Source organism: Chroicocephalus ridibundus, chromosome 2 (genome assembly GCF_963924245.1).
Source record: "Chroicocephalus ridibundus chromosome 2, bChrRid1.1, whole genome shotgun sequence".
NCBI classification, from domain to species: domain Eukaryota; kingdom Metazoa; phylum Chordata; class Aves; order Charadriiformes; family Laridae; genus Chroicocephalus; species Chroicocephalus ridibundus.
The window spans coordinates 4,919,552-5,063,730 of NC_086285.1; the positions used below are offsets into that span (position 1 = coordinate 4,919,552).

The window sequence follows — 144,179 nt, forward strand, 5'->3', positions numbered from 1 at the left end:
TAAAATAAAACCTAATGAGAAGTTACCATGGATTTATGAGAAGAGAAGGAGAATTTTATTTTTATTTCATTTCCAAACTGTTGTGGAGCCAGTAAAGGATAGGAATGACCTGTGCCAGATACTGTGATGTACAGTTTAGACTGTGGTTACTGAATATTGGTTATTATATATCATCAGCAGAAAGACATGGAAAAGGAACAATCTTCTGGGCTTGCTGTACCCTGAGTTTCCAGAAGATTTCTTGTAACCATAATGAATTTAACCATTATTTACTGACTAACCCTTAATGCTTCAAAATTACAAAGAAGGGTTCCATATTTTCATTATCATATATCTCAAGTGAGATGCTTATATATATATGGGTAGGTAAAAGTTCAGGAAGAAAAAGACTTCTGAAAATCAGATCGCTTTTCTTGAGATGTTTGAGTTTGGAATAAAGCATCAAACTCAAGAAGTGCAATTTTCATGGTAGTTTTGTTGTTTTTTTTTTCTTACTGGGGATTTAACACTTGCATGGACTCTTCTCTGATATTTCTCATGCAGCAGAAACATGTTTTCCTTTATAATCTCCAACTGGATGTTTACAATTTAACTTGCAGGATTCCCTCAGATATTAGTGTGCTTTAAGAAAATTGTTCAGACAGCCCTGGCACAATTTGCTGTAGGTGGCAGAAATAAGTGAATTCTGCAAAATGTTTTGCTCACCTTGGTCGTTAGTAGAGGAAAACCTGGGACGTTGGGATTAATCACTCGGACTCCATTACCTGGCAACAAGCTCTTATTGCTTACATGAACCAATCATTACAGGAGAATGTGAAATCTGAATAATTTTTTTTGAAATAATATCTCTCTGGATATTATTGGAAGCATAAGGCAGCTATTCCATGACTTAGACATCTCAATCAGATGTTTAAATGAAATAGGATCAGTCTGGTCCATTGTTTCCACGCACGAAGGTAGAAAGCGAGGAAGTCCTGTCACTATAACAACAGTCCCTATAGCTCTCATTATCTCGACAGCTCTAAAATTGTGAAAAGCATTAAAAAATGTCATAAATTTTCCAGAAATGTCTTGAAAAAGGGAGGAGCTGGGATATATTGGGGATTCTGGTATTACTGTGAACCGTGTGGGACAGATTTCTGTTCTTCTTCTCAGTTCTTCTTAAGCCTAGGGAGAGTTGATTAAAGGCAGCAGATAGAGAGTAATGATTCTTTTTGCTTCTTGGCATGAGAAGGCTCCAGGATTATTCACTCCTCGGAGCTTCCCTAAAAGGAGAGGAGGAGAGTGTGCGGTGCACTCTATAAATTGCTTCCCAGGGAATGTTAAGTGAGCGGTTAGGCAGTAATGATTCTCTTGTGTCTCTTTGGGCAGGGAAAGGTCCCGTTTGCTCTGGCCCAGACTAATTTTTCAGCACGTTTGCCTGGGTAGCAGCACTGCTTTCTTCACATCCCTATTTTCTGTTGAATCAGTGATTTGGTTGTTTCATTTCCAAGTTTTCTTAATGTTTTCTTTTCTTTTTTCCCTACGAACCTTGGTAAACAGTCCTTCGTTTGTCAGGTCCTGACTGATTATTTTCACCAGGCAACTCTGCATCTTTCCTTCTTTGGTAAAAACTACATGAATGTAGCAATTTATTCCCTGTTGCAAAAGTTTTCACTCTAATTGACTGATAAAAGGATATCTTGGTGTTGCTTATTCTTTAGTCACAGAATCACAGAATCACGGAATCACGGAATCACGGAATATTCATGGTTGGAAAGGACCCTTAAGATCATTGAGTCCAACCAAACAACCTACAATCTCTGCCACTAGGGCATGCCCTGAAGTGCCACATCTAGACGTTTCTTAAACACCTCTAGGGATGGTGACTCAACCCCCTCCCTGGGCAGGCTGTTCCAGTGCCCGACCACTCTTTCTGTAAAGTAATTCTTCCTAATATCTAGCCTAAACCTCCCCTGCCGCAACTTCAGACCATTTCCTCTGGTCCTGCCATTATTCCCTCGGGAGAAGAGGCCAACACCCACCTCTCTCCAACCTCCTTTCAGGTAGTCCAATGGCCATAGTTTTTTTTACATCAAATGAACAGATTTTTTTCTGTCTAAATCAAGGCTATATTTATTTTCTCTAGGAATCTGTAAATGCTCACCCAGTTAATCCGTCTGCATGTGGCCATATGATCATCAGTGTAGGGAACCAAGCATCGCTGACCATGATCCTCAACTTAGCACTGACACTGTGCCATGGCTATAACAATGAATGCCACTGAACTTGGCTAGCCCAACAGACAAACACACAGATCTGTGACTTCGGTTGGCTTACACACATTTTGTTTATTTAATGCTTTGGGAGCTACCAAATTAAGAATTCATTCTCAATTATGGAGTTTTATTTGATTCCATATATTTCAAAGCTTGGGTTTGGGTTTGGGTTTTTTTTTAGTGAAATCTTATTCATTTTGAAATGGAATATTGACTTCAGCAGGAATAGAATTTTACTTTTAAAGCCTTTTAATCAGATAGCGAAGTTCTGAATGGAATTAATTTCCTTCATTCCTTGTCATAATTGTGCGGGGTTTTTCTCTCAAAGAAGCATATGGCTAGAGATGCAACAGCCTCATTAAGTGGGTCATTAGAAAAGTGTAGGTCTGTAAGGCTCTGCTATTAATTACTCTGCACATCTTATGCCAATATCGACAGGAGGTATTTGAGATATCATGATACTGACTGAGAAGTATTTAAAGGCAAGTCAGAAGTTCTCTGAATAATTCTTATAGAAAGGTTCCATTTCTAATTTAGCAATACCCACTCAAATTCACGTGAGAAATATTTTTTTTATTTTGCAATGAGATCCTCCATGTTAAAGTACAAAGGTGTCAGTTTCATTCTCAAAGTCCATGTAGTTAAGAAATAGGAAAAATAAAGGAATAGGAAGAATTAGGAAAAATAAAACTCCATCAGCAAAGGTTTTCATGAATATCCTTGATTATATAAGGACAGAAATAAACATAAGACAATTGGACAGTGGTACTCTATATGTCCTTGATTTGAAGTTATGTTCTTTCTTCTCTGAATTTCCCTTCACCTTACTGCACTGATGTGCATTGCTGCTGTCACTATATTTTTCTTCCATTTTCAAATTACAGAAGTGTAACCAGGAATTTTTGGTTATTCACTTTCAATTTTGTTTGGTTTTTTTTTATTATTTTTTATTTTTACAAATATCAGTATTTTCCTAAATATTCAACGTGGACTTGGCTCTCCTTTTGCATATTTATTGTGAGTTTCAGAGTGAGAACAATCAGAACATCACATTTTGTTCATCTCTTTATGTTAAATGGGATCCTGAATCTGTAGTATGGAACTGCTTAAAAATTTCTGAGATTTAATCTTTTCTCACCCTCAGCTTAGAGCTCCAGTGCCCCAAGGAAATGCAGTTTGCTCGGAGCTGTTCTGCTTTGTGACTTTTGTGTTCAACAAATCATTAAAAGGATTTGTCCTCCCTGAAATTTTTGGGTACACAGGGTTCGTTTAACAAAATGATTAATTTTGTATACTGTTACTCTATCCTAGCACAACTGCTTGCTTTTATCTACTTATTTCTTCATATTGGGACTCTGTTAATTTCAGATGCCCTTTTCTCTTGCTTCCTTCCCCGAGCTTAATAAACTGGGCCTTTTCATCAAATATTAAAAAGTTAACAATAAATTGTAGTGCCACTTACAACATGGGTGCATTCTGAATACATGCGCCATCTTAAGTAGGGATGCCACAGGTTACTTTTAGATAAAACAGCAGGTTTATACTTCAGCTCTGGAGGACGTTAGGGGCATTCACAGTTCCCGCTCCTAATTTACACAAAGGGCAACGGCAGCATGGCTTAGTTTATTTGTTATAGTAGCAATCATTTTGGCGCATGCTGGCACTGGCACTGAGAGCAGGATAATGTCACCAGAGGCCGTTTCCTACACACTGCACTGGAACTGCTCAAACATCTCAGCTGGAAAACAGCCTGCTGAGGCCTGAGATCGTAAAGGCCTTCTCGTGCGTAAATGACGCGGATCCTGATGCTGGAACAAGCAGTTAAACCCTCTGCAAGCTCAGAAAGAGGATGGAGAAAAAGCCCAGAAACTGATTTTTGCAATTTTATTTTTTTTTTTTTTTCCACCAGCCTAGGGTCTGCACACAGATGCCACCGGCTATGACCCATGCACAGAACGGGGGAGGATTAAAAAACCCCTCTGTACAGTTGCAAGCAGAGGATCCCTTGAAGCCTCCTCTGAAGTCATGATTCATCTTGTGTGCTGTGCTCCACTTTCAGAAGTGTATTTGTGTTTTGCTAAAGCAGCTGTGAAAGGTCAGGAGGAGGCATCTGTTCATCTGACCCTAAGAGATGTGTAAGGCGATTAGTTCAGACATAACATTTCAAGAATAAAATTTAAATTTACAGCTTCCACCTCAAGAGGAAAATGGCTTTTAGCAAAATGATGTCATTCAGGTACCAGTCTGTGTTAAGGGTGCTCCAGACCAGACCGCCACTTCACACACACACTCACAGCACAAGATGACCATATGTCTTTCATGAGAAGATGAAAAAGCAAATTTCCTTCACTCAGTTTGCTCCATTTTTCATATACAATGGAAAACAGATTAGCTCTGCAGTAAACAAAATGCAATTTTACTTAAACCTGAAGGAACATTTGTTTTTAAACATAGCAACGACTACAAGAAACATGATAGCCATGGTTTTGGCACAGAAACTGGTAAAATCTTGTGGATAACTATCACTTTCCCTACCTGCGTGGTTTGTTTCTCCATTTTTTCTCTCTTTTCACACTAAAAATTTTTGTATGATTTGCAGAGACTTAGCACAACAACTGTCCATGCGTGTAAGAGCCTGCCTAGGAAACTATGATCAAGATGTTCATTAGACATTTAGCTTGTTCATTCAAAAATGAAGTCCTTTATTTTCAAAATCCTTAGCAATAAACTGAAAAGCACAAACCACAGATGAGTAAACAGCAGGTAACCACAACTAAGCATAAAAAATTTCTGAACATGAAGAACAGAAGAGTAGATGTGCAATTACTGTAAGACCATGGCCAGTGGCTTCACTTTGGATTTTGATCACAGATTAAAGTTATCCATGATATAAATTGGATATGTTTAGATGTTGAATCTTTTCTGGTAAGGAGAATCTTTTTGTATTACACGCCATTAAAAAGCACAGCAAAACAGAAGCCGGTATTAGCCAGAGTTTCACTGGGGTGCCACGGAGTTAAGAATCAATAATAAAATTCTAGTTCAGGCACCTGACATTTAATTTTGGATTTGTGATTAATACTGGATGCAAGGCATAACATACTGGTATGGCATTTCATAACAGTTCACCTTTATTATAGAAAGGATGCTAGGAAATATTAAATCAGAAACCCATTGTTCCTTTGTACAGAAGTCAGATCTGTAGAGACATGGAGAAAAAAATCATCCAAATTGTTTAATAAGCAAGAAGTAAGAGAGACAACCTCATGGAAGGGAAAATTTGAAACCTTCTCAGAAGAAGAGTGGTCAGCATGTGACTTTCACATATGCCTACAGTGAAATGAAGGACCAAAGGAGATTTCCCCCAGTTGCTGAACTCAACACACTATGTCCTACAACCCCTTTCAGGAACTTTGGTTGATGGAGGAACAAGATCCCATCCCATAGATTCAGAGCACAGAAAGGCCTCAGAGGGTTGCAGGTGTCCAGTAGTGCTGTTAAAATCCCCAAAAAGTATTAACTTCAAAATTATTTCCTTTTTTTAATAGCTTAAAATCTGTACCCAAAAGTTTGGTCTCTCTCTTATTGGCTTATGTCACATTATGTGATTAAAAGCTAATCGCCATAAACACCAAGGTTCAGTGAGGATCAGATGGACAACAACTGGGGAGACCACAGGTCAGGACAATGGATGGTAGAGGCAGTTGGGCCCAAGAGCCCAGTGGATGCAAGGCTGCCATAGCTCCACGTCCCTTGGCTCAGCCAGCTGTGAGGTTTGGCATGGGTTCCCCACAGGCGTGTACGCACATTCACAATCTCTCCAGTAGCTGCTCCAGACCTACAGACCCTCCAGTAGCCAACTTGATGACCCTCTGGTGCCTCCAGTATTTGGCCCCAGGGCCATGTTCTCTCCCACACCCAGGTCCTGGATCTCTTGCCCTTCTCACCAGCTAGTCTGGTTTGAAGTTCACTAACAAATTAGGTAATCCCAAGTGCACAACCACCTGTGCAGAGGACTGTGGTTCCTTAGGGAAACACTCACATACCCTGATCTCTCCAGTTCCTGGCCCCACAGACACATGAGCCCTGCGAGCCACAGCCCCTTCTCTGGCTGCTGGCGTTCGGACCTCATACACACACGTGCACGCAGCATTGGGACCCCCTCACCCAGGAAAATGTTTGGAAATGGAGTTTAATAAGGAGACAGGACAGAATGAGCTGAGCAAGCACAGAGCATGGCCAGCCCTCATTTATACGTTTGACTGCTTTTATCCCCTTATCCCTCTGTTTTCCCACATTTGCTCCTCCTCAAGCCACATTGATTGGTCCTTCCCCCAAACATCCTATAATAAGCCTCACACACTCTCATAATTCCTTTAAAAACATCCCGCAATAAGTTTTACACAATCCTCCAATGCTCCTCTCTTGCATCCCTCTATGAGTCCTGTTCCTGTGAAGGCAGTGAACCCCACAGCTTTCAAGGCCACCTGGGAAGCATTCCTTTGGCCAAGCCAAGCCAAGCCAAGCCAGGCTGTCCCAGTGGGTCTCAGCCCTGACCATGGGCTGATCATCCTCCCTGGGTAGCCCCAGGACCAACAGAGTCAGAGTATTCATTCCATTGGCACTAATGTTATTAGGGTTCCTCCACCTATTGTGGTTCCTCAGCTCCTTGATGAGCCTTTGTGTTTATGGTGATTAGCTCTTAATTACATATGCTAATGGATTAGGGAAGCATCCTGCCTGCTGCCCGGTTTATTGCTCTTCTGGTCAGCCCTGGCATGGCACCTCGCATGATTTGCCCACCCACTGATCCAAAAATATCATGCTCTGCTGCTTCCCATTTCCCAGGCTGCATTAAGTTCCAAGGTCTGGGGAACCCTGTCTGGCCAACGTCTCATTGTGTGCTCTTCCTTTCAGCCACCCTATATCAATCACCAGCTTCTCCTCACCCACATCTGTGAAGGTTATGAGATCCTATAAAACTCTTCCTGACTGTAAGCTGTAAGCTTCTGTCTCATTTGTTATTGTGTGCCTTTCCCTTTGGCTCCTTCCCTCCAATTAAGACACTACTCTTTCCTCGGGGTTTCCTTTTCATTCGCTCTGAGTCAAAGATGTGTGATGCCTGCAACTCTGCCCCATTCACATTCCCACTCAAAACTTCTTTTCCCTGGAGGACTCACCAAATCAGCTGATGAAACATCTTCTCCACCCCATTGCGAGATATAAAGGCAAGAATTAAGAGATTGGTGAAAAGCAGCAGTAACTCTGCTTTATCAAGCAGATATTCTAGATTTTGCAGATTGGTTTTAAAGCAAAGTCAGTTTTGAAGCAGGGTCCATAGGAAACATTTTCCCTTTCACAAACCCGGTAACAAATATGTGGGTACATAATCTCTTCCTTCCAGACTCATGCCAGCAGCCACAGAATCTGCGCGACCCTTCTGCTTCCCCCAGGACCAACCACAACAGGGACAAGGCAAAGAAAGATCTCCACCTCCCAGAGATGTGTATCATTAAATTCAGCAGCACCCCAACATATATTCCCCAAAACTAATACTTTGAAGACCCCAATAAGAACAGATTGTTCAGTTTCTTTCTGTTTTACCAGCCGTTGTAGGGCATGCTTTCTCCGTACCCTTTGATGCTTTACTAGAGCAGGGACGATGCTCTGAAGGTGTGTCAATGGTACAACTCAAGTGAAGTCAAAGGATTTACGCAGTCTGAAGACCCGGCCCTACATTTCACCTTGGCCTTTCCAGCATGCTGATTTAATTTAACCCAAGGCCAGGAATTAAAATAAAAAACAACAATTCATGCCTGGTTACATTTGTGCTTGTGACCTACGCCTGTCCGAACAGGAGTTGGACAGGACAAAGCACAATGCACTTCCTTGCTTTTATTGCTTTCATTCACTTCATGTCATGCCAAAGAAGGTTGATTTAGGAAGTTCTAGTAATTAACTGCTGATGTTTTTGACTGCTGTTCCCAAGGGACTTACAATGACTTGTAATGGTTGTTCTGTAGGAAACTCTTTCTGGAACGATTGTAGATAACTTATATTCTGTGTTTGGCTTTACTTCTACTTGATTATTTTTTTAAGCAAGGAACATAATTTTTCCTTTAAGCAAAAGTCACCTGTTCCCTGCGTCCTGGAAACCCCATAAATCACCCTTCTCCTCTCAGGCCATACTGACATTTTGCTGCCAGAATCCACAAAACAAAGAGGCTTCCTAATTCAGTTACACATTAGAGATATGCGAAGTGGACAAAACAAGCAAGGAGGGAGTAAAAATCAATGCTCTTTTTCTACCATAAGTTATGGAGTGCCTTTCATTGCTCCTAACAGTTGAGAAAACTCACAAGGAGGAAGCACTGGAGCAATGTGTATTCGGAAAGCACAAGTTGTTAGAAGAAATTAAACCTGGGCTGGTGCAAAAGGAGGAGGCTCGAACAGCTCCTGCCCTGGTCTCATGGATGTTTAGTCTCTCACTCTTCAGGACGCTTCCCTGTATTTTTTACTCACTGTTCTGCTAAAAATTAGAGGCTGCCTTAGCACCATTGCATAAAACCTAAAAAATTCCACCCAAAATTAAAAGAAATGTATTAATTTTCATTCTAGTTCCTCTTTCTGTGCCCTCTGCTACTCATGCACGCATGTATCTCTCAAAGCATACGGCATGCAGCCGCGAGACACTTATTTTCTCTCTTGGGTGACTAAACAGTTGGGTATTCATAGCTATATTTCATACTGCAAACAAAAAAAAAAAGCCTGATTTTCAGATTTTTCACCTACTATATCCGTCTGCTACTGACACTGAAAACTCCTGAAAAATAATACCAGCGAAAGCAGAGCAGATTCTAGTGTGTGTATTCTATTTGCCAGGTTTGCAAACTGGAATCATAACTTTAATAAAACCCGATTGTTTCTTACAGGACTGACTTGACCAAGAGCGACTCAGGAAGGATATCGTGCGTGATAGGAATCCAGCCCTAAGAAGGATGTCAGTCATAATAAAACCGTGCTGTATTGAAGTGCTCGTAAAAGAGCAGCTTTCTTCACACGCCATTGCAAAGCATTACTCATTTGTCACACTATCTAGGGCTGATATTTACCAGCCGCAATTTGCTATTGTGATCCTTTTCCCTTTTACTTCTATTAACCAGACGCAAACAACATATGACAGCAGATTTGAAATCATATCAACAATATATTACAGCCACTTAAAAACAGGAATACGAAGATGTATCATAGGCAATAAGACATAAAGACAAAAACAGTGAACCTTCTTCTCAGCCAAAATTTAATAGCGTGGAAGACAGTTATCTTCCATATGAGATAAATAAAAATATGGAACACACTGAAAACAGTATTTAGCTGATTTGCACTTTGCATGTGTTTGGCCTTTAGTATGTTTTTCTCCAGAAGAGGTATTTAAAAGACGGGCAGACGTGGTGCTGAGGGACATGGTTTAGTGGTGGATTTGGCGGTGTTCGGTTAATGGTTGGACTCAATGAACTTAAAGGTCCCCTCCAACCTAGACGATTCTATGATTCTATGACTTAATAAAGCAAATTAAGTGTAGGCCTAAAACTGTATCACAAAGAATAAAAAAACCTGAATAAAACAAAAATCAGTGATTCCTGTCCTGTACCTCTAGAGTAAAATGACTTGTAGCCTCTTTCATGTTCAGTGCTGAAGGTGGATTTTTTCTTTTTACTTGGGTTACCAAAATGAATTTACTGTTGCACCTTCCACCCCCACTTACGATGACGCCTTTTTAATGTTTAGGTTTTAATCCCTACCAAAACTTCAGTAACGTGACCCATGTCACACGCACAGGTGACTGAGTGGTTACTCGGCAGCTGCGATCTTCAGCTGGGGATTTAACACCCCCTTGGAAATACCCGTGCGGAAACCCGGACGTCCCCAGGGGAACTGTGCCACCCAGATCCGCACAGGTGGAGACTGTGGGCCACTCCCTTCCCTTAGCCAGGAGCTAGATTTTTCCACGCTCCCTGCAGCAATGATCCAGAATTCAAGGTCTGGAGACCTTGGCTCGTATCCACACCACTTACCAACCCAAGTACATCTCAGCAAAAGGTATGTTTGCGGAATGTAACTTTTAACCTGATATTCTTTGTGCATTGTACAGAGAGGAGCTGAACGGTTTTATTCTTTCTTTTTTGGTTACACATTCTTTGCTGGTGCTTTGTCAATTAATAAATATTTGCTGAATTCCAGTGCACAGGGTATTTTTACAAATGCCCAGAATATTTCTTAGATTAATTTGGAAGTCCTTGCCAAATGATAAGACAACGATAAGAAAATAAGCAGAACCCACACACAAGGTACAGATATCTTGGGTGCTTTATCAGGATTTAGGATTGTGACATGGTCCTAGTGCTTTTACGCAAGAAATCCATGCTTACAAAAAATCTCACGTCTAGGACACCTTCCAGGCCTCGACTCTGATATGCCTCCTGTGCGCCCCAGTGAGCAACCAAATTTTATCAGCAGCACCTTCTTCAAACGCTGGCAAATTCCTGCTGCTCATTCCTGTGATTTTTTCACAAGTATACACTTCTCTAGCTCACAGGTGGAAGATGTGAAGTGGAAGACAGGGGTAAGAATGGTGCAGAAGCTAGGAGGACTCTCTAACCCATCTTCTCATTCACTTGTTTTGTCAAATACGTGGGTCTGTAAACACATCCTCCTTCTTTTCTGACTTTGTCATTCGCACACAACGGGATTTGTTTGAAGCAGTCATCCCAGCCTCCCCGCAGTCAGTATAATCAGTGGAGATCCAGCCAGCAGCAGGCGGGGAAGTGAAAAATGCTTAAGTAGGCACCGAAAAGAGGTCAGGTGGCTCAAGTCAAATTGTGCCTGTTACTCACCCCTGGCTGTAAAGATAGACCTGGGTCACTGGTTTACATGGAGATACCTACCCTGTAGACACCACTGACTAGATAGATGGATCCTGCCTGAGGTTCGCAGACGAGACTAAACTTCCTACAGCAGGAGGCCACCTGAGCAGAAAAACTATTGCCGAGACTAGTTGACAATGTTGGAAGTTTTTGGTTTGGGATGACCACTTTCAAACACACCAAAGACCTTTATTTTGAGATTGTGTATGCTCACTACTTTCCAGTGCCTTTATAGCTATTGGTTCATCAAGTTAATTGTGTTACAAACATCTCCCAGTAAGCAGTGCAGGGACTAGGTGCAAAAATGAAATGTGTGGCATCTGAACGAATTAGCCTTGCTGCATCTCAGCCAATTAGCCTCCAAAAAAGAATGAGTTCTTACAAGTTCAGCTTCAGAGCCTTATTAATGTCACATTGCTGCTTCCAGGTTTATTATCTCTGAGTGTCTGAATCTAGTCTCTGCGCAGGTCCACCTCATCTCAGACTGTCTACAGCCAACTAGTTATACTCTTATTTTTTCAAAAATGCTATCAGGTTTCTCAAATGTGCCTTTAAAAAGGAGGCACCCAGATCTGTGAGTTGCTATAAGACATTTTAACCTGTGCAGAGCAAGGACATGCGAGGTAAAGCATGCTGTGAACAACAAGTAATGTGTACGGTGCCATGGAAACCACACACTAGCTGACCCTCACCTAGGTGCCAAGAGCTAGAGGTCAAAGAAATAGTGCTCCAGTTCAAGGCTCTGACAAAAATCTCAATGTCTCCATTCTTCTGAATAGTAAGCGGTTGTACCTTTAGCAGAACTTCCATGAAGTGTCAACTGTTGCGGTTTAGCATAATTCCTTCAAGAAAAAAAGGAAAATAAAAAAAACCCACCGCAGAAGAAACCTGAAATCTCGGACTACTGATAAATATTTATCTTAGAAAAAGGTCACTTTGCATACTTGAGAGGGTTTTTCTTTTTAAAAATCGGTGCTTGCCTCCATGTTGATATAGTCAACAACTATTGTTAATGAGGGACGGCACAAAAAATAGGTTGCTTTCCACTCTAACAACAATCCCTCTCCACCCTGGTTGAAATGACAAATAAAAATATCTGATTGAAAATGCCCTTTTTCCTTCTCTAGTTTTATAAACAAAGCTCCTAAGGAGAAACCGCTTCCTCATTTCAGAGCAAATGTTGAATTTATTATCTTTAGCCAATGAAAACAAATAAATGAAGAGTGCTAGTATATACAAAGTGTTCTTAATGGGATGAGTTTTCCTTAGGTTACGCAGCAGACTGGGCCCTGGATCATACGGACATGCAGGAACAATCATTTTCTCTCCATGAAGAAACCTCCCCGTTTCCTGCATGATCTTATGGATGAACAGTGAAAGAAAACAATGTACATCAGTCATAAGGCTTTGGTGCTTGATTCCTAAGTTTTATGTATCTACAAACATGAACTGAAGAGATAAATTATTACAAGACAAACTTTGTTGTGGGTTTAACTTTTTGTCACCTACTCCACCATAACTGTCCATACACCAGGAGTGGTCAATGTGAAATAATTCAGGGCAGTTTCCTCCACAGTAAACTTACTCTGGGACAGGAAAATGAAACACAGTTTCCAAAATAATGTAAATCTATATTTTGTACAACATTACGGTTTTGTAATCACACCCCAAATCACATAGGCACTCTGAAGAACTGACTATTTTACTTCTTCAAAATACTGGTACCAACATTTTCAGAAACAAAGAGTGATTTGAGGTCCTTGTGGTGTAATGGAGCTCCGAACCACCATCCGACAATCGTGCCTTCTTCAAGTACTTCAACAATTGAATCTTTAGACCTCCTCCTAAACCACTTAGCACTTCTGAAAAGCTTGGCTTACGGCTGTGTCATTTTTCCAAGCTCTTCAGCTTTCCTCGGATTTTTAAAGTGACCATTTCCTGCCATTTCACATTAGCCCATTAGATATATTGGGAACAGAACCAGACAGACATCTGCCTCTGAAAAGCGAAGGCTTGAAAACAACGGTCTCAAGTTGACAATTTTGCTCTGCTTGGGAACAAAACACAGAGTGACAGCAGAGACACGTTCATGATAGTAAATCAGCATATCTCAAAGTCTTCCCAAATTTGACTAGTATAATAAGGGAAGATATGTAGGAAAACAAACACCAGGAGCTTCATTAAATTAAGTCTGAATTTAGAATCATAGAATTTTACCTGCAATGATGAATTTTTCCCAAGTGGTTGCTGCTATAATAATAAAACAGTTTTTTCCGCTGTAGAGTAGACCTGCAGATGGATAAGAAACCTACTTGGTGTGTGCACGTACCCATCCTGCCCACACTCCCAGTAAAACTCTGCAACGTGAGTGCTTCTCCCCTGATTTCCGTCAGGACGATGCGATTCACATCAGACTAAACAACGACAAGGAATGAGATCTTTGCAGTTTTCAATACGGCTTGGGTAGGCTTCAAGCAGGACATGGCGGACGCGTGTACATGGAGTCAGAGAGGACCTCACCCTTTAAACTAGCTTCAGACTGCTTGGCTGAAGCACCTGTAGCTGCCTCGGGGTAACACCACCGAGGTCAGTGTGGGCTACTTCATCCCACTGCCACCGCACCGCGGTTCTGCTCGCAGAAGAGGAGGCTTAACTTTTCGTTATTCTTCCCCTTACCTGATGAGGTCCATGAAACATTTATAATATAATCTCCCAGATTAATTTACACTAGTAAATGAATTATTAAAAAAAAAAAAAAAAAAAGAGGAGGAAATCTGAGCTGCTACTATTACCATAGGTTTAAATGTTTTATTTGCATGGGACATTCTGTACAAGACAAAGTTAAATATACATTTTGTACAAAGGTGACATATATGACACCTTACCAAAATAGTACTTCTGCTTAGATCTACATACACAACATGCCATCTCTGCTGTTAGCTAAGGGGTAGATTTTCAGCACAGGGTTTATTTTTTATATCATGTAAGAAAAGAGAATGATTTTAAGACACACATGCAGACCAAGTGCTAAATGCCACCGGTGTATTTTAATGCTCAATTATCAAATGTTTGCTGCTTTGTTCATTTCAGGAAGTCGCATTCATTGGGCAATGAAAAAGAAAAGAAGAAACAATGAAGAGGAAAACATAATTTAAAAAAATAGATGCATGCTGCTGGAAGAGGATATGATTCTGCACAGTCCTGTGCGAAGGTTTTTGCATTGCCGTATAACACTTTGCATTGCCTTGTCTGATTGACTCAAAAAGCCCCGTTACGTCTTAAGGGAAATCACTTCTAGTACTTTATACTGAACAAAAATAGGCAAGTCTTCTTGTTGATGCAGACAGTGGCCGAGGTAACGCTCTGGCATTTTTCTGCAGCAGAATTAGATCTAAATGGATGTTCTGGTTGTATGTCTCCTCCTTATGGAAGGATGCCCTACCAAACCTCAAGAGACATCTCTCTTGCCTAGTAAGGGCACTTCCACTGAACCCTGGTGAAGGAAAATACTGCTTTCAGGCTCCAGGAGCAAGGGTGGTGGAAGGACCTGAGCAATGCTGAGATTCTCAATGCTCCAGCTTGGTGGAATACCCTACACAGGTGGTGGTTTGGTGAACTGGTCCAAGTACTTTATTTCTGCCTTTGCAAGTGAGGGCACAGATGAATCTGCAGTCAGTTCACCTTAAATAGATAGCAGGTGGACAGTGGACTTTGCAGAACAAATACACGTGGGCACATCACAGATAATGGGTAAAAAAGTTCTGTCTCACTGAGGTTCTGTTGTCATAGAAATTAAGTTTCAACAAAAGTACTCTCCATAACCAGTGATGAAGGAGTCTCAAAGTTCTTTGCAGCCTGTTTTAGAAAGAGGGTCAGAGTTCAGTCTCTCCTCATCTTCATTTACCCTCCAAGATAAACCATAAAACACAATCTATTTCCAAGACCTATTCAATAATCTATACTCTTTCTTATATCCTGAAAAAATTCTAATATCTTCATGGGTGAAATCCATTTGGGACAATCCTCTTGGGCTCCCTTTATACTCATCTTCTCAACCCACAGTCTGGGGCACAGTTCTTCTCATCCTAAAGCAAATATACATCACACCCTGATATTACCCTCCTCAACAGAAAACAGCTCCTCTGAACACGTCTGCGCCGTAGATATCTGTATTTTAGTCAGACGAAATCTGGCCTGTCACAAGGCAGCTCCCTCCTTCCCCAGATGAACACTTATCTTTGCTGCTCTTTTATCAGGGGGTGGAAGGTTATCTCCAAACTGACATACTTTAAAGCAGTGCTTTAAAGTAAATGGTGTAGGTTTACTAGACTGAAAAATCCAGAAAGGAATTTTTTGTTAAACCTGGTTCCAAAAACCTTCCTCCATTTCTCATATCCACACTATTTTCTGTCCAAATGCCTTCTGCAAAAAGTCTTATTTTACATTATAGATGCCCTGTGAGGTAGGTGGGAAAATCAAACTGTATTTGCTTCACAAAACAAAGCGTGGACTACAGTTCGTAGAAATTTCAAGAGGAACAAAGGCTTTGGATCTGGGGGGACCTTTGGATGCTTGGGATCTCCCACTGCCAGAAGCACCAAAGCTCACACTGAGCTCCTCCTGGGAAACTGCAGTGTTTGAAGCGTGGATGACGAGTGTATCTTAAAAGGCAGTATACTGAGTCCACCTATAGCTGTACAGTACAAACATATTCCTTTTCACACAAAGACGAAAGAGTTTGCCAAAGGCCACGTAACATCCCTGTAGCAGAGCTCAAATCTGATGCCTCCAAGGCTGAATGGGAGATCTTAATCTCACAAAGTTTAAAGAAATTTGCCTATCTATCTGATCTTAACCAAACAAATTACATTACACTGAATTAAATAAAATTAAAATGACTGAAACTCTGAGATGCTTTAGTGCATATAGTTTGATGTGAATGGGAAGCAAAGAGGGAGACAGATGTTCATTCAAAGACTATCTAAACCTTCCTGGTACTCCATTGTGGCTTATATTCAGGTTGGTTTCCAAATCTAGCTCAAGTGCTAATTCCCCGAGATTTGTGTTTGCACAGTCAGATTGGTATCTCCACGCTAAACACAGCAGGACATTGAATTTTTGTTGGAAACTGACTTTGGAAATAGCAGCTAGTTTATCAGGACTCAGCGGAGTTTGCATACTGACTAGGAAGAAGGTGATAAATACCAGAAAGTAAAAGTTCTTTATTAAATAAAGTCTCATGAAATACTCACTCTCAAGAGAGAGGAATAATTCTTGAAATACCATTTATCTGCCTTTTTTCCAAGGCATTTTTTCCAACCTTCAGTTCAGTAACTTGTTCCAATTTTGGTAAATTGTTGTCAAAATATATCACTTAAAGAATTCATTTCAGAGCACAAACTGCTGCTTTGATACCTCGTGATACATCTCCACAATACATCATTCCAGTACATGGACTTTATTTAATCATGAAAAGCGGTATCTATCACAGATAGGCACCATTTAAATTTCAAACCTAACAGCTCTTCTGTTTTCTTGAAGAAGCCAACCACAGGTCTTATCTATTACTCTGGTGTACATAAACATAGTGTATAAGTAGTTACAATGGTATAAATGTAAAGATACTGAAACAGATTTCTCTCATCCAGAAAGAAAAATGAGCTACATCAGTGTGAGGCACCCAGTGTGAGGCACCAGTGGCACCCAGTATAAGGAACGTACTAGTACTATTTTTATTCTGGTAACACAAAACCATAAGGACTGCAAGGACTGCAAATGTTATGACACTACAAGAACTTTGTATAGGTCAGGCTTTATCTGAAAAGCCCATATGGTTACCAATCTGTTTAGCGCAAAACGAGACTTACTAATATCGGGTAAAGAAGTGAATATTTGTTTCTTGGATGATATTTTATACTTGCACTGGAGTTTTGTAGGGGAAGAACTAGGCAGTACAGAGAAGGCATGTACAGTGTCAGAAATCTGGGTTCAGCATCTTTCATCAGATGCTTTGAAACAATTGCAGGATACAGAGTGGGTCCAGAAAAAGACCTCAAGGGGACGTTGACGACTTCACTGCTTCATCTGTAACCTTGAGTTGGTGGTGGAAACTCAGTCTGCTCTCAGAAGCTGTATGTTAAAGGCAGTTACAAGGAATTTACGTAAGTGTTGTTTATATTATAAGCAAAATATCTGAAGCACAAGGTGATTGAGGTGAAACTCTTCCAGCCTGCAAACCATGTCATTCTTCCTCATCGTAAACTGCACAACTCTTGTCCTATTTCCTGTATTGGTGGGAATAAGAATGTGCTAATTCAGTCATTTCCTTTTTGTCTTTACAAATAAAGTGCAGGTCAGGTCAGTCACAAGATTGGTTCTGTGCCATTCCAGTCAATGACAGCTCCTTGCCACCTAGAAATGAAAGTGACCATTTTACATCCATCAGTTAACCAGGTCATTGGAAAGATAACCCAACACCCCTCAACCACCCAAAGAACCTTAGAGAGACTAGTATGGACTCATTTGGGGGACTCACATCTTCTCAAAGGGAAAGGAACGGAACTGAGGTACTTGCGCCCCCTGATTTTAGGTGCCCAATTTGGAGGTCAGTGTCCTTACCCTTCCTCCAGTCCCTTCGAGGCAACAGAGAGTCCTCAGAAGCAGCTGACTCAGAACAAGCACCTTTGTGTTGTAAAGACTGCAGGGAATCCCCAAAATAGGGAATTAACCCTATATAACCAGAATGCTCAGTCGCAGCTCTTACTAGGCAATTTGCACACTCCTAAACAGGCAGGCCTTTGAATAGGAACTCTGTGACTCTGAGACTGAATCATTTCATTTAGCATTTATCTTTGCTCCTGAGCTTTGTTCCTTCGAAATATTCAATGGCTCGCTTTAACGGCAATGTTTTGCTCCTCCTGTGCTGAGGTTCTGTTTTTTCTCTGCCCTCGTTCTTTCTTCAGCATAACACTAAAGATGTATACTGAGAACAATGTTCCCAAGTGAGTCCACACACATGTGCACAAAACCCTTCCACGTTTTTAATTCATGTTTTTAATTCCTGGCTGTGTACTGGCTGCTACTGCTCAGCTGCCCACTCCAGGAATGTGACCAACACTGAATGCAAAGAAGGTATCGATCCTGCATTTGCCACCAAATGTGTCTTCGAATCAAGGCAGATGACAAAGATCTGGACCAAGACCTGGAGAGGGTGCAGCAAAGGGCTACCAAGATGATGAGGGGACTGGAACACCTCTCTTATGAAGAAAGGCTGAGGGATTTGGGTCTTTTCAGTCTGGAAAAAAGACGACTGAGGGGGGACCTTATCAACACTTCTAAATACTTAAAGGGTGGGTGTCAGGAGGATGGGGCCAGGCTCTTTTCAGTGGTGCCCGGGGACAGGACAAGAGGTAAGGGGCACAAACTTGAGCATAGGAAGTTCCACCTAAACATGAGAAGGAACTTCTTTACTGTGAGGGTGGCAGAGCCCTGGAACAGACTGCCCAGAGAGGTGGTGGAGTCTCCATCTCTGGAGACATTCCAAACCCGCCTGGACACGTTCCTGTACCACCTGCTCTGGGTGACCCTGCTCTGGCAGGGGGTTGGACTAGATGATCTCCAGAGGTCCCTTCCAACCCTATGATTCTATGACTCTATGACGTGGTGAAATCAGGATGATGCTCTCCAGTGACCTCAGTGGGCCGAAGTGAGTCAACTTACTGTACAGTCAGAGTCATTCGCTGCCTGAATTGCATCCTTGTCGGTGGCATTCCTCACGTTTGCAAGTTCATGGCCCACATCTTCTGAGAACTAAGCTATTTCATTTCCAGTGTAAACTATTTATATCTGTTTTCAAAATCAGTCTCAGAATGCATGTGCACTGTAGTAAGACATTGGTGAGGGGGAGGAGACAGCAATTAGTTGCCCGACTGCCACATTCTTTCTGTCACCAAGGAAAGAATGTGTCAGCAAAGGTACGGCAGCTCAGTCCTTTTGCTGAGCAAGTCAATTAAGTGTAAAACAAAACCAAAATCTGAATTCATGCAGCATTCAGCACAAAGGAAGTGACTATCTGAGGGCTGTTGTGAAATTTTTCCTTCTTTTTTTATTTTGCTGAGAAAATAAAAATTAAAAAAATTGCAGAAAGACCGTCCTCATTCCAGAGCTTAGTAGGAATACACAAAAGTATATACACATTATGTACACATAGACTTAGTAGGAATACACAACAGCCTCACATCTTAAGCTAAAAGCAGAATATGTTCTAGATGGGGATATTTGACTGAGTCCGGCACTCACCTGTGGTGACAGCTGTCCCTGCCAGAGGTTCAGAATATCACCCCCAAAACAACCAAATGAAAGTGGGAGGGACAATCGCCACCTTCTGTCCCCGTTGGATTTTTCAAGTGATGCCATCAGATCATCCCTTAGCTTTGTGTAGTCTTGCCAAGGCACGACCGGGGTGATTAAAGCTTCGAGAGGGATCCACAGAGACCCCACAGAGGCCAAAAGACACTGAATGAAATCTGCTCTGAGCTACACTCAACTCTGAAAATACTACCATGTGCCGATAGCTTTTTTGCTGTTACAGCTTAAGATGTTGCTAAGTGCTATGCAGTGAGGAACTGGCCTTTTTCACAAAGGGCTTTCAATAAAGAGCTTAAACAAAAAATGATACTTTGAAGCAAGACTCGAGGTAACTTTGATAACAAGCCCTGTCTCCTGTGTTTATTTTCAAACCATGTTTGCTGAGCTGTTTGTAGACCGAAATAATCTTCGTCTGTTTGTTCCTATGGAGACGGATTCAAAACTTTTCTCACCTATTGAATGTGCACAAGAATAGGTGTCAAACAGTGAGGAACATCACTCACAGGTGCTGAACAAGTCTTGTCTTCATAGACAGAAACGAAACTGTCCGGACAATGCAGCATGACCATTTCCCCAAACTATCCTGCCACAATGTAATTCAGATGTGATCCAGATTCTAGCTGCTGATTCAATTATAATTTATCAGATTAGCAACATGAAAACTAAATTTGACCCATCTGGTTCAACTATAACCTCACCCAAGGGTCATGGCGTTAACGGGAACTCAAGAGGAACTGGTTCAGGCCCAGAACAACGCTCCGCCTGGAATAACATTCAGAGAGTATCTCCTGTACTAATCATTTGGTATTGTTTTAGAGCACACCAATAATTTGGGATGAAATGCCCATGCTCTCCTCTTAACTACTGAATTTACCCTGGATGTCTCACTTCAAAGCCAAACAGGGTAACCAATGTATCCCACAGCCTCACTACCACAGAGGAAAGCTGATGCTGGAGGGTTAACACAATATACTGCTGAATTCAGATTATAATATCAGATCAAAGTTTTATTCCCCTCAGGGAGAGCTAACAGATGTTATTTCCGCCAGTGCAGAGAGATGCCGAGGATCGTGACTGTGATATAAGAGTATTCTTCAGGGAAGAATGGGATAAGACGTCTGCACGGCATCTCCCAAACAACCCAGGGATGCACATTCCAGACATCTCTTGGTCAGAATCTGACTGCTTCTACAGATGTCTAGGGCTGAAAGCCACAATAAAAGCACATGTACTTGTACTGACACTTTGGTTGGGAGCCTGCAGGTTACGCTGATACTTGATGGTGACCAGTCGTTCAAGCCATCTGAAGTGTGACCTGCTTTAAAATCAAATCTCACTCTTCTGACATTTAATAGAATAGGGGCTGAAAACATGAGCCTCCCCCTCCTGCAGAAACAAAAACAGCTCTTCTCCCCTCATAATATCAATAATAATGAAAAAGAAAATAAATACAGAAGCAGTCTATTACATATGCAATTTTCCCTTTGGGAGAGGATAAGAGAACAAACAGCAGGCAGATGTTAGGCATGTAACTCAATGCACCACAGGATGATGGCGTCCAGGTATCGGGGTAAACAATGGGTAAGGCAAACAACGGGTAAGGCTTTTCATGGATTAAACCAGAACTGAGTCATGCGAACGAAAGGAAAAACCCCAATCAACATTTGGAAACAACAATTAATCTTCCCAGTTCTGATTGTTCAGACTGAAATTCTCCACAGTGTCTGAGAAATTATCCTGCATTTTTTGATGAGAAAGGTTTGATACGGAGCTTCATTATGAATGCTTGGTGAAAAGAAGTATCAGCTCTTTGTGGCTTTACCAAAAATTAGTTTAGGAGTGCCTTCCATGGTTGTATGACAGAAAACATTTGTTTCGTATCTCCCAGTTTGTTAAAATTTTGGTTAGCTTAGTTTGTTTTTACTTTTCCTTATATACTTTTTCATATTTGGAAGAAAAAGTTGTTAAAACAAAGAGGAAAAATATAACATGAAAAACCTTTAGTAGCAAGGCCATGCTTAAATAAATACGCTCAAAGCAAACGGAGAATAGTGAAAACAAGGAGCCAGACTGACCAGGGTAAATCAGACACGTCCTGAGAATGGTATAAACAAAATAAATTGACACTGGAATTTGCTGGTAATTTAATTCTCCAGGGAATTAAAGCACGGAATTTAAAATAAACAAACATCAACACTACCAAAACTGTACAACTTTGATGCAATGCCAGGAATGGAATATGTTCTAAGAGCAACTTTAAGTAGTTGCATGCATTATTCACCCCACTGTGTGGGTTTCTGAGGCTATATATTACCTATCTTAGTTTGTACTTATGCTTATGTGTCACTGGAACAGAGGAATCTGTACGTGCAGGGAGCCTGGACCAATGTCACTGCTGTCATGTTACAGGATGTCTCTTCTGCTTTTCTGTAACTTTATAACGGCAGCCCCGCATGAACACACTGTTTGGCAGCCACTGTCCTTATTTTTTGCAGGTGTTTTTTACAGGAAGAATTGTGGCAAGGAAAGGAGGGCAATTACAAGAGAAATCTGAAGCTGTTTGGCTTGTTGATTTAACAAATGTGACGGTCTTTGACAATGAGGCTTTTACTTCTTGCTCCAAAGATATTGAGATAGCAGCTTTCAAAGTCCTACTCGTGCTGTTGATATAAAGCTGACTTTTTTACCCAGTTAATTTTCCCCTTTTTGCTTCTTTCTCACTAAACTGAAAATGTTCTCATTAACCTCAGTATGACTTGGATAAATTCCTTAAAAGTCCACCATTTAATAACACATAGGCCTCAAAATGGCCATGAAAATCCTAACATGACAGGAACAGGCCTTGTATTTAAGAAGAGAATATGACCTAAGAACTGTCAAGACTGACTTCACAGAACACAGTTTTTTGTGACCTTGAGAAATTCTGTGCTGCCCATGGACACAAGGAAAGTTTGCGAAAACTAAGACCATGGAGCTTCATGCATTAAAAATGCATCAAGTCCCCCAGTGCAATCATATTTTTCAGAAAAGACTGATGAAGATGGAAGAAATTTTCTCCTTTTCTCATTATACCTCTGCAATAGGAACCAATCACTTTGAGGAATACCAATTTTAGATCTATTGAAATCGAGTTGCGCTCTCAAACTGAATTTGGTTCTGTCAGTTCTTGGTGGTGTAATGAAGGTTCCTCTAAGAATGAATTGAGCACCTTAGCCCGTTTGATATTAACTACAAGAGCACACAATAAAATGTGGAATACATATTATCACAGCGTGGTCTACAGAGATCCTTTATGATTTTCGAGCAGTAATTTTGCAAGATTACTGGCTGTAATATTTTTTATCACACTCCAGCCTTATATATATTATTTATATCAATAACTGAAAATATCTGTAGTAAAAAATGTAGTTTTCACTTACTTTGTCCTAATACAATGCTCAAGTGGAGGAGTAAGATCATTTTCTTTATCTTCAGCGCACATTTGAGTTGTGTCTGCAGAGACATATCAAATGTTATTAATGGCTATTCTATTCACATAGAATATCGCAGTAACTTCTAGGAACCCCACCCATGGAAGTGACGGACTGCCACTCCCACTGTAAGTCTCCCAGCTCCCAATAGGCACGTATCCGCTTTGGATTGAAACACCCTGCAAGGTGAGCACTTCTGGCACTTGAATACAATCTCATGCCTTTGTTCACACCATCTGAACAGTAACCACAGACAGGGCCAGGAATGCTCCCAGCGGCTACCACAACTATGGCTCTGCAAATGGCACGGGCTTTACAGCTGACCTTAGCGTGGACAGTGTGGCACTCATGGCTTCGTCCTCTCTTGAACCCGTTTAGTTCAAGGTCTACTGCCTGTTGATGTGATGGCAGGCTAAAGGCTGTAAGGGGGGAAATGAATACAAACTTGCTGTTGGGAACGGTCCCCAGAATGTGCCCAGTATGAGTTGTTCTGGGCCAGAAACTTGCTCAGAATTGTGCTGACTGCTTAACAGTAAGGGTGACCATGGGACAGTGTTCAGATTCATGCCCCGACCCCAGTTAGTTTACTAATATAGAAATGGTTTCAAGGAAAACATGGATTAGAAAGTGAAAGAATATGCTGGAGGGCTGTCATGAGGTTTTTTATTTTACAATTGATGTTAATTGTAATTGTACTTGTTAATGTAATTGCAATTGTTAATTGTACAAATGATGATAATTACTAAGAAAGCAATTTTCATTACTCAGATACTAAGGACAGGGGGAGTCCTACCCTTGAATAGGAAATCCCAGGTCCAGTCCAAACTGGGTTAAGATTCTTTCACCCTGGAAAAGAAGATTGTCCCTCGACTGTCGAGAAAGCACAGACGAGAGAAGACAGAGTTGTGTTGGATAAGAGAGTTACCACAGGCTGTGAGCATTCCTTTGGGACGGAGAGGCAATTGCACTGTTCCGGGGAAAACAGAGAGGTCAGTGTCTCAGACACTGGATCTGTCAACAGTGAAAGTAGTCGCTGAACTTCCCAGAGAGAAAACATCCTGAGACCAGCTTGGATGTCAGTCTGCTCAGCTGTTTCCTGTTTTGGAGTATAACATTTTAAACTGCAGCAGACTAGGTTTTTTTTCTTTTTTTTCTTTTTCTGTCCGTCATCCAGCCAATGGGCAGGTTGAAAGAAACAAATGATGCCACGACAGGGTGTAGAATATGGGTCTGCTTCACTGAGACTGATGTAGACAGGATGGGAGGCAATTGCTCTTAACATTCCCAGATGCCAGTCTCAGATATATCTGGCTTCCTCGCGTCATAGAGAGGACCTGGCTCTCCCTTGCCTTGGTCTTGTTGGTATAAATGCATGCAGAAAACTCTGAATGACTCTAAGGGGTGGAGTAGTAGGAAACAGACAATATTTGAAAGTACATAGAGTATAGGCAGGTTTCTCCTAGATCCTCAAGAACTGAGGTACACAGGAATCTTTTAAGTTTCAAAGGGCCTCTTTTACCCTAGAAGGGTATTTGGACCCCTCTAGGAACTTTTAACGACAATAATAAACTAACAAACTGTGTCAAAGTGTTTCGTATAACTCACTTGGAGCAAGGCACATTGATGTTACACTCTTCCATTGAGGGCCACAAAAATGACCAGAGGGATGGAACACCTCTCCTTTGAGGAAAGACTGAGAGAGTTGGGGTTGTTCAGCCTGGAGAAGAGAAGGCTCCAGGGAGACCTTATTGTGGCCTTCCAGTACCTAAAGGAGGTTTATAAGAAAGATGGGGACAAACTTTTTAGCAGGGCCTGTTGTGATAGGACAAGGGGTAATGGTTTTAAACTAAAAGAGGGAAGATTTAGACTAGATAGAAGGAAGAAACTTTTTACAATGAGGGTGGTGAAAGACTGGCCCAGGTTGCCCACAGAGGTGGTGGATGCCCCATCCTTGGCAACATTCAAGGTCAGGTTGGAGGGCTCTGAGCAACCTGATCGAGTTGAAGATGTCCCTCCTCATGGCAAGGGGATTGGACTAGATGACTTTAAAGGTCCCTTCCAACCCAAACTATTCTATGATTCTATGATCTCTTATATCTTCACTTAGAATATAAGCTAAGGGTAGTGAGAAACCGAGCGCCGGCACAGATATAGGAAAACCTGCTATTCAGGAGATTTGATGAGCACAGGTTCAGAACAGTGGAATCTGAACAAACAATTACTGAAAGAAGAAATACTGCTACTGCTCATATTTTAAAGGGCAACCTTAGGAAGTGATGTTTTATTAATCACCTTTTCAGAAGACTTTTGTGCATTGGAATAATCTCATCTTAACCACGGGGAAAAAACCGTTCCCTAGAAGGTGTCTCCAGTGTCTGAACTTCTGCTGATTTCACTGTTTGTGCTATCTTCTGTGGGATCTGCAAACGGGCTGAGGATGGTGTCTATGGCTCTGGAAGAATCTTCTGAGAAATTCAGTTATAGTCTTCTCAGCAATTATTCAGCTGCTTTTTGAAAACACCTTTAAAAGGATACTGAGTTGAAGGTATGTACCAAGGAGACAGAAGAATGATTTATTAAAAGAAATTGTACAAAAATTCCCTATATCTTCACTTGGAGATGACATATTGTAGATGTCAACACAGGCAGGCATTAACTGTATATACTAGAAAGGAGGAGCAGTATTGTTGTAAAGTAATTCCAGCTTTTCTCCAGACCTAACAAAGGTTTACCCTTTGAACTAAGGTACTAGTTCAAACTAGGAAAGCGTTTCCCTGGAATGATGAAATTATTTGCATTTTACAGCCTTTTGCAGAATTTCACAGATAACACAACCCTGGAAGACGCTACAGCCAGAGCAAAAAGATATCTACCTCTCAATGCAAGTTTAGTGTTTAAGGAGAAATATACAGATATGCCGTGACAGGTTGAACAGTAAAGAGAAAAATGTACACAAACTGAGCACTTTCTCATCCAGGGATTTCAGAGTGCTTGGTAGCTCTGGATTTTGGAACTTTTCCTGATTTATTTATGATAAAAAGACAGATAAGGACATCTGTTTTGAACTGTGTGTTACATGGTCCAACACATAGAAAAAAAGCGTCTCAATCTCTCTAGTCCTATGCTGAACTATATCATCTGTGTCACTTACAAATAATCTTTTATCTCCGACAGACCATGTGGGAACCAGCGGGTAACTATAGTCCTGTAAACATTCCGCGTTTTTTTGAGATAACATATAATATGATCACTACAATAGAATGACAGGGATTTTAATTAAAATAAGAGGATAAATAACTGGCAGAAAGACAACTGAATTCACTACCAAATCTTGGGAGATGCTAAAGCCCCGAGCACTCCCACAACACAAACAGCTTTGCCCCATAGCCTCAATTAGAACATAAAACACCCGTGTATAACTAATCCTGTCCAAGAACCAGAATGTAGGTGCAAACAAGGAATACAGACACCTTATTTTTAAAGAGGAGACTACAACAAAGTGGCTCCTTAAGATTCAGAAGGAATTTGATAAGATTGTATAAATATATTGAAGGAAAGAAAACATAAGTAGGATATTATTAGCAAATAGGTATTCAGTGGTCAAGAATATCTTATGGCAATAAGTAGGAGCTTTCTAAGCATCAGAAACTTCTCTTACAAATGCCTTACAGTTGGAGAAATACATAATTTCTGTAAAAGCAGCTGCATAATTTGGCATGGTTTCCTGAAAGAAGGAGTGAACAAGTCAGATCTTTTGCATGCTTGTGTTTCCAGGTATGCTTACAAGTAGGTAAGAGACTAGACTTTGTTAGCAGATTCCTGCCATCTTCTGAAGTAGCTGGTTTGGGAGGCAAGGATTTCACACTTCCTCACCCTCTCTGCTCATTTTACTACAGGCATGTAGGGTTGGGGAACAGGAGAATTACACTTTCTGCCTGTAGAAACACTGTGCGAAGCTGTGAAGGAGAATGAGAGTAGTTAAATACGGTTTATGGTCCCGGGAGCATGAACAGACCAGATCACAATCTGTTCCTTGGAAATCAGCGTCACTGAAAGATTTACCAGTCTGTATAAAGTAGCACACGCTCACTTTTAACCCTTTCAAAAGCTTATCCTCAAAATTTCCTTGTGAAATCTAATTTCCCAGTTAATTACCAAAATTAATTATGGAAATTAGGGCGCAGGCACACAAATAATCTTTAATGCCCGAGACTGTCATTGTTTGTACTATTGGATTCTTTTTTCTGATGTGATGCTGTTGCCACCACCAGAGATGAAACGCAGAGTTACTGAATTGTACCTACCAACTGTTAACCGTATTTCTTCTTCCTGGTTGGCCAAGCCATCATAATAATATAGATCAAATCTCCGCTCTGTTTTCCAGTCACCCAGTAAATCCTTTTCCAAACAAAATAGCACACTGAAGTGGCTTTCACTGCATACCAACCAAATTGGGTATTTAGGGGTCTTCAAGTAACAGCCAACCTGAAAGAAAGATACAAAAGATTAGAACATCACAGGGGAGAAAGAATTCGTTGTAGAACACATAAGATGTATAAGATCACTTATTTATTGTAGTCTGCAAACACTAATGAAGGCTCATTGTATACTGCTGATGAAGCAGACCAAGATAGCTCTGGTAAATCATTGAACATAAAAACCAAGTATCTGGCCTTGAGTTATGGACAGGTAATGAAATCCAGCTGTAGTAACCTCACAGCAAAAAGATCATATCCCAGATGATCAGAACGAAATGAAAGCCTATCCTCTGCAATAGCTATAAAACCACAGGGCGTTTAGGTCAGGAATACTACAGGAGATCAATAGGAGACCGTGCTCTTATGCAACAGTACCCAGAAGCCAGGCAACAGACTTCATAGGATCTCAGATGACGAGACACCCCTGTGCAGGCAAATAAACTGAGACCAACATCTTTTCTTGGATTAAGAATGCGACACATTCCCTTCATTTTAGCATATTCTTCTAGCTTCACACTCCCTTCATGCAAAATATTTTCAGCTACTAGAAGAAAGCAGTAACAGAAGCACTTGTTTTGATTCATTATTCTTACAAATGAAATATTCTCAGCTGAAACACTTGGACTTGATATCTTAAAGGTCTTTTCCAACCTAAATGATTCTATGATTCTATGAAAAAAAAATCAACAATTTCTGTAGTAGATGCCTTTTCTAAGCTTTTGCCTGCCTTTTGAAAGTTTGAAAGTATACTTATAAATATCCTAAATATTCCGTACAAAATTGCACATAAATGATTTTCATACTCATTACTGATTTTAAGTATTACTCTTAAATCTACCAGCTATTTAAAATGCGGGCTACTACAAAAATTCTTTGGATTTTTAAGTAACTGCTTTGATCTATGTTTCCCTTAACCAATGTTTTCTGCTGCTTCACCCCATAGTCTTTATGGTTCAAGCCTGGCAAAGGATTGAGGCTAGTTTTATGTACATTTAGGCTCATATCTGTTACTTCTCATGGAATTTGCTTTCGAAGGCAGATATATATATGCTTTAATACCTGGGGGAGTGTCTCCATGGTTTTGAAACTTAATATATGCTGATATAAAATGAGTCATGGAAGTTTCCCGCATCCCCTGAGGTCAGGGAATATCTTGTAGTATTTTCTTCACCTCACACTAATGTGTTCTGAGACAGATACCATCTTCCTATTGCATGCTGCTGCTTCAGAGCTGAAGTACCAGTTAATGATTTTAGCCCCTTCAGTAGTAAATAATAGAGTAAAAATAGTGATTAGATTGTTTAACGTAGAGAAGAAGACTTATTACTCCCAGCTGGGATTTTAATATTCAGCTACAACAGATATTTATTATTCGCTATATTCCTGTCATTGAAAGCTGTATTATAAGTTCAAAATAATACTTTTTTTTTTCTGCCTTGAAATTGTTGCTTTTTTGTATCTTTGATAAATCACCCAGGGAAACTAAAAACTAAAATAAAACTTTTTGCCTTCAGTGGAATGTTTCTGACTACAGCTCTGCTTAATATTCTTACAGTAGACAGAATCACTCCTGTGCAGGATGCTGGGTATAACCGTCTTTATTTTATCCCCAGGTTTATGTATCCTCTGCTAAACAGATGTTGCACTGCTGGTATGCTACCAATCTGCAAAATAAGGGATGGCAGCCAAGTGTGCAAATATATGTGCACAGAAATACAACATCAGTTTCTGTCTCCATAATACAGACACATGGATCGAAGAAACTTTGCTAGTTTAGAAGCTCAGGAAGTTTTGAATAGTTTTTGCACAGTTACATGGCTAGTGAGATAATGTACAGAAATAATCTCTGCCTATTGATACTTTATCACTATGGGATTTAAATCATGCTTCGGCATATGCAGTGGGTGCTAGTGGAAACTGGAAGACTTTTAACAGAAAAACTCTCATACACGTTTTCTAGATACAGCTTTGCGAATACAGGTTCTACAGCACAGCCCTCAGTTCTTCACCCTGGGCACGCAGGTACAAATGTCAGCCGATACACTGCTAAAAGGCAAAAGCCAACATATATGCTGTTGTAATTAGAAGTTTAAAGATCATCCTAAGTGATAAGGATTGTGGGGGGGGGGGGTTATTATTGAGATTTAGAATTTACATCTGAAGTGTTACCTGAGTACAAAATCATTTATCTTCCCCACTGAGAATTTCTTCAGATGTTAGATAACAAGTCTATAGCTAACTAAGTCACTGTTCCCTGACTCATTATTTTGCTAATATCTATTTAAAACAGCCTTTTATACAACAGGTTTGCTCTTTATGTAAATTCTTGGCTTAAAAGTACATAATTTTTTTTACAAGTTTACAAAAATACTCGTAACAGGAGTTATCAAGAACGGAAATACGCAGACGTAACAAAAGATGGCAAATTGGAAGGATACGGATTAAAAGATTCAGTTTCACAAACATGCATATTTTAGTATGCAGATAAATCAAAGCCAAAAAGGAACAGCCAGTCTCCTCCTAAAAATGCGTTCTTCCTACGTATGTCTGCTAAAGTGACTTCCAAGCTTCATCAAACGAGATTTGACAAAACAAGATTGGAGAGATACAGAACTGTTTCAAAGCACACATCCACTCCAGCTCTCACTCACACGAACAGACCTATTGAAGTTTGGACAAATTGTTCAGACGAGTAAGGTCTGTAGGAACATTTTCCAAATGTGTTTAGCTTTCAATTACAATGCTTGCAGAAGGCGGCAAGGACATGAACTTTAAGACAATAAGGAAAGTATAAATACATGCAGGTCAAATTATCATCTCCTATAAAAAGGGAGTTTTCATTTCAGTTATGTCAATTGTACTAGTTGAGGATTAGCTGCTGCCTTTAACACCAAATTGCATTCCAGATGTTGGCTAGTCACTACAGGTGTGCTTATCCCCAAAACTACTTGTCTCTGTCTCACTGTCATCACCTTCTAGGGGTTTCTGGTTCTCCAGATACCTCAGGTAATTGCTACAGTAGTAGATTAAACAGGTCCTGGATTTGTTCCTCAGCTTTAAGGTCAAGCGGCATGGAATGGTTTTTATCCATAAGGCTAAAATTTCTTCCTCCCCCAAAACTTTGTCTAGATTTCCTACAAGGAACTTCTCTCTCCCATAGCATTCCCCAAAACATGTCTAGATTTTTTCTCTACATGATACAACATGCAATCATGCTACTGACAAAGTAAGGACGATCCTCATTGTGAGGATTCCTTTGCCTGCTTCTTCAAGCATCAATTGTTGAGTAGACTAAAAGTATGCCCTCATTTAACTGGAGTCATTTATCTGAGTGCTTCTTCAATTGACTGACCAAGTTGGTTGGTGGTAGTGATCCCGGAATATAACAGGATCTTGAAGCAGGACAGGGAAGAACAAGCACAGACACCCAGTGTTCTGACTCCTCAGCAAACCCTTTAAACTCAGAGCATGTCATCCAACAAGTGCTTGCCAGAGAATGGGGCCCTTCCTTCCAGCTGCTGCATGCTGCCCTGTGTAATGCTGGCTCTGACTTCCAAAGGCAAATCAGAATCCATTTATTAAATGTCATTACTTTTGTTAAGGGCTTTTGCAGTATTGCAATGCATTAAAAAGTAATAATGTAATACAATTAAAATATTCGTTTTCGAGCATGCACATTAATCTTATTCAGGCAAAAAAAAAAGCAAGAGGGGGAATGAATTAGGTGTCTTTCATGCTGCATGTTTTCAGTTCCTGTGGAGACTGCACTAACCCTAATCCTCTCCCTTACAAATCCCTCAAGAATGCTCATAAATTTCAGAGACACAATTTTCATCTTTGGAAAATGTCAGCCTTTCAAAAGCAAGCACCTTCAAAGGCTTCATTTTCAACACGACGGGCGGTCTTTTTCCACATGTGAATTGAGCGTGTATTCACACAATGGTGAAATTAAATCTACAGAAGAATATTTATTGCTGGAGAATTATTCCAATATATCTGCCAGAACGGGTGTATGGTACTTCACCATTCAGATTTAATTTGCTCATTGAACAAGGCTATCTTTTGCCATGTGTATACCAAAAGAAACAAACAAGAAATATTAGCTAGATTCTGTGTTTCTTGGAGTCCATTACACAATTTACCTTGAAAAGAAACAAACATTAGGTTATCACTCCTATGCAGTGGCCATGATTAAAGAAGAGAAGATGATATCAAACACAAGGGCGATCACTGGATATGGCTACTGTGATGGCATTTTTCTCCAGGATTTTTGTTATCACTGAATAAAATTTCACTTCCTTGCTCGTTGGACTTTAATTCTTTTTTTTTTTTTTTTAAAGTAAAATTATATTCAGTCATTTCTTGCTTTATGTTTATTTGCCTGAATAGGTGCTTATTTTCCAAAGTAATCATATACTGCAGTTCTGAGACCCATGTGATTCCACAAAGGTCTGGGTTCTGTCAAGTAATTACCAGTTGTACTGAATACAATTGGACTGATAGACAAAAGGATAATTACACCAAGCTTCCACAGTTACAGGCCACAGCCTATTGTTTGTTCTGTCAATGTTTTTTTCCCCACAACTGCAATGACCTCTAGTGAATTAATATTAAACAATGTTCCAACAGTGTTAAGGCTGAAGTGTCAATGGTGTGAAAACAGATACCCTTGCAATAGCCCCCGGGTGATGAAGAACACCACTGACTCAGTTCACCTATTCCACCAGCACTATTCAAACACCAGGTCAGCCATATTACTATTATATTTGTATATAGTTAAGGGACACTGTGAGGGTAAAGTTATTGCCATTAACATGCATTTGATTTCAATCAGATTAAGAAAAACAAAATTAATTTTCACAATATCTGACATTCCGAGTATGCATAATGTAATGACTATGCCAGGTTAGGCAGAAATGGAAGAACTTTTAGCCAGATATTTATAAATTGTAGTAGCAAACATTACTGCTATGTGGGAGCACTAGATCATTTCTCTGCAGCTTTGAATCCTTTCTGTTGTAGAAAATTAAATCCTTATGATGATGAATTGGGGGGGAAAAAGGGCAACATAAATGAAGAAGAACAGAAAGAGTTGTGTGTTCAGTCCCAGGACTACCAAACCAAAGAAAAGGCTCCTGGAAAGCACTGGCTTTTGAGTAAAGTTCTCTTTTGCTGCCACAACACAAAAGCAGACAGCAGTTGTGGCAAAGCAAACAGATGTCAGGGCGCCAGGTAGCCTCAGAATCTTTTCTTTATTGTCCCTTTCTTGTCCCATTCAGCTGTTTTTCTGGTATGTCCCATCAAGCGAAGAAATGTTGAGGAAGATTCAGGCCCTCACTCAGACTTCAGCACTTTGCCATTCCCATGAGTTTATAATTCAGTTCAGTAAGTTACATCACTGCAATGACAAAGACAGGTCAAGATTCACTCCACTTAACTCTTCAGCATAAATTTCGAGGCTCTCTAACTTAGGCTGGCCCCTATAGGCTTTGGCTATCTGTAAAATCAAACAAGGAAGAGATGGGTATTGTCAGAAATTTAGACCCCTCTGTTCATCAGGTATAAAGGGAGTTGGCTGGACTCTCATTACCTGAAGTATTTTCAGCCTATAAAGGACCTAAAGTTACATGGGATAAATCCAGATCCAAATGCAGCTATTTATAATGTAGAGAGACATGTGGAAAATATTTGACTTATCATTTTCTGTTTTGTCTGTTTGCAAAGCATGCAGAACTCTTTTAAATATGTGGGGTTTGTTATTCTTATTGTCTTAAATAAAAACTCCGTGATTCTATTTTATTTGGATGGACGTTGACAAGAAGTCAATGCCAATATCCCAGCAACAGTGACTGGCCTCTGGGAAAATAACTGTCTGTGGATAAGTAGGAGGACAATAGGGCTTCATTAAAGAAAACTTCAGTTCCAGGCTAGAAAGGGAGATGTAAAAACAAGGAATGAAGGACAGACTTTTTCAATGGCCAATGCTTTGTCAGCCTTGTTTCAGTCAAACTTGTATGTATCACATGTTTTTGCCCACAATGGTGCTCACAAATGTCTTACATAAATAGCAGGGTCCCTTGCCGAACGCATTTGTGCAGCACAGTATCTACCGCACACCCATTACTGAAAAATAAATGGAAAATTAAAACCAACCATCAGTTTCCATTCTGCACATGCATATTTTTGTTGTTGGTTTCTTAAACGAGATGGTTAAAAACCTCTTTCTCCACCTCCCCCTCCGCAACCCCACCAGTGACCTGGCTTGAATCCAGTCCATCTGACTGAGAAAGGAGCCTGTTTAGCAGACATATTTCCCAGCGAAGAAGGTTATAGGAAGGACGTTCCGCAGGGCAAATAAACAGGTGAGGTGCCAGAAGACAGAGCATGTGTGCTGAATTTAATAATTCAAGTGGGTCTTGTTATGGCACAGAGTGTGCTGGTTTCATCAAAAGGACCGCAGATAATATTTCCCATCTGTGGAATTTTAATGAATAAATTATGTTTATTTATGTTTCCCTCTTTTTTAAAAAAATGGGAAAAATGAGCACAGCTTCTTTGTCAATGCTATGCTCTTTCTTCATTTTCAGAAATGCAAAAAGTAAAAAGCATCCGTCTCCTAAAATGCTGATACCTGAGGCAGAGACTTGGACCTAGTGAGCAGGGTGAGTTTGGGAGGTCAGATGACGGGAGGTTTAACTACTGTAGCAGGACAGGCTAAAAGCAGGAGAGAATCAGTGAAGACGAAGAATCAGTCAAGGTTCACAAGAGACAAACAACTTTGAATATTTCCATTACTTCATGTACAACAGCACATACCTAAAGTAGTTTCAAAAAGCATTTCAGAAGGATGGCCAAACTCATCAGGCAGTATCTTACTAACTTTAGAACGAGAGACTCGGAATGCCTGTACTCTCTTCCCAGTTCAGCCAGTAGCTTACTGGATGACTTAGTGGGACAAGCACTTTGACTTTTGTTTGTCTGTCACCCCTCCTATAAAATGGTAACGATACTTGTCCCTTTTGCAAAGTACAGATCTATTCACTGGGAATTACACATAAATGCTAGATATTGTTATTATCATTATTAATAATGATAATAATGATAGTATTATCTTTTAAATTCTTCAGATCAGAATGCAGATTATTCTTCCCTTTTGTCGCTGTTAGTCTCTTAAATGATCTGGTATAAATATGAGGAGCATCTCGTTCCATCTGTTTCTACTTTTAGCATCGCAAAAAGTTTTGAAAAGAGCATTTCATCATTCAAAGTTTGTTCACCTGTAATTTTAACATGGCTTTTAGACCAAAGACTCTGATTTTAGGGACTTTCTCACTCAGAAATTCTGTAACTGGCCCTGCCCAACTTCTGTGCCTCACCCTTTTCCCTGAGGTCTTGTCCCGCTGCAGAAATGACTCAGCTTCCCTGAGCCTACTGCTAAACTGCTGGATGCTGCAGCCCAGCAAACAGAGGGGCACCAATTTTATGTGGGCTGACCAGCTTTCGGAAATGTTTCTATTGCTTTACGAGCTCTAAAGAAATTCCAAGAAACCTAAAATCTTACTTTAGGCTTCTTAGTTAAATGCATAAGATCAGATGGAATGAATATAGCTTAAATACGGGTTTAGCACAAAGAAAAGAAATGCAAAGATGTGTAACTCATCTACCAAAAAGTAACAGAATTGGACTTTTAGCTTTTTTGCATCAAAATATGGAATCTCACTATGAAACTAAATGTTTGCATATGAAATAGATTGAATGAATCCATCTGTCATTGTGAAATAATTTGAAGCAAGCAATTACATTACAAAAAATACGCTGAGTATGGTGATAAGTTGGACTAAGAGCGACGATTAGACATTAACAATTCCAGACAAATTACATGAAGAACACATTTTTACAATCAGGCAAGATAAACACATTCGTCATGATCCACTGAAAGAGATTACTGGATCAGCAACAGAGTGATTCTTCAGGGAATCACTGGGAAAAAAGGTACTGATCATTTTGTTTTGATTTGCTACTGTTGAAGTTTGACAGAAGGATTTATTCAGTTCTCATGCCCTCATGATATTTTCACCTCAAAAGAAATGCCAAGGAAATTGTGGATTATATACAAATACTCCACATATCAGATAAGGGAGATAAAATGATATAGAAATCTTTCTTTATGTGGATTTACTGCATCTAGCCTGGACTCTTGCATATCTCTTCCTAAATGCATCAGTAAGTTGGAAGAAGTCTACAGTAGAGCAATAAAAATAAGCTTTGGACAGGATGCACTGATGAAAAAGGGAGGAACTGTTACATCAGCTTGCAAATGTCTAGCGGATGGGGATGAATTGTTTAGGGGGCAGGCTAGATTAGAAGTAGGAATGATAATCAGAGGAAACTAAGTAAATGAACAGTCAGATTTAATATTAGTATATCCAAAGCACAAGCTGTGTAGTAGATATTAAATTCTCCACATTCGCAGGTACCTGCAAATCTGTATTTGCACTTCCTCATATTTTAAAGTAGAGATGTGTGAGAAAAAAGGTAAGATCACAGTTATATGCACTAAAATCAACTAATAAATGGCCATCTGAACAAAAAGTCAGGAACTTCATGGATAGAGATTTTTAAAAGAAAGCCTGCTATATAACAGGACATAAAAATATCCTGAATTATCCCCTGAGAGATTGGCTGGATATGACCTAAAAGGAGTTTTCCAACTCTCATGTCTATGATTCACCATATATCACGCTCAGGATTTTCTTACTCTTGGAAACAAACAAAAAAAAAACCCCACCATCCAAAACTGACAGTCCTTTTCCATTACTGGCTTCAGTTACCATCCTCATAGCCACAGTGTAATTGGACGCTGAATCTACTTACCGAAACACTGAGAGGAAGAAAAGAGTCAGTTCAAAAGACTTACAGGCAAATTCTATTCTCGGTCCCAGTACTGCAAACTGTCAGTGACATTTCTTTTTTCTATATTGTTCTAAACTAACACCTTTGTAACAGAAAGCACAATCTGGCCCCTCATGCTGAAGCCACAGTGGAGACTCCCCAGACCTGAGGGCAAAGTCCACCAGAATCTGAGTTTTGCTCTAGTCCTAAGGCAGGCATTGCAGCTCGTGCTGAGACGTACCAGCTGAAATGCAGAGCCCTCACAGATGTTCTTAATCAAAAGTAAGACAATTTGCATCAGATGCCTCACTAGCATAGACTGAAAAAAGAGTAAACTATGTCTGCTGGAGCTTCTGTAACTGATTAAGAGTCACTGGGCTGGAGCACAGATGACTGCTCGAGTCCAGCCCCCATGCAAGAGCAAGCACAGTAGCAGAAGAAACAGACCCCCTCCGCCGTGTAATTTGCAGAATAAGTGGAAGACAGTGTCTGATTCTCTGGGTAACTTTTTATTTTATTTTTAGAGGGCAGATGGGAAAGAAATAGCTCTTACCTGCACTGACCTCACTTACCATTTTGCTGCTTAGAAGTAATTTTCCTCACTAGAGAATGGAAAAAATGCTACAGTGGTGCATAACCATTTTTTTAGGTTTTAAATGTTACATTGTTTATAGAAAAGGACAAGGAGCTTGAACTAGACACAGAAGCTAATTTATTTTTAGTCTATTTTTTTCTGAGTTAATCTGATTTGGATACGCTGATACGCTGTCTTGACTGAATTTAAGCTTTATTATAATCTTGTGGATAACATAAAGGATTGCGTTAATTAAAAATAACAAAAATTATAATTTGTCAGTAGTAGGAAAATGTAACTGATTTTAGCCATACGGAAAACAGTTAAAACCAAGCTTTGTTTTCAGTCACACATTTATATCAGATCAGTACAAACAAATTCTTTGCTAATCACTTTCAAATTTTTATAGAGGCACTGACTGCAAATCCAGATGGGACTGTTACAATTACCTAACCTACCATCTAACACAAGGAAGAGAATTTCAAATAGTATCCTTGCATCAAACACAAGATTCTCTGTTTAAGATAGAACAGGTCTTTAGGAAAGCTGTCCATCTTGACAACAATGTCTGTTGAGGGAGAATCACTGAAATCCTTATACAAGATTTCCAGAGGCAAATTAATGGCTGTCACTTCTTTGACATTTTACACTATCTTTTAATTTTCATCATGACTACAATTAGAATACTAATTTCAAAGACATGTTAAAGAGAACATTTGCATTATACTGACAGCTATTTTAATTGTCTATTATCTTCTTTACTGCTAATACAATACGACTAATACAATACGACCACCATTACGGCATGGAGTAGAGGATTCAACGCATCTGGCTCCCAATCGCGTAGGAACTCAAGGAAAACTGAATGCTTAGAGTGGGTTTCAGCTTCAGATTCAGTTGCTTATATATACATGACTAAGGTAGACGTGTCCACAGGTGACCTGGGTGTCTCAACTCCACTATAATCATAGAACCATAGAATCACAGAATGGTTCAGGTTGGAAGGGACCTTAAAGATCACCGAGTTCCAAACCCCTTGCCATGGGCAGGGACACCTCCTACTAGACCAGGTTACTCAAAGCCCCATCAATTGAGTTGTGAATCTGAAAGTGAGTCCTTCTCTCTCATATCTAGTGGATTTATGGCATTGTTTGGCAAGTTGTTTGTTTTGTTTTGTCCAAATGATCAATGAGCACCATCAGATCCTAAGCCCAGATCTTCTAATGGACCTCATCTGCTGGGCCACAAGTCATGGAGATACAGTGAACAAAATCAGGGGACCTTGTTCAGCTCAGCCTAGAGTACACAATTACGTTTAGTCAGCTGAACAGTTTTACCCTCCACAGGATTTATACAGTAGCCAGTTAAATAGAAGCGTTTTAGTCTGTAAGCTGACTCCAGCTTCAGGAGATCAGTTAGAAAAGGACACAGGCATGTAAGATTTGAGCTGCTGTAGAGCACCCAAGTCATTTACCAAGGGGTGGCAGTTGTGACACAGAACCTGCATCCAGAAGGGAGACCACGCTCTGCCTTGGTGCGTCAAAAACAGCACAAGATGCTTCTGTGTGAGCAACTAAATCAAGCCCATACTTTCTTATCTGCTACACTCACTCCAAGCCAATTTTAAATTTAATTGTTTCTTTTTTACTTAAAATCAGAAGAATGGAAAGCATACCTGACAAACATCATAGTGCTCGAAGAGAGACAGCAAACCGATATCACTGCGGCTTGTGATACCTTTCAAAATTGTGATGTTGCCATTTCCAGAGTCCAGCTCTATCACATTGTTGAAAACATTGGACACAGCTTTACCAGTCAAAAGCAAGTTCACCAATTCCTGTTTGTGAGATATTTATAAAAAAAAAGAAAAAAAAAAAAAGAGTAGTTAAATGCCTTGTCTCTAACTGACATCAGTACAAGATTGATTTACGACTGATAAAGTTACACACGTACCAGACCCTTAATTTATGTAGTAGTTTTACATTTAGGGTTAGGATTAGGATTACTTACAAAATTTTTTTCTGGATATTTTGGGGAAATCCCATTCCCAAACTAAAATGAGGAAATATTATCAGAGTTTTCAACGTTCATCTTTCCAGAGGCAAACTGTTGATAATCAATTTACTCTTATGTCCAACTCTCAACTTCCTCATATCAGTTGTGTTGTTTTTTTTTTTTTAAACTAAAACATTTTGGCGTCCCTTTTTCTCTACAATGAAAGCTACAGCATGAATGATGTAAACTAGACGCCTGTACAGTACTATCTGATATTTCTGCATGTGCTTAGTGATCTATATGCTCTGTTGGACAAGACTTATTACAAGATTGTTTTTCCACTAATTATTTCTGGATTAACTTAAGTCTCATTCAGCAAGACATTCACGCATATGGCGTCACATCTGGTCCATATCACTAATATACTCATATTTACTATAGCAGATTGTTGATTATTTCCTCTCCGATTGAACTAGAAGTATGGCTGTGTCAGAGGCTAAATACACGTGAGAGAGTGCGTGTGTGCATATGAGTATGCATAAAGTTCAAGGAAGAGAGACGCTAGACATTTTGCTTAGCATAAGATCCCACAAGGGCCAGCTAGGATGTAACAGCACGTAATAATATCGAGCAGCAGACTGTGCTACAGCAATGAAGCAGCTAACTATTAATAAATAACATATGTCGAGAAACATGAGAGGAAATAACAAGAAAAAAGCTTCCAGAAAAAAGAGTCCAAATTACCATGCTTGAAGACAGGAATAACACTGGTATTGCCAGTTCGACTTGATGTATGATTTTAAAAATACTACACACATTTATAGCCCCATGTTTCTCCTGAAGGACTCCCCAAAGTTTATAGGTTCTTACTGATATTTTTAGGACTTCTAATCCACCAGTGACATTCCACCACCTTCTTGGGGAATCACCGTGTAACTTCCATCAACAATACAAGAGAAGAATATGAGGCTTGCCTTTTGCAGCCAAAATAGCAGTACATTTAATGGCTGTGGACCACAACCAGACCACACAACTGATTATGTCCCAGTTCTGGCTGAATGTGTGTCCCAGAAGCTTGGGATCTACATTCTACCTACGTGTCCAAGGCAAAGAATTTCTAACTGAGTGGATGCCTCCACAGGCCTCAAGCCAGCCAGCAGGAGACATTTGGTACAGGACATGAGCTGGAGTTTAGACTACATACAGTTGTTGTCCTGAGTGCCAGACAGCAATTCAGACTGCTTGTTTTCAGAGAATCATAGAATGGTTCGGGTTAGATGGGACCTTAAAGACCATCCAGTTCCAACCCCCCTGCCATGGGCAGGGACATCTCCCACTAGACCAGGTTCCTCAAAGCCCCATCCAGCCTGGCCTTGAACACCTCCAGAGATGGGGCATCCACAGCTTCCCTGGGCAACCTGGGCCAGTACCTCACCACCCTCACGATAAAGAATTTCTTCCTGATAGCCAATCTAAATCTGCCCTCTTTCAGTTTGAGGCCGTTACCCCGTGTCCTATCATTACACTCCCTGATAAAGAGTCCCTCCCAATCCTTCCTGTAGCCCCCTTTAGGTACTGGAAAGCCACTATAAGGTCTCCCTGGAGCCTTTTCTTCTCCAGGCTGAACAACCCCAACTCTCTCAGCCTGTCTTCATAGGAGAGGTGAAATTTTCAAGCACCACTTGCCTTTTAGACACGTATATAATAAGTCAGTGTCTCCAGTTTGAAGCACCAGCTTCAGTCAGCATCAGGTCAATTAGCCGAACAGTGACGATTTACAGAGGAGCTGTATGATTGGACATGCAATCTCAGTCACCTTTCTGAAAGGTCATGGAGAAAACTCAGCGTGCAGTCTCAGCAGTATCTCAGCACTAAAATCAACCAAGGAGTTCAAAAGAGGCAGATGAGAGGAGTAAGAGCACATGCACACACAGGTACAGACACACACAGACCAGAAAACCAGACCAAAAAGCAGAGGCTCTGAAAGCAAAGAAAACAATATGCCAAAACACAATAAAAAACCAAAAAGGATGAAGGTGGTTGACATTATGGGGAAAAAGGAAAAACATACGGAACTGAAAATAAGAAATACCATCTCTTCCCAGAGGTCAGTCCACAGCTCTGCATGCAGAGGCATATGACCTCCCCCAGATCGCACACACAACTCACCTGAGTACAGTAGCCATGGCTGCCAATCAATCGGTTTGTAAGCACATCAAAATCATTGCGCACCCTGAAAAGGAGTAGAGAATCAATTAAATTAGGAGTGGAGAGTGTAATCAAATTTAAATACAACTGCTTCTTCTCATTAGACTTAACATCTCTAAATCTTGGCGGGAAAAAAAAAAACCCTAAACCAAACTGCTTCTCAATCATAAATACAACTCTACATTTTGGAATCCTTTCAAGGTGATTTATTGCATGGCAAAAAAAGGTGTATATATCAACTAAACCCGTGGCAAGCAAAAGTTTGTTAGACTAAAGAAAATAGCTGTAGAGGAGAAAAGAAGCCATTGTCACTACCAGTTAGGACTTTAGAATTACTGGACCACTTTTCTTACAGAATTACAAAATCACAGCATGGTTGAGCCTGGAAGGAACTCTGGAGGTCACCTTGTCCAATCCCTCCCTCGCCCCCCCCAACTCAAGCTCAGCCACCTAGAGCCAGTTGTCCAGGACCATGTCTAGATATTTTTTTAGTATCTCTAAGGAGGTAGACTCCACAACCTAGCCAGGCAACCTATTCCAGTATTCAGATAAGATGTTCTCACAAATGCACGTATTTGTTGTTCCTATCATCAATACTTGGAATACACACAAGCTGAAGATTATGTCTATACACTGTATTGTCCACGAAAAGAAGAAGAAAAGGAAAAAAACTAAAAGACTCTCGGTGCACTGTATTATATCAGTATTTACAATACTGATGTGTGGTCTCTGCTTCTATTTTATGACATCAAAGATAAAAGTCCATGAAATTGCATTATTGATAATTATGGAGTAATATCTCCCCAAACCAAGTTCCCTCTCTCACAACTCCTGGAATTATTGAATTAGTGATTGGTTGATGACCTAAAAAATAAAGGTTGCAACTGTGACCATTTTTGTCCTGCGGATATAACGTAATTGCAAACATTTTATACATAAATAAATGTCTAATCTAGTTTTGAGAAAAAACAACGTACTATATGCTGGGACATCTATGGCAATAAACTCCACAGATTCATTTGATGGTTCATAAAAAAGCTATTTCCCTTTAGTATAAAATATGTTGTTCTCAATTATTTTGGCTACATCCTTATTTTGGTATTGTTACAAAGGTAGAGATAATGTCTGAATGATCATCAATTAACACTTACTCTACATACATCTGGCCTTCTCACTCTCATTTGACCTGTAAAATCTTCTATGCACCCAATTATTCATGTTTTCTGGCAATTAGCACAATTATTTAAAAAAGGAAAAGATTTTGTTTGTGATAAATTAAGAGTTGAATTGATGTGGTTAGAGTAGAGCTAGCTAGACATTTCCCTTGAACATTGCTATACATGCTGTTAAAAAATTGATTTCTTAAGTAAAAAGCTGGGATATTCCTTGCATTCATTCCAAAGCTCAGAATGTAATATAAAATTTCTAAGATTTCCAGCCCTTATGATACTTAAGTCATAGCCATTGAATCACAATTCCCTTTTTTAAAATGCATTTTAAAGAAAATTTACAAGTTAGTCTCAATCATAACAAAGTGCCACAATAACGTCTCTTGCTAGTGTGAAATCAAAGAAAAGATCGTGGAAAGTGTGCCTGTGATATGGAAAATTCTCTCATGCAACATTGCAAGGAATGGATGAGGCGATAATAATCTTTGGATTTTGGCCATTTTTTAGTTTTAGAAACAGTTTCATCTTGAAAACGCCATAGCCTTCTTTGAAAGGAGTAGACTATACAATATGCGTCAGTTAGGGACGATGGGACGTACGACAAAGACAATAGGAGGAAGTTCTAATTTCATCTGTAGGTACAAACAATATGGGAGTTTAGAGGTGTATCTCAGATTTTCAAGAAGAAGAACATCTGCCTTTCAAATCATCTCTGCTAATGAGGAAACAAACATCAGGCGTATAGCTACGAGATTTACACCTATTCTAAATGGGTTTAAGATTATTATTGATACCTGCCAAAGACTTACCAGCTTCTGTGCAGGTGAATTTATCACCTTATAACAAAAAGCGTCAGCTTTTAAGTGCAAGTACACTTCATGCATTGTAAAAATATCAGACAACGGTAACAATGTGTTTTCTTTTCTGACGGGCTGTGAAGACATTCATTGATGACATGCAAATCTGAAGCATTTATTCATTCTGGTGTCTTGGCTATCAGATGTCAAAACAGATGTAATGAATAAATCATTACTACTAATGCTGCTTTGACCCTGCATGGACTTTTCCATTTATAATTTTTAAATCACTTTAAAAAAGAAAAACCCCATGAATTTTTAAGCCAGGAAACTTTTAAGTATCCCGGTCATCATCAAACAATGAGTTAAATGCTTGACTCTACTGAATCCCTCCTTCTTAATTTACAACGCAATGCTCTGCACACTGCTTTGACAGAATCAGAGGTCAGTAAAAAGTTACTGCCAAAGAGAACAGTGTTCATGGTAAGTGTTGTGGAAGCCCCATGGTATGGTATGGAAGCATCATGGTATGGTGGAAGCCCCATCCCTGGAGGTGTTCAAGGCCAGGCTAGACGGGGCTTTGAGCAATCTGGTCTAGTGGGAGGTGTCCCTGCCCATGGCAGGGGGGTTGGAACTAGATGATCTTTAAGGTCCCTTCCAACCCTAACAATTCTATGATTCTATGATTTCTTCCTCATGCTGTATTATCAGTATTTTCCAGTGTCATGGTAGGACATAATTCTACCTGGAGAGTGAGCTAGGAGTATGTTGACTGCTGGCACAGAATGCTGGTGTTTGCCTCACCTGACAATACTGTGAAGTCTGTGAAAAATAAATATTCAACCAGAGAGCAAGATACTGATTTTTAAAATCTCCTGGACAAATGCTTAAAATTAAGCACGTGTTCAAATACGCTGAAGCGCAATCTTCAGCAGGAATCATTTCCTGAGTTGATACATAATCAAAAAGATGACAATGAGATCTGCTAAATTTCAGATCACTCTGTAAGATGTCCCAGCTTGATTTTTATTTTCAGTTGTACTGTGTGTGAAGTAACGTGGCTTACGTCTGCACTCCAAGCAGGGAGGAGGGAGTTTGGATTCTCTATGGAGCGAGTGAAGCTGCAGCTTCTGCTACGGCAGAAGCAGCCTGGTGAGACAAGAGAGGGACAGCAGCAAACACACTCAGATTAATGTTCTTACAAATTTGTGTAAAGTCATAATTTCAACTTTTACTGTGTTTCAGTTTTTGCCCTGGGACCCTTTAAATTGCTGAATTCTCCATTCAGCAGTGCTGGAATTGCTTAGTCCAGCTTTTCTGATACCTTGACAAAATGTGAATGTGTTCACAGAACCTAAATGGCATGGAAAACCACATCTTTACATAGTTTGTTAATTTTGTACTGTTCTTTTAAAAAATATTTCTATTTAATTATTTTTTCCATAACAGGGTGGTCAGGGTGAGGCACCTATATTCTGGGGCTTAACTGTCTTTTCATTCAGCATACAACCAAACATTGTTTTCTCACATTATTATCACATAAAACAAACAGCAAAATCAAAAGATGTGCAAGGTGGCTTCAGAGCAAATACCTACTTTATAGAAATGGGAGAAATCTCATCATGACAGAAATCAACAAAATACATCTCATGTGAATTATACACATTTTTCATGTTTTCTAATGCTGCTGGTTTTAGGGCAGGAACGCCTGAAATAGCCTTTCCAAAAAACATCGTGACGTATTATAAATCTAATTTTCTCTCCATGTTCCTGTTGGTGATTCTGTGTTAATCTCCATCCTTGTTGAAACCGCTAGTTTCAAGTTATAAATAATGTGTTTATTAAGGATGCAAAGTACTATAGAACCATAGAACCATAGAATGTGTTGGGTTGGAAGGGACCTTTAAAGGTCATCTAGTCCAACCCCTCTGCAATGAGCAGAGACATGTCCTTGACCCTGCGGGTCTTTATGGCCACCCAGGAGTGGGTGGATGGGAAGAGCCGTGTCCCCTGGGCAGGATATCCATGCGGGGGGGGCAAGAGAAGGGTGAGCTGATGGGGACACGGTCCCTAGGGTACGATAGGCAGCTCCTGGGTGGCCGGGCAGGGTTCCTATGGGCTGGGGTCTCATCTGCAGAGCAGGACAGCGAGCAGCATCTCTCTTCTCCCAAACTTCCTGCTGCCTTTGCTTTTCCCCAGGGTCCAGCTGGGATGGAGGGATGCGTTGGTCCCAAAGGAGACACCGTAAGAGCTTCTTGCTGGCTGGCTTTGACCTCGGTGGGGATGAAGTCCGGGCTTGAGGGCTTCCCCTGGAGGGACGGGTGGTGTGAGGTGTCCCTGCCCCAGCTTTTGGTGGGGAGAGGGGACAGCAATTGCAGTAGACTTCACAACGGAAGCCTGGAGGTCCCCAGCTGAAGATGTATGGATGTTCTGAGCCAAGCCTTTCACTGCTCTGAATTGTCACAGCCATAATGACATAACTTGCTGACTTCAACATGGCCATGACAGTTCTTATTATGAATCTGCCTTATGTTTTCAATTCATTCATCCATTCTGGGATGTAAAAATTATAAAAGAAAATATTCTAAGAGTTTAAGACAGATGGAGAAAAATATCAGAGTTAGAAGAAACTGTAATTGTAGTACAAACCTTAGCACTGATGGTGTATTGATAAAATAAATCTCTATGGAATCTACTAAACAGGACATAAATTCAAATGCAGAATATAAATATTTTGAGCACTGGATGCTACAATATAACATAATCTGTAATCAGGTGAACTTTTTCTTAGCAAATAACACTGAGTTCGATAAATAAGACTTTTAAAAAATGCTTCATATACATTAATTCTCAATTTACTTCCAGGAAAATTCTTGCCAAGTCTTAAATGGAGAAGATCTGAGCATTAAATATTAAATCCAAAAGCCACATACAAACTCTAACACTAGGAATAACTCCAGACTATCAAAACATGAGTTAGTTCATGTCAGTTATTTACCCTAGATATCATTTGGATTGATAGCAGAACAAAATAAAACAATACAAAACAAAAAATGGTACATTCAAGTAAGTGCTATCTGCTTTACAATCCTTAACTCTGTGTCAAAGCTGTAATAGAAAATTGGTGACCTCACTTTGTTCATGGCAACAGACAGCTACATTAACAAACACACAATTACAAGTCTACTCCGAAAATAGAATTTGGGTTGGGAGGGAGAAAAACTTGTCTTCAGGCATAAGGATTTCAAATAATTACAATGGGGATGTGGAAAATGACAGGATGGGTGACTGGCTTATTGTGTAAATGTTCCATAATATTATTTTTTTTTATAGTGGCACACTGCAAAGGTTTCAAATGAATGTTCAAAAGAGAAAGGAAGAGCCCTTCTGAAAAAAAAAAAAAAAAAAGAAAAAAGATTGTTGTTTGGGATTCAAACCAGTGAAAGTAAGGAAGTGGCTTCAATCTTTCGTTATCACTTTTCACATACCTGCTAATTTCACCAAGTTCCTAAAAGGTACATGTACGCAGGTAATCATGCAGACTTAATTCATCAGCTCTGCTGCTACGGGGTCCTAACATATATAGGAGATATTTATATTTCAGAGGGATAGATCTGATCTGAAAAGTAATTAAACTATTGGCACATTCAACCCACTATTTCATTTTTTCAAAATACATTATGTTTCTTACTAAATGCAGGATGTTTTCCTCAGCACAACACTTCAAGCAAAGATACTAAACCAGAATCTGCTTAACCATGTCGACCTTACGTTTAGCAAACAGCTGAATAGCACACAGTATGACGGTACTCTAGCTGAAATTTGGCAAAAATATGACAATGCTCTTGTTACTGCTCTATTTAGTAGTAGAATCGCACTTATTCTTTCACAACTTTGGAGTCTTTTTAATAAATATACTGTATGCCACTAAAATCAAAATAGTTCATTTATGAAATGCTTTAATTTCCTGAAGGAAAGGGAAAAAAAAAGATTGGGAAGGCAACAAAGCCAATCAATCACTTAGAGATGCCCTTCATATCACTAATTTTTCTATATCTGAAGATGGCCACATAAACATCAGCTAATCACTTTGGGCTTCTTTACATTTTCATACTTGGAGATAAACCGGTTTGTCCTGTGGGTAATTTATGTGACCTTGCTTAGATAATTTGCAGAGCTGTTGTCATTTAACACCAGCTGGCAACCAGGACCATGCAGCCACTCGCTCACTCCCCCCAGCTGGCATGGCGGAGAGAATCAGAAGAGTAAAAGTGAGGAAAAACTTGTGGGTTGAGATAAAGAGAGTTTAATAGGAAGAGAAAAAGCCATACATGCAAGCAAAGCAAAACAAGGAATTCATTCACTGCTTCCCACCAGCAGGCAGGTGTTCATCCACCTCCAGGAAAGCAGGGCTCCATCACCCGTAACGGTTACTCAGGAAGAAAAACACCATCACTCTGAACATCCCCCACTTCCTTCTCCTTCCCCAGCTTTACATAATGAGCATGACATCACATGGTATGGAATATCCCTTTGGTCAGTTGGGGTCAGCTGTACCGGCTGTGTCCCCTCCCAACTTTTTGTGCCCTCCCAGCCTACTCACTGGTGGGGGCGGTGTGAGGAGCAGAAAAGGCCTTGAGAGCTTAGAAACAACCAAAACCATCACTAGCAACACTATTTCTATCCCAAACCCAAAACACAGCAGTACACCAGCTGCTAGAAAGGAAGTCAACTCCATCCCAGGGGAAACCATGACAACAGTAGAGGAAGAAACTCTATAGGAGTAGAGTTTTGCCTTTTCTCCATTTGAGGAACACAAAGTAAAGGGAGCCATTGGGGTATAACCATCTAACTGCTATATACGAGGGACTGGACAGGTAAATCATACTCACAAATATGCTGGCACTGCAGACAGACTGAGTATATTTTTTTTTCAGATTACAAACTGAGAAATAAGATTGCTACAGAAATGATACCTTGTAGTGAGTCTTGAAAAGAGACTCCTCAGTTGGACAAGCCAATTAAAAGCAATGCATGAACACTGGGTTTCATATAGTCACTTTGTTATAAATTTAACTCAACAGTAACAGAATTTCAGCATTTGGGTATAACAGAATCAGAGGAAGTTCAGATGGTCAGATGAAATGACTGTCAAGATATGGAGAAGTTTTCCAACCAGAAAAGACTACATAGATGAGGACCATTTCACTACAAAAGGACACAACTGATGGACTGCACCAGAAGTTCAAAAACTCTTCAATGAGATGATTAAGGGACATTTACTTACTATTTTCATAACATGAACTAGGCAACACTCTGTAAACTTACTGGCCAACCGGTTCAAGCGAACAAAAGGAAAAACTCTTTCACAAAGCACATAACTACATTGGGGAACTCATTGCCACAGGATGTTGTGAAGGCCAAAAGAATTAAAGGGTTCAAAAAGGTTTTAGAAAAATTCATGGAGGACAGGTTCATCAAGGGCTAATAAACTCAGCAGCCCGGATACAACTGCCAGCTTAGGAAGTCTCTGAATTACTGACTATCGGAAACATGGAGAAGATACCAGCAGAATAATTGCTCTATATACACCCCATTTCTTACGCTGTTTCCTTCAGCAGCCACATCTTTCCACTACCAAAGGCCAATAGGCCAGATGGACCTTTCCTTTGATCCTACACGCAGTCAGTTGATCTGACAACTGAGGGGCAATTAAATCCACATATCTCGGACCTTGTCAGAACAATACTCTGGTGTGGGCTACAGCCATATGGGGGCGGGGGGGACAAAGCAGAGTCACGGTGAGGGGGGAGAAAGGAAGGTGATGTTCTCTGCATTTGGCAGGTAAACCCCAGCCATCCCAGTTACTCTCTTTCACAGAAAAACACGTTTCTTTGTTGCTTTCTTGGATTTCCATACTTTTTCCTGTGGTAGCTTAGGAACCTGAAATTTAGTCACACTTTGACTAGGTTTATTGAGTCACAGGCTAAGTTTACTGATACACTTTCATTTTGTACTAATATTGTTCTTTAAACAACTCTTCTCAGTCCTCCTTGCTTACTTACAACTGTTACCCTCCCATCTTTTAGAAAATAGTTACCTTCCCTGTCATAATTTGTTTTTTAGGCTAGAAAAGTTAAAACTTGCTGTTTTTTCATAAGTCAGATTTCTCATTCCCCTGGTCTTCCCTTTCCCTATGCTTCTCCCAGATGTAATGGGTGAACCCAATTTGATATGGTATTTCAATAAGGCCACATCAGTGCCTTGCACAATCTATTAATATTTCTTCACCTCCTGAAACTATTTATGCTGATGCACCCTAAGAGTAGATCCAATCCTATTTTATAATGCTGGCTCAAAGTCACTGTGTGCTGCAGTACTCTTTCCAGTACTGTGTACTCCAGTACTCCCCATCCTGACATTTACAACTTATGAACCCCCACAGTACAGTAGTGAGTAGTCTCTGTTTCCATGACCTTGTAGTTTCTGTAGTTAAAAGAAATTCTTTTTTTATTACCCTCATCATGAAACTGAGCCAACTCTTTTTGTACAACACGATTTTTCTCTGTATTGACAGTGCCTTTCAACTTTTGAGTCATCCGTACATTTCATTAGCAGACCACTCCCTTTCTTCCAAACTAAATTTAATCTCAGACTGGTCATTGAGAAACTCTATTAGTAACCTTCCCCATGGCGATAACTTCTTTCTGAGTTCCTTTCCTTTATCACCTTTACAATTCTTAAAAGTTCTCTTATTTTCACATCAGCAAATGACTTCTCATTTGGCATGATATCAAATACAAAAACCTCTTATTGCCTCTCCATTCATAAAATGTGACACAGCAAGAGAGCTCAGAAAGTCTTCTATGGAAGTTTAGGAATGAGATCTAGGCAAAAAGATACCTGGTTTACTTTTTCCTTTCTGTTGTGTAGCCATCACTTTTTCAGGTTCAGTTCTACCTCCCGCAAAATGAATTAAATTTCTATGCATGGATTCCAATTATCCATCCCGACTTTGCACCACGTTGCTCTCCTTACTGAAATGTAAGGCAGAATATCAATTTAGCTTTGGAACATTCTTTACATTATTCCTAAGAGCAGCCACATCCACTCTACACAGAAACTTCACATCTTTTCCTGATATCTTTATATTGACATGAAAAGAAAATCCCCTGTTGCTTAATTTCTGTAACTCAGGGTCTGGGTTTCACCTCATCTGAATCTCGTTATTTCTGTGTTTTCCAACACCAAGCCTCAGACCATGAGAACTAGAGCTATTCGTTGCTCACCACACTTTTTTCACTCCTTTGGACTCCTTTGGAGATCAGAAAGTTCTCCAGAGGGTGAGCTAATAAGCTTCCTTCTCCTCAGGCATGCTCCTCAGCTTTATGATTTATCCTGGTCTGTTCTAGAAGGAACTGGATGTATTGGGGGAATAATCTGGATCTTTTTCCCCTGGTGCCATAAGAAGTCTTTCTGTTGCATATCCACACCAAATTTGCTATCACCCAATATATAATCCAGTTCTCCGTTCTGTGGACCCATGCTGATGACAGGCTTCCTGAATTTTCTTAATACGGAGACACCAGTCACATGCCTCCATTATTTGTGCAAATCACAGTTTTTTCCCCATTTTTTTTTTGGCACTATTTCCCAATATACCAGTCCATTACCTAGAAAGATGTCACACAGAATCAGTAGAACAACCTCTTTATCTTCTTGATTCTTCCCTTTTTTTGCCGAGTTTGGTTTCATTTTTTCAGTTTCCTTTACCACTAACTTTTGTTCCTTGTTCTTTAGCACTGCAAATGTCTTCAAACCTAATTCAGCTCTTCCTCTTCTTTTTCTTTGTGGCCTTGTTTCCACCTGGGTCACACTCCTTATCCAGCAGGCTATATAGCTTCCTTAGTTTCAGATCTTATTTGGTAGATGCCTACATATATGTACAGTGTCAGACCCTACCTTCCTTTCCTGTATTTTGTCTTCAAAATCCCATTCTACCATCATCTCTAGCTCTATTCTTTTGTCCCAGGGTCCCCTCTTTCTCAAGTGTTATAGTGTGACATTTCATACATTAATATATTCCACTGCATATCCACTTTTAAAACTCATAGCTTCAAATCTTGGTCTCACATCCTTCTTTGAATGTTGCTAAGGCTGTCTCACTAATTATCCCTTTCTTGTCTTTCTTTGAAGGAAAAACCATTAACTTCTTTCAAGCAAACTCCCTTTACTGCCTTTTAGCAGCTGAAGCTGCAATCTGTACTCCATTAAGGTTTTACGTTTATTAATATATCTATTAATGTAAGAAGCGATTCTTGCCCAGTGAACACTCCAGCCAGAGGGGCCTCTGTCTAATTCACGTAACAGAGCCTCAAAGACAAGGAAGATCCTGAAGATTATGAATTGCATGCAAATCAAGCAGGAGGCACAGAAGTTCACTTACCCAAACAAACAAGGGCTCAACTCTTCCCTGCCAAGGACCGGATCCCAGACAAGCTCTCCTATTTGCTCTCCTCCCACTGTTCTTGGTAAATCTAATCTCACGCTTCCTCCATGTTGTAAAACCACAAATGGGTCTTGGAGAGGTCTGAGATTCTCAAATATGGATTTTTCAGTTAGGTCAAGCTGCTTGTTTTTTAGCACTGTAACGTAATTGACAGCTGTTTCCCCTTAAAAATAGCTGCTTCCCTATCTTTTTCAAACACCAAAAGACTAAGCTGTAAAATACATGATGACATGTATTTATATTACATAACTGTAAACATTGAGTGAAAAGCACTCACACACGTAATTTCCCCTTGCTGTTGCTCTCCCAGGCGTTCTCAAGTCGGGGGGGAACTACCTCTGAAAAAGTTTTCCCAGAAAACCAGCTCATAGAAAAACATCTTTCCACCAAGAACTGTGTACGCCCCATGTGAGCGGATCTTTTACGTGAAGTTGTAATTGCTCTTACCATTGGACAAGCCAAAATGGTAATTTCACAGAAAGCCTTTCTTCACTAGCCAAACAGCATGGGGAGAGTAGGTGCATTTTAGGGGAACTCTAAATTAGAGATTGGCTCTGAGACAGGAAAAGGTGTCAGTTAAGGAAAGTGGATTGGGGGTGGAGGAGCCATTGTTCTACCCGCAATTCATTTGCCACTTTCTTTTCAAACGTCGTAAGTGACTGAAAGAGTTTGAAAGTCAAGTAACACGTCAGAATCAGGGTTATTTCACAGTAAAGTATACAGAAAAGGATACAGAGAGGATATGAAAAAAGGATGTCTTATTAAGTAAAGACAGTCTTCCCAGAGCTTGGCTTTCAATATGTTTCAATTGCACTAATATTTTATAATTTTAATATGGTTATTTCAGATTATTTAAGATTATTCTTCATAATGAAATTTACGGTTAATTAAGAGTTTTTATTCTGTCTTTGCAGCAATATGAAATAATCCAGATGAAAATGGACCAGCAAATCATGTCGCAAAGGCAGGCAATGTCATGGCTAGAGACGCCAAAGTTCAGTAGTCAATTTACACCTCATTCTGGCCACAGTGAGACACACCGTGCTCACATGGTACAGCACACGCCCAACAGATTATACGTGTCTGGAAGCTCTTTGATTAATCAATTCCCACAGGTTTCTGCTTCCCATTTGTCACATATTCCTCTTGTGTGGATACGGGGAAACAATTGCTCTTGAGGCCAGGCAAAGTGTGACCTGTACAAAGTGCATATATATATGCTCTTACCCTGCAGCAAATCTGAGATAACGTCTCCTGTGTGAAACAAGGAGGAACACACCTGTTTGCCCTCTAAGTCAATGGTCAGAGCTACCGGGGAGTAGTAGGCAGCACATGCTGAGGTGATTCTGGATGTGGCATTATTCCTTCTGACTCTTTGGCAAGGAGGGCTTCTGATCTTTACTACAGCCCATAGGTATTACTGTACTATAAATATATAATGTACATATATAACAGTGCGTCTCACATTTAAATGCTTTCCTGTGGAGATGAGTAAAGACAGAACTGTTTTTTTTTAAATTGATAAAAATAGTTTGCCAATGGATCAAAGCAGGAAGATTATTGGAATATGGCTTGCAACCAGACAAATAATTACAGAAGTAAAACAAGTTGACAAACGGATATATTTGAGCATATTATGGGGCATAATAATGATAACAAAGCATCCACAGTTCACCCACATCCTCAGAGCACTTAAAAATCAGATTCCTCAGATGAGCAAGTTATTCAATCAGAAAGGTATACTAGTTCTGGGAATGGTGGAGCTAGATGCTCTGCACAGCCAGAGAGGGATTGTAGCCACTGGTCCTTCAGCCTGTCTGATCAGGCTTTCCTCTTAGATTAAGATCAAACAAGTCAAAACTTCTCTCCTCTATAACACGCCAAGTGCACCTCGACTTCACTTATTACAGGAAGGATATTTTTTGAGATGGAATAGGAATACTGGAAAACTATTAGCATGATTTGATGTGTGTGTTCATTTCAAGAACGGATTAGAATGAAAGACGAAGGAAATTTAATTTCCACAGTTCAGTAAAACAGTACCACGGGAATGAAGAGTAAGTGCTTGAGGGCACAGAACAACATAGTTTTAATCATTTGAGTCCCCTTAGTAAAAATTGTTAATTGATAGAAGGTTGCAGAGAACTAATGAATTACTAATAACTAAGGGCAGACTGGTGTGATAAGTCCTAGACTGATAAGGAATCAAAATATGATTTATTCCATTTAATAAAAAGGCACTGGCTGCTGAAAAAAAAAAAAAAAAGGAAAAAAAAAAAGAAAACCCCAATCAACCCAAACTCCCAAACTCAGAAATGGAAACTGCACAAATAATTTTGAAAAAGGGCTGTGCACATTTCTGGAGCAGTAAAGACTACAGAAGGATAGTTATTAGTGTTGTGGGACCACAACAAGGAAAAGGTTTATAAGTGGCCAGCCTTAATGAAGTACACATCCTCCTCTTGACTTGCAAACATCACTCTCCTTTTTTTTTTTCCCACAGATAAAGCCATTGTTTTCACACAAACACTTCAGAGAAAAAACTGAAAAGATACTCAAATGACCAATGCTGACTGCAGAATTACATTTGTGATCTGCTATCAGTACGTGATAAAGTATGCCAAAGTCGACAAAAGAGGTTGCAAACACTGGTGTTTTGATTCTATTGGTCAGCAAATTTGTGAGTAACACAACGAGCCTGTGTTTCAGATGAGGCTCGCTATTTTCTCCAGGTATCTTGAAAACAACAATACACTGCTTTTCCACAAAGAAATTTGACTTAAGGAATTTTCTCATTCATAGAATCATAGAATCGTTAGAGTTGGAAGGAACCTTAAAGATCATCTAGTTCCATCCCCCCTGCCATGGGCAGGGACACCTCCCACTAGACCAGGTTGCTCAAAGCCTCATCACTATGTTCTTTGCTATAATAGCTTCTAGTAATGATGATTTCATGCAATAAAGTTATTGCAGTGATTAAGAAAAATACAGCAACGAAAACAGACAGTGTGACTGGCGGGTAAGAATTTAAAGAAGGCTTTACAATGAATGGATCAGAATCAGCCACTTCCCAACACAGCAACGGTTTTACATGAGTAAGCACAGTGAGGAAGGTGCCAAGAGTTAGAGGAGACGTGACAGCACCTATCAGGAAAAGCTTGTGCTGCAGTTCCAGTATATGCTGAAACTCCAGTAAGGAGTTGGGTTTAGTGAAGCTGCCATGACTGGCTCAATGTAAACCACTCCTGAGTATCCATAACTTTCCTACATGCAATGTGCCATTCTCGATGCGACGGTAAGCCCCACATGGGGGCTCACAGCTCACCTTTAAACTCAGTCTCTCCCAGGTACATGGAAAATATCTTGTGGCTCTTACCAACATGGAGATTTTTAGTACACATTTTGCACATTCAGGAAGATTAGTCCCCTGAGCTAGTACAATACGCCCACTATTTTTTAATTTTACACTGGTTGTAAAAAAAAAAAAGAGATTACAATTGTTAGTGACTAGCATTCCTTCCTGTACCAGAAGCAACAACACGTTCTCAGCGACTTCCTCAGGAATTCTCACTCCTCTTTGGCCATTTGTTATCAGTTCTAACAGTGATGATCATTAGCGCATGGAGTATGATAAACTCATTACCAAAATCTACAAAGAAGTGCAAAACCCTGCATTTCCTGGCATGTGTTCCCATTAAATAAAAATACTGGATCGTCAGTGATTTAGAACAACTGCCCAACAGACCTAGCTGAAATCTGGATTTTCCGTTTACAAGAAAAATCAGTAACAATGTGAAAGTTATGGAGTAGGACCGAAAGTCAGCCTATCCCAACATCCAGCCAGAAGCAGCAGTAGCACACATCAAGGCAGAACACAAAAATGGGGCACATGGAGATTACAGCTAGACAGGTGGGTTTAAAGGTTCTGAAGCACGTACTTTCCAGTCATTTGTCTAAATTTATTTGAACTCCTTCATACTTCTGGGCTACTCAACTCCCAGTACTGAAAATTACTTATACTGGGTGGGGGGAGGGGAAAGGACTGTCATTTGCTTTAAAATTGAAGCTTGAGAATTTCCATGACAGGACCCAAGTTTTTGGATCCTCAGTCTTCAACTTACTTACAAGAAACGTGAATTAGTTATAGAGATATTGACCAAAGGACCCCAGAAAGTCAGCATTGTAGGCATATGGTGAAGAACGGACCCAAAAAGAAACAGTTCAGTATGATTTGAGATACTAAAATATGTCAATTTCTCAACTGAAATTAAATAATCTGTCTAGCTTTTTCAATAGAACATGCATACAAAAATCAGGGAAATTGAAACTCCTTTGGCGTTTTCATTTAAAAAAAACCCACAAACAAAAAACCACTGGTTTTCTGTTAAGAAACTGAGACAAAACAAAATCCCAGTGAGCTCTATTACTGGATGAAAATTCCATTACCTAAACCAACTTATTTGTCTTCAACTATTCATCCAGAACTATGCCAGTTATGTAAATAATTACTTACCATGCTTGTAACACTCACTAAATGGTACATATTTCTTGATGATATGAGCAGCAAGTTATTTGTCTTGATATTTTTAATATCCTAAGAGAAGTACTATGACATAGTCGTTAAATCTATTACTGAAAATCACATAAACGAAATTTAGTTTGCACTTCTAAAAAAAAGTATGTAAAGGTCTGAAAACACATTCCACTGTATCTAGAGGCAGAGAAAAATTCTTGTTTCCTATAAATAAAAGATAGGTACCAATGTAATGTATTGCACAGTACCAAGCTAGAAGAGTAACAGTACTTTAAAATGAAGTTCTGTGAGAAAGTCATGAATCTTCCTTGAAACAGAGCTACATTTTATAAACAATTCTGATGTTGCGGACCAGAATTGTAAAAATATTTAGATACCTAAAAATGCAAATAGACAGCAGAAGGAATTTTCATGTTCACTTTAGACACTTAACTCCCCCAAATATAATCAGAGATGATTGATTGGCCTTGCCATCGTTCATCTGCTAAGAAATGAGAGGTGATGGGAAAAATAAGCTTCTTGCTTATATTATTAAAAAATGTTTACCATTCTATAGCAAGTAAAGCAATGCAATCAATAACAATTAGTAACATTGCTGATTTTGGTGATCCTACCAAATGCCTGATGTATCGTTACTTGCTCAAATACCTTTACTAATCTGACCTCTCTGCTGTAATTAGCTCAGAAAAATGAGAATAAACAACATATGCTATAAAATTATTGCATCATTTGTGTTACAGTGCAAAAGTGGAGTTAAGCCAATGGCCTGTAGTGTTGCCGCCAGCAAAAGAAAGGAAGAAATGACAACAAAACCAAAAATCAATCTGTAAACACTTGTAGGTCTCTCAGTAGGTGAGCAACCAACTACATATCACAAATTTGGACTAAGTTGCTATTTATTTTGAAGGCAATGCAGAGATGTAAAAAATAAAAGCGTACATAAATCAAACCATTGCTGCTTTCAAGTGCAGCTGCTCTTGTCATGCCAGTTGTTATTGCAAGTTGTCAGGGAACAGTTCTTTTCATTTGCAGATAACTCTAGGAGATTTTTATGAAAGTGGAATTTGACAAAAAAAGAAAGCTTTTATATTCTGCCCCACTCTGATAGTCACAGTACCACAGAAAAGCATTTAATATGTATAAAAGCACAATTAACTGCAACTGTGCTTGGGCAAACCTCGATGACTTTTAAAAAAGGCTATAAAGACTATCCCTTAGTTAGAGTTCAGCATATATATTATAATAATAAACTGAGACCAGATTTGTCATATCTTACCATCTAAAAATTAGCTGCCTGATCCATTTTATAATAGTCTTTCATTGACGGAGAGATTGAGGCATCACAAGTAAGTTATTCATCCCTATCTAAGAATGATACCTAAAGTATGGGAATAAATAACCCTCTAAAGGAGTTTTGCTTTCAACTCTCAAGACAGGGAGCGTAGGCAACTGCCTCAGACCTGATGCCTAACGTTTAGATGGAGTCATTTATATCAGGTATGCCGGACTGATCACTGCCACTTTAACAGTAAACCAGAGTATGCATCAAGATAGATTAAAAAGACCAGAGTTAAGAACACCGTGGCCATCTCCTCACTTTGCACAGCTTGTTTGCTTTGCAGTTTATGAAGCAAGGATACAAAGCCACTCACAGATTGATAGATCTTGATAAGATGACAGACACAGTCAGAAGGATGCATCCACACGGACCAGTTTCAAACTGAAAAAGAAAAGGACCGTTTTTATTTTGTTTGTTGTGTACATTTTTTGCCCAATCCTAAAGAAATGCAAATCAAATTGAAAGCAGAAAGAACTGGTCTTGTTTATGCTAAAACAGACTTTGTTGCTCTGTTTGTCAGACGCAAGACATGGCCGTATAACGTCTGAAACCATGTTCAGAAGACATCATATGAGTCTGATAAACACAGAAAAACTGGTAGCTGAAAGATAGCAGGTTTAGTATCTTCTCTATACACAGTACCTGGTGAATATTCTGCTGAAGAAACACAATCAGATCTTCATATCTTGTGGCACTATGTAGTACTAGCTGGGAAGAAATGTAAGAAGAAAAAAAAGTAACTGAAACAATAACAGCTCATTTTTATAACCTGAAAGTTGAACTAAAGTAGGCAAAACTAAATCTGACTGGAAAGATTTGAACTAACAAAATGGAATAAGGATCTAATGAAATCTACCTCTTTCTGTTGATACTTGGTATAATATTGCATCTGAGCACTTTGTATATTCTGAATTTTTAAATAGTGCTTCTTGTTGTTTTTAAGTTCATTGACCAGACAGTTTGATTCAATTTTAAGCACTGTTTATACAATGAAAAACAATTCCTAGAATAAACGTAGGAATACTGCAGCTTTACAAGAGAGAGAATGGGCAAGTAGCTCAGGAGTTTGCACCTATGTGGGGAGCCATCTATAGCAGGCATGTGTCAGAGCCCTTCTTACCATAGTCTGAGAATACTCCCAGGAATACCCCTATTTAACGTGAAGTTCAGGAGAGTTCACAGATCCAGGCCCTTACTTCAACATTGTCTATTTTTCCATCTTCGGGGTTTGACAGAAATGATGGTCTGGCGGCCACTGTGTGAGGAAAGCTCAAGCAGTCTGGATTATATTCCTTTCCATCACATTTTCACCGTGGCTATGTCCACATGATCTTTGATAAGCAGGGACTTAGAGGCAGCGTAATGGTGACAGCTGCACTCTGAAATAGCCAGCAGCTCAGAACTGTGTTAATGTATTGATTAAATCATCTATCTTGTCTCTTGGAAGAGCCTGTTATAGCCAAGGCTTTCTGCTCCATTCACCCTATTTATACGGGTTTTCACTTCCAGTTGTTCCCAAACTGTCTGGTTCTGAAAACTTGCTGATACATCCATTCCTCCATTTAGGAGGCCAGTAATATTTCCTTAAACCACTAAAGCCTGGCTTGTGGCACCAGTGTTTGCAAAGCCATTTGAGAGCTTCACATGGAAATAAAGGCATAACTGGAAAGTATTTTGTCATTTGGAGCTTCTGGTGGAAAAAACCAAAAGGCAAAGAATTCTGTGTAAGACAAGAAGAAAATATTATCTTTTGATGCTCATGGCCACGCTGGTCAACTTGAAATGATCCATGTTCACTTTTACTGCATATCAATAAAAGCAGGCAGAGTTTCTAAGTTTGACAGGTAGATGGAACAAAAAGGACTTCAGAGAGACCAACTGCCCACAGACAGTGGGACGACGCAGAGCCAGACCAGACTACAGGATTTTGTTATTTCCTATTGGGTTTTGGATCACAAATAACTACTTTGACATAAAAGACCTTAAAACACTAAGAGAGCAATGGAAATCAGATTCATTGTACTAAAATAAGAAAAGCTAGAAATAGGAAATATGGAGAATGTTACTGTGAGTTACACAGAGCCTTACAGTTTCTAAGATTCCATCCGCCTTGTATTTTCCTACAGGAGTGAACTGCTGTCTTCCTGAGGGCCTGAAGAGGATATTCAGACAAAACCAAAGCTCACGTTAAAAGCAACAAAATGGCATTAAAGAGAAATCAACATGTTATATCAACTGAATGATGAGCCAAAGATTTTGTATTATAATTTTTAACCACTTTTTTTAAAAAGGACCTCTTCCATAATAAGTTCATATTGCATATTAAACAAACTTTTATCGATAGAGTACATACTTTATCTGTGCTGTGCTCTCTCAGTCTATTTAATGTGAATTACAAGTTTCTCTATACAGAAAGAGGATAAATACAAGTTTAAGATGTTACTGACAGTTTTTATTAGAAAAGAATATCAGAGCAATAACATAAAAACAAGCAGAAGAACATATGTACAATATCAGCACAGAAGCATTTTATAGATGTAAAATATGCAAAATATAATTTGAAATGACTTTGAATTTGCTGCTTCTATTTCAGGTTTGAAGAATGACTTCTGTGCTCTGTTATATTTCAGCTATCTTAGCTGATGTAATAAAAGGAATGACCTATTCTAACAAAACCTGGCTCACTTAAAATATCGCGTAGGATCCAGTACAGCCAAAGCTAGCTATCTGAAAGTTAGATGTCTTGCGTACAAGCAGCCTAACTGCATAGCATAAACACAGTAACTAGCAGACAGCTACAGCAAAAGGAAACTAATCCCAGCCATAATAGAACATCCTGCCATACAAAATTGTTGGAGTAAAATGCTGCATCTGGAATAATAACTCTTGATAAAGATTTTGGAGGAATCCTAGACTCAGTGAAAGGATCTTTTGCAGCAATTGCAAAGAATTTGACTATTCTGTCCCAGCTACTGGGACGGCAGAAATGACATTTTGCATTTCTCCTTAAGCCATTTTAGACTGCATAAATACATCTTACAAAACTTTCATTTTGTGAACTATGTACATATATAACAGAGAGAAGTACAGGAGCACTGTACAATAAATAAAACTGCTTCTCCTACTTACAGTGCCACAATTGCTTTTTCATTGCCTCCTGCACGCCACAGTATGTCTGCAATAGCCATGGTGAGGCACTTGGTCCTGTGAACTTCTGAAGGCTGAAGACAACTGCAGTCCAGGAAATGCAAGAAACAGACAAGTACCAAAATTTGCATTGGGAAGCTTATGCATTAGAGGGCAAACTGCCCCAATTACAGTATAGGCAGACTCATAGCAGGTTTGTAGCTAAAAGAACAAAATAATTGTTTTAGAGACTATTTAAGTGTTGCAATGCCTAATAATGAGGTTCTGGCAAGTTGCCTCAGAAAATTCTCATTTAGGTATCTCAGTTCCTTCTATAGTCAAGAGACAACTTGGATGGCCAACTCAAAAAAGTCCTTTAAGTTGAACAGGGAGCTAGTATTGTAACTGACACACCAGGTATAAAGGTACATCCAAATCCGACCTTTCTCTGAGGATTAACCATCTGACTGAATTGCCATGAGAGCACTCGCTGTGCACACAGTATGAAGACTTCTCAGCACTGGACTGAAGAGGTGATAGGAGGATGTGGTGCTGCTGTTCAGCACCTAAAATGCTCTAAAGAGAGAGATGCAACTGAAGTTGCCACTGGAATATGGGCTTTCTGGAAACATTCTTTGACATGAATCATCTTAAATGTCATTTTAGGCATTTAAGAAAGTACCTCGGATCTTGCTGAAGATAATCAGATCCAGTGAACAGAGCTGTATCTAGAACAACTTCCTCTTTAGACTGCTAGCAAAACAAACTCTGGGCACAGTGGATAGGTCTCTTCTGAAGTCAGAAGCAAAACAGAAATTTGAGGGAAGTTAATTCACCTAGGTGAAGTGTTAACAGCAGTGTGTTTCATTTGGGGGATCTGGATGGGGTTATGCTGCTCATGGCAATGGTCAGACTTAAGCTCCGCAATTGTAAGCCTGCTAGCCTACGTCTGTATGTTCTGTGAAATACCCTTGTCGTACAGGTGAATCTAAGAGATGTTATGCACAACCTCTGCTTCTAGGAGATTAATATGATGTCTGAGTTATAAGGAATGATCAAAACAAAACTATTACTATCATTAAGAGCAATGGACCACAATCAAGAGAAGACTAAATGAAGTATGATCAGCAACAGGAACTGATCATACACAGATCTATAATCATACCCTGAAAACTAATCTTCTAAAAGAAACAGTGGATGCTCTTTCAGAATACATTTTTATAATTGGTTGGACAAAAATCAGGTAAATTTACTTAGGGAACAATACTGTATTGGCAAATAATGGACACGAGAAGCTAATTCATTTTTAAATCTGTAATAAAATAGTTTTAATATACCTTAACAGAATTTTTAAAATATATTTAATATGATCTTTAGTTTATAAAGGCCTTCTTACTTAATTTCTTTCTTAAGTTTTTATTTCTTAACTCTTTTATACAAATCTACACCATGATGTTCTTACCTACTACTAAACTTTATCTAAAGTATCATCTGCAATTAACACTATGCTTGCATTTTTTTTTTATAATAAGGTGTGCCCCAAAGAGGTGACCTAAAACATTACGGTAACTGACTCAGCATTGGTCTGTGCAGCCCTACTGTTTCTGAAATATTTTCACTTAAATGCTTGGCTTGGAACTTAGACAACGATGTGCTAAACTATTGAATGTTTACAGTAGTCTATTGATCCCAAGCATGCAAGCAACGCTGCCAACACATTTCCTACAAATTGTGTTTTGTGAAGTCTTCTAATACATCCTGTTACTCTGACTTCCAAGATGCAAATGGAGAACCAAAAGACTATGAGGCCAAAAGTCAGATAATGGGAAACTGGCAGATTTAAGAATAAAATCCAACATCCATGAGCCCAAAGGGGTGGACAACAGATCCATGCCCCTGGGAAGCACAGAATGGGCATTTTCTCTAGTGGCTTCAAGAATGGCAGTCTTTGAAATTCAGATATTATCAGTCTTAGAGTGTTACCAGCATGGGAGATGATGTCAAAACCTGTTCCCAGCATTTGAGTAAAAGATCTAATAATTCAAAAGACTAAACAAGAAACACCAAACATCAAAAAATTAAACAGACTTTCAAGTTCCATGCCTGCCTTGAATATTATGTTCATTCAGAGAATGTTTCCCTCTCTGAAGGATGTGAGATATGGGAAATAATTGGTGAGAGTTTTCAAGTAAGAAAAATGTAATCACAACTTTCTCTTATCTCTGCCTGTGTTCTAATACAGACACTCGGAAATTTATGGGAAGCATAGCAACTAATTTATGTGTCTGAGAGAGGTAGCGGAGTAAGAAGGAGACATGATAATTATTTCTTGAATGTTGAAAAGCCTGAAGTGAAACACTTACTGTGAAGTGGCTAATAATTTGAAAATTCAGGTTGGAAGTATAAAGGAATATTAATCCTCTCATTTCAAGCTCTGAGACTTCCCTTTCTTTCTGCCTGCCTGAGAGTTTCTCCTCATGGCAAACAAATCATAAGAAAAATATGTTTATCTCATGAATAAAACAGTTCACCTTGCTATTCATTTTTAGGAGCCTGCAGGCTTTTAGCATTTCTGTGCATAAAGACAAAGAGCTCACCTGCTAACCTGAAATTCCTTGGAGACTTTCTGCATACTTCAGCATCATTTTTCATATACAAAATATGTAAAAACAAAATCTTTTAAAACCATGTAGATAATAGGACGGGAAAAATAGGAGAGGCAAATATTGCCAAGTAAACAGGATAGGTTGCAGCTGGCATGAGTTGGGACACAGAGTTTAAACAATCTGGCCTCAATCCACTTATTTGGGTGCCACATAATTTTATGACATTTACGACCACTGAACCATGCTGAAAGAAGAAAAGGTTAACATCTCTATTTTTACTTAGGATGATCTGAGACTCAAAAGGACCAAGGAGCAGATGATCAAAGGCTGTCCTCCAAGCTGAAAGAAATTCTTGGTATTCACAACCAGAAATAATTCTTCAGTGAATTCTGTGGAGATGCCTTGTCATAAAATCTAAATATTTACTGATCTTCTTCCATGGAAGTTTCTGAGTTTTTTCTCTTATGTGGACAAGAGCATTGTTCTGCCTTGAAAAGTCCACTCCCATTATAATCCGAATTAGTTTTGCTAGCTAATTTTTGCACTTTTTTAAAAAGTGTGCTCTGAACAGCAGGCTCTTGATGTGACTTACAGACTGAAAGCACAGAACGGAAGAAAAAAGCTAAACTGCATAACGTATAATTAACTTGACGTTATGCTCTGCACATGTATTATACCACTGACCCCACCTTTTAATCAGTCCATGCTAATTGCCTTTAAGAGACTTCAAGGAACAGGCAATTTTCAAGTGATGAATTCATAGCATCTTGTTTATTTGGCCCTTGTTTTGGGGTCTTCAAGCAATCAGTGCCAATAATAACTGGCAATAGCAACTGTAGTAGTAACAGTAAAACTTTCAATATTGTATTTAGACTCTAAGCCTGGTTCACGAAGTTCAAGAAGAATCTCAGCATGAAAGCTTTTCTTCTGACTAAATTTGGGTCAGTGCATCACCCACAAATAACACAAGGTGGTGGCAGCATAAACCAGTAAAATATTGTTATCCCTATTCAACAAACTGTACCTATAAAGCACAGGTAATCTTCGTGATTTTTTTCTTTTGCAATGGACTTAATTTCTTATGGAAAACAAAAGACGAATACAAGTCTAGTGATAAAGATATTTTTTAGACATTATTTTCCAGTATTTCATTGAATTACCTCTGTTCCTTTGGAACAGTTAATATTATAGCAGTCCAAGCAATTTTCCTTGACACTAGCAATACTTAACAATATTCCTTTTAAGTAAGTAGAAAATACACACACAGAATTTAAATTCAAATTGTATTAAGGAGTTTAACTGTGAAAGATCAAACACAGTAACAAGAAAAAAAATAAATTATAACTCTAATTTTCCACCCTTCCTGAGATTCTTAGTGTCAAAAACCGCATGAATTTCATGGTCTTTCAAACCTTGATTACATTTTCTTTGAAATCGTATCTCCATGGGATCTCAAGGTTAAATAATTTTCATTGGCCTCAATTCAAGCTGTTGAATATTTTAGAGGTTCCTGGGTTAATCGCAAGCAAATAATTCTACAAATAAAACACCAACTTCTAAATTACCACAGTTGAAAAGGAAATAAATACAAGTACATCATATGTGACTTTCTTTCTCTCTCTGAGACAAAGAGAAGTTCATCAAGTTCAAACTCAAACAGCTCCTGAGTGGCTGCAGCAGAGAAAATTTTTTTTTCACTTCTGTATGGAAAATATTTCTGATGTTAATTGCTGACTTACCGAGTGTCTTTATTCCTGCTACTGTCTGTGAAGATAAGCTGTTGTAGGACACAAGCTTGAACCGCAGCCAGTACTCCACATGGGCCACCCTGAGGGGAATAATGGGACACTCCATGAGCAAACCAATTTGCACTGTTTGATGCCAGTGAAAACTTCCACAAGCCATGTGCTTCCATTCAGGCTTAAGCCACTCTTTCATCTCTCTCTTTCCATCCATGACTTTGTAGTGGTCTCTGTTGCTCTATTTTTTTGCAAGCCAATGAAAATCAGTATTACTAACTCTTTAGGAAGGACAGGCAGGGTAGGAGGGGGGGAGGTGTTGCCCTCTACATCAGTGACCAGCTAGAATCGATGGAGCTCCACATGGAGAAGGACGAGGAGCTCGTCGAGAGTGTATGGGTTAAAGGGAAGATAGGGGAAGGCGATGTTACAGTAGAGGTCTGCTACAGGCCACCTGACCAGCAGAGCCAAGCAGATGAGGCCCTCCGTAGGCAGATAGAAGTGGCTTCGCATTCACAGGCCCTGGTCCTCGTGGGGGATTTCAACCACCCTGACATCTGCTGGAGGGACAACACAGCAAGGCACCATCAATCCAGGATGTTCCTGGAATGCATAGATGACAACTTCCTGCTCCAAATAGTAGAGGAACCAACAAGAAAAGGTGCTATGCTGGACCTCCTTCTCACCAACAGGGAAGGGCTGGTGACCAACATGAGGCTCAGGGATAACCTTGGCTACAGTGACCACGAAGCGATAGAATTTAACATCCTCAGGGCAACTAGGAGGATGTATTCTAAGCTTACGACCCTGGACTTCAGGCATGCAGGCTTTGATCAATTCAGTGACCTGCTGGCCAAAGTGCTGTCGGACAAAGCTCTAGAGGAAAGGGGGGCCCAGGACAGCTGGTCAGTATTCAAGGATCACCTTCTCCGTGTCCAGGAGCAAACTACAGCAACAAGGAGGAAGGCAGGAAAGAATGCTAGGAGACCTGCCTGGATGAACAGGGAGCTCGTGGACACACTGTCACACAAAAAGAAAGTCGTGGAAGAAAGGACAGCTAGAATGGGGGGCATATAAGGAAGATGTCCGAGCAGCAAGAGACCTGGTGAGAAAAGCTAAAGCTCAGTTAGAATTAAATCTAGCCAAGGAGATCAAGGGAAACAGCAAAAATTTCTATAGGTACATTAATGGGAAGAAGAAGGCTAGGGAGGGTGTGGGCCCCCACAGAAAGGAAACAGGGGAGCTGGTGACAAGTGATATGGAGAAGACCAAGGTTCTCAGTGACTTCTTTTCCTCAGTCTTCACTGGCAAGGGCTCCAGCCACACTCCCGGAGTCACAGAAGACAATGGCAGGGGTTGGAAAGAACTGCCCATCTTAAGTGAAGATCAGGTTCGTGACCATCTGATGAACCTGAAAGTGAACAAGTCCATGGGACCTGACTGGATACACCCACGGGTACTGAAGGAACTGGCGGATGAGGTTGCTAAACTGCTTTCTATTATATTCCAAAAGTCATGGCAGTCTGGTGAAGTCCCCACTGACTGGAAAAGGGGAAATTTTCAAAAAGGGAAAGAAGAAGGAACCAGGGAACTATAGGCCAGTCAGTCTCACCTCCATGCCTGGTAAGATTATGGAGCAGATCCTCCTGGAGGCACTGCTGAGGCAGAAGAATAACGAAGAGGTGATTGGGTACAATCAACACAGCTTCACCAAGGGCAAATCGTGCCTGACAAACCTGGTGGCCTTCTATGAGAAGGTCACAACATCAATAGACAAGGGGAGAGCAACTGACATCATTTACCTGGACCCGAGCAAAGCCTTTGACACTGTCCCACATGACATCCTCGTCTCCAAGAGGATAAAATATGTGATTGATGGATGGACAATTCAGTGGATAAAGAACGGGCTTGAGGGCCACACCCAAAGAGTGGCTGTCAATGGGTCCAGGTCCAAGTGGAGGCCAGTGACAAGTGGAGTCCCTCAAGGACCAGTACTGGACCGGTCTTGTTTAACATCTTTGTCAGTGACATGGACAATGGCACAGAGTGCACCCTCAGCAAGTTTGCTGATGACACCAAGCTGTGTGGGGCGGCTGACACGCTGGAGGGAAGGGGTGCCATCCAGAGGGACCCTGACAGGCTGGAGAGATGGCCCCATGCCAACCTCATGAACTTCAACAAGACCAAGCGCAAGGTCCTCCGTCTGGGTCGGGGCAATCCCAAGCACCGATATAGGCTGGGCAGCGACTGGCTTGAGAGCAGCCCTGAAGAAAAGGACTTGGGGGTGCTGGTGGACGAGAGGCTCAACATGAGCCATCAGTGTGCACTAGCAGCCCAGAAAGGCAATCGTCTCCTGGGCTGCATCAGAAGCGTGGCCAGCAGGTCGAGGGAGGTGATTCTCCCCCTCTACTCCACTCTCATGAGACCCCACCTGGAGTACTGTGTCCAGTTCTGGAGCCCCTACTACAAGAGAGATATGGACATGCTGGAATGTGTCCAGAGAAGGGCCACAAGGATGATCAGAGGGCTGGAGCACCTCTCCTATGAGGGCAGACTGAGAGAGTTGGAATTGTTCAGTCTGGAGAAGAGAAGGCTCTGAGGAAATCTTATAGTGGCCTACTGGTATCTTAAAGGGGCCTACAAGAAAGCTGGTGAGGGACTTTTTAGGATGTTGGGAAATGGTAGGACTAAAGGGAGTGGATTAAAACTAGAGATGGATCGATTCAGACTGGACGTTAGGAAGTTCTTCACCATGAGGGTGGTGAGACACTGGAATAGGTTGCCCAGAGAGGTGGTGGAAGCCCCACCCCTGGAAGTTTTTAAGGCCAGGCTGGATGGGGCTCTGAGCAACCTGGCCTAGTGGGAGGTGTCCCTGCCCAGGGCAGGGGGGTGGAACTAGATGATCTTTAAGGTTCCTTCCAACCCTAACAATTCTGATTCTATGATTCTATGAACTCGTATTGTGTTTCCCACCTATTTCTCCTGAAAATGCCTAGACATCTATAACATCAAAGTTAAGTTTTTTTTCAAATCTGTTCTCTGATTATGCAAACAATGAAAGAGCTCCTGATCCCTATGGAGCCACAGGCTACCTTAACTTCCAGAAAGAAATCAAATCTGACTGTTTTCCAAAGGGTGAAAATAAGTCTTGCTCTTTTACTTCCTCTGAGCACTATGTCTTCCCCCAGGTTCCCACTCACATCACTAAAAGATTTCAGTTGTATCTATAGCCCTCTGCACCAGCTATCTCTCTGGGGAAGAGAAAGAAAATGAAGGATTTTTTGTTGGAATGTTGGAAAATAATATCACAATATCAAGAAATACTGTATTAACTTTAAACTTTATGGAAAATAGATTTATAGCTGTTTTGAAAGACTGGGATGGGGTAGCAATGTATTTCCTTCTCCTTGCTTATTCCCTGCCATCTAGCCCTCCTGACCCCATTGCACGACCAAGACCTTTTCCTATGGGTTAACTATATGGCAGAGACAGCTGTACAAGTTGTCCTGAGAAGTAAATGGTATGCCTTCTTCTTGTCTGGAAAACTTCATCCACCAAAACTCTCCTTCCATTGTCACTCTTTCTCTCCCAGGTGCCTCACATCATATTATTTACTCAAGTAGTTTGCTGAGCAGACAGAGAAAAGTCGTCTGGAGCATCTACGCATGAACAGAGCAGGCTATGCAGGACACAAAACTAACATCACAGATATCGCAATACCACGCATCACAATTGTTCAGCTGAAATTAATTTTGGAAGCAAGGAGGAATGTATCAACTATCTGAAATAAACACATCGAAGCAGAACACTCTGGTGTTCCTGTTGAGGAATTTACAGCAGGGAATTTAATGGCCCATGAGTCGCTAGAAGTGATGAGACATCCTTTCGCTAGCAGCAGGGTCTGGAAACACCAAAGTAACTTTTACTGTGGACCAGTGAACATTACTGCCATGGTTCCTTTTGGAGTTTAAATTAACATTTAATATATTTTTTTCTGCTAGGTTTTATTTAAACATAAGCAGCTTTCGTCTGAGATCATCAGCCTAATGTAATATTTAGCTAGACAAGGTAAGTAAATTAAACAACTTAATGACACGTTTATTAGCCATTCCCCTTGCCCCAAAGCCTCTCTTCCTCTCATTTGTGTATGGTACGTAATGGTCTACTTCTCTCAGCACAGATAAAGATTTTCTGCATCAGTGCAGAACCCTGATGAGTGTTTTGTAAAGAGGATTCTACTCCTTCCCAAGTCTTTACTGAAGTCCTCAGATCCTTGCTCTTACAAGAAGAGACCTGGTGCATGGATATCACAGAAGCATATTTACAAAGTCACAGGGCAGAGACAAAACAATTAAGCTGCAGCTGAGAAGGATGCATTTTTACGATGGCCCTGTTTGGTTTTGGAGGCAGCTACACATCCTGTGCCTTGCGTGTGGTCCCTGGTCTGAGTCTATGCATCGGCCAGCTGACAAACCAGGCTGACCAACTGCATCAGCACACAGAGCAGAAGGACAGTCTGAAGCACTACAGTCTCTGCAAGAGTCAGGTGCCCAGGCAAGGGCGACAAGACAAACAACAGATGAGGGAATCTCCCACTGAATACCCTTGACCAGAGAGATCTTGTTAGTACAAAAAATTTCTATGGATTTGGTATAGGCTGCTCCTAGTCATGGCATGGTGGTTTTACCAGCTCTGGTCACCACAGGGACCCATCAAGAACTTTAGAAAGGGACACTTGGTAGATGATGCCTAGCAATTGGTTAAAACCTTGTTTTAGGGAGGAGCTGGCATCTTGTGACTGCAGTCCAGAATTACAGAAACATGGCTGCAAAAGAAGTCCCATCAGCAGTCCCAGCGACACTGCAGAGGCATTTCTTCCCTTTTATTTTAGGAATGAGGCTCAGCATGTGACCCGCATATCTAAGAGGCAAAAATCTCCTTGTGATTTCCCAGGCACTTCAGGCAATTCTTGCTACATCTCCCTGCTTTGAGACAGATGAAGCTCCATCTTAAACTTGTTAAAAATTGCCCCTACATATCCTTTTTCTCTTAAACTCCACTCGATTTCTGTCTTTTTATTCTCTTACCACCATTAGCTTTCAGCTGAAGTGGTTTGTCTTCCTCCCTATGAGTAACTCCCCGTCACACACACACATATGTGCATTTTCTATAGCTACTTCAAGTTTCCCTCAGAAATATTCCATCCATCTCAAGTCTCCTAACGAGACTTGACAAGGTGACATCATCCAGTGGTAACCAGAGAAGTTAAAGAGAAGAGTTGTCAGAAGACTTTTTTTTTTTTTTACTGCTGAAACACACAGCCTTTGTAAACTCAGTGTAAAAAGCAAAGATCACTTTTTTTAAGGAAGTCATTTACAGTACCTTTTTTTGCACAATGCCGTATTTTAACTGAGGTATGTTATTAAACGTAAAACTCTGTATTTTCCATTCTTCACTGAAGCAACAAAGACTAGAGCCAAACAAAAGATTTTTTAATTCCTATAAAAAAAAAAGAAAGAAAAAAGTTCTCATTTTAAAAACAAATCCAAAACGCGGGTATGTTTTCCTGCAGTAATTTGTAGAAAAGAAAGGAGGAGTGTGGAAGGGTAATGACTAATTCACTATAACCACCCTTTTCTGTTTTATACATTCTGTAAATAGCAACGCTCAAATGAAAAGGAGCAATTTTTTCCTTTTCCTGCAATATCCTTCAACTCATAATCCTGTGTGTGCTCAGCATAGGAAACCGTTTATGCATATTGTCTGGGGCAGAGTTTCTCAGGAAAGCATTACCGAATATTGCCTTAAATTTAACAGCTAGAAGAGGAACGCCTACCAATGGTTACAGTAGGGAAGAAAGGACCCTGCCGGGCACAGTATGGAGAAAAGGCAGCCTGCTTTCCCTGTCAAAGTTGCTGGTATGAGATAAATGTTACCCAAATGTTCGACTGTTTTACGTCTAATGGCATATCAGCACATCTGCCAAATTCAGACCTTGGCCCTGAACACACTGCAGAGCACTACTATTCAGGAACAGCTAAACTGATGAAATTGCATTCATGCTAAAGCAAAGCTGAGTAAATAAGAACAGACTGTTCAGTGTTTGTATAGTTACTCGGACCTCTTTGATCTAGAGGTGAAATTGGAAGACACCCTCATTATCTTTTCTCTGCTTTTTTTCCCCCTCTGTCAGAATGGGAAGGAAATATTAAAAGTATTTAACGGTTCCATTTCTGCTCAAAATAAGGAAGATATGCAAGGGAGAAACAGTGATAGGGGAATAAGAAGCTTGTTCTGAACCACTGTTAATTTAAAGGACTGCACAACAAGCACATGAGTAACTGATTATAGGCATTAATAAAATAATACAAGCTTCATTAATTAAAGCTATTATCTGTTTTTCAAGTGCATTCTGGCATGCTCTTCTGGTATTTTTCTGAACTTTGTACAGGTATCCCTACATTACTTTTTCACCTGAATACCGAATAAGGAATATACTCAGGAATGAATACAGCACGTGTTAAATCCCATGTAAACATGCAACACAGAGGAATCCATTGCAGTTTTGGCCAACTTAACTGAAATATCACTCTCACACATCTATTTGAATTTACCATCATAGTTAGTCTTACTTTTGCAAGAGAAATATCAATTGCCTTTGATACTACTTGAAGCATATACAGTGTTGAAAGATCCGGATTCTTACTAACATCTCCAGTTCTTTCTTCATCCTCAACATCAACTGAAAGAAAAAAAAAATAAATCATATAATGTGTTGAATGAAAAAAATTGCTTAGGCTTAGTGCCAGGGGTTCATCAATATGAAGATTAATACTTTCTTGTCGTCCATCTTTATAAAAAAAGATAATATAGTTTTAGCCAGAAAGGACAGATAAAAAATGTATCAGTCACTCTTTGTTTGATTACTTCTTAACTTCTTTACACAGTCTTACCCAAGAATTTAATAGAAAATGCAATTACTTTGAATCAACTAAGAGTTACAAAGCAACTCACACCTATTTGGTTACAGATGCTCTGAAGAATAGGATGGCAAAAGCCAAACTGAAGCGTGACATAACTTACCTAATTCTAGGACATCTTTCATCTGGTCTTCTTTATAGCAATTGGATGTTGGAGACTTCCTATATTAAAATTAATCAAAACATGCATGACCAAATGTTCACTTTTAATGAGAAAAGTTGTTTGAATAAAACAAGAAGAAATATCAAGTATGCCCACACAAAGATAATTTTTCGTGTACATGTGTGTATACATACATATATATATATGGAGGGGCGTGGAGAGAAAGTGAGATAATAAAAGATGCACATAGATAAACATATTCAATGGCTTTCATCCTCAGCTTTTAAAATGTTCTACACAAAGGAGTTCAGTCTCAGTAACATTTTTGTATAAAGAAATAAATGGTGTTAGAGCAAAAACTTTTTCAATGGAAGAAAGCTGAACTTCAGGAGTTCATCGGGAAAAGCAGCCAGCACAGAGCAATCCACTGAAACTGATTTAGGATTTCAGTCCTGTTTCAACATCAGTTTCATTTCATTTGTGGGATTTCGGTATGTCACGTCCTGCAAGCTCATATACACGGGCAGATTTTATACTGTCCTGCATTTCAAGTGACGATATTCACGTCTATGTGACTGCTTCTCAGTTCGAAGGATCAGAACACAAAAAGCAATTTATATCCCTGATGGTGATCAAGATGAGGTTCAAATTAGTCATTAAATCACTTGACTTATCTAAGTAATATAAGTGGGAATAGATATTAGACTGGCTTCCTTTACCAGGGTAAGTTTTTAATCCACTAAGAGGTAGCAGTGTCCTTGTGATTTAATTGTATATTACATAAATAACAGGTTAAAAATTCATATAAACAACTACTAAAAGGACTAAGCATTTAAACTTGTCTGTGAAGTCTGAACTTAAATAGGATGCTAGATTTTCGGAGGTGAGATGAGTTTATTCTTCCTGTTGAACTCGTATCAAAATGAATTCAGAACCAAGGGAAAGTTTCAAGTAACTACTGTAAAAAGCCTTTTTTTTTCCAAGAGAGAAAGACAGCATCAATGGCCTTTGCTTTGGAAAAAAGGTATTACACTGACAGTCCTTTCAAAAATAGTATGGAATAATTTCCTCAGCAACATTCTTTGTATGTACTGTATTATTATAGCAACAACTGCTGTCATATCACATACTTTCCATTAACTTAATTTCCTTTTTCGGTGTGTGAAAGATGAATAAAACCAGAACATACACATATCGCACTGAAGACTTTTCCAGTTTAAAAGCCTTTTGGCACCTTTCTCACTGATAGTCTTTGATACCATAAGAAAAGAAACACTTCTCTTTTTCTCTATAAACAAGTTAAAGGATTTATGCAATGAAATGTGGATGGCCACACTTCGGAAAAGATAGAATGGAAATGAATCACCCATGTTACTAGGGACTTGAGGGAAAAATAAATAGGATGCCCAGCAGGTCAGTATAAATAAAGAGGACTGAGAGCAAATTTGTATACTGGCATAAGTAGTACTGAGCTCTCAGTGAATACAACAGTACGTTTAATGTGACATACAGTTCAATATTGTTGACTGTTGTATAGTTTAAAATACAATCAGATCTCCCCTTGCTTTTTGCTAATACTGAATTTCAGCTAAGATTTCTTTCTGCTAGCTACTTGCTAGTATTTTCATCTCTCCTGGTCAGAGAAAGGGGCTCAATGACACTAAATTTGCCCATAAAACGTTTTTCAGCCAAGTCACTTAACTGTACTTAGTCCACATCTTTGTTTTGTCTGAGATTGCACACTATTGTCTCTTGTTTCCTAGAGAATAATGTGTTTCTTCCTAGGCCAACCCATTTCGATCAAGCTTTGCAAAAACAGAGCTCTTAACACTTAAGAATGCAGCACCACAGGTTACAGCATCCTATCCGTCCTCATTTGCTCCTTCAGAAGGGCTTGGGTCTCCTGCAGGTACTGTATCATATCTCCTATCTTCACTTGTTGTCTCGGATACCTTAGAGTCTCAAAGAGCACTATATGTCTGTGTTTAAGAACATAAATCATCCCTACATCAAATTAGGACCCTTGGTTCATTGTCATCCCAAACACTTCTCCTCGGTCATGTTTCATCTGAAAAGATCTATAAATGAAAATAAAGTCAACTACGGTACAATTCATATCTAGCTCACCTGGCACCAACAGTATTGCTTTCTGGAAAGTCTAAAAGATTTTGGGTCTACACCCATTCCAGGAAGAACCAAGCCCGGGATGCAAAGTGCTTTGAATTCTCAAGGCACAAGGAAATTCCCATCAAGCTGAGGAAAGTGCTGACATCAAAGATTGATGTAGGGTGTTTTCTGGTTAAGTGGGGTATTTTTGCAGGTGTAGGTTCCCTCCTTAAGGGGAACTTGTGTTTCTCAAAACACTGTCAAGACATTTATTGCAATTTCCATGTCAGCAGATGGTTACAGTTCCAGGAAAATTTATTGTACACGTAAAACCATACAGTTAGAATACTGAGGAAGGGGGAAGTCATCCGTCATGGCAGAAAAATGGGACAGGAAGAAAATATGTTTCATTATAAACATACTATACAGTACTTTCTCTAAATATTTGAACATTCCTATCTGACCTCCACGCATTGCAGAAAACTGAATTTACGCAGAATAGCTGAACTCGCAGAGAAAGCACTTCTCGGCACAATAATGCATGTACATTCCACCATTTCCTATTTATACTAACATACACAAGAGGTCAAATAAACAAAGAGGCTTAAAAAATAAACACTGATCACCAGTGGCATTAAGGTGACCGTGTTGGTAAAACTTATTTTCACAGCCTGATTACAACAGTTTTTCTACTGGACATATATCTTTTCTGCATAATAATTTAGTGTCAGAAGGATGCCTAGAAGTCACAATGCAATCCTACGGTCTTCTGCTGTTATGCCATATACAGAGATATACATATTGTATCTTCTTGGGATAGCGAGTAAGATCTGGTGAGTAGATAAGAAAATAATTAGACTTTGTTACTATTTACAAAAGGGTAAACAAGGTCATTATATGCGATGTAGCTTGCCACTGCTTTGGGGCAAAATTATAAAAGCAGACTTATTAAAAGCTATTGTAAAGATGCAAAGGAAATTGTCATAACCAATACCAGGCAATATATTTCTATGGGAAAAGGACCTTATCAAGAATATTTAATATAAATTCTGCCTTGCTTGCAAGTCTGGTTGACAAAGGCAACAGAGCTCATCCACTTAATTTCTATGAACTTCCTTTTTAGTTAAGACCTGAATCTGGTTTGATTGGCACATTAGCAGTATGAAAAATTAATTAATGATCAGATGGCTCATTGACTGATATAAAAAATGTAAATGAAAAACTTGTCATTGAAAGGGTCATTTCTACTAAGCTCCCACAAGTATCTCTGTTCGTCCTGCTGAATTTTATTAACTGTAGTGACAATTCAGGGGAAAATTACATCTTTGCTGGGAAGGTCTGTACATGAAAAAAACATGATGATAGTCATGGGTTGAGCTACAAAATGGTTTGAACGGCATTATGAGTAAGCTCACGTGAACAGAGTGCTCCCTCATAGGCAGTGAATAAATATTTCTCTCCAGCTATTGAACCAGACCTACTATAACAAAAGTGTAGCTCCTTTATTCATTCTGCACTCCCTCAAAGACTTTTCGGTGCAACACCCCCACACGGGAAGCAGTACACAAGGAGTATCAAGGAGCATGGTACCACTCGTGTGAACTGACCATTACATTCAGCAACTCAAAACAGTCACCAGCAAAATAAACAAGTATCAGTAAAATAAAACAGGGAGCTAAAATTCCATTAAATTAAGATTCTTACAAGACACCAGCTAAAAGACACTTTGTAAAGCATTAAGAAGGGTTCCTAAATTTCAACACACAATCAATTCACATCACTGGAGATGAATACAACCCTCCATTCTCTACGCCCTCTGTCTAGTTTTGGCCTTCAACTTTTATGCCATTTATTTTTAAAGAAAGATGTGGAATTTTCGTGGCCTTACATTTTCCTGTCAGAAACCTCAGATTTTTAACAGTCCAAACCACTGTAACCTGACAAATTTTTAGCAAAATAAACTATCTTCCTGAAAGCTAATATCAAACGTTAAATTAGAAGAAGGCAAGGGCTTACACTGAGGAGTGGGGTAGTTCTCTTACCTCATTTTAATATAAAAAAAAGGTGAATACAGATAACAGCCTACTGGTGAACACATGTACTGCACAGAGAGATTTTACTTCCTTGTAATCACAGGGAGAGTAACAAAAAGGGGGAGAAAAATTCCTTGTGCTACCTGCAAACAACTGATTGCTTTAAGTAGCAGGTAATTTCTTATGCTGCTTCCTACTGTGCTCCCCCTGATGCTCGTATGTAGACCCAGGGAAAGGACATGATGTGAAGCGCTACCAGCAAAATAGGATGTATACTGTCTGTTCTTGCTTTACGTTTGAGAAAACCTGGAGCCCCTCTATGCTTGCATGAACAAGGCAAATTCTCAATTGACTGAATGCATTTTAGGCAATGAGCTGGACGTTTCCAGTTTTACATCCTTTCCAAAAATAAAGAAATGATACAGCAGCCATTTGCCATTTCCAGTAATTGCAAAGTGCTTCTTCCTATGGAGTGCTGGAAAAATACTAAAAGGGCAAATGGCAGCACACACAGATGTTATGTCGAAGGCTCTGATGCCATAAATCCATTGGCACAAAACAAAAATCACAATAGTTACTTTTATTTTAGGTTCTTTTTTCCGGTCCAAGCATTATGTTATAAAAGGTGTTATGCAACTCCAGATTCTTGAAAGTTTTCACTACTGAGTGATTTGGCAACTGCAATCTCTCTCTCTCTTTGTATAAAGGCTAGTTAAATCCATATTCCCCAAAGATGTCCTCGCTTTGTTTGACAGCCATTCTTCTGATTGCCAACTGCAAGAGTCAAATAGAGACTTATTCCCCAGCTGGCAGCTGAGCACACTCCAGGAGGGCTTGTTAGTCTCTTAGGGAAGGTGCCAACTGCACTATTCTTACTGTGCTTCCTGCCTACAAAGCCACACCGAAGCATTAACGAAAGCTTGAGATGACGCCATGCGCTTCTTGGTGTGGTTTAAGGACAATGCCTGGTGCTACACAGAGATCACAAACAGACAAAGATGGAAGGAAACACGAAAAGGTAATTTACTATTAGGCTGCTCCAACCCCACATTCCTTTCCGTTCTTTTATCTGAAATGTTGCATTATGACTAAACTCCCATTCCCTAGAAATGCCACCATTGCCCAATACATCCTCTTCCTTCCATGGTGGGAAAAATTTAATGAATTCCTCAGATGTTGCTCATACACACTGCATGTCGTTGAGTACTGAACTCGGTTGGTTTTTTCTGTCTGATTTTAAACAGGCTCTATTTTATAACAATACGGCCACCTGAGCTCAGACCTCATTTCACAGAATAGGCTACCAAGGTGATGGGTACTTTTAGGAACTGCTCAACATCGCACAGGATCAAAACCTTATTACTTACCAAAATGCCAGATATTATTTTAGAAAAAGCAATCATCTCATCTGACACACCGATTTTGTATATAACAGTGAAATATTACTGCCCACTGGGCAAACAGTACAGACTTAAAAACATTCACTATTCCTAGAAAACCTATTTTTATACCAAAGTGCACAGTAGAAACGACCAGAGCCAATCATAACTGTTGGGTAAATAATGTACATTACATAACTTCGCTGGAACTATGTTTCCTTTGAGATGGAAATTTAATTTTAAACCTTAACAATACAATTAAAACTGGAATGTTAATTAGCACTCTTTATGAAATCTGACATTCATATATTAACCTTCATTATTTTCCTGTTTCAGTGTAGTACTGAAGTACTTGTAGTGTAGCACTGTATTTTCCTGTTTCAGTGGTAGCCCATATTTAATAGAGGGCACCTGCTTTGGCTCTCTTATTTCTGTCATGAGCTCAGAATCACAGAATAGCTGGGATTGGAAGGGTCTTCTGGAGCTCACCTAGTGCAACCCTCTGCTCAGAGCAGGTTCAGCTACAGCAAGTTGCTCAAGGCCATGTCCATGTCTTGAGTGTCTCCAAGGATGGAGACACCACAGACTCCCTAAGCAACCTCCTCCAGCATTTCCACCTTCACAGGAAAAGTTCCTCAACCACTTGTGTCAGAAAGATGACATCTGGAGGTCATCTGGTCCAACCCCCCTGCTCAAGGGAGGGTTGATCCCATCTCATCAGTGCAGTCCAGAAACCTCCTGGATTGCTTGCGCTCAGCATTGCTGTTTATGCTGACGGAGGGAACATCAAATCCTGCTCTGGACTTGCCCAGAAACTCATGGCCAACATTCTCTGCCAATGCCCTAATGTAAATCAGCACAGCTTGTGGCCAGGAATGATGCAGGATAAAAACGTGTCAGTGGATCTTGGCAGTTTTAGGCATTCAGTCATGTGTAACTGACAGGTATAGCTTTGGTCCTCACACAGAAAATAAGTTGATTTATTCTCGTTAATAACAGAAAGCATGAATATCAATCCTTTAAGGACTATAACACTTTCAAAATATTATTTTGAAATATTCAAAATATTATTTTGAAAGTATCAGATAGCTAAAAGAATACAAAAAACCCCTGCATATATTTTTAAAGGACTTAAAGGATTTCTTTGAAGAAGATTAGTATTTTGTTTTCCTACAAGGATCTCCTAGCTCCATAAAAGTGAATTTTCAGGTACTTTTTGTTGGAGCATATGAAAGGGAAGAGGCAGAAATATTCAGTAACACAGTGGATTCACCCGTACTGGTCTCCATCCAGGACGAAGAAAGCCATACTTGGTCCAGAAGGCAAAGCCAAGTCATTAACTCCTTGCAGTCTTACATAGAAATGCAGGGAGTTGAAGGGAGGTGCCTCTTCTATCAATAAATAGGAACACTTATTGCTTTACCACAGAAGATTAGACTGACTTCATAATTATATGATAAAGGCCATTTTGGAGGAAAACCACACCAAAACACCGAGGAAACATTTTGCATTCAATGTGCTTGAAACTGAAAGTAAGAAGGCAGATATATTCCTGTGATAAAACTGCAGTGACAAATGTGCTAATGTCATTTTATAATGCCGAGAATCATGCCATGAGCGGCAGGTGAGTCTTCTTACCCTGTATTATTGAGAGTCAGAGCGTGACAAAGTTAGAACAGTCCTCAAATACATAGAAAAAATATAAAACAAATGAATAAAACCTAACAAAAACAACAGCAAAATTTCAGAGCAGGAAAGATAAAAACACAAGCAGACAATACAAGTTTTAGGCAAAAAAATGCCTAAAGGAGCCTGAAAAATACTTAGAAATATTTAAACAGAGGCGAATATGTAGCAAGGAACAGAAAGGGCAGTCAAGAATCAGCTTCAACTACAGTGAACAGGGCAGAGAAGAGCAAATTCAAGGTGAATATATGGGAAAAAATCCCAGGAGTAAGGACTGTTAGAAATATATTGTCAGGGGAGAGGTGTTCCTTGAGTTTAGACTGGACTAGACAAAACTCTGGAAAAAGTATTACAGCAAATATATATATATATATATATATATATAGTAATGAATAAACTGCCATAGAAACAAATGACCTTAAAAGGGCTTTTCCATCTGTAATTTCTAAGATTCTATGAAATATGACTAATGTTCCGCTAAGGGACTTGGTATCTATGGCAATTCACTAACCCCGCCCTACATGTGTTAGAATGCAGAGCACTGCTAGAAAAAGGCTTATTACCAAATAATCAGTGAGATTTTGGGAATCACTAAAGAGCGCACAGTGAAGGTGAACTCGTCTGAGGGACTATGGCAGGAAGAAATTCTGTCTCTGGACGCACTGGTTCTTGCTTTCCTGGTGGTGGAGATGAAATGCATCAGAGATACTTAGGTTTTGGTTGGAAAAGGCATCTGAAGCCAAGCTACACACTCATAAAACAGCCCCAACTGTCTGAAATATCCATCTGTACTGGCAGACTTCTGAAAGGAAACCAGTAGCTCACATTCAGCTTGTAGCAAGACTGATGGCAAAGCAAAGGAGGGTACGGCAGATGCAATTAGAAGAACCGGATAAGTAGGGTGATTGCTGACAATGAAAGGATGAGTGGAGAATCAATTATCTTCCTTCCTACTGAAACTGTATTATAGATCTCTACCTTTGGACAATGGAATCCACTGCCGTAACCTTTTGCTCACTAATGGCAGGAGGAAATTTTTATTCTGATGTGGCAATATTCCCATTTCTTTTTGCCTGATAGCCATTCCCTTTTAATTTCTGGTCCTGATTGCTAAATCCTTTTGTTCCCTTGGGTCTTTGATTCCAGTTTTACACTTTTTTTCTTCTTTTATTGCTCTGATTTTAGTTTCTATGCTATTTTTCTTGGAATTGTGGGAGGGAGAGTGGTTGGCTTTATACATGAAAACTAGAAGTTCAAACATCTCAATATATTTTTCTTCTTCTTAAGTGAAACTGAGGTCTAGAGATAATATCTGCTCATCGAACTCAGCATAAGGTGGTTCCACTATACTGCAGAACTGCCTGGTCAGAACGCAGCTGGCCAGCTCAGAATTACTCATTTAGAAACTATTCAGCTGAGAACTGGAGGGTTTCCACATCATCACCACACCTTACATTGACAGAATTATGGGGCACAGAAAATTAGGAGAGCACTTCAACTTCAGAGGGTGCATTAGCAACAACTGTAGTATCTCTCTGTAGCTAACACAAACGAACTGTTTCTCAACTGCTGTGAAGTGGTTTTGCTTGCCTTTCCCCAATTTTGTTTGCTCAAGCCATGGAACATGGAGAAATCTTGACCTTCTTACACCCTTTAGGCTTCCCAAATAACTCATTATTCACCATGGTTTTTCTGGAAAAGCAATAGAAAGAATTTAATCCAAGATCAGGCTTCAAAAGCTACTTATTTTTCTATAGTTCCTAAAGATCATGAATTCCATTCCTCTATAGACCTTCATTATTTATTCCATGTGCTCAGTTTAGTGATAAATACTTCCTTTTGTGGGGGACTCAGCATTAAGGAGAATCACAGAATCACAGAATGGTTGAGATTGGAAGGGACCTCTGGAGGTCATCTGGTCCAACCCCCCGGCTCAAGGGACAGTTGGCCCCACGTCAAGGTATTAAAAGTGGCAGAGGATCTTTCCTCACTGCCATTCAAGGCTCTGCCCAGGTTAAAAGACTCGGGAAAGTCTTTAATAGCTTGCTACCTTTGATCTGAATATGTTCCTTCAACATTGTCTCTCTCAAATTCCTGTGGAATTTGAAGCATTTTAACACAAACAATAACTACAGATACTCCAACTTTTTAATTGGAATCTTGGATCATTCATTTGAATTGTGTATTTTTAAATATATAATTTTTGATTCCCTTGAAAATCTCAAACTAATAAAATTTTAAAAGTAATGAGTCATCCACACTAAGAGGAACAAGGACTCAACAAAAATGAGAAGAGTGAGAAATATCCCTTTGAGAATGAACTATAAACAACATCATCAAAATGACCTGAAAGACAGATGGGTTTCAAATTCTTCACTGAAGTGTCAGTAAGACATAAATGTCATTTTTAATTTAAGTTAAATAAAATTGCTATGAAAGAGGATGGAGGAATTAGTCTCCATATGTCCTTGAAGAAACATTTTTCATTTCCTTAAAATGGAAGGTTCTACAGTAAAATAACAGGAGTGCTGTATACATTGTATTAGTTTACACAACAAGAAAACTCACTAACAATCTACCTTTGCATGATAAAGTCCCATAGGAAAGTATCACAAGTTGATTCACTGAATCAGTTGCTGCATGATTTCCCTGTCAAAGCAAACCTTTACGTTTCCTTATTTACTTCATATATTCATGACTGCACTACTATTACGTAGTTTAGGCAGGAAAGAAGAAATTTACTGTGGCCACTGATGCATTCTATCTAAACTATTAAAAGCTAAAGCCATGGAATATGAAAAGTCAGACATCAAATTCCTGAGAAAAGTAAGTTTAAAACTCAGATTGAAATACTGTCCTTATGATAACCTCCCGTACCTACAGCTTCCAGGAACCAGCACCATTACCAACACCACAATGTATACAGTACAATAAACAAAATAAGATGAATCGAGAAATTAGATTAGCTGCCGTTTGTTTACAGCTGAGGATACATGAATCATAGAATCATAGAATCATAGAATTGTTGAGGTTGGAAGGGACCTTTAAGATCATCGAGTCCAACCTTTAGCCTACCCTGACAAGAGCCACTTCTAAACCATGTCCCTCAGTGCCCCATCTACCCTTTTTTTAAACACCTCCAGGGATGGTGAATCCACCACCGCCCTGGGCAGCCTATTCCAATGTTTAATAACCCTTTCAGTGAAAAAATGTCTCCTAATATCTAATCTAAACCTCCCCTGATGTAACTTGAACCCGTTTCCCCTCGTCCTATCACTTGTCACCAGGGAGAAGAGGTCAGCCCCCATCTCTCTACAACCTCCTTTCAGGTAGTTGTAGAGGGTGATAAGGTCTCCCCTCAGCCTCCTCTTTTCCAGGCTAAACAACCCCAGCTCCCTCAGTCGTTCTTCATAAGGTTTGTCCTCCAGGCCCCTCACCAGCTTTGTAGCCCTTTGATGAAGATTTGCTGCCACCTATATATTGCTTTGTTTTTCTGGATTAATTAAAAGTAAATGAATTTTGAAAAAAAAAAAACGGCACATAGATTGCATTCACAATTACACCTGAGCAGGTATCCAAACTGTACAGCATATTATACTTTCTTTATGGAATGAATCCTAGTGACTTGGAACAGAATACAATCACGACATAGCCCAACAGAACAAAAATTTCTGTTCCCCCTGTAATACAAGTAAGAGAAGAATCTTTTTGTTCTAAATCTTTACAATCAGTATTCTCTCTTTTCTGGAGAAGAGTTCAGATATCATATTGCCAGGTACTATATAGATAAAAGAAGATGCAGGTGAACAAATTGTTCTTCACCTCTGTCTTTCTGTGATTAAAGGAACGTGGTGCACTCGTTATGTAATGACAATACGCCTGCAAGGGGATCACCATTAACTCCAGAGGATACTGAAAACATAGCTAGAGATTTTCCATTAAAAGTAGGTATTTTATTACAGCTATGAGCAATTAGGAAATAACTGCAGTCAAGCACTGCCCTTTCAAACCATCACTAGAGTTACCGAATTTGAAAGCAGATGCTCTCAGCAGTGGCAGTTCAACAAACAAGCAAAGACTACATCTGCATCATTAGTCTCCACTTGATTGATTCACTAACTTGATTCCATTTTCCTAAAAAGAAACAAGGAATCACAGCAATAGCAATGCAAATAAATGAATTTGCAGGGGTTTTTCCTATCTGTGGTGGGTGTGTTGCCTTGTCATTTTGGAAAACTTAGTACTCACTCTTGAATTACACAGCCCGCTTTGCAGGTAAGCATTTAATTTGGGTCATCACAGAAATCAAAATGCCTCCTCACTGTCAAGATGGCAAAAATGTATCTATTTGTACAAAGAGAGGACCTCCAAGTCTTAATTAGGGCAATCTTTTATGCAATATATGGTACTCAGAGGTCTAACTTCATGTTGATACTGTAACACTGAACTATAAAGTCACAAGTCTGGCCTCTTGACACAGCTACCCCACACGCACTTCATGCAGTAGCTAAAAATTAGACAATGAAAAAAAGGGCACGATCGTTTCTTTCATTAAAACGTATGAGTTAAAATACTGTGGATCTGTATTTCTCCAGGATATTTTTATAGCTAGGTATTTCTGCCCACTCAATTTGTAAGCACGTACTCGATAACATTCAGCTTGTCTTTTGAAGCTTGCCAGTGGGTTTGCTTCGGTTTTTTCTCCTATGTAGACAATGGATGGCTGCAGCCTGCTTGCAACAATGTATTTTTTGTATATGAGAAAAGAGAATGAAAAAGTACAGCAAATGGAAGGAAAAATAAGGTTTGTATGTCTTTAGTTTTCTGAAGGAAACAAAGCCAGAACTGCAGATGCCGTGGTTAATCCTATATAGATTTTCAGCTACTCATTTAAATATTTAGATTAGCACTTATGTCAATGGCATCAGGTAGAAGTAACAGAGAATGGAAGAGAATCCAGACAAATATCTGCTCCAATATTGTCATTTTTCTTCCCTCAAAATGCTGAAGCACTCTTGCCAAATCCTGAAAAGCTCTCATACACTGCAGGATTTGGCCAAAGAAATAAAAGAGCCAGGCAATATATTGTAATGGTCGATGTTTATTTGGAATCTCACTTCCACCCTCTGTTACTTCCACTTAACATCAGGAGTATCAGCAGTCCTGCTGATTTCAGTGAGAATTTTCAGGAGCTCAGAGCTCAGCATGAATTCAAATGCTTTGCTGGCTTTAATTCAAATCATCTGGCAGGAATGTCCCTGTTTTGCTTTGGAAACAGATTACATGGGCTCTGCTTAGGAAATAGCTCCCTCTCCTGTTCTTGCTGAAACCAAACCAGTCCTCTGAAGGAAGGAAACTATTTCAAATCACTTACTAGAGCGATGGAGCCCAGTACCGCAGTACACTGCACAAAACGGTGCACCGGGGCAGTCCCCTTTCAGCCCAGCTTCTCCTTTTCTGCTCACTCCACAGTTACTGCATAAGGTTGGGAAGTGTCAGCACATCCAACTACAGCTGAGTGAAGTCAGTACAAGAGATTTCTCGGTCACACACGGTCTTCCCAAAGAATTTTATACAGTCCAATATGCCTTTGATACTTAAAAATCACGTACTATATATTCATTGATTATCAAATACCAGGAATACACTTACTCTTCTCAGCTTTGTTGGGGAGCTGTCGAAAGCCCACTGAAGCTGTATTCTCTACCTCAATATATGCTGAATGTGACGTAATAAACCATCCTGAAACTGGAAAGGATGAAGTGACGGGTTACTACTACCTTCCTTACATGCTCTGTCAAGCTCTATGAAACAAAAGTTGTATGGAGTCAGACCCCGTTGCTTCTGCTTCAACAGCGACTTATGAGCTGGCTCTCCGCGTTCACACAGAGCCACGCAAGACTTAATAAATCCTTCTGGAAGCATATCAAAGAATGGATCCGGAATATCAGAGGTGGATCTGCAAGCACCAGTTCCCGTTCAGCAGAAGTTGGACCTGTACTGCCTGTGTTGAGCGATTACCTGACATGGCTCAGATTTCCAGTACAGTACATAATGACAGTAACTGACCTCTTGTGGATTTTAAGACTTAAGACTGTAGTGCTTTGGCTTGTTAATCAATAATCTTTTACAAATTAAGTTAGTTAACACAGGTAAATAACTGTAATGCTAGCGACTATTTTCAGTTGCTTTTTGGTTCCAGACAGGAAGCAAATGCCACTCTTGGCTCATTTGCAGGTCCAGTACATCCCCAGTTTGCTAGCTCCCACCGCCCCTAACATAAATGTGGAAAGACTTAATATATATTATTGCTTCCTGACGACCTCAACAGGACCTCAACACACTGTGTCTCAAGATTTATAAGAAATTAAACAGGAAAAAAAGAAAAAAAAATTTAAAAATCTGTGGTTGCGGTTTTAGCATACCAATGAGGTTTTTCAGCACTTAAAAAAAAAGCAACAAACCTGGCTGCTGTTAAATTTAGTACCACAGAAATACTACTTTATGGCCCACAGAAGGTGATATTGGTATGTGCCTTAGTTTATAGAGCAGGAGGCGATATAAACTCAAAAATATTTCTACAACTTATCACCCACGCTCACCTCCAGCACTGGGAGTGCACCTCAAAACCAACACTCAGGGTGCCTGAGCCCTGTGCATGACTTTACTATTGACATGCTGTGTGACCTGTAGCACGGACGTTTCTCTTCACCTGCGTCAGTTTTCCCATCTGTAATATGGGCAGAGCGATACTCACCCCCTGCTTAAAGTTGTTTGAAACCTGCTGACAAGGAGCGCTAGATAACGAGGCAGCAGTTTTTATTACGCAGATTTACTATCTGCACAGACAGGGCACAGTTGCCCTGCACTGCTCAAACCGCGAGCACCTTCAGCAGTTCAGAATTCCAGACTGGTTAAACTCTGATGGAAGACTCAACCTGAAGCATGTCAAAACCCAACCCAAGTCACAGCCCCACTACGAAACCAGCTTTGAGATGTGGTGGTCTGGGTCCTACTGTTTTAGCAACCCCCAAATAAACAAAATCCCACGCCTTCTACTCTTCTCAAATTCTGCACAGAAAAAAATAAAATTAAAAAAAAAATCAATTAAGAGTACAAGACAGAAAAAAGCCAAAAATACACACTCAGAGCTTGCAGGTGGCTCTTCTAAACCTTTTATATCAATGAAACACAATAAAAAAAACTATCTGAACTAACTTTGAGTAAAATACTTTGAGACTTGTGTCTGCAGCATCATGGTGCATGGGGATGCTAATTTGGCCTAGTCTAAATACTGCAATGACATGGGTTATCCTGCTTCAAAGACACACCACAGTGTCTCTGCATAGTACAGCACTGTGCTGGTGGCTAAACCAGCCTGTTTGGGTACAGCTTGGATATTTCGAGGCAGCACTGCACTGAACCATGTGGACAACTCCACACTTGGCTGGTATTCCTCTGAGAATTTTTTCCTCTGAGATTTACTGGATTTACCACTGCAACATTTAGAGGTAATAGATGACCTCTGCAGATGGGAGCCCCCTTACTGCTTAGATGTATAAGTGGTCTAAGTACGAGCTAGTAACTAGCTCCCTTTTGAAGCAGTAAAGTGCAAACACAACCTCTAGGGTCTCTCCGCTGACCAAGAAAGGAGTCTTGGGTGGTTTGGGATGTCAAAAGTTAGGAAGTTAACACTTAAAACTTCTCTGCCTTTCAGTATCTTCACCTCTTCCAGCTACTTCCCCTCAATGAAATCAGAGGGTGTATCTCAGTCACTCCAAGTCCTGCATCAGACTTCATCGATGTTTTAATATAATATTCTTACAAATATTCTTACCTGTGGCCTGACAAATGACTCTCATTTTTCTTGAGTGACCTTTCTCTCTTCTCTCTTCCAGCCCCTGAATGCCTGTGAGGGGCACTCACTTTAAGGCTTTTTTCATTGCTGTCTATACCAAAGCTTGGAACTGATTTTCTTTCTTCTGTCTTGGTCCTCTCTCTTTCAGACAGCGGTTTGGCCAAAGAGTCATCTGTATCTTTGGGGATGTTTCTTAGTTTTTCAGAGGCTGAACTTGTGTGTGAGCCTGACATAGTCTTTGATGAAAACTTCATAATTACTTGTGTTGAAGATCCTTTACTTTCTTGAAAATCAGTACTTGGGACACTCAGGTCATTTTCTTCATGTTCTTCACCCTTGAACTGTGCCGTGCTGCTTATGCTAGTGGATCGTTTTGAAAGCCTCCTTTTTTGCAGATCCTAGAAATAAGTGCCATTAAAACCACAGATTAAAATTTAAGCATCTTTAAATAAACATGAAAAGCAAAGGAAAGGTCTATTACTAATTTCTGGGCTAAGCGATTGCTTCTTTATTGGGAATCAAGTTAAACAGTAAGTCAGTTTAGGAAAAAAAAAGAATAAATAAGAACAGACGTATACTTTTACTTAAAATTTGAACAGTATTAAAGATGTATACCTTTAAAAAACTTTCTTTTACCCAAGATCAACAAAATGCCTCCTAAAAGCTTAATTTTGGGGTTGTACCCAACTCAGAGGAAACCAAGACATACAAGACCTTTTATTGGAAAGACGGCCCACTACAGGGACCTAGTCTTTATTTCCAAATCACAGATAGTTAGAAAACTCCAACTAATTTACTTGACTTCCATATTCTCTTCAGTATTATCTAAATGATACGTTTAGTTTAAAATATTTCAATTTCTCATTATTACAAACCCAATTTTACACAGGGAAAGTTCATGTCTGTATAAAAGCAGCATGAAGGAAAGAAAAAAAAGAGGCAAGAATTTTAGAATTGTGTTTGGAAAACACCTACTGATGGAATATGGTCTGATTGGACCAATATAGAAACACATTTTTAACTGAAAATAATGTTCAGTTCCAAACTCCTACTAATTCAACATGGGGTTTCAGATAAACCTGAGTAAATCAGATACCCATAGCTAAGAAAACTTTGAAAGCTGCTACTTTCAAAGATACTGCTAAGGTAAAAAAAAGCAATTTTCCTAGGAAAATGGAAAATACCATCTGTCAAGAGATAAGAGATATCAAAAATGGAAAGCATTTATAAAGAAATTCAGTAACCTAAGATCACAGACATGCAGGGTGTAGTTGCATGTAGTGGTTGTCTCTGAAACAGTTTGAATTTCTGAATTAACCAGAACCATTGCCCTACCTTACCACGTATTTTCAGACTGCAGATTTAACGGATTAGCATGCAGCAGTCACTGAAATGTTATTAACAAATTACTCTGTTGCAGAAGGTTAGACATAAAATCCATGGCCAAGCCAAATATTTTGTAAGTGTTGGAAATCACCTCTGGTGAACTTGCTACTGTTCCAGCCATCATTCCTCTGACAATGAGACCAGACCTGAGCCTTGGCTTCTCCTTCACTGTGGATTTCAGCTCCTCAGAAACTGTTGCTGCTTTTATATCTTCTCGACTATCTTTTAACTTCTTATCCCCATCAGAGGGTAAGTGGCTGTTGTGTATTGTCCCTGTGTGGCATTTTTCACTCTTGTGCTGATGTTTTCTGGATGGAAGGATTTTATCTAGTGGATTCTCAACATCATATCTACAAGGAAGAAAAAGGCAAAACTTCAAACAGCAAAATGATGCACAATGAAATAAATGAAAACATGTGTTTGCCTTATTAAAGCCCTGCTGTGAAAGTAAATTACTTGTTATCTAGCAATGGCACTCAAATACAATCACTTTTCACTTAAATATCTAGATGTGTGTCTTCAGGACGCTATTTCAGTATCATTATTATGTGCCACAATTGGCTATGAGATGTGTAACACTTTAATCTTATGCTTACTTATACTTACTTGATACGTACCATATCATAACAGAAGACAAACTACGTATATCATACCAGACAGGTCATAAGCTACCATCAGCAGTTCCCGTTCCTTCTCCATCTGCTTGGTTGGCAGTTTGAAAATTTGTTAACACTTTTGCTAACATTCTCTTTTATCATATAACTTAGACTGACTCTATGGACCCCTTTCACTCTTTGTTCAAATGTAGAACAGTTATTTTAGTTCAAAAAGATAGATACTTTTGTATTTGGGCTTTTTATTGACAATAGGTTGCTACACTGCTGTTATTTGACCCTTTCCATACTCTTCATCCTGCTGCTCCAGCTAGCAACGCAAAGTGTAATTCACTGTTTGCATCTCTTTTATTACACATATATAATGCTACAAAAAACTTCTCTGAAAAGCAAGTGAGATTCACCTGGATCTGTGATTGAATGTGTACGACACTATACACATTTCTTTCTTAAAAATATTTTTAAACAAATCACGTTCTTACTAAAAAAAAAGTCATCATTTGTGCCTGTAAGAAATCGAGTCTCATTTTTTTCATCAGGACACTGTCTGCACGTTAGGTCACTGTTAAATGGAAGTTCTTTTAGTGAATAGCTCCCACTTCACTGAGACCTCTTTTGTGTCGGTTGATAAATTTATATTTTGTTTTTCACTCGAGGATATTTTTCTCCACCCCATTTCATAGTAGAGCAATTCCATGATTTGAAGCATCCTGTATCACAAAAATATGCCCTTATTTAACTAGTTACAAGTTGATTTTTGAAGTAGTATGTCTCTTGGTGTGAAAGCACGGTGTATACACAAACTGAAGGGAACAGGGCCAATCTCTGGGAGCATTAGGAAATCCGAGGACTGTTACTCCTCACCACGTAACCCCTCATTGCCAAAGGGCTCAGCTCAGAGACTGTTTTAACAGTTTCAGACATTCATAAAAACTTCAAGAGGTAACGTAAAACGAAAGAGGACTCTTTAATAAGCAACCAGTGAAGAGTCTAATTATATTCTCCACTCCTGAAAGCGTCGTTAAAAATTATCCAGGTAGTTGAAATTAAAACCAATTTCAGGCACTGGCTGGTTGACCTGGTAGTGCCTGACTTTTCCTCGGCTGGAGGGGATGGAAATGGCTGGGATTAGCACAGAGGCACAGGGTTTCTCTCACCGGTCCACGTTGTGGGCTGAAACAGGAGGTGGCCAGGCTGACCCGGCAGCCTGCCCAGGCCAGCCCTTGCGATGGCAGCTTTGCAGCCTCTCCCTGCGGCCGTGCCGCCGGCACACGGCCCAGTGGCACAGCTTGGATAGGACCTGATCCAAGGCAAACATGGAGCCAACCCCCCAAAAGCGCCTACCCACGTCCCAGAGTCTCTCAACTGTTTTCGGAAGAAAAATCAGTTACAAATACTGATTTATAACAGGACAGGCCCCGAAACCCACATTCCCCTGTCACACACGCTTGGCATGTTTTTTCTTCCTTGCACCTCCAACCAACTTCAGCCTCCCCCATCTTAGGAAGACATAACTGGTGAGACTGGTGCATGAAAATACATACAAAACCACACAGGATTTAGACAGAAACCTGCGAGTCAATGCAGGATTTTGCCCTCTCTGGAGCCGGCAGCGGTCAGTGTGTGGCTGGGTAACGTTTCCAAGCTCACACACAGAACAAAGGTCAGACATTTCTAGTTTTCACTTTCCGATTTTCCTTTAATCTGCCATTTTTGGCTCCTCCCTGCTCCACCGGCTGGGGCACCGCCGGGGATACTTCACCCCTTGAGGGCTGGTGCCTGCGCCATGCTGGCGGGGGGCCCTTCCTCACAGCACTGCCCCGCTCCCCGTCGCTTCGGCGTGTGGGGCTTGGCTTTGCCTTTTGGCATTTGTGTGCTCGTGTATGTGTGTATAATGAGTGTGTATGTGTGAGGGGTGGGGTGTTTGTGTGGCGGGGTGAACTCAACACCCGCACTGCGCACCCCTTTCCCGCCAGTGGAGGACCAAAACCGTAGAGTGCCCTCCAGCGCAGGGCAGAGCGGCCCCGTGACGCACCGCTTCCTGAGCGACGGCGGCCACTCTGGGCCCGCAGCCGAGCACTCTCTTGGCCGCCACCCCCCCCCCAACTCAGGGGCTGCCAGCGCGCCTGCGCACTGCGGGAGCGGAGGGCGCGCGCGGCGCCGCCGCCATTTTGTTGGGGGTCGGTAGGGGGAGTCAGGGTGGCAGTTAACTCTGCTGGGCGCTGCTTTGCGGTGCCGGGTGAGGGTGTTAGTGGACTCCTCTGTAAGAAAAAGCTTTTTGCTGTAATAAGGAAGGTCTGCAGGCACTGGGGAGGCTCGCAAGGGGAATGGAACGACTTGCAATGTCGAGGGCAAGGAGAGAAAATGAGGCGGGTAGAAGCTCTGAGGCAGCGTGAGGTGGAATTGTGTCGGACAGCGGGAGAGAAGATGACCGATAATATGCTAAAAGCTCCCATGTTTGAAAAAGAGAAGCAGCTAATTCCTCTTTTTCCTCCGTTTCAAGTGTTGCTTCTCAGCTGGTAGCATCCAGTTTCAAAATTTTGGCTTTCTTCCCCTGTAAGGAAGGATTTGCTGGGGTTTTGCAAGGACTGATGCTCAGGCTTAGCTGCTTTGAGCATGCTGTGTTTAGAATAAGGAATAAAATTAGATTAATTCCCTGAGAGGCAAGGCTGGGAAGGTGAATTACTCTTTTGTGCCAATTTTAAAAGCTTTCCATTGAAGCACAGGTAGGGCTGTTACTCCACCTTGAGGCACTTAATAAGTGCAATTGAAAGACTTGGGTACATGCTGTTTTCAGATATTTTGCAGCATGGAAGTAACCTATACTGTTCATAACAATATTGAATTTAAGGTAGTAGGCCCTGCTTTTGACTATGTGAGGCATGAATATACCTGTAGTTTGAGCACAGGTGGTTAGTTTCTCATCAGAATATGCTTCAATTTGAGTATTTCCAATTTACAAGGCATAAAAGCTCAGATTTCTACGTGCTTCAGTGACTGAAAGATGTAATTGAGGTTATCAAATCTTTGTAATTGGTAGGGAACGTAAAAATGTTTTTGAAGGGAGATTTTAATAATCTGGGAAATTTAATCTTTGTGTTACTAGGATAACAGAATAACAGATATAAATGATAAAACTTTTAACAGTGTTTCCCTTATGTAATTAAAAAAAAAGTAGTGACTAGATAGGGCAAAGAGAAAGAAAAGAGACTGTACCTGTAGGCTTGAGTTTCGCCTTCATCGAGCGTAGTGGCGCTCCCACGCACGTGATCTTCATCCGAGACGCTGGGTGGATGAGATGTTGAGCTCTTACTTTGCGGAGCTGACAGAGCAGAACGTGAACTGATGCTTTTGGAAGTCCCACGGTGCTCAAGGAAGTAATGAGTAATAATTTCAAGAAGTGTTTCCAGTGGGTTCTCCTTTGCCTATCCAAAAAAGAAAAAGTTCTTGATGACCATTGAAACTTTGTTAGTCTTGCTGCAGCCTAAAATAGGATATTCTTTTTGTACTGTACAGTAGCTGAACACATTAACTGCTTTCTAGAGATACCTGCTTGTGGGTTTATCCTAGATGTGACTATAAGCAATTTAGGAAGGTCGAAGATGTCTGTTAGGGAATGTCAGGAGCTCAGAGGTGTTGCTGTGTTACATGAAGCAAGCATTGATACAGGAGCAACCCGTCTCAGTCATTCTTTATTCGCATTTCAGATAAATATTGCAAAGTATAGTGACTATGCTAGAATACACCTTTTCTCATGTTAACTGGTCAACTTCAGAGGGATGTAGAAGGAACTGCAAGTATTTTTAGTACCTGGCTTTTAGTATTTGTGGTTTATTTTATCAGAACTTGGTGGGAAGCATGGACTCCAGAACTCTATTCATGTGCTTGGGATAACTCTTCAGTGTAGGGCAACACCCCATCCCACTTGTTGTACTGTTTTTCAACAGTACTCTGGAAAGCGTGTGCTGTGCACATGAGCATTTAATTAAAAACAAAAAAAACAAATCACACCACAGAAGTTCAGAGCTTAAGTAAAAAATGCTGTAGTGATGCAACTACACTGGCAGATTTTTTTTGAAGCGACTTACGTCAGGATGGCCTCAATGCTGCTTACCAAAAGCATCATGGTGCCTTAAGTCATGAGTGAACTGGAAGTGGAAATTATCCATCAATGTCCCTGTCATCAAATACTGCTGTCTATATTACATTTCAAAGAATAATAAATGCTAGAAATCTAATTTTATCTGCCAGGTCTTATATAAAGTTGCAAATAGAAATGGAGATGTATGGGTACTTCCAAATTTGAGTAATTCAGCCATAATGATGGAAAAGGTGTTAAAGTGAATAACTGCTCCTGGTTTATTGGAGCTTGCAGTTTGTGACGAGGGTTCGTGAACTGCCAGGTTCTCAGCTTTGTCCCATGAGCTCCAATCTCACCTAAATGTTCTCCATTCCTCAGAGAACTCGCAGGGTGTCCACAGCAATGCAGTACCAGACACGAGCTTGAGTCCTCAGCATTTTGGACATACACTGTGGTCTTGATCTGGTTGGCCTAGTTTCCTGGGATCTGATACCACGTTTTGGGGAGCACAGTCTGTTTCCTTACCTTGTTCTGCTTGTACAAGGAGTGCAGATGTAGGACATTTCGAAGTTCATTCCTGTTATTGATGCTAAGTGCAGAACGTGGAAGCTCCCGGTCCATGGTAGTGATGGTTTTCTTCAAACCCTGGGAAGGAAAAGTGTCAGATTTCAGAGTACTTGAGACAGTGCAGTTTACCAGAGCTTTTATTTGTGACTTTGTTGGATGTAGTATGAAACTTCTGGATGGCAGTAATTAGTAGCAAGCTAACCATTAGAACTTGTACTTTAATGGTACTATCTTGCATTATTATAGTCCACAGATGTGAAAATAATCAAGGCAGCTGTGTTGTCTATGGATGGAAATTACTGAACATGAAAAAAAAAAAGACTTCCATGCAGGTGACTTAAGCTGCGAAACAGCCACCTAGGACAGACTGGGCTGTACAAAGCCCCCTGCTAATGCTTGGGCTTCTGGTCCAAACAGTCCCGGAAATACCGAGTTTGTTTTTTTCCATCAAGACGTGATGTAGCTTTCTGTAAATGTGATTCTGACTTGAGTAATTACAAAGTCCGAACATCAGATGTACCCTAGGTCTCAGTGGGTTCAGAACAGGTTTCAGAACCTTTATCGTGAGTTGAAATTATTCCAGTCAGTCTCAGGTTGGAAATCTGTTGGATCCCTGTGACATCAGCTGGTTTGTGGTCTTCAAACTTCTTCAGCTACTTTGTAGTCAGCATACATGGACACTTCACAGACAAAATGTGTGGGCATCTCACTTTCTGGAGGGAGAGGCTGGTTTATTGTGAAGTGTCAAGAGTCAGATCCCAAACTAATTCAAGTGGTACAATACCAGACCACCATTTTGAGAAAAAGTCATGATTTCTTCTCTGACAGGCTGTTGTTACAAGAAAGGATGTATTTTCCTGCATATGGATTGTCTGGCTCAGATTTAGGGAACTATGGAGAAGTTGTGGCAAATAAAGGATGGTTCTCAAAGTTGGCTCTGATGTGTATTAAAGATTTGGGGGAAGCAGGGGGACACTTGTGCAGAAGCATAAAGGATTCTCGGTGCCCATTGGTTTTGACTTCAGAATATATAGTATGAAATAGATGTGGCAATTCAAGTATAAGTTACTATTGTAAGCTTTATGGTCTGTTTTACCAGCAGGGCATACCCTTTCCTTTTATGCTTTTATTTAGTTTTCCATTTACACGTATCTAAGTCAGAAATGTAAATGTCTTTCATTTGAAAAATTGTTGCAGGCAATTGAACGGACAGACTTGAGCCCCTCACACTTCTGGCAGTAAATGGCAAACAACGAATTCTGCATCTGAAATTCTGCTGGCCAGTGTTTCAGCTTCGTTCACAAACATTGAAAACGTGCATTTGGAGACTGGATGCAAAACAAATGAAGAAAATTGAGATTTGTGTAGCACTTAATAAGGCACTGGCCGTTTAATTTCTGTTACAAGCCAACTCATTCCTGACACTGGGGGACTGACTGGGCTGGGCATCCGCAATATTTCCTTATGATTTAACATAAACACAAGGCGGTAGCTACTTTTGCCTGGAAATGTGAAGGTGCCTTTCCTTCTACTCCATTCCATGCTCCCCACACCTATGTACAGTACAAAGTTTTCTTTACGACATTAAGTTTGTGAGAAGTAATGGCCCCTTTCCTCCCCTACTCCCTGTCCCGTATCCCCCAGATAAATCTGTCTGCAAAGCTGTTACTGAAAAGGAGGGAAAAAAGCACGTTACTGGTTCCTCTAGCATTGCTACCTTTTGCCCTTTTTTTTTTTTTTTGAAGTATTTGCCCTGGGAAGTTGTGTATGCCTCATGTAAACACAAGGACAATAGCAAGAGAGGTAATTAACGAGAAAAAAAAAAAAAAAACAAACAAAAAAACCCCCAAACAACCAAACAACTGAAACTGCCTTGCTTGATTTAAGGCTTTCTCAAACAAGGAGGAAGCTGGCTTCCATATTCAGCAATAAAAAGGCATTGTGGGAAATGTAGTGCAGATACTTACCCGAGAGGCTTGGTACGGTTCGGGTCTAGCTGCTTTCAGGCTGGAAGAAGTCCCCCCCTCCCAACACTCCTCAGTCTTTAGCACTCTGACATTTTTCATGTGTCATTCTCATTTGTACTAGCTGGAGAAAATCGAGACAAGTTACCTTTCTACTGAGAAATTCTCTCACCAGTGATGCAGCGACTTCTTCCACAAAGGAGTTGTCCATTTTTAGCCCAAAGTGTGCTTAGGGGGCGTATTCTTTCCTTCCATCCAACATATCAGTCAAGTCTGCCGGCATCACAGCTCTTCGGTGCGGCTTTTAACCACTGCAGCCCTGGAGTGGCGCCGGGCTGGAGGTATGTTGCTCTGGAGACCATGTCATCGGAAGCAGGGAGAACTCCTCCCCCTGGGAAGGAAGCCGATGATAGCCTTAAAATTGAAGGAGCTCATGGTGTAACACTGCAGCGCGCATCTCGGTAATTGCTTTAAATAATAACATTTGAGAAAGGGATGCTCAAATATGAGAGAGGAGACAATGTTCTGATTTTTTTTTTTTTTAAGAAGCATACATTTGCAACCTATTACTCCTGTGCTAAGCAACTTTTAATCATGTATGTTTCATTAGTAAAATTGCAATCTTGTATAAAACAAACAAAAATTGCATCTGCAAAATTAAGCTTAATCTTATACTGGCAACATCTGGAGGGAAGGAGCATTCATCAAGTGAATCTTTCCTTTCAGATTGCACCTTCAGATTGCCAGTAACATCATGTGCTAATGGGGGGGGGCTGTGGTGAGTAACGCTTAGGGCTGGGGATCTGATTTAGGTTGGAGAGGTCATGTAGCAGGGTACCCTGCTCAAAGGAGGGTGTTCTCCCAGGGTGGACATTCCGCAGCCTGGGCAACTTCTTCCAATATCGGACCACTCTTAGGTGGTGTTACGGAGGCACCCCAAAACGACTTCACACATAATAAACTTTAATTTGCAACTAAATCCAAACACCCAAACCCAATGAGACAACAGGGGTAACCAAAATAATGCTGCGATAACATTTCAGAAATCGTAGGTTCAGTGCACCCGTTGGGGAAGTTGTCACTGCAGAACAACTCATAAGAACAGTGGCACATAAGAATGATGATTCCAGAGCGTGCACACACACACTCACTCACGAAGGCTGGCCTCTCACTCAGGGGTGCCCAGAAGATGCTCACCCAAAGGGGTGAGGACTCACTGAAGTGTATCCAGAAGACGTATTCACTCACCGAGTGGGAAGGGGGGGAAGGAGGACACTCAGTCCAGGGACGTTACGTTGGACAATGTCTCGATGCAAAGGGAGGGCTTCCAATCACAGACCCACTGCTCCAAGGACAACCACTCCAAGGGGTTCTTCAGCAGGGATCCCATTCTATAGCCTGATCGGATCAGAACTATGGTCATATACTGGTCATGGTCCCAAGGTGTCCCGTTGTCTGGGAACCCTGCCTGTTGACCAGGGGTCCCACCTCCCTTTTTCTGCCACTGGTGGGGGCTGCATGGTGGTCTGCACCCATTCAGGATGCAGCGGCTGCGGTGTGCCACCATGGGGAAAAGAAGGTAGCCTTGTGGTGGACCTTAACTTACCACGTGCCTTCCCGTTGTCAGGGGAGCTAGTTTGCCATCCATTCAGAAAATCGGACATGCGGAGAGTCTGACTGTTCGTTACTGTTGTCAGTTACGGCTGGCTGCTGTGCATTAATGCAGCGGCATTTTACGTTAGTCTAGAACCTGATACAGCCTGCGAAAGAATGCTTGCTATAGTATACGTGTCCCTGTCTCCCCCTTCATTCCAGGAAACAATATTCCAAAATGAAAGCGGAATGTGATTTTGATAACAACAATTTAGCAGTAAAGGTGCTGTTCTGTGGATGTAGATTAAAGACAGCAAGATCACACACCAGCTACCATCATGGGCAAAACGCATTCAACTTGGGGAAATTTAATTCAATTTTTAATTTATTTTCAATTTAAAAAAATAGAGCACGATGGTGGGAAACGAAAATACGCTTCCGCCGACCCTCCTTCCCAGGCTCAACTTCACGCCTTCATTCCTGACTTTTCTAAGTCCTCTCTATCGAGTGACCCAGGGGAAATGGGGAATGGGGGTTGCAATCAGTCCATAACAGCTTCTCTCTGATGCTCCTGTCTCTTCACACCTTTCCCCTGCTCTGGCACAGGGTCCTCCACAGGTTGCCCTGTGGAGAGCTGGTCTGGCATGGTCCCCTGGGGCTGCAGGGGAACGTCTGCTCTGGTGCCTGGAGCACCTCCTACCCCTTCTTGACTAACCTTGGTGCCCGAAGGGTTGTTTCTCACATTTTTTTTCCTTACTCCTCACACTCTGCCGCACAACAGTTTTTCCTTTCTTAAAAATGCATTCACAGAGGCACCACCGGCCTTGCTGATGGGCTAAGCTGTGCTTGCCCATCGTGGAGCCATCTGGAACCAACACTGTGCAGCATGGGGACAGCCCCTGGTCTCTTTTCACAGAGGCCACCCCTGTGGCCACTCCCCACCCTCCTGCCAGGTGAACCCAATACACTGATCACTGGAAGGATCAGGATGGAACAGGGATGGTGTAATGTAATCACTGCACAGAGTATTTTCAGCTACTTGGAATTAAATGTCTGTAAATATGGCAGAATTTCTGCTCACAAGCTGATTCCCTGTGGACCTGGGTTTGTAGGGCAGGAAGAGCTCCCTAATTCCTGGGAGAAGGGAGGAAGAAAAAAAAAAAAGAGGGGTAGGAAACTGGTATTAATCAAATGAGAGTAACAGATTGCAGAAGGAGGTCCTGCAAGTGTTAGTGCAGTGGGAAGCCACAGGAGGTCTGTGGAGAAAGTTATGTCAAAACCCTGGGTAGTGTCTGGGGGGAAAAATGTAGGTGCAGATAGTGAAATATAGCGGTAGTGTAATAAAATACAATGGCAAAGCTCAGGTCTTAAGAGCTTTTACTTTTGAATGTCTTACTGTCTTTTACCCTCCATTTCTCTTAGAAAACGTGGATATTGTTATGGATTTACAAAAAGTACAGCACGGTTTGGAATCATAAAATGGTTTGGGTTGGAAGGAACCTTAAACATCATCTAGTTCCAACCCCCCTGCCATAGGCAGGGACACCTCCAGCTAAACCAGGTTACTCCACGGTTTTGATATCTCTATCTCCTTACAAGAGAGGGAACAGCTGTTAGTTTTCCCGAGCTGAAGTGGAAGTGCCAGGAATGCCCTCTGGCGCCCACAGGTCCGTATTGCAGCACCGAGAGCAGCTCTTGTCGATGCAGCTACCGACTTGGGTGCGGAGAGGGTGACTTTGGTGCCTGCTGTACCATCTGGTTGTTGCTGTGATAGTGTTCTCAAGGTTTCATTTAACACTTACTAGTTAAAGTAGGTTGTTTATAACCTGGCAAAGAGATTACGTGAGGTGGTGACGCAGGGATTGATTTTCCCTGCAGTAGCACTTTGGGTACTCCTAACAGTGGGAATTCACGTGTGCTGTGATGCAGGGTCTAGCAAGGACACAGAGAGCAATCTCAGCTGGGATACAAACAGAAAGAAATCAAGAAAGTGCATTTCAAAGCTGGGGAAGGTTTACCATTAAGCTATGCCAAAGAATAGTGGGCTTCTGAAGCGGAGTTTCAGTAATAACCTTCTTATAATACTGATTTTATGGGTTTTACCTTTATCACTAAGTCTTTCAGTACTTAAAGGGGGCCTACAGGAAAGACGGGGAGGGCATCTTTATCAGGGAGCATAGCAGTAGGACAAGGGGCAACGGTTTTAAACTGAAAGAGGCGAGATTTAGATTAGATATTAGGAAGAAATTGTTTACCGTGAGGGTGGTGAGGCACTGGCACAGGTTGCCCAGGGAAGTTGTGGATGCCCCATCTCTGGAAGTGTTCAGGGCCAGGCTGGATGGGGCTTTGAGCAACCTGGTCTAGTGGGAGGTGTCCCTGCCCATGGCAGGGGGTTGGAACTAGATGATCTTTAAGGTCCCTTCCAACCCGAACCATTCTGTGATCCTACGGTTCTTAGTGTGTCCACTGGATTGGTTAGAGTATACAGTGAACATACCTGTTGCACAGACTGGGTACTTGGTGAGCACATGGGACGATGTCTCTCCGGTATCTGCTTGTATTAAGAAGTACTGAGCCGGCTCCGTTAGGTCTAAAGCATTTGCCACATTGCCATGTGGCAGATCTCCTAACATAGCCCCCTTGCAAAATTAGGTGCTAATGACATGCTCCGTGTCCCTGAAGCCCAAGGCAAGCACTGCTGGGGTCATGGGGTTCCTCAGCTGAGTAAGGTTGCATCAGGCAGTGGGAAAGGGGATGTGCTATTTCCATAGAAAATTAATTTAAAAAAATTCAATGTGAAATCATATGGAAGGGATTTTTTTTACTATGCAAAATCTTTCTTGCTTTACATACTTTTTTTGTTAGTAACCTTGTTAACCACATACTCAGAAGCACCAAAACTTGTCTTGGTGCTTCTGGATCTGGGAAGGATCACTTCTGTGCAACTTGGAGGGACACTGGCTGTCAAGCCCTCACTCTTGTCTTTCGAGTTCCTCTTGATCAGCAGTGATAGGAGTTGGAGGGCACCTGCTGGGGATGTGTATGTTATGCTCAGCACGAGCATAGCTGGGAGAACATTCAGTTAGAAGCCTCTGATGATGTTATCCATTTTCCCAATGTCGGAGAGCAGCAAGAGCAGATCTGCTAGGCAGAGCAAGGTGAGCTGGGTGTCATGGTGTACTGCATCACAGGTAAGGGCTGGTGACATCACCAGCAAGGGTGCAGTCCCACATTGCCCAAGCAGGGCAGATCTGTCTGGAAAATGCACTCTCTATAGACATGTAGTCCAGACACTGGGAAGTGCTGTTCCCAAATGCTATATTAACAAAAAAGAATTACTTAAAAGCATTAGCTAGGCTGTGTTTCTCCAAACTTACTGCCAAGTCCGGAGTGCAGTAGCCACAGCCTTCTGGATCTCTGTAACTGCATATTTTGATCATGGTAGTTAGTAGTGATAACGCCAAGATGTTTCTCTGCAACAGCAAGACAAGCTGGGTCATCCCTGCTGTTACCAGTGCAGTATCTTGTGCCACCACTACGCATGGCATGCTCTACAGCCTAGTTTGATCAAAGAACAGAGTTTGGAGCTCTGCATACACAGTGCTCCTCAAATTTGAGAAACAGTGTTGCAGGAGAAGGAGTCTAAAGTTGCGGTGTTTTACTTGAGCTAGTTAATTGTCCACCGCTCCGACCATGATTTGAGCACTAAGGAGAAAAATGAAGGGAAACCAATCAGAGAAACATTTCTGTATTCCCCTTTCCCAGTCTCTTATTCCCTTATTTTCACCAAATGATATGCAGAGTCCATAAAAATGCCTCTGATGAATAGCTGGGCGATGTGGGAGTTTGAGACAATAAGCACAGATAGGGGCTCTTGCTAGAGCATGGTGTCGGCCATAGGCTGGAGTTCTCTCAGGAGCATACCTGGCCTGGCATGGTGGATTCTTTCCCCTTGAGAGTTCCTTAAACTGTTCCAGATGATTTGTTAAATATATTTAAGCTCAAATACTTCTCTGATTCAGTTAAGTTTTGGCACACGATGGGTCTTTCCACCATTGTTTCATTTGTCTTAGGGGAACCTGGAAGTGATGTCACCTGGGACACGGTGGTTGGTGATGTCCTCCCCCACAGGTCGCTGTTCTAGCCCGCTGCTTCTGTCGTGGCCAGGACACAAACATTAGTTTAAAGTTAGGTTTCAATCGCCTAGTTAGAATTAAGGTACAAACGAGGCCAGATGTTGAAAACTCACCAGAATGATTTATTTAACAACAATTTAAGTGGTCGAAGTAGGAAAAAGAGAGAGAGAAAGAGAAAAGGAAAGAGAAAATGCAAGCAGATAGTCACCACCCATGGATCCAGTGACATCTCATTGGTCCTTTTTACCCAGGGTATCATAGGTGGTGGGAGGGAGAGCTCACTTTTTGGTCTGTTTGGCTTCCTTTCGTAGGAACTCTTTCTCAGAGAGGAGTCTAGGTGCGGCTGGATCCAATCCTAGTCCCAGACTTGGTCAACAGTTTATGTCTAAAGGATTATACATGCGCAATCAATTCTTTATATCACTTAGCTAAGATTTCAAAGTTAGCATGCTATTAACCACTTACCGAAAATCTGTTGCAGCAAGGAATCTCTATACCTCGAGGAGTAACCTTGAGCGGGTGTCCCAGCCCAAAGGGAGATCCTGGCATGCAGCCCACTGCCGTGCAGGAGAGCGCAGTGGGCTCTTGGGCTGTCCACGATTTACAGAGTAAGATAATTGACCTATAGTCATATTTGCATAGCAACAAAGTGCCCAGGTCCCCATTCCAGACAGTGTTTGGCTGTGTAGCCAGCCATCCCCCAAAGTCCAGGTACAACCCATCTCAACTCCCACTGACAGTCATGGCTTGAGCAGGAGCCAGGGAAGGGGGAGAGGACACTGCCACAGTCACTCAGGAGTCTTTCGACCCCTACCTTGCAGTGTCCCTTACTTAACCTTTCAGCTTGCGCAGGTGCCCTCTGTAGCAAAAGCCCCATCAAGAGCGGCCAGGAGGTCAGCACAGCCCACCTTCCCCCAGCGACAGCGGCCAAGAGGTCAGCACAACCCCACCTGCGCGGTACCGAAAACTGACACTCCACTCCGCGTACCGCCAGCAGACAGGTTCCCATGGTCACGACGGTTCTGTTGCACAAACAGCGCAAAAGCAGGGTTTGAGGCAAAGTTCCAATTTAGAGTCCCACAGCTTCTTACAGCCTTACAGGCTTCTGGTTTTAATTAATCTCAAACTCACAAATATCGCCACCCCAGATTTCAGAATCCCAGTCGGTGACAGTCATGGCAGACACCGAGCTCACCGCCTGTGCACGCAGCAGCTGGGGTAGCATGGCATGTAGTTTAATTCGGCTGGTTAAGCGCCACTGCCTACTGAATGTATGCGGTCTAGAAACATGTTCTGGTTGGGGGCTAAGGGAAATACTGTCAGTAATGTGAGTGACAGTTCCAGCAATCCAGCAAATGTGAGGTCTGGGAAGGCTTCGTAAAATATTCTTTGAACATTGTGGTGCGTGTAAATACCATTATTTTCCAGAGTGAGTAATGCACAATGAGTAGAATAAATTTGGCTTTTAAAAGGCACCTAGAGTTAGCTGACATCTTTTTGGTACAGGATTTGGAATACAATAGAGTTTAATATCAATGCGAAGTAATTAGAACAAGTTATGTATTGCTTGTATAATTGTGCACAATTATGTATGTGGTGCAGTTTGTTTACTGCTCTTGTTCTCCGCTCTGTGCTGTGGAGAAGATAATTGCACGTAAGGCTGATCTTTTATATGCTGTTTAAGGTGACCTTTATTTGTCTAGTTAATGTTCCTGTGTTTTTTTGCAAAAATGCAGAATGTTTCATTGTATGTTAAAAGATAAAGTAAAATGCATAAGGATTTTCTAAATGTGAAATGCATAAACTGTGAACAAAAGGCATTTTTGTAAATAAGGGTTTTGGAGAGTGACTGATTTGTACAGGAAAGGACTTGACTGGTATTGGGGTGCTAACCAAGAAAGTTGGTTGAGCTCCTTGTTGCCAAAGCATTTGTTAGGTCTACTGTTAAGTTCTGAGCAATCTTGTAATGCTCTTCCTTGAGTCTGGAAGATGCGCAGGAGGGTCTTTTCCTTGTCTCATTGATGGCTCTCCTGGGACAACCCCGGGAGGAGCTGTGGCAGGGACTTTTTCCCTGCAGGTGACTTGTTGGGGTTCCCTTGCCTGTTGTTCCTCTGTGCTTCTTCAAGCTGATGACTCCTGTAATAGCCCAGAATAGTTGGGGCAGGGTACTATTCAGGTTCTCCCATTTATGGCTGTTTCTCTGTGCTTCTTGGAGTTGGACTCAATGATCCGTATTGGTCCCTTGCAACTTGAGATATTTTATAAGTCTATGATTCTTTGTGAAGATGAACCTTTTCTCACACAAACTAACAGAACCCTTTCTCCCTGCAGCTTTCTCTTCTCAATGCTGAACGAGCCCTGTTCCCTCAGCCGCTTCTTACGGGACATGTGCTCCAGCACCTTGGTGACCCTCTACTGAACTCAGTTCTTTCTTGTACCAGGGGTCCTAAAACTGTGCATGGTCTTGTAGATGTGATCTAAAGAGTACAAAGCAAAGGGGGATTATAATTTCCTTCAGTCGATTTTCCTCGATTAACAGGTCACGCTCCTTTTAATACAGCCCAGGAGGCTGTCGGCTGCCTTTGCTGCCAGGGCACACTGCTGGCTGGTGTTCGGCTTGCTGACTGTCAAGACCACATCCTTTTCCACAGACTATTCCAAATAACCACCATCTCCTTCATGCACTCAGAACTGTGTTACAGGAGGACTCGTTTCATCATTTCCCCACAAACTGAAGGAAAGCTGACTAGCTTGTAGGTCCCTGGGTAGCCCTTTTGTCCTTTTTTGAAGACAAGTTCAGCATTTGCCTGTAATCAGTGACTGAGGACCTCCCTGGATCTCCACAACTTTTCAAAGATGATAGAGATATATCGGTCAGTTCTCAGCACTCATGGGTGACAGCTTCTGGTCCTATGGAACTGGATGAGTCAGGCTCTCACAGGTAATTCCTGACTCAAGACTATATCGGCTACTGGTAGTGCTCCTTAGAATCAGAGACCTGTGAGACCTTGCCGGTGGGAAATGAGGCAAAGACGGCATTGGCTAACTGAATATTACGTGTCTTTGCCATCATTAAGTTACCTGCCCCGTTAAGCAACAGGCCCACATTTTCTTTGGTCAGCCTTTCACCACTAAAGTGAGAGAAGCAACTCTTCTTTTAGCCCTTTAAGTCTCCTACAGACATGAACTAGGGGTGAGCTCTGGCTTTTCTGACACCATCTCCATATGCCTTGGCAATGTTTCTAAATTCCTCCATTTTAACCTGTATCTGTCTATCACAGAGCTCTGGTTATTCAGGCCTTTTGTTTTGATGTGCTCACGGTCTCTCTTAACCATGTGAATGAGCAACAGGTGTCCAAGGGCTGGATGAGCCTTGGCAGTCTCTCCTCAGCATCCATGATCCAAGCCCAGGGGAAATCGCAAATCTCCCTGGACAGGGAGGTCGTCCTTAGTCTTGTCATCTGGCTCTGGGGTTCTCCACATTTAGGTGCCAGACCCCGAGGTAGGGGCTTTGAAATGGAGTCCTGGTCACAACTAGTATGGGCAGCTCTTCCAACCTGCTCTAGAGGAGTGGTTTGACTCTTGGCTACATAGTGAAATGACCTTGGAAATGGGCCTTTGAGACTTCATGGAAGGTCTCAGGGGTTTTTTTCTTCTTTTTTTTTTTAATCAGTGTCTAGGCTCACTGTTAAATAGTCAGGTGTCTGGTCCTCTTCCTACTGAGAAAGCAGGTCCTATCCCTGATTCTTACTCTCCTTGGTTATACCCTGCGACTTTGTCTAAATGGGATGGGTGTGGGCTCCTCTGTGGAACTGCCAAGTGTCTGTGTGTTCTCTATCATTTGAGACCTTTGGAAGGAAGAGTATGTGCTGACAGTACAGATGTATTGGGTGGGTTTAAAGAGGTTTTCTGGATGGCATCGTAGCACCTTGACTGACTTGACCAGAATCCGTGGTGAACTAGATTCCTTTCTGCTTTTAAAAAAAAAAAGAAAAAAGAAAAGAAAAAGTGCTGTATGTAGCTATAATTTTGCCCTACATTTTAAATCTCTTTTCTTTGTGTCGCCTGGTATAATGGATTGATCTTTGCATGTGTGTATTATATAGACATAATTTTCTCTCCCTTGTGATTCATGTTCTCATATTCACATGAATAATTGTCTTCCCTTGTTCTCTACGTTTTTTCCAAGATAAATTATTTTATGCAACAGTACTTGAAATGCTACATTTTAAGCATTAAATTAACCTTGGATGTGAGACGTAGATCCGCAACATTGTACTAGGAAAGGATTTCTATTAAATAGTTGTCAGATTCTTTTAAAGCGGTGCTTAAGCTCTTGAAGGCTTTGACACCAACTTCAATTTATAGAATTTGGATTTGAGCAAAATTATGCACTTAGCTTGAACTTGGCCCATTAGTGCAGGTATTAATTAGAAATCATTTTGTTTCAGTTCTGCAATTGGACATGTTTTTTTTAAAAAATGTAAAGTAGTTTGTGTTTACTGTATTATATTCTAGAGCTGCTGTGAACAGGAATATAGGAAATTTCTGCTGGTGAGCTGGAAAACTATTAAAATCCATAATAGGAAACAGTATTGCACAAGGAAACTTGAAAGGTGTTTGAAATGCCCCCAGGGTGGTTGGGGGTACTCTAGAAAACACGGTACTGCGCTTTGATCATCACCTGGAGGTGGTATTAGCATGTTGCTGACCGCGGATGCTCTTTGGTCATGTCCTGGATGTGGCATCTTCTTTCCGACCCTGAGGCAACGTAGCTTACTGATGAGCAGTTATTTCAAAATACAAATACATCAAGTCCACGGGATTCCCTACTGAGGCTGGATTTCCCTTCACGAATCTGTAACAGTTCTTTCAAAATAGAGTGTATTTGTCCATGTGCTCAGAATTTATTCCTTATTATGGACTCTGTCACTGTCAAGGAGGTCACTCATGAGCCCAGATACCTTCTGGAGGTCTTCTTGTAGATGGGAGTTGTGTTAGCAGCGCTGCAGGCCTCTGGCAGAGCAGCTGTTTGTAAGGGTGGGCAGCATGCCTTTGCCAGCAGATTTGCAGATTCACATTTGAGGGACTGCTACCCAGTTCTGGTGTATTATTAGCATTATCGGTTTGGTTCAATATTTCTTGAGTATTGGAGTTGATTGACTATAAAGGATGTTGAAGGTGTGGGAATCTTCCCAAGGTCTTCATCAGAAGAAATCAATGCAAGAAATTCACTGAGTGTTTTTGCCTACCCTCGAGTGCTCCTATCAAGCAATCCTGTTGATTCCTTAGCTGGCCTCCTACTTTTAATGTTTTTAAATAACTTTTTACTATGAAGTTGGGTAAGATGCTGTTCAGATTAATTTCCATCCTCTTAATTTTTTGTTTACATTTGACCTGCCATGTTGTATGGCTTTTCTGTTCTCTACATGTGGGCAAACTTTTCATTTCTTAAAATTCTGACCTTTTTCTTCTGACAGCCTACTCAACTCCCTGTTGAGCCAAGCAAGAATTAATTTGTTGGGTTTTTTTCTCCTTTTTTCCCTTTTGGTCCATCTTTTATCTTGGCTTCTAATCCAGTATTCTGTATTGTTCTTAGATTCTTTGTAGATTTGATTGTTCCTGCTTTGGGGGCTGTTCTTTTCATCTTTTTCTTGACTAATAGCCTTGTTTTTACATTGTTCCATTTCTTCACATTTTTTATCTAGTGCTTTCTTCACTCACCTGCTCTTTTCTATAGTAACCTAATTGTATTGTGATCACCTCTAAAGAACAACTCCGCCAGTGATTCCACTTGAACTGGCTCCCAAGCACCACTTGAGTCTAAATCCAAAATAGCATCTGTCATGTGGATTCCTATACAGGTTCTCCTGGAGTTTTGTTTCTGCCTCTCATCTTGGTGAATTGCCGACCCTTTCTGTATGTAGGTAATTTAACTCCTCCTATTACTACCAGTCAAAAATTTACAGTTTCCGTGCTCAGCATTTCATGATCACTGTCATTGCCCTGATGGGAGTCAGTAGTGTCCAGTTCCAGTGCTAAACTGGAATTAGATTATGAGATTCCTAACCTCAAGGATTCTTACGTGCTTCTCTTCTCCTATAACATCTTCATGCTGTTGCACTACAAACGTATATAATTCCTTAATTATATTAGAACACACCCACCCATACATGTGGCTCTGTTACTCTTGCAAAGTTGATAACTTAGTATTAGTCATCCCATTGTTGAAAGACCCTGTTTTCACTGGGCCTGTGAAAACTGTGTTGCTATTAGGGTGGTTATTAGATGTCCAGCATTGCATTTCACCCCCTACCAGGTCTCCAGATTCAGTAGTTTGACCGGAGCACACCTGACGGATGGAAGCTGTTGCAGGCAGAGGGACCTGGCACTCCTTGCAGTCACATCTTTCCTGTCTAGGTCAAGACCTCTATGACTCAGGTAGAACATCACCGTTGCACTGACATACCTTCTTGGGGTGCACCTCTGGGCCACCTGCTATGTTAACCAGTTAGTCCCTGTTTGCAAACCCTGGCCATTTTGTAGTTGTGGGTATAAGTTAAGTAACAGGTCTGATGGGATTCTGCTCTGGCATCTCTCTCCTGAGAATTGAGTATCTGTCATTTGAGAAGGAGATTTGAAATAAGCATTCATCTTGTTACCTGTGTTTATCAAAACTATCTTCATTTAACTGTTAGAAATCAAAGGCAGAAATAACTGGAAGAGTAAAACAATAATGGCACAAAATTTTGAAAAGCTTTTCAAGGATGAGATGTTAAATTCTGCTGCTTAAAAGCTGTTACACTGCTCAAGACTACGGCTGTAAATCAGTGCTGCAAAAATTAGCCTGTCAAAAATGATACATGAAGAATGCATTCTTAAAAAAAAACACACTAAAATACCACCCTCTGAACACCTCAGTATCAAGGTAGCTTTCTGATGTTTTGTTGACTGAAACCAGCAGAATCTGCCTGGTCCACAAGTGGATTCTGTTTACCTTAGAATCATAGAATCATAGAATGGTTAGAATTGGAACGGACCTTAAAGATCACCCTGTTCCAATGCCCCTGCCATGGGCAGGGACACCTCCCACTAGACCAGGCTGCTCAAAGCCCCATCCAGCCTGGCCTTGAACACCTCCACAGATGGGGCATCTGCAGCTTCGGTGGGCAACCTGCTCCGGTGCCTCACCACCCTCATGGTAAAGAATTTCTTCCCAATATCTAATCTAAATCTACCCTCTTCTAGTTTGAAGCCATTACCCCTCATCCTGTCAGCACATGCCCTTGTACAAAGTCCCTCCCTGTCTTTCCTGTAGACCCCCTTTAGGTACTGGAAGGCTGCTATAAGGTCTCCCTGGCGCCTTCTCTTCTCCAGGCTGAACAACCCCAACTCTCTCAGCCTGTCCTCACAGGAGAGGTGCTCCAGCCCTCTGATCATCTTTGTAGGCTCCTCTGGACCCACTCAAGCAGGTCCATGTCTTTCTTATGTTGGAGGCCCCAGAGCTGGACATGGTACTACAGGTGGTATCTCACAAGAGCAGAGTAGAGGGGGAGAATCATGTCCTTCAATCCGCTGGCCATGCTGGTTTAGATCCAGCCCAGGATGTGGTTTCCTTTCGCGGTTGAACTTCATGAGGTTTGCATGGGCTCACCTCTCAAACCTGTCCAGGTCCCGTGGATGGCATCCCTTCCCTTCAGTGTGTTGACCATGCCACACAGCTTGGTGTCATCAGCAAACTTGCTGACTGTGCACCCTATCCAACTGTCCATGTCACTGACAAAGATATTAAACAGCACCAGTCCCAATACTGACCCTTGAGGAATGCCACTCGTCACTGGTTGCCAGTTGGACATTGAGCTGTTGACAGCAACTCTTATGAGTGCAGCCATCCAGCCAATTGCATGTCTACCAAGTGGTCCATCCGTCTAGCCCATGTGCCCTAACAGGACAGTGTCAAATGCTGTGCACAAGTCCAGGCAGATGATCTCAGTTGCTCTTCCCTTATCTACCAATGCTGTAACCCTGTCATAGAAGGCCACCAGATTTGTCAGGCACAGTTTGCCCTTGGTGAAGCCATGTTGTCTGTGGCTGATCACCTCCTTATTTTCCATGTGCCTTAGCATAGTTTGCAGGAGGATCTGTTCCATGATCTTGCTGGGCACAGAGGTGAGACTGGCTGGCCTGTAGTTCCCTGGGTCTTCCTTTTTTCCCTTTTAAAAAATGGGGGTTATGTTTCCTCTTTTCCAGTCAACAACAACTTCACTGGACTGCCATGACTTCTCAAATATGATGGCTGGTGGCTTAGCAACTTCATCCACCAGTTCTCTCAGGACTCTTGGTTGGATTTCATGAGGTCCCATGGATTTGTGCACCTTCAGGTTCCTTAGGTGGTCTCAAACCTGATCTTATCCTACAGTGGGCAGTTCTTCATTCTCCCAGTCCCTGCCTTTGCCTTCTGTGACTTGGGCGGTGGGGCTAGAGCACTTGCTGGTGAAGACTGAAGCCAAAAAGCTGTTGAGTACCTCGCTCTTCTCCATATCCCGGGTGACAAGGTCTCCCATTTCCTTATGGAGAGGGCCCACATTTTCCCTTGCTATACGTCTTGCTATGTATTTTTTAACAAGTATATTAAATCAAAAGAATTGTTTTAATAACCGTTGGAGATGGTTTAGATTCCTCCAATGTGGTTTCGCTAGTATTTTCTAAAGAACTTTTTTGATGTGGGATTGAAAAGGTGTTTCATTTTGTAAAAAGAAAAGGCACAGCACCATGCCTTTTTCCCAGCATTCTTCACTCCCCATCAATTTAAAGAGGATTGGGAACAAAGGATAAGGCTTCAAAAAAGCCTTTATTTCTGTACTGCATGGTAGCCTTGGCTGTTTCTCTAAAGGTCTGTGAAGTACTGTGTATTTCAGAGTTAGAAACAGAGAGCAAGTAATCACAGAGGTGCCAGATGCAGTTTGAAATATAGTTAATGTAATCCTTTGTATAACTCATGGAGCATGAGTTATGGCATTGTTTCAATCCAGAACTTCATCCGTCTTTTTGTCTTGCTTCTCTGAGAAAGGAGTACTGGTTTATTGGGAACCTCAACTTTCTGTTATAGAAAAGGTATGAAACAGGTAAGAATTAAATTTCCTTAGAAGCACACTAATGAAAGCAAACGCTATGCACTTTTCTGCCACTGAGTTTTATAATTGCATCTGAGGCCTTGAGAGTAAGCAGCTGTGTAATTTTTAATATTGTTGTAATATTTCATATAGAAATGTGATGGATGCCTTGTTCTTCATCAGCCCTGCTGTTAAGAGACTGCTGGATATCCTTAAGGATGCTTCACTGTTAACTGTATGCATGTGTGTAATGACACGTGTGTCTTTTGGGTACAACGCTGCTATTGGTTTTCTAATACCAGGTTGTCATACTCCTGTGAATATTGCATTTTAAATAGTTAAAAACTAATTTAGTCAAAATCTCTGGGACTATTTGCTAATGCAAGATGTTAAGCAGCAGGAGTTAAGAGACAGCAGTCTTACCTTAATGCTTGGGAAATAGTTCTAAACAAATGTTCATCATTATCCTGTTGGAAATATGGAAACCTACAACTTAACAGCGGGACTGTACTTGCAGGATTCATGCAGCATCTGATAACAGTAGGTTTCGTTGCTCATTCTTTGTGCAGCTCTTCCATGGTAGCCGATAGCCTTGTATTGTATTGATAGCTTTTCTTGTATTCTCCCCTTTTTATTTGATCCTGTCTTACCGGATAACTGTCCTGATGTCTGTACAGAATGTCCTGATTTGTACAGAACTTTGTTGTCCTACAATTTATAAAGCAGGAGAAGAGGGAGAAGACAGAGGCCATGTATGGATGCCTTTCCTATCAGCCGACCTCTCTTCACTGCAGTCTGTTTTAGATGACTGTACTTCAGCCAAGTTGTTTTGGTTTTTTTTTTTCTCCTTTTTGTGATATGCATTCTTTGTTTGCTGGAGCAGTTGTGTGGCCGTAGAAGTACTCCTGAGCCCATACTACCATGGAAACAAGCTCCATTGGCTTGATACTGTTGTAACATAGGTGGCTTGCTTAGGATCCTGAAAGCATCACGCTCTTGTGCAGTGTTTGCAAGCGCATTACAAAGTGCATTACATTAAAGCATTGCCCATTTTTCTTGGCTGTGTGAACAACCCATATAAAGGTAGCAATTCCTCTGGTCCTTATGGAGGAATGTTCATATAGGTGGCTGCTGCATTCTCAGTAAATGCATCTTTCACACCTCTTTGCAAGCCTCGCGGTGCTCTCTCTACCCTTCATAGGAACTGTTGCTACTTTCCTGCATAGAAATGCTTTGGTAATGCCCATTCTTCCTATGCTGAGTCCACCTGCCGACATCCCAAAAGTCAAATAATCAGAATAGGGCTACTCTTTGTGTCCAAAAGGTGCAGGCATCTGGTCCCTCCTAGTATAGCAGTAAGTGAAGCTGCTGGCACCTATTTTTGGTCAGGAGTTCATGGACTGCTGTGACCGATGCTGTGACTCAAATTGCTCCACTGTACAGAGGGCACCAGGTCTCCTGAACAAATCCATACATTCTTTCTGGGATTAAGCAACAAGAAGCAGTGAGGGTGCTCTTCTCCAAGGCATACTCCGGTATTCATAAGGGATTTCCTCTTCTGGGATTCCATCAAGAGAAGAATGGCAGCAGAAAAGGGCAGCTGGCAGAAGGTGATAAGCACAGAGCATCTTAGGGTACCCTAAGACAGCATACAGGAGCTGCTAAGAGCACCCGTGGGAATACCAACAGCATTCATATAAGCATAAACGTAGATGGCTCAGTGCTTTTACCCTTCTCCATCAGATGTGGATTGAAGTTCACTAGTGAAAAGACATTTACATGCCTTGCCTCTCTAGATTCACAAGCACACCACCTTGGCAGAGCTCTCAAGTATTATCACAGGCCCTTTCATCTAATATCCATGCCTGGTCTTTGCCCAAGGACCGTAACAAGTTGTCAGTTGAGACCTTGGGCTTTACCAGATGTGGATCTTCTACTCACCTGCTATTCCGACTTGAAGTTCATTAGCAAGTCTCACTCAACATGCATGGAGAACTGATGTTCCCTGGTGGACCACCCACAGCCCCCGTGCCTCCAGTTGCTTACACCAAGACCTACAGACCCCTGTGGCTGACAGTCTGCTCTTCAGTTGCTGACGTTTAGGTCACCCACAAACAGAGGGAACAGAGTGAGATCTCCTGCAAAATAGTGAAGATTAGGATTTAACGAGGAGATAGGGTAGACTGTATTGGTCGGGCACAGGGTCAGTTAGCCAAGGGTTCTGACCTACTTACACTTGCCTAACCTCATTTATTCCCCCTTCTCTCTATTTTCCCATGCTTTTCCTTTCCCCGTGCACTTTGATCCCTTCCTTTCTCCGGTCCTATGTACTCCTAAATGAGCAACCCATCTTTAATTACCTTTTCTCCAATGGTCATGATTTTCCTATATCTGCATGCAAATTTGGTATTTCTGATACTCTTACCTAGGTCATCTGGGCCTTATGTGGGTCATGTTGGCTTTGTGAGATCCTGGTCCCCAAATGGTCCCCAGTGCACCCCTCTGGAATGTGGCCATCTCTCACGTAACTCCCCCCTTCATCATGTGTGAAACCCAGCCGTCTCTCACAGGGCTATGTATAATTTTTTTCAGCTTTTCACTCTGTTATTTATCTTCAGCAGTTTCTGGTGTTGTGTCCAGTAGTTTTTTATGGTCTGTTCAGTTAAGCAAAGCTCAGGCCAGTGCCCAGTCATCTACCTGTAGACCCGAACAGACACACCTGCAAGTTCAGTGGCTCAAATAACATTTTTCTACAATGTTCTACCTCTCAAAGATCCCGAGAAACTGATAAACTTTGTGGGAAGATATCAGTCCTTCTAAATTATGCCTAGGAACAGCAATATGACTGTGTGAAAAAACAAGAGTAGATCTTGTTATTTAAATAGGAATTGGCACTGTTGTCAGGAAAATAATTAACTCAAGTCCAGTAGTAAACAATAATATGCTTTGGCACATAGTCTGAGAAATAAACAAAATGCAGAATAAAATTACGAGCACAAAATACATGCTCTGACTGTTAAGTCAGTTTTCAAAAATTGTTTTACTCTTTTAAGATTTTTTCCCTTCAGATACAACATATGTTTAATGCAAGAACATGAATCAAAAAAATGCAGGAGATGTTTCATTTTTCTGTGCATAGCATCATTGTCAGTAAAATAAATTGTTTCCTTGACTGTATCACGCTTTTGCTTGTTTTTATGGATTCTGTAGGGCTTCCTCTCCAGACTACTAGCCTTGCTGTAATATCTCCTCTCTAAAATCTTTATGCTTGAGTAGTCACTTCTTGCAGAATCTAGTTGTTCCGATTTAGACAGAAATAAGAGATTTTGATTTGAAATTGAGATCCCCTTTTTTACTTTCTTTTTTTTTTTTACTTTGGGAGAGGATTTTAGGAAGGGGTTCAGAAGATGGTGGAGCAACCGAAGGCCCTGCCTTAGCTTCCTTTCGGACACCTTTAAAGCTGTTAAGAATAAACAGAAGTGCTCTACTTCCTTTTTGCCCTCAAATTTCCCAGTTCTTCTCAAGCTTCTCCTCCTGCTGTATGTTTGCAGTGGTTTTTGACTTCAGGTATGAAGTGATCACCATCATCTCATACCAAATCAGTGCTATTCTGTTTCTTTTATACAAGTTACCTGTGATTGGTAACCACAGTTACCTGATGCATCGGCACAGTCAAGCGGTTTTCTTCCTGGTGTCATCCTATTGTCCCTTTTTCTAAGGGAAAATACCATAAATAACTGCATGTTTTTGGAGCACAATTCCGTCTCAGGGAAATGACAGTGTTTCCCCGCCGCCATCTCTGCGGGGTGGCCGTTTAAGAACAATTCTCCGCATGCTGCCAAACACTCTTTTCTTCCCCTAAAATGCGCAACCAGCTTCTAACTATTAAGGAATTCACCTGCTGTGGGCAACATGCTCGCTGGGTTTTTTCTCAGCACTGAGCAAACTGCAGAAGGTTTTGCATCTGTCCTTGAAAAGCTTTTCCTGCTGCAGTTTTGAAAGGCTTGGTTTGTAGTTTTCAAAGGCTTGACGTCTCCTTCCTTTCTTTTTCTCCCACAATTTACAGCCCACTGCACGCTTCTGCTGAAAGTGAAGCCCATGCCATCCCACTCCTTGTGTTTTCTGTCCTCCTGTTCGTAGGCAGCCTGAAGAGGGTCGCTTTGCCAATTTACAGGTGACAGGTATTGCTTTGCAAAAACCCCATGTCTGTTTGTTTTCCTCTAAGCCGGAGTGCGTTATTGTTAATGGCATCAAGCTGTATGCTTGAAGTGTACTGTTTTATTGGGAATTAAAGGAAAAAAAGGCTGAAGAGCAGGAAAAATTAGAAAGACAGCATGTGGCTGCGTGCAGACTGTATTTGTGTAAACGGACTAGTTTCTGAAAACCGGGTCATGAATGAATTGAGAATTTCTTATAAATCCCATGTGAAATGCTTCAGATTTTTACGTATTGCTTTTTTTTCCCCCTCTCCTTTTTTTCTCTCTTGTGTGTTATGCTGAAGCCGTAGAGTAAAATCTTAACTAACAATTTGCGAGGGATTCTCCATGATAAAGGCTGCAATGCTTATACTTTGCAAAATAAACAGTAATTTACTCACTGACCTTGATTGATTAACTGACTTTAAAATGCACGTCAAAACATTTGCGTATGTTCAGTTTGTTGCAGAATAGGAGGTCCAGATAAGTAAGCATTTGTTAAATGCTAACAAAAGAAATCAGAGTTTAGGCAGGTAATTTCTGGCTATAATATGGAAAAGGTACACAACTAAAAAGATTTATGGAAATGCTGAGTATAACATGAAGGATTTTTTAGTTCCTCACTGCAGTCTTACTTTAAAACACTAGGGCGAGCTCATGATTCATGGTTTCTTTTTTTCCAGAAGCTTGTTTGGGGAGCCAGGCCTCTTCCTGTTCTCCTAACCATAAATAAAGGAGAAACTTTAAACAAAATATTGCCTTATATTCCATATTGTAGCAAATTTTTTTTTGGCTACCTGAAGTTGAAGTGTAATTTAATACAAGACAAATTATATTCTCAATAATGAATTAGCAAAACTCTATTTTTCACAGATCCCCATCCACTTCTTATCCAAAAACTGGAGGGGTTTGGCCAGTAACAGTTCCAGGTGTTTTGGAACCTGTTTGATGTGGGCTTTTTTTTTTTTTTTTCCCCCTTTGAGAGCAGGACGGGATTTTTAGTGTAATGTTAGAATTTTTATCATGCATTTTTTGAATATTTTCACTGTCACAGTGGTCCCAACTATTCTAAATTTCCGTTGCGGTATTCGGGAGCATTTGGGTAAATGAACCACAAACAGTAGTAGCATTTCCGTTCCTTGATTGGATGAGCGGTTCTGGCATGAGTAACATACTTGTGTGTGTACAGATATAGTCTTTGGAGCCTCAAATATGCACCCAGGAGATCTTGGAACTAATTTCTTATAAGTATTTCTGCTAAAAAAGGAATGCTCGGGTATTTGCTGAGAGCCAATGTAAAAGGATTTCTGTCCCAAGCTCCTGCAGGAATTCAAGCCTAGTTGCATTTGTTACGCTGTAATTTGAATCAATTCCAGTCCAGATGCTTACAAAGTTGGTTGGGTTTTGTACCCAGACCGTGTGAAAAATTAAGTTTGTTGAGATCTGTGGAAACGACACAATAATTGAAAATGGTTAGTGTTTGGATTGAAAAATAAGGCTGAAGTTAGCCATAGGTTTGCAGGCATTTACTCGGAGTCATGTGTATGTGCATATGTAAAGAACAATCCTACGGTTTCTCTGGCTGCCATCCTGGTCATTTTTTTCAGTCCTCAGCATTGCTGACATCAAACATAAGGCAACTGTGCTGTATATTTGTGCCACAACCCTGGATTATGCCAGGCTGCCAAACGGTCCTGTTAAATACGTTTGACTCAGAATGGGATTAACTGATCCAGACCCTAATGCAGGGTTTGGAGTCCAAGCTTTGGAGGTAATTCCATAATTTGGAGTACCAATAGGATAAAATTGTGTTGTTTTTCAGACTAGATCTGTCCAGGCCATACTGAATATTTCAAAAGGAGATACAAGAAAATCTGCAGTGGACAGGTCTGTCAAAACCTTACTTCTGTCCTTAAATATACTTCTAATGGCACGCAGCAGACCTCACTTTGATTGGATTCTGTCTTATATTAACAACAGTTTTGACGGTGGGGAAATCTGTCCAGGCCTAAAAGAGTTTAAAAAGAAAGATTCACAGAAATTGAGTGAGGAGTGAATTTAATGAAGTCCATGAATGGCAAGTGTTTTGAGTCGAAGAATCAAGTTACAGCTTGTCTACATCTCACATGCATCAGCATGGGTCACGCAGGTTTTGCTGCATAAGTGACCCTCAAGAAGAGACAATTAGTTTGGCTGTTAGCATTTTACCAATTAATTTCCTCACGTTTTAAATCAGACTGAGGGAAAAAGCCTAGTGGCTTTCAATGATAGAGGCTTCACAGAAGTGGGCTGTGAGGGCAGGAGGGCAGAGCGTAATTCTGCATACTTGCACCCGAAGAGGTGTCTGTAGTCTTTTTATTTTCTCCTATTGGATGTTCTCAGAGTTTAATCCTTTATTTATTAAGACCTAAGCCCTTCGTATGTTTATGCATGAGCAATTATCTGTTTACTCCAGCATGGATAAAAGGCTGTAAGGTTACAGTTGTTGCTAACATATCTTTGAATGTCATTTCTTTTGATTGCGCTGTTTTTCAGGGCATTTGTTTCCCTCTAACAATGCTGTTCCTTTTTTGAACAACTGCACTCATTAGTGTTATGTCATTTAACAATAATATCTAATTGTTAGAGCCTCTGCTTCCCCCAGCATTCGTGCAGATGTGTGGGGAGGTTTTGTTTGTGTTACAGGATTGTTTGGTGAAAACCGTCATAGAAGTGGCACTGAATTGGAAAGTGGAGTAGGGATTAAATAATTGATTAAAACAAGAACATTCAATTGAAATTAGGCACAGTGAAATTCAGGAGAACATGGGGGAAGTAAAAATGATTTTTAATTGAGACTCTAGAAAAAGTAAGGCTAAATCTTTCCACCTCAGACAGCTTGTAGTTTACAGTTAACCTACAGTTAAAACTTTCAGATATTAAGAGTGTTCATCTTCTAAAATATCAAACTTTTACTTTGCCGATGTCAGTTTGGTTTTTCCCTCCTGTAACAGACAGTCCCTGAACCTTGAATCTCTTTCAAAATTCGGAGGTATTTAAAATTTGGATTTAAAAAGTTTTATGCCTGAGGGCCGTTCCTACTTCTCATGTTCATCTAATTTGAATGAAGACCTTGAGGTCTGTCCAACCATCAAAGGTATTGGAGTTTGCTGTTCTGAAGAAACATTAAAATTTTTCACTGGGGGAAGGGAAAGGTAAAATTCCAATGGAAATTGTATCCTGCCTTTCCATCAGCCCTGGCAAGCATTTATCGTTCTGTTTCCGTTCTTACTGAAGGCATGCCTTCGATATTAGAAGCTTGTTATAAATTACAAAAGTCCATAAGATTGCTTTGAAACGTTTGTGGCTCTGAAATATTCCTGTGCCCTCTTTAGGATCATCACTCAAACTTTATAAAAAATATCTATGGTCGTATGTTCATGTTTTTTGATAGAAGCTAATTATAGATACTAAAACTAGCTGAAGTGGAGGATTTTTTTTATTTTTTTTATTTTTATGGAGGCATAAAGCCAAGATCATCATTACAAGGTTGCACAGTTTGTTGCCTGCGTAGGCTTGGGGAGCAGATGGAGGGGGGTATAGGGACTCTCTCAAGTAGAACTGGCTGGGAAACGGTACATCTGCTTTGCGAAAAACGGGGACGTTTTGAGATATGTGTGGATGCTAGCGTGGAGCTGGGTATGGTGCTTCCATGATAGATTGGGAGAGAAAGCAGCCTTCCTGCAACAGCAGGCTTCGCTGTTGAAGACAAGCTCTGAGTGATGTCAGATGCTGTATTCGCAGTGAGATTTGAGCCCAGGTGTTGTCCTCTCTGAGTGATATAACACTGGGAGGGGGAACAGCAGAACGTGTTTGCGTGCATAATTTGTTTTAAAGATTTTTTTAGTAATTCTTCCTCATTTTCTAGCGATTTAAGAGGACAATGCCTTTAAGCCTAAAATGTCACTGGAGAGCTGCTCTACCCAGGTTTTTAATAAATTCTGATTCAACATTAGCTTCGCCTCAGTTACACCCACTTGATGCTCAAGGAGCTTCTGTGATCCCAGCACGTAGAGACCCTGTTCAGGTGGTTTCAGCTTGACAGGAGGAAGTGATCTTGCTTGAGTCAACCTTGCCTCTGCTTGGCAAGGTTGTTAGAAATACAGAATTACAGAATTGTGTTTCTGCTTGTTGGAATTATAGAACCATTTAGGTTGGAAGGGATCTCTGGAGGTCTCTAGTCCAACCTATGCCCCAAGCAGGATTCACTTCAAAGTCCGATCATGTGGCTTGAGGTTTTCATCAGCTGGGTGCTGAAAATCCCCAAGGACAGAGATTCCACAAACACTCCAGGCACCTGTCCCAGTGCTGCACCAGTCTCATGTTGAACAAAGCTATTCCTTCACGTCCTCCCAAAAGGCTGCAGTTTGTGTCCTTTGCTTCTTGTCCTTTCAGCATACACCTCTGAGGACAGTCTGGGTTTGTCTTCCCTTTAACCTTCCACTAAATAGCTGAAGGCAGAAATTCAATTCCTTGCAATAACGTTTCTCAGTTGGTGCAATTGGAACAGAAAAGGAGGATGAATGCAGCCAAAGGAATACTTATGTTAAGATGACCATATATTCATGGACGTTTTTGACTGCTGACCCAACTCACCCAAAAGAACAGACTTGATCAGCATCCCAGTACCCTCCAGGCTAATTCCTCTAAGCAACGCATACGAGAGAGTGGAATTTTTCATTTTTTTTATTTTAAATGTTCTAAATTAGATAATTACTTAGAGCCCTGACAGATTTACAAGAGTAATTGCCTACTTTTATGGTGCAGCACTACTGAAAACAAAGATTACTTGATCTAAATCATGTCTTGAAAAGGAAAGTCTTGCTGAATGTGTTTGAATAACAGCTGAGAAATACACTCTCTGAAGTCCAGCCTGTCACTGAGGAAGAAGCTCTGGCCAACCCAGCTCCTGGGAAGCTGCACAGAGGAACTGGAGATGCATGAAGCATGAGACCCCTTGGTACATAGAGAAGGAATTGGGTGAAGTGAAGGACTACTGGGGGGACACAAGTAAGAGGGTCCAGAAAAATGATGAAAGGGCTTTGATGAATCCTTCATGCCAGTCAGCAAGCTGGGTTTAAATCAGATTCTTTTTTGTTTTTTTCTCCACTTTCAGTTATTCAAAACAGCTCTTCTCATTCCATCAGTGTTGACCCTGAGATTAATTTAATCTACTGCAGCTACTGCAAGGCGCTTTGTCCTCTCTCATGTTGACTGGTGGCCCCTTTGGGCTGTTAAAGTTCTAGAGTAGTCTAGAAAAAGCACCTATGTTGGAAAAAAATAATAAAATACAAAATTGTAGGAAATTTGTGTCTTGCTATTGTCTCGTTCTGCTCAAGCATTTTTCTGGCTCTCCTCCCAACTGTACAATGTCATAATGGGAGTTGTAAATCAAACACCAAGTCTTTGCCCTGTCTGTCCCTTCCTGGGAAACCAAGGATACCAAGCCAGAATAATGATACCCAGCAATGACACCGAGTCAGAATAGCACCCAGCTAAATTTCTTACAGTCTTTAGTAATGCTATCACACACATCGAAATGGATTCTGGAGCCAGGCGATTTTAGCTTTGAGCCACTGTTGTTATAGTTTTATTGCATTTAATCACTTCAGAGGCACTTTTTCATGTTGTTTGCAGAATGGAGATGCTGGGAGAGCTAATAATGGGCTTTTCTGCACATCCACTAAATCTGCACCAAAACCAAGCTGCCTCCAAAATAAGAGAGCTTTTATACTAAGAGCTTCTACCCTGAAAGCAAATGCTGCAGTTTCTCTGCAAGGTGAATCCAGTGGATTGAGGGCATCACAATACATCAGATAACTGAAGGAGCTGGATGGGAGCTGGATGCTCAAAACAGGGATCATCTGACTTTGAACTATGTGCTGAACTTCTGGGTGTTTCTGCTTGGCTTGCCAATGCATGAGGAAGGTGGCATGTAGAGAGTGATTCGTGCCATCTGTTTCAGAGAAGTACCTCAAATAGGTGGAATAAGTCACCCTGAGGAGGTCCCATCTCTCCATTTACCAATAATGGAAGTCTAGAAGAATAGCTGGACTCAATAGCCAGATTCAACTGAGAAGCTGGAATTTACTGTCCACCTTAAGAGGAGTGAAATTCAATTAAATTACTTCTTGAGTTTCATTTTAGTTTACTTAGCAAACTTTGGTCAGACCACACAATTAAACAATTAAAGAAACAAGATATTCCACTGAAGGTTAAAGGAAGAAAGTGAGCTTGTTGCAGAAGTAAGAGCACCAGCTGGTCTCCTGTCTTACTCGGAGAAGAGACTGTCTTTATGTTGAAGTAGTCATTAGTAGTGCTTACAGTGACGAAACTCTCAGACATGCAGAAGTCTGCAGTGTCTGTTCGTACCATGTTTTTACTGTTTACCAGTGAATTCAAAGGGACAGCCTCCTGTAAAAGAGAATCGTGCTTAGTTTTTCGGTTGAGTTTTTTTGTTTGTTTGTTTGTTTTCTAATTCCTACTGTGGCTCTCTAATACAGGTCTTTTTCTGTCTGGTCTAACAACTCCTGCAGTTTTCAAAAGACTGTGGAAACAAGAGAAACTGAGCTTTGTTCAGTCCTGTCTCTGGAACATGAGGACAGTTGAGGGACATTGGCAGAGCCCTCTCTTTGTGGGGAAAGGCCAGGAGGCAAGCAGAAGTTAACAGCTTTAATTTAACCGTTCCGATTTACTAACTCATATATCTTCTTGCTATTGCTCGGATGCAGGGTGCTGATATGCCTAGACATGAAGATGCTGACATTGCTGCTCTTTTAATACTGCTTACTGATGCCGTTCCCCTCCTGAACCAGTGCTTTTTAAGTACCAACCATCCCACTACAAATTGCTATGGCAATAGAAATCAAGCACAAAAACAATCCCTCCCAAACATGTGAAGGTTTATTTACCCACATTAATTCAACTGCATACTTTCTCATGAATATTTTTGGGGTATCAGTCTCAGAACAGAATGAACTGAAAAAAAAATTGCTTTTAATATGAAAAACGTGGATGACAAAATGACAGATCCTAGATGCCCAGTTATCCTGAGGGGACTGACTTGCAGAAAGTAGGTATTCTACATCTTTCAGAAAACATGGATCCTTCCAGTGACAGCAAGCCACTCGGTCCCTGATGGGCTAATTTATTTTCTTGGAAAACGGATCACTACAGTCTCCGCTGTACTAATCTAGGACATGTCTAAACTGTCAACTACCTTGGCTCCCTTCTTTCTAGGGTCTGTGACTTACCATGTTAGTTAATTCCCAGGCCCTTTATAGGGATCAAAAATTAGCTCCTTCTGGAGTAAAGCTTGGGTTTGGTTCATTCTAGGATTTCCATGATCAGTAGAGACAGGCCTGAGCTCCTCCTGTCCTCCAGTGCTGCCCCAGCAACCTCTGCGTTCTCAACCTTGCATCGTGTGCCCTCCAATTTACATTTAAGAAAATTCTGGTTGACTGCCACATAGTCTGTTACCGTCAATATTTTGAGTGGTGAAAAGACGTTCGCTACAACGGGAATTGTCTAACAGCCCCAGTAGTGCCACACCGTTGGGTCAAATGCCCCTGAAGTGAACCCACCATTTGGCAGGAGCCTCTCTGAGAGCCTGGGCTTGCTCCATGGTGTGCGTACATTTAGCTATATAAAAATAGCAACATGGGAAAAAAACAATAAAAAAAAACCTCAAAATGACACCTTTGTGTGTATTCAAACTTCTTAAAGTGCAAATGTTTAAATAGAAGATTTGCTTTGTATAAATTCTGTGCTATTGCTAACATTATAATCCTCCAAAATATTTTACTGTATTTTAGATGTTCTTCCTCATTGCTACTTTAAGTCCTTTAAATCACGCTTTATTGTCTGAATGCCTCTATTGAACTATGGACTGAGGCTTCTCTTTCTTTAAACCATTTTAACAGAGCTATACTTAAAATGCGTTCAGTGTAGACATTCTGTGTGAAAATAAATAGAACGGAATTAAGTGTGATAAGCACTTTCTCTCCAATTAAATCCACCATGTAATTTATCACTGTTTTATTAACAAACTCATATCTCAACAAGTGATTTTTCATATCATCTTTTAATTAAAGCTGGTTTGTGTCTCTGTGGAAACTCTTGAAGATGAACTACCATTATCATACATCCATAATCAATCACTTGTAGCATGTGAATAGACCAGTAACTGCAGATGTTTTTTTCAGCTAGCTATTAAGAAACATTTGTTCAATTTGCCTATTTACAAGTGAATCTCTGTTCTGACAATGCATCTCAGAAATCAATCTGAGTCTAAATTCTTGTATTTTACAGCCCAATGAGTAGAGCAACGATAGTGGCGTGTATGTTTACTGGAAAGTGAATTTATACCATACTTAAATACAGTTTGGAACAAAGAATGGAATAATTTGGGGGGTTGATTTTACAGGGCCTTTTCTTCTATGAAAATATCTTCTGTGAGGAAAGGAGGAAGCTTTCCATGATGCTTTGGAGATGGGTAGAGAGTGGAAAAAGCAGCTATTTCTGAGGTGCAATATAAAATGAAATGACCCCTCTATCCAAAATTAGATATGCTCATCAAGGAGTGTCGTAAGTCTAAATGGCAACATCGGACACATGCCATTGGGCTTGTAGTGAAGCTCCATCCATCAGAAAAGAAAGACTTTTTAATGAGGTGATTACTACAAAAGAACATTTATTTAAGTCTGAATTCAACAGCTTTCTCCCCAGTGTGTCCTTAGAGAGTGCTGCTTCATCTGACTTTGGGTTGCTGATAAGGACCTGCTGATCGTCTGAAAGAACACCATCCTGCTACTAGTGATTGTTTTAAACAACAAAAGTTACTACATCCAGCAACAGAAATTAATCGAATATAAACTAATGACATATTTATGGCAGCAGATACCCCACCTGTTCTGCCTCCAGCATTACTGGAGCTGGGTGTACTTTGGGAGATGCCAGTCTGTTCATTGACCATTGTTCTGGATTTCTCACCTCCTTTATAAGATGCCGACAGATAATAACTTCTTATGTATAGTTCCATTGGCTTCTCACCTTCCGAACTACTCACAGATAGGTTGGCTTGGGTGCTTGTGGAATGCAGGCAGTTACATCATCTATATACATCATAGTTATGTCATAGACATGCGAGGGAACAGGCTTGGGACTTCCCAGTCTCATCCGTCCCTAACTGCATTGCCTCAGTGTAACTGGCAGGCTTTATTCTGCTCTTTCCTTCTTTTACCTAGTTGAATGATGCAAATAGAAGGAAAGGTAATACTATACAGTTAATGATTTCTGGGATGAGGACAGTAGAGAGGTGTATAAAGCTATGGCAGAAAGTGTGGGCATTTTTATTTATTTGTGTTTCCTAGGTCACGCGTATCAGGTGTTAGCTGAGGTTGCTCTCCGAGACATGAAAATATTTTGTAATATCAGCAACCTGGTGAAAGGTTTAGCCATGGGATCTTAAATATGTTGCAAAATTCTGATCCTATGTCCTTCTCTGGATTATCTTACCTCACCACTGCCAGGGCCCTCGTTAAGACGATTGTCTATACTTTGTAGGCAAGATGCAGGCAGGTACCTTCTCCTTCATTGTACTCCAGAAGTATGATATTTCTGGCTCAAGCTCATTTTGTGATGCTTTTTGTATTGCAGTGGCATTGACTGAATTTCTTTTCATTGCTTTTTTCATCTCCACAATAAACTGACAGTAATTGGAGGACGGATAAATGAGTATGATTGCAGGAGCAGAGCTCATCCGACCATACGTGCCAGAGACTGTCAAGTGTTTTGAGATAATTTTGTTTCTTTTAGTGATAAAGTAATACTTTGTCATTCAAAGCTACGCCAGGGGTGGTTTAGACTGGACATTAGGACGCATGTCTTTACCGAGAGGGTGGTCAAACCCTGGAACAGGCTTCCTAGAGAGGTGGTCGATGCCCCAAGCCTGTCAGTGTTTAAAAGGCATTTGGACAATGCCCTTAATAACATGCTTTGACTTGGTCAGCCCTGAACTGGTCAGGCAGTTGGACTACATGATCGTTGTAGCTCCCTTCCAACTGAAATAGGACTGTTCTGCTCTACTCTACTCTGCTGCACTCTACTCTATTCTACATTTTATACAACAATACTTTGTATGTAATTTGGGAAAGGTAATTTTTTGTTAATTTTTTTTTTTTTTCAGTTTCCTATATGTTAATCTTTAATATACCCTTAATAGGTTTACATGATTTGGAACATGATGCAGGAAAGAGATCTGAAACCCTTAGCGTTCTGTGTTCTTGTTCCATAACTTCTGTGAAAGGCCATGGCAAAGACCTAGCCCATGCCAGTTGCTATCGCCAGTGCCGGTGCGGGAGATCAGTTCCATTACTGGCTCCCAGAAAGCCTACGTGAGAGAGGAACGCTACGAGTGCCCTGAGAGCAAAAGAGCTTTGGTCAGAGCTGAGCCTTGCTTGGAGCAGAAAACCTGAACAGAACATGTAAAAATTGTGTTGAATGAGGCTTCCTATGACCCTGTACTTGCAGACTACTTCTCTTTCTCTTTTGGGATGAATTTTGTTCTGAAGACACGGCATGTTGAGATTGCGCAGTAACTTTCCTTCCCATGCTCAAAACGCAAAAAAAAAAAAACCCAAAAAATGACAAAGCAAAAACTGAGAGCAGCATCTACCCAGGGACTAATACTTGCAGTTTCTCAGCTGTCGTAGAAACGTGCCAGAAAGATGCAGTGCAGCCTAATTGAAGGGCAATTAATTTAAAATAAGTAAATAGGCCTGCCCGTGCAGTCAGCTGGGTGAGCTTAGAGGAGCGTAGCTGGACAGAAACCAGCATCTGTGTTGCAGCTTTCTTTGGCTGCTTTTATAATCTAATGAATGAAATAATGTAGTCAAAGACTGTGATTGTAAGCTGTTGAATGACTGTTTGCCAAGCATACTGTAAAAGTAATTAAGACGGAAAAGGTAATAAAAATGTGGATAATTACATCATAGGCAACATGGCTTAACTGTTCTCTGCAAGAGCCAGGGGAAATTTCTTCCCCTGTGAAGTGTTATTTTCTTGGACTGGAGGCCTAGTTTGGCATTCTGTTTTTCTTCGAAGTATCATATTCTGGTCTCTTCAGCAGGTGATGTATGAGAGAGCAATGAATCCTCCTAGGTAAATCATATTTTTGACATGCATTTCTGTGCCCTGATGAACACAGAGGGTGTGATACACTCTGAAAATGATCACCAGCCTCTGTTCAGAAGCGTGTGTGATGAAACGTCCATTTTCAACTATTTTAGTAGGGTCAGTCATTGGCAAGTCTTGCTTTCATTGAGGGTGAAAACACCAGAAAATTGTTTTTCCTCCTGAACCATGTCTCTCCTGTGTGCGATATATTTTCTGTGACTGTTGTTCTGGCTTGTGTGTTGACCTTGGCAGTTTGAAAGCAAACCGCAACTTTGTTATGCTGCTGCAAATCCCGTAGTTGATCTTGTCAGTAAAAGCCGTGTTAGCAGTTGGTTTATTATCCAGATAACACGATAAAAGATTTGCTAATAGAGAGTCCCAGGAGTTAAGCACTTGTTGCCATGGGGCAGTAAGCAGAGGAAGGTGCTTTATGTCCTGTAGCTCCTTCCCAAGCCCTTGTTTTACAGTGATTGATAGAAGAATATGAACGTCTAACTCCTGGCGATTGGATGAGACCTAATCCTACTGCAATCTCTGTGAGGAAGAGAGATGCTTGGCTTTTAAAACCCCTTCCACAATTGAGCTGATGGCTCCAAGTTACTACCTCTTTTTTACTATTATTGTTCTAACAAGCAGCTTCATGTGCATCCCAAAGGAAAACTGATGACTGTACGGAGCATTTTTATCCAGATCAAATGCTGGAGCTGGTCACCAGAACTTGACCTCGGACTAAGTGTGTGCTAATAATAATACATTCGTATGTCTGTTGGTGCCAGACCAAAAAATGAGTGGACAGGAGCCAGAAGTGAAGTGCAACAGCAGTTTCTCAAGCACTGCTTCTCCCAGGCAATCCGATATCAACTGGGGGGACAGGTAAAACAAAAAGAGAGAGATTAGGATAGTCAGGGCTGCAATCCAGTCTTGCTTTACTCAAAACCAACCAGTGTGCCAGAGGGCTACAAACTAAGTATATTGTGATATAACCCTAGCGTTACATCAGTAGCAAACCTTGCAGCTTTCCTTAGTGTTAGTTTTTATGGTCAGTGTTACAGCAGGATTTAACTGTAACTTGGAACTGTAAGTGATCAGCTCAGACGAGAGAATTATTTTTAATTAGCTGTAATTGAATTTGGAAAGGATTACACTGGTGGTCTGACACGATAAATCACTCAGAGCAGCTAATTTTTCTGTTCTCCTGACTCAGTTATCAGAATTAGCCTTCCTCTGTCCGCCACTTTTCTATAATAATTGGGACTAGCAAGACAGAGAATTTCCAATCTCTGCCCTGGTGAGAAGCTCCAGGAGGGCCTGACACAGAAAACAGTCTCTGCCTCAGGAACTGTGTTCTCATTCTCGATGTGTTGTTATTTGGTGTGAAAACTGCCCAGACTCGGGACTGCCTGCCCCATGGACCTGACAGCTGAGCACAGCGATCGCAATGGGAGCTGGAGGAGGTGGACGCAAGTGAATTGAAGAGAATAAATAAAAGCAAGAATAAACCAGCCTCAGATGCACTCACTTAAATACAAAGTCTCTCTCCTTGAGACCCGCACTTCTTTATCACTCTCTCAAACTGTGACATGGCACAGTGGACTAGAAACTGTAAGACTGGGTTTCACTGGTGGAACAGTTCTCAGACCTGCATGAGGAAATCGTGCTGCGGATTATGCTCCCTTGCCCTTCCTATAACCTTTCAGTGGGAACAAAGAGGAAAAGGCAGGTGCAGAAAGAAAAATCTATAAAATTTAAGTTTCTGCTAACATGCAGCTCGTCGGAGCAGAGCAGACCGGATGCTGCTGTTGCTTTCCCTGGAGCTCGGGCAGGATGTGGAAAGATGCTCCTCAGCCGCCGTAGAAGCTGCAAGGACCAGAGGCTACCAAAATACAGTCCTTCGGTCTCTTTCTCTCTCCACTTGCCCTCCCACCCTAGCATAAGCATCGTCTGCCCCCTTCCACACTGCTCTTCTCCCAGCCAGGCTGAGGGTGTTTTTGTCACTTGGGTGATGTGTGCCTCCATTTCCCCCAAACCCATCAGTGCGCTGCACCGTGCAGTCTCTGGGAGGCTCTGCAAGCCATGGGAGGCTTCAGAAATATAACTAACTGTTCACTCCCAGTGACAGTGCAAGGGCAAGCAAGTTTGTTGTTTTTCACACTGACTGGAGTGTGAGTGCATCCACATGCAGGGCAGACGGGGGAGAGGAACTGGTCACTTCAGCTGGCCTCTGTGTGCCTTGTGTTCAAAGTAGTCTTCATACTGCACTTGTCATTTGTGTGGTTATGGGGCAGGTGTGGGGCCTGGATGGTGTTACGGCTGCAGCAATTATTTCCCTAGGTTGTGCTCTTCTTTAAGATGTGCCTATGCTGTGGTTTAACCCCAGTCAGTAACGAGGACCACGCAGCCGATCGCTCACTCACCCAGTTGGGATGGCGGAGAGAATCAGAAGAGTGAAAGTGAGAAAAAACTTGTGGGCTGAGGTAAAGACAGTTTAATAGGTAGAGCAAAAGCCGTGCACACAAGCAAAGCAAAACAATAAATTAATTTACTGCTTGCCATGGGCAGGCAGGTATTCAGCCATCTCCAGGAAAGCAGGGCTCCATCATGCATGATGGTTACTTGGGAAGACAAACTCTGAACATCACCCTTCCTCCTTCTTCCCCAGTGTTACATGCTGAGGATGACGTCATATAGCATGGAGTATCCCCGTGGTCAGTTGGGGTCAGTTGTCCCAGATGTGTCTCCTCCCAGCTGTTTTTGCACCCCCCAAGCCTACTCAGTGATGGGGTGGTGTGAGAAGCAGAAAAGGCCTTGAGACCTTAGCAACAACCAAAACCATGAGTGCACTAGCAACACCGCTCTCATCCCAAATCCGAAACGTAGCCCCACACCAGCTGCTAGCAAGAAAGTTAATTCTATCCCAGTTGAAACCATGACAGCCTACCACGAGGGTATGCTTGGGAGGGCCGTGACACACCGAACATGGTGCCAAGATTGAGGTGCACCCTTGGAGAGGATGGGTGATATCTGTTGTAGGTGGTTATCTGCCAGTGTCCTTGGAGAGTCGTTTTGAAGTCCGTATCTGCCCTTGTGGGCACGGCATCCCTGTTCAGTGGTCTTCTCCCTGTAGAAGCCTATTGTGCATCCCAGTCTACCAACACGTGCAAAAAAGCAGCATGTTACCCCACGCATTGGGAAAGGGAGCCTTAGGAGGGGGATGCTGTTGTGAATTTAATTTTTTTTTCGTTCTGTCATTAGTATTGAAGTTTTTAGTAGTAAATAACCACTTAGGTACACTTTCATTGCCGTCTAATGATTTTACTTTTTGTCTCTATGGATTTCATCTCATTTTCAAGCACTCCACTGAAAGCAACGACTTGGAGTAAAACCATTTCATCCTATCAATTATTTCTTTTGTAAGGCATAACTACCACCAATTTTGTCATAAACATAAAACCTTGTGCCTTGGAACTTATGAATTATTGAAATTGCATTTTTAATGTTTTGAAACATCAGGCTTGATCACAGTTGTAGCGGTTTTCTTTGGCTGTAAAGTTTTTCTGTCAATACCATTTATGCACAACAGTGTATGCCCTTTTCTGAGAGGGAGAAAGGCCTTTTTACATAAGGGAGATGTTTTCTGGGTTAGGTTTCTTGAAATGTCCCAAGTGATAGTCTCATTAGCCCCGTGAACAAAAGTGTTGGTGAAAATCTAATTGGCTATAGGTATAAGTGACTGAAAAAATACCCGAGGCAGCTGTCAGTAGAAAGCTGTTGGAGCTGGGTAGACACCAGGAGACGCTGAGTGTTGCGTGAAAAGGGGCAAAGCGGTTTTAGCAGAAGATAAACCCCCTTGCGTTCTAACACTCCTCACCGAGGTGGGAGGCTAGGTGCGGCTAGGTTTAAATTCTGAGTGATGCCCAATTCAGCACTATCAGTCCAATCGCGTTTAATATGTATTAAACTATTGCGATTTGGATACACTAATAGTGGACTGCACCTTCAGTCTAGTCGTGCTCATGAACTAGCACGGCCACTCTCGAGTCTTTGGTCGCGTTCAGTGAGAAAGCGAAACGACTAGCTACTTAAAAAAGTGCAGTTTATTTAAACAACAGATATATAGGTTCTTAGGATTGCCGGTGATAAATACACTGTCTGCAAAGCACGTGCAAATGAAAGTATTGTTACATATACAAAACACGCGACAAAGTTATAAATGATACAGCCTGGCTTTAAATGTAGAAAAAGAGGGTCTCTAGAGAAATTTCTAAGTTTCCCGAGGAAGCACTCGGTATAATCTAAGTCTTACCCAAAGGCGTCCCTATGGGGGGGAAGAGAGGCTCAGCCCGTTGACTGATCCCAGAAGTCAGTGATGTAATTCTTTATGATGGTGTCTTCCCTGGGTATCCCCCCTCTCTTGGGCTATTTTTATACTATTTGTTATCTTCAAGGTGGAGTTTGAGTGACTTTAGTCATACATACTTTTATCATGATTGGTGTAAATTTCTCTCGCTTCACAATTAAAGGTATAGTTTACGAGAAATTCAGGGCGCAGACTCAAGAAGGAGTGGTCGCACCTTGGAGGCGGGTAGCCTTCGGGATGGAGGTGTGTTTTGGTATTATAATGACATTATAATGAGCAAAGTTCGCACAAAGGACAGCATTTCATCAAAATTTGACAAAATGTTGGCTCTGAGCATCTAGCGGGCAGCTAATTGGCAGCTTATCTGTTTCATGGTATCATCCCATTCCTGTATCCGCTATACATCATAAGGTAAAGCCACGGAATAATTGCATCCCGTCCCGTACCTCATGTAGCTTATCAGGGAACCACAGATGTTGTGTCCTTCATGCCAGCTGCGGCTATTTTCTACCTCAGAAGCCTCTTGATTTTATACTTTTCCTTAATGTGTGAACAATGCTGTACTTTTGTATTTTTTAGCCAATTTAGTATTTATTCCACACTGAGGAGAGCTGAACACAGCATCCCAGATGTGCCTCACCAATACTGAGTAAGGGAGAAGGTTCATTCCTTCAACCTGCTGCTGATGATGATCCTGCTAATACAGACCATGATGCTGGCTGCCTTCTTTCCTGCAAGAGCACATTGCAAGAGCGCATGTTTAGGTTGGTGTCCCTCAAGACCTCCAGGACATTTTCTGCAAAGCTGCTTTCTAGCTGGTCAGTCCCCATCTCATCCCATCCTGGTATGTGGACTTGTTCCTCCCCAGGTGCAGAACTTTGTGTTTGGCTTGACTGAAGTTCATGGGATTCCTCTTTGCCCATTTCTCCAGCCTATGGAGGGCCCTCTGAATGACAGCACAAACAACTATCTTGTGTGTCAGTCCCTCCTCCCAGTTCTGAATTGTCTATAAATCTGCTGAAGATGCACTCTGCCTCAACATGCAAGTTACTAATGAATGGGTTAAACAACGTTGGGCCCAGTATCAACCCCCTGTGATACAGCACTAGCGACTGTCCTCCGAGTGGACTTCATGCCACTGATCACAACCCTTTGAGTTTGGCAGTTTTTGGTCCACTGGACGGAGGTTCCATGTCATCCTGCTTGTGACTTCCACTTATGCATACGGGGAAGTTATTTGGCCTGATTTTCTGGTAGTTGATACAGCCACCTAAGTTGGAGACCTACATTGTGTCTGTGTGGTCAACAGAAGGATGCAGTAGCCCTCAGGAGGTGCCAGCATCTCTACATGGCTCAGAAGGAGAGATGACGTTCCTAGTTCAGTGTCTGATGTCATATTGGGTCAGTCTGGCCTGTTCTCTCTCTGAGTTTCCATTTTATCATTCATCCTTTCGTCGTCTCCCCTGCTTGAAATGTAAACTTTTGGGGAAATGCTTTCTGTTGTGTGCTGTGCCTCGTCCAGGCCAGGGACAGGCTTGTAACGGTTTTGCAGTACAAATAACACGAACTGCTTCTGCTCTTCCATTGTCTTGTCACCTGGTCAGTGGTTTGGCCCCATGGACTTTTGTGGGTTATTCCTAATGTAATTCTGTAAGGGACGGATTTGCAGATCAAAACTAGGGTATAATTCTTAAAAAAACCCACGAATTGTTAAAAGCCCAGAGCATGCCTGTCTGTTACCAAGGGCATGACTCTCACGCAGAGCAAAGCACATCTGCAGGATTCAGTTCTGGCAGCATCGGCAGAGGAGACTTAATGACGCTGGGGAGAGAAGTGACTCTGTTTAGCTGACAGCAATAAATTATTCCATCCCTAAGTGTGACATTTCTGTTTGTGAAATACACGTTTCCTGCCTATTTTGTATCTTGATATAATGTGAGTAGAGAGGGTTACAACGTGTATGAACTACTTGTGGTATTAGTTCAAAACAAAAGGACACTTTAATTATGTTTATGTTGGGATCTGGTCACGTCAGATGTTAATGGTTGGTCAAGCGCAGTTCTCTTTATACCACGTGGACCTTCATTCTGCTGTAGGGCTAGTGTGTCACTTTTGAGTAGATTTAGAAAATGTAAATGTAGAAAATGAATGACTGGATTTGCATCAAGGGACAAATTAGATATTCTCCTGTAGAGGCCCTGAATATATTTGCTTAAAGTGTTCTGATAAGGGAGAACAGAATCAGATTTTTAGTATGGTTCTGTGGAAATAGGTTGTTATAACTCAAATTTCAGTAGAATTTTGCAGCTGTGAAATGTGATAAATCCGAGTTTGTATTAAAAGAAAAAAAAAAAGCAGGGGGGAAAAAATCAGTCATTCTTACAAGGATGAATTAGTGGCCAACTTATGATCAAATTTGGAAGATCGGATTTCAGGCTGCCCTGAGAACAATGACTATAAAGAGGAGACAAAATTACCGGTACTAATTCCATTGCAGTTCGCATTTACCGGCAGGATTAGCACTGAATCAGTTATAAACCCTTCCTTTGCTATTCCAGTTCTTCTGAACACTTAGACAGTCAGCCGGTGGGTGGGTGGCCATTCCTTTCTGCAGAAGGCTTTTAGATGAGGCTGCAGCTGGTGTGTAAATAGGGCTGGTGTAATAACGTCGCTGTGACTGTGATGGTGAGCGGTCTGTATGTTGTGGCTGAAGCGCTGTTGTTGGACACGTTGACGTATTGTACAAAGGCTTCAGGCTGTAGTTGGGAGATAAGAGAGGGAATTTTCTGTCTGACTTGAGCAAAAATACTCTAAAAAGCTTTACCAGGTTGGTATTGAGGACAATTAGCCTGCAGCTGTGCTCCAAAGAGACCAAAGACATCTGGACTCTGCTCTCAGCTCAGATTTTTTTGGCGACCCTTTGCCGAAGCCCTTTAATCATTTTACCCCTCAAGTCTTCCAGTATAAAGCGAGAATAACTGTTCCTTTTTCGCACTCCTTCACTCTTTTCCACTTAGTTTGCAGGCTTTTGGCACCAGACTGTTCTTCAAGCAATGCTGCAGCAGCTAGCGTAACAAAGCCCCATCTCAGTGAGACCCCCAATGCTGACATAATTAAGAGAAATAATTGATATGATGAGGAATCATCACAGCCTTCCCTGGAAGTGTTTAGTTTTGCAGGGCGCTTTGGAAGGAACCTTCCAACAGTGGCAGTGGCAGAGGTGGCTCCTTTTTCATATCTTTTTGTGAATTGTTTTCTGTTGTGACCAAATTTTTCACTTCAAAAAAGGTTTTGTCAGGCCGTGTAACTTGAGGGACCAGTCTTGCCTGGGTGAAAAACCGTCTGGTTTTTATTGAATGAGCGTGGAAATGGGGAATCTGTAGCTGTCAGGGAAAATGTGCTGTTTATTGCATAGAAATTTCAAAGTAGCTCCAACAGCACTTGTTGAAGCACTTTTTGAAGGAGTAATGTTACCTCTGTGCTCTGGGTGCTGTTGAAACAGTCCTTTTACCAAAAGCAGTACTGGGCAGCCACAGAAGTAATGCAAATTCCAGATAACATCGTCGTGGCAAGGAAATACCTGCTAAATGCTTAAAAACTGGGATAAGAATCAGTGCAATGGCTTTATATCTTCAATAGATGCAAATAGTTTTGACTTAGTAGCAAGAATAATTGATACTGTGCTTCTCTGAATTTCATTCCTGTGGTCTCCGAAGTAGGTACTAAAACGTATATTAAAAAAATTGCTTCTTCTCTGGGAATGAACGTGTTCATTGTTCTAATGTTCACATGAGGGTCAGTATAATTTCTTGTCCTTATTTCTAATTACTCAGAAAGAAGAAAATTAACTCCCTACCAGCAAAAAATAAAAGCAGGGAAACAGTCAATAATTGAAAAGCTGAGACAGATTGATTTTATCAGTGTTCCTACGGAAGTGCACAGGTACTGAAGCAAATGACTGGATAGGTGTGGGCTACCTGGGACATTCTTCCAAGAGCAGCCAGCTGCAGGTACAAAATTAGCAGCTTTTGACTAGAAACGAGAAGTTAAGCTTCCTCATGGTTAAGACTTGTCACAGTCTTTCACAGCGATCCCATTGTACAGTGCTGATGGCTGGCTGGTGATATTTAGCAATGTCTCCAAAAAGCCTTTTTTTTTTTTTTTTTTTTTTCCTTCTCTTTTGGATGGAGTAGAACTGATAGACATCTGCCTAGAACAGCTCAGCTTGCTTATACTTTGGAGATCTGTCATCTCCCTGGCTTATGCTTCTTCCCTGGTAGGAAGGAACAAACCTACTTCTTATAAGTATTTGAGTATTTATATGTCACAGCTATGGTTGTCAGTATTTTTGCATCATCTTGAGTCAATATCCAGATGTTCACTCAACCTTACCTTAATTATGTGCACAAATTGAAGCCCATGTACACCTCCAGGTGATTCCTCACAATGCGACATTTATGTCAGATACAGGACCTTGGATGTCTATTGTGCATTATTTTTTTACTTTGCACATGTTTCTCATCCATTTCTGGTTTTAAAAAATAATACTGTGCAGTTACAGCTGAAAGCATATGTAAAGTTGGAGTTCATGAACTTAAACTAATACAAAAAGTAGGTAGGAAAGTTACGAGTATGGATGGTGATGGGGAAGTTGCTGGAGTTTAATTTGGTCAACTGTGCTAATTCTTGATCTACTGCTGCCAAGAATGAGTGTAGAGGAATCCCCTCTCTCTGCATTCTGTGTTTTTCATATCAATAAAAATGGCACTTCTTTTCTTTTAGCTGGGGTTTGTCTAATCTCATGTACTTTCATGCTTATAAAACTGGAGCCTTGACACATCTGTGATGATTATCTGTAAAATCACAAAACTATGTAGGTTGGAAGTGACCTCTGGAGTTCCCAAATCTTGCCCAGAGCGGTGCTAGTTTCTATCTCAGACCAGGCTGCTCAGGGTTTAGTGAAGTTCTGAAAATCTCCAACAGTGGATCCTTATGAAGCTCAACAAAGGCAAATGCAGAGTCTTGCACCTGGGGAGGACCAACCTGGTGCATCAGTATGTGCTGGGAATGACCAGCTGAAAAGCAGCTTTGGAGAGAAGGACTTGGAGGTCCTGGTGGACAATGAGTTCAGCAAGAGCCAGCAATGTGACTTTGCAGCAAAGAAGACCAACAGTTTCCTGGGCTGCATTAGCAAAAACATTGTTGACAGGTTGAGGGAGGTGATCTTTCTTCTCTACTTAGCATGGATGAAGCCACACGTGGTGTTCTGTGTCCAGTTCTGGGCTCACCAGTACAAGGAAGATATGGATGTACTGGACCAAGCCCAGTGAAGGGCCACAGGTTGATAAAGGCATTGTAGCATCTGACATATGAGAAAAGGTGGAGAGACCTGGGAGTCTTCCATCTGGAGAAGGCGCAGGGGTGTTTTTATCAGTGTTTATAAATAACTGATGGGAAGGTGCATAGAAAGCAGAGCCATGCTCTTCTCAGTGGTGGCCACTGACAGAGGAAGAAGCAATGGGCACAAATGGAAACAAATGAAATTCCATCTGAACATCCGAAAACTGTTTTTTATGGTGAGGCTGAACATTGAAGCAGTTCGATGAAGATTGTTCAACAATAAGGTTGAAAAATGAAACAGGTTGCCACAAGAGGTTGTGGAGTCTCTATCCTTGGAAATATTCAAAACCCGTCTGGACATGGTCCTGGGCAACCTGCTCTTGCAGACTCTGCTTAAGCAAGGGGGGTTGGACTAGAAAGAAGATCTTGAGAAATCCCTGCTAACCTCAACCATTCTGTGATTCTGTGAGATTGCACAGCCTCTCAGAGCCCCTGTTACCATGCTTCACCCCTGTCACGGCAAAAGCAGTTTTCATTCTTCATCTGGGAATTTCCCTTGCTGTTTCTTGTCCTTCTGTGCATTCCTCATCAGTCTGGCTCCTCGTCTCTATTGCCTTCTACTTGATAGTCAAAAGAAGTCAGTTAGATTCCCCTTAGCCTTCTTCAGGCTGAACAAGCTCTTTCAGGTCCTCCTCATGCATCATGTTTCCTGGCTTGTAGACCCCAAACCACCTTTGTCACCCTCCACTGGCCTCACTCAAGTTTTTCAACGTCTCACTTGTCAGGACGCCCCAAACCAGACACAGTATTGCAGATGTGTCCTCACAAGTGCCACATGGAGAGGAATAATGACATCCCACAGCCTTGTCAAAGCAGAAAGTATCCCCAACATCATTTTGCTGTCAGCATACCTGTAAAACCTTGACCAATAGTGCAAGTTCAAAGGCAGTTGAAGTGAGGTGAAATTAATCTCCATCTACATCTCAAAAGGAATGATTGATGCCGTGCTGGGTCCAGTTTCTCCTTAATCACTTTGTCATCTTTCTGGATGTACAGTGTTTATCTAACACACCTGTGAAGCCAAAAGCAAAATCCTGCTGCTGTCCTGTGACAGTGAATGGGAGCACCTGGCCAAACGGGTTTCAGAACACAAAAGGTGAGATGCAGGGAGTTGTCATTCAACTCAGCTCCATCTCAATTATTGATCCCTATCGATGCAGAGATAACTTGGGGGGAGCTGTGGAAATGGCTCAGCCCGGGGGTGGTCTCAACACTGCATTACAATAAGAACTGAAACCAGAACTGAAACCCAAATGGTGCCTTTAACAAACAAAATGCCCTGAGTCAGGTCCCACCAATATGCAGTGAGCCTGAGACCAGACATCACAAAATAAACATTGCTATCTGAGGGGCCATCAAACCACCAGAGATAACCATCCCAGACGGTGTAATCCATTCAAGCACAGTCCTGAAAAAGGATATTTAAGTCCAAAGTTTTGGGGAGAAAACTGAGGGAATCTTCCAAAGATACAGCTGGTCTGTAGGAGATTCTGCCCAGCCTTGTCCAGGACACTGTGCAAGGAAACTTCCCGGGACTGAGTGGCCTTACCTGAGAGAGAGAGGGTAAGTGATTTAATAACGTACGTATGATGTCTAGCATGCTTTAAGATCGTGATTTGTGCACTCGTTTAAGGTATTCATATCTAGTGCGCTGGTGGTTTGTGTTGTTCCTTTTCGGGATCACTTGTTAGGTGATAATAGCGTATTCTGTGAATTGTTTTGTTCTTTTCCCCTTAAATTGCAATAGTGCACTCTTCCATTGTATCCATAAGAACTTGCAATAGTGGCGTGTTGGACCTGCGAGTGAAGTCCAAATAAATTGTTAATTTGAACCTCTCAGTGAAGTCTTCTCTCCGTCACAGACAGCGGGTGAAAAGTACGAAATATCCGGAAAACCTGTATATAATGTCTGCATGAGAAGCCAAAGGGGACTAGGTGATAGAGGGAAATTGCTTCAAGGTGCAGGCAAGGTCACTTGTCAAACATTTGGAGGAGTCATTTAGTTAGTTAGTTATTAATATTATTACTACTTGTTTGACTGTGTCGCTGTGTTCATTTGTACTCTGCACACCTGAACCACTCATCGTTTTTTAACTACAGCTCATACTTGTTTGTACAGCCCACTGTGCCTGGTGTGCATCTGCTCTCTGAGTTAGGCTTTCTTGTCCTGCTACAAAAGGGTGTGTGAGCGTGAGAGACGGAAGACCTGCAGAAGGGAAATAGCTAGATTTGAGAAAGCCAAGTTTGCCAGGCCAAGTAAGCTCTTCATATCAGTTCTGGTATTTCGGGAGGCAAAAATGTTTGGAAACAATTCAGATTTTTCCAGATGGAAAGAATAGCTGCTGAGCTCCTGCAGGAGTGAGTTAACAAGCACAGGCTTCCTCCAGCTGTTTGCTACACAATGCATTGACTAAGCACGGAGCCTGTTGAGTGGTTGGCACCAACCTGAAATCAGGATGCTAAAGGCCAGCAGATCATGGTACACTTGCATTGACTATGGTGGAATTTTGTGCCTTCCTGCCATCTAGGAGGACTGCTCTGTACTTCAGGGGCCTTATCCGTGGGTGGCGTATGTGGCTGTAGGCTCGCTGGCTCCATTGCTCAGAGAAGTTAGTGGTCCTCATCTAGACCTGGAAATGGGGAATGAAATTAATGTGTTCGTTTTCTTCCTGAAATCAAAGCAATGAGGAGAAGCTCCACTATTTCAAAACAGTGTAATTCAATATTGCATTACCTTCCATATGGCAGAGGAAGTTACAATTTATAAGCCTGTAAGCACAGGAGTGTGCTTCTGTCTGAGTAGCCATGGAGGAGGTGTTAGATTAGCTCATTGGGTCAATCTACTAGGATACTGTTGGAAAAGATAACACATAAAACAAAAGCCCTGAGTTACAGACAGTGTTAACCTCTGGGGAAGCAGGTTCCCAGAAAGGCTATCTGTATGGTTCAGGTTCTTGGGGTCACACGAGGATTTTCTAACACGGAAGGACCTGCTGGGGTCTCTGGCCTATTTCCAACATTTATATCATCACAGCTGAAGTTCAGACCTAAGGAGGTACTGAGAGGACTAAAGTTGCAGTTATTTCCCCCCTACACCTCCACTACATACTGACACAAGTTCCTAACACTTGTTTCAGGGGCTGCTACCTCCACACATCAATTTTAGACCTAGAGCTTGTGAGAGGAAAGATCATCAAAGATACCTGTCTGAAGGCATACCTTCTCTTCAAAATTACTTTAGGATTCTGGAGTTTTCACCCCTTTGTGCTTAAAGACTGGTCTCAAGCACCCCCAGATTCCAATTGGATTTTCGTTCCCGCTGACTGCTAACATGAAAACAGGCTCCCATGGATTTGGCTGCAGCTGGATTCATCTGTCATTACATCTAGATCATGCCAGAGCCATCTATGGCACTTAGTATTGCAGAGCTCATTTTTGTCACAGTTTACTTATTCAGAGATTGTCCCTGAAAGTAAGGCTAACTGATTAGGAATAGTTGTATATGCTTATCCATCAGAAAGAGAAATTAGAATGGAATGTTATGGTGTTCTCAGATGTCTGAATTATATAAAGCAAATTCTGCAATACGTAGAAATTGCCGTAGACGTCAATTCTGCAATTGACGTAGAAATAATAAAAGATTAAGAAACACTTAGAATAGACATAGTATATTACAGGGATTCATTAATATGAAATACAGTGGACCCGATCTTCAGCTGACAAACCTAGATATAGCTCCGCTGGGTTTTCGGGAGCTGCATTCACTTCCATCAGCTAAGACCTGAATCAGGTTTGACGTGGGCTGGGATACAGTTTTTGTAGCCAGTATGTGTATGAGAGGCAGCATTGGTTGATGGTTAAAGCAGTAGATGCAACCCTACGATCATCCACTCTGTTCACGGCTCTCCCGAGAGCAAGGTGGGGAGATCCTGCACAAAGCAACTGTGCTGCACTTTCTTATCTGTGTAAATCAAAAGATGATGCTGTTGGCTTGAGAGTTGTCTTTGAGCTCTCCTGATTAAAAGTCAGCTTACAAAAGCTAAATGACATTATAACCCATTCCCCATACCATGTGCGCTTCTACAAAACCTCATGTTGCTCTTTATAAATATTATATGCGTACCATAAACACTTGCTGTATTTCTAAGATTTATAGTAAAGGTCGGAAAAGACTGTACAATTTTAGGGACTAGAGCTCTTGTAATTAAGAAAGGTCCAAAAGGTATAAAATCTCCGACTTCATCAGACCCTCTTCTCCCATCAGACTGTGTTTTCTGTGGTTCTGTATTTCCTGACAGTGCAAAATTTAGCAGATATTTAAGAGATCAAATGAGGGTTTGTTTTTGTTCTTGTTTGGGGTTTTTTGTTTGTTTGTTTATGAAGCCTGTAGCTGCTCTTACCATAATCTATTTAAACCCACCGTGACATTTCTAAATGCACTTCAGCAAAATAATCCTGAAAACAATATGTTCCCCGTGCTGATTTAAAGCCAAGCTCAGGTAATCCTAACTAAACCTGTTATCAGAATCTGCAGAGCATGTCCCTTTTGTGACTGAGCCCCAGTTTTTTCTTTATAAAAGCTTCAAGTCAGCTGCCAAGAGTAACTTTAGATCCCATCTATCAAAGGTGAAATAGCAGCCCTCTGCCCTTGGCTATTTGGCTCTTCAGCTGTGCGTGGAATAGAGCCAAACGTAACAAATGGGAAGTCTTGAGCCAGGAAATAAACACAAAATAGACGCTGCCATTGCGACAGGGGGAGCGGCTGGGGGAAGAGGCGCTCAACTATCCTAAATACGCATGACGCAACGGCACTGTCGGTGACAGCACTCCAACTGCCTGGGCAGTATTTTGAACTGGGGTATCTGTCTGGAGGAGCAAGGCTTGTGGGAGTGGACAGTGGCCATCAGCTTCAAAGGACAGCCATGAACTGTCTCCTGTGCCAGCCTTATCATGTCGTCATCAGTGGCCTATGTGCTATTTTTGAATTGGTGGCTACACTGATATTAACCATCTGTCAGAAGGGAGTGAAATGAATCGTCAGCTGCTGGGAGGGTTTTGCCTGTGGTTGGTGGTGGTGATGGATCTGAAAATTACCGCTGGCAGGAGGAAGCCGACAGACTCTGGGAGGGGTGGAAATGGCGTTGGGAGGAGGGTGTGAGGGTTGGTATTGAAACGTGCGGGGTGAAACGAGCTCTAGTTCCAGCTGGGTCTGGCGCGGGGTGGGAAGGTGGCTCTGTCCATGGCGTTGATGCATGTCCCTTGTTAAGCAGAAGGGTTTTCCCATTACGGGAAGAAATGTTGACATGAAAAGTGCCCTGCTGATGGGAATTAAAAGATCAAAACCTAACCGATGCCCTTTTTTGTTTGAGCTAGAAAGTGGTTTTTAATGCTGACACAGGTCAACAGCCAGTCTTGTGGCATGGCTTCAGTTGGTCTCCCCTCATAAGCCGCTCTGACTGCCTGCCTTCATCTTATCCCGCTCTCTTCTGTGGGTATTTCATCTGGACTTGTTCTTGCAATATGCCTGCATCTTTTAATAGCCCTCTTTTTAATTCTTTATTCCCTATAATTCTCTTATTTCCCCATTATTCCACACCGTTATGGCCCTTTGTAGTGCTTTTTTTTAGCGTAGTAGCCTGTTGTAACAATGACTATTTGTAGATGTTGTTGAGGAAAAACATGTACTGGAAGAAATGGTGTCACAATATAGATATTGCGGAACTCTCCTTACAAGCTCAAGAATAAGGACCTGGAGGATCTATCTATCCTGACCAAAGTACTGTAGATGGATGATTCTGCTGGATGTCTCATTTTGGCTATAGCTACAGTGTTCAGAACCATAGTTCATAGCTACAGTGGTTCAGAATCTGCAAACCAAGCTTTTAAACTAGCTCTTAATCTGAATTTCTGAACTGCAGAAATTCTGAACTGCTGAACTCTGAATTTCTGAACTGCTCTTTTCCAAGACTTGGTGGACTTGTTGATTGTCCACTTGGTGGACTTGCTGATTTTCCAAGACCAGCTTTGAGAGAAGGTCACTGGGCTGAGCTCGGTTGTAGAACCAGCAGTTTGCCCAGAGGTCAAAATCCAGGCTAAGGTCCACTGTGTCCTTACCCACAGGGACTGATAGAAAGAAATAACTTAATGGCTTGTCTTTAAGCACCTCACTATATCCCCTTGTGGATCCATCATTCTTCTGAAGCCCTTTCTCTGAGGAAAGCATGTTGTGCCTGCATGTTTTCTAGCTACTTCCACTTCAGAATGTGTTTCAGCTTTCTTGTGGTTCGCCTTGTGCACCAAGCGCAACTCTTATTCCTTACAGGCGTTGCTAGGGCCACATTACAACTTTTGAATGTCTTTTCTTTCAGCTTAACATTTCACTGCACTCAAGCTAATAAAACTTATTTAAAGTGTCTTTTCCTTTCACTAAAGGCTTTTGTGTCTTCTTCCTCCTCTGTATAATTAGGCAGTCATGAAGCCTGACGTTTATTTATATAACTGCGAGCTGAAACGGTACTAAAACCAGGATCAAAGGCTATACGCAATAAGCTTTAGAGTGTAGAGCATGGTGTCTTCAGGGTATGGCACAAAGCTTGCCTAACCCTCTGAGATTTGTTACACAGTGTGTAAGTCTCTTTATCCGCATTTTACAGATATCAGCAACTGAGTTCCAAATACTTTGTCTCTGCTGTGAAATACCCTGACTGAGAACTCCTGGTACAATGTTGTCTTGGCTCAGCTAAGGATCTGTCTCCTCTTCATGGTGTCTGTGGGTGGGACATCTGTGTCTAAGCTGGAGGATAGCTGAGAGGGTGACTTTCAGTTTTGCCTGTTTATGTAGAAGCCAGTGCACTTCCTAACATTTGATAGAGAGGAGTGTAGTACCCAAAATGCATGTGATCTCTGAACCTTTCCTGGATGAAGATTCTCATCCTTGCTGTGACTGCAGTGGTGTGTGTGCTGTTTGCCTTCCTTTAGAGTTACTGAGAAGTTATGTACTGATTTTTGACTTTTCCTCTTAAATTAGCCATATGACACATTACAAACTCCACTGGCATCAATTTGAATTAGGGAGTTTAGAAGCAGTATGTTCCACAGATTTATTTTTTTTTCCCCCTGGTTTTTCCTTAGCCTGTGCCTGGATTTTAGTCACTCTTCTTTTTTCATCTGGGTTTTTGGGCAAATTTCTTGTGAAGATATGCAGTCCTTAGGTTTTGAGCCATTCATACCTGGGGCTATGACATCTGTGACAGCCTTGGCAGTACTGACCATGAAATAATAGAGTTCAGGGCCATAAGAGGAGCACAATACAAACCTTGGATTTAAGGAGCGCCGAATTCAGTTTTAGTGATATAACTCTGGTTTTGACTGTCTCTAGATCTCCACCTTATCTACAGATCTGAAACTTTTTCTATTAAAAAAACCCAAAAAAAAACCAAAACAAAAAAAAAAAAAACAAAAAAAAAACAACCCCCCACCAAAATCCAACCAAACAAAAAAGCAGTGAAAGGAGGTCACAAATACTTCTACTTCTCCAAGAAGTGTTTCTGCTCTCATGAGAGAGAGCGTGTAATTCTTAGTTGTGAGCAAAGCTCCCTAAAGCTGTGAGACAAAACTCTTCACAGTAGAAGACGCAGGCTAACTCATCCATAACTTCAAGCAGTAAGCTTCGGATATTTCTTGAAATCTCCTTCATGGTTGTGAGTTCACACATTTGTGCTTACTTGAGCTTGCAACTTCGGTGTGAAGTGAGGGGCTGCGGGGATTAATGCAGAGCTAAGCAGACACATTTATAGATGAAAGATTCATTCCAAATGCGGTTATTTAAGTCATAATCCTATTCTTAAGTGTATAGTATTTTGGTCACTATGGTGATGAGCAGGATATATAATTATATAGGTAGATAAACAAAGTTAGGTTTGTGCTAAGGCGCTTAGGTGGCTGAGGAGCTGAAAGCACCTTTTATTCAACCTCACCAGCTTCACGGCAGATAAATCTGCCAGAGCCCCTCTGTTGGAGCCCCATGTCACATTTTTGAAAGTGGATTAAGCCCAAACAATGGGAGATGTTTAGGCATTTCATCTTTCCTGGTTTCAATGGAATCTGTCATAGTATTTTTGAGAACTCAGCAAGAAACTAATTTTAGATGTTTAAGTATCGGATAATCCAGTTAACTACATGCCAGTTTATTGGATTTCCAGCCCTGGGCAAAATTATGGAAAAGCTGATACGGGATTTGATTAGTGAAGACACAGAGGAGAGCAATGCAATTATAATGTTTATCTATACTATATGCTATAATAACGCAGGGCTTTATTGAACGTAGGTCTTGTCGGACACTTGATCCAGGGAAACTGGAAAGCTTTGTGCATAAATACAACAAAACATCTTTCAAATGCTTTTAATTAGTATTGAGCAATATTTTGTA

General features: G+C 41.0%; 1 protein-coding gene across 2 annotated transcripts; it reads right to left on the reverse strand.

The window, feature by feature from the left end:
* Positions 1–13,985: 13,985 nt before the first annotated feature.
* MINDY4 (MINDY lysine 48 deubiquitinase 4) lies at positions 13,986–96,116 on the reverse strand. Of its 2 annotated transcripts, none has more exons than XM_063324315.1 (18): positions 95,915–96,116; positions 93,737–93,856; positions 92,347–92,555; positions 88,608–88,866; positions 87,110–87,528; positions 72,069–72,127; positions 71,618–71,727; positions 70,368–70,484; positions 64,986–65,074; positions 60,644–60,745; positions 59,603–59,666; positions 58,157–58,222; positions 57,828–57,895; positions 41,128–41,191; positions 38,639–38,800; positions 27,324–27,504; positions 22,969–23,041; positions 13,986–17,593 (listed from the first exon to the last, which is right to left on the reverse strand). In XM_063324315.1, exons 1-18 carry the CDS (start codon positions 95,951–95,953, stop codon positions 17,545–17,547), a joined length of 2,250 nt encoding a protein of 749 aa, XP_063180385.1. In that variant the 5' UTR covers positions 95,954–96,116; the 3' UTR covers positions 13,986–17,544. The 2 variants fall into 2 exon arrangements, with proteins under 2 accessions (XP_063180385.1, XP_063180384.1); XM_063324314.1 differs by having other exon boundaries at positions 95,891–96,116.
* Between the last annotated feature and the right edge of the window lie 48,063 nt (positions 96,117–144,179).

Coding starts and splice junctions, on each gene's coding strand:
- MINDY4 (XM_063324314.1), bottom strand. CDS start 95,953: ATGGACAACTCCTTTGTGGAAGAAGTCGCTGCATCACTGGTGAGAGAA. Junction 60,746..64,985: donor AGCAGGAATAAAGACACTCG/GTAAGTCAGCAA, acceptor CCTGGACTGCAG/TTGTCTTCAGCCTTCAGAAG. Junction 41,192..57,827: donor TTATCAAGATCTATCAATCT/GTGAGTGGCTTT, acceptor ACTCCTTTTCAG/GGTGCGCAATGATTTTGATG.